At 44.4% G+C, this 117,652-nt stretch overlaps 1 protein-coding gene and 1 pseudogene across 1 annotated transcript; one reads left to right on the top strand and one right to left on the bottom strand.

The window, feature by feature from the left end:
- Nucleotides 1-35,625: 35,625 nt before the first annotated feature.
- SAMD7 (sterile alpha motif domain containing 7) lies at nucleotides 35,626-116,383 on the bottom strand. The gene is made up of 9 exons (XM_088452322.1): nucleotides 116,320-116,383; nucleotides 92,417-92,534; nucleotides 90,433-90,562; nucleotides 88,629-88,759; nucleotides 88,349-88,430; nucleotides 86,998-87,662; nucleotides 86,464-86,585; nucleotides 54,013-54,123; nucleotides 35,626-35,925 (listed from the first exon to the last, which is right to left on the bottom strand). The coding sequence occupies exons 2-9, from the start codon at nucleotides 92,490-92,492 to the stop codon at nucleotides 35,656-35,658; spliced, it is 1,587 nt and encodes a 528-aa protein (XP_088308448.1). The 5' UTR covers nucleotides 92,493-92,534; nucleotides 116,320-116,383; the 3' UTR covers nucleotides 35,626-35,655.
- On the top strand, nucleotides 67,315-67,433 carry LOC148538724 (5S ribosomal RNA; annotated as a pseudogene).
- Nucleotides 116,384-117,652: the final 1,269 nt, after the last annotated feature.

Raw genomic sequence — 117,652 nt, 5'->3', positions numbered from 1 at the left:
TGAGTAAAACATATACCTGGACATCAGGCCAGCTAGTGGCATCATTCTCGGTTGCCGGGAAGTCAGTGCGTTACCTGGCATGCTGGAACGCAGCGCGTCACCCGGCATCATGGAACACAAACCAGTCTATCTTGCGGAAGCCTAAGCAGTGCTTCCTCATATCTTATGTATCACAATCAATTCTGTACCCATATCGCTATCATTAGACAATCATAAGTTTGAATGCAAAGTGACAGCGCTTAAAGTCAAGTGTACATGTACATTTAAAGGACACACAAAGACTCTCCATCCTCCATACTATGTCATAAATCATTTGTACTTATTGTCTATACATTCCCCCAAAGTCTGAAACACAGACAATTTAGGTATGGCTATAGATTGTGCAGGAGCCAAAAAAATATATATATTTAAAAAAAATAAAAATGTTAATGAAAGAAAAGGAAAGAAATAAAGGAAGAAAAAAACGATCTTTTATATAGATATATGCAGGGCTGCCATCAGAAATTGCAGGGCCCGGGACTGACAAAATAGACAGGGCCCCCCAACCCCTCCTTCCCCTACTCGCAACAACCCCCCTTCCGCCGCTGCCTTATTTATACACAATAAGAAAAAAGTATCTTGACCAAAAATTATTAAGCTAGATCAGACCAGTGCTCAGACTGCCCTCCCTAGCTTTTTTCCAATCCTTCCCCCCCCCCAACCCCCGGTTTATTACATATATGACTGTACCAGACCAGTGCTTAGACTGCCCTCCCCAGCTTTTTCCCAATCCTTCCCCCCCCCAACCCCAATTAAATATGGACCCAGGGGCAAACGCAGGATTTTCTTTCTAAACGTTGATGAGACAGAAACGTCGAAACTTAGACCTGTTGGAGTCTTATTTACAAGGTCCCGTGAGTGCCGCAGTTTGTTTTGTTATATAACTATCTAAGTGCACAGTACAATTTTAAGCTGTGGACTGATGGCTTTACATTGTTATATATATATATATAATCGCACACACTTCCAGAATTTTCAAAGTTAGGGTGCTGGGGCACACTGTAATTCCACCAGAGGCTCATGAAAGAGGGCCAGCGCACCAAAGTAAGCCAAAAAATATCAAGGCATTTATTGAATAATGAACAGAGCCCTTCAGACTTCAAAAAATATGTCAAATACACATCAATGCAATGTGCAATGGAAGTAGGAGGGATGGCATAATGTCGAGTTCTGTTATGGTCAAGGTTTTCCCTATAAAAATATATATATTTTGTGTTGCACATATAAGAACTCCCCCTCCCCCCCCGATTGCAGCAGCACCGCACAGAATCCTCTCTCCAATGCTCCGGGGCTTAGGCGAGAGGAGACTCGAGACTAGACCAGGGAACTGCTACTGTTGTGTATGTACATCAGATCCCCTTCGTACATCTCCTCCAATGTAATGTACAGACTTGAGCCCCGCCGGTCAGAGCTCTCTGAAGAACTACAAGCTGCCGCGCATTTGCAGTAGCTCTGATCGCGGCCTCTGCATTCAGTGCAGGGACGGAGACACAGTTGTCTCCATCTCTCTCTCTCTCTCTCAAAAAAAAAACTTCCCTCTTACTGCACTTACCTTATTTTCTTAACAGCTCCGAGTCCCTTCTTCTGCCCAGGCGGTTCCTCACTCACGCGGCTCATGCGACATCTCCCTTCAGCGGTGCTGCGCAGCGTGACATCATGACGTCACGTGGGTCCAAAACAAACTTTATTTCACAGTGGGACACGGCGTGTCCTCACTGTCCTGTACAGCTGTAGGCTGGTGGGAACCGGATTGGTGGCGATGGGCAGTGGCAGCGGCCGGGCCTCCTGCTTTTGTTAATGGGGTAGTGTGGGGCTGCAGGCTGTGCAGCAGCAGTAGGAGCGGGCAGGCCCCTCCTGTTCTTCCAGGACCCGGGCCCGAGACTCCAGTCCCGGCAGTCCCCCCCTGATGGTGGCCCTGGATATATGTGTCGAATGATAAGATCACAGTTGTGGGTCTTTCTCCTCCCAAAACCATCCATTATGAGTAAAAAAATCCATAAGATAGTTACACAGAGCCAGAGTGGAACTAAACATTGTTTCAATCCAAAAAGATGCCGTATTGTATAGAGTCATTAAGTCCTCTTGGCCAATAGTATCCAATTTATGAATCCATCTTGCCTCTTTCCTCAACAACAGTTTAGCTCTGTTTCTGCTCTGTTTCTGTTTAGCTCTGGTGGCACCCAGTCGATTGCCATACATCTGAGGGTCACCAGTGGGTGGTGCGCCTCAAAGAAATGTTTAGCGGATAAGGGGGGTTCTGTTGTGCTCCTCAACATCAGTGACTATGACAAGGAGGTAAATAGACAGCTCGCGGATGGATGTACTTATCTTGAACTATGGGGTGATCCAACTAACCGATATTGAATCCTATCAGTCGCTAGTCGCTACCAGCGCTGCAAGTCGCTTAAGAAATAATTGCTTTCCAATCCAATTGTGGTTCCAAAGCACAAAAAGTTATATTATTCAAGGAAAAGTATAACGCGATGTGATCTAAACAATCAGCGCAAAAAGCAAGTAAATACAAGGTACAGCCAATACATACGCTAGCGCTCTGGATTCCAGTTCTCAGTCATCAATCCTGAAGCCTGTGGTCATCTAAGAAGGGAAATGACTTCCCTATGGTTTCTAGAGCACTAGCCTATATACCTTACAGGTCACAGCTCTAACAAAGAAACTAGTTCACAGATTTCCATTGGTTCTTGCTCCTGGACATTCTGGTACGATGCAGGTCATAGGTCAGTTCATACAGTGTCACTAGGAGTATGTCCCAGTTCCTCAGAAGTTGCTTTGTGTGGTTTTTCCACCGAAGAACTGGTTTAAACTAGCTAAAGACACTACATACAGAGGTATACATTCTAATCACTAATTCCCTATAATTCATAACTTGCGGACGCATGATGCGATCTCTTTGCCAATAGAACCGTAGATCTGCGAATAAACAGGGATTTACAATGGTACCAATCATGGCATGTCTACTATGTTTCTGTACCTTAAATATCACATACATTACATTTCACAACATAAGCATTTGCTAATAAAACCTCTAATATTAAACTTAATATGAGGAAGCCTTTTTATAAGTGTATGCATGTGTGAGTGTGAGAATATTGTGTACTTTCGCTAGTATGCGTTGTGCGTATATGTGTTTTGTGCTTATCTGTAGGCTTTGATGTACAGCGCAAATGTGCGTTGTGCGTCTTGTATATTTTCTATGTATTAGCTAATGCGCGTATAGGTTTTGATTAGACTTTCAACAATATACGGTAGCAAAGTATAGCGTTGTACACAATGGTATCGTGCTGATGACGCAAAATGGCGTAGCCAGATATTAATTTAAAAGATTTGGTCTCAGCCAATCATCCGGCTTCGACACCGGTTTAAGAATAGACTAGATTATTATTATCATTTATTTATATGGCGCCACAAGTGTTCAGCAGCGCCTTACAAAGTACATGAACAAATAAGTAACCAGTGACTTACAATACAAAGCATGACATGGACATGTATAATAAACATTGCTATATTAGCGACCTTTACGCCCACATAAGCAGCCGAGTGTTGGTTGCCCTAGTGGGGAGTAAGAAATAAATTAAATTACAGTATGGAGAAGCACAGGAGGGTAGAGGGCCCTGCTCAAAAGAGCTTACATTCTTTAAGGGAGGGGGCAGATGAACAGGAGTGACACAGGTAGGCGGGAAGGAAGGAAGATGTAGCAGCAAGTTAGGATGAAAGCTGGAAGGCTTTAATGAAGTAGTGGGTCTTAAGAGCTCGTTTGAAAGATTTTAGAGAGGTGCAGAGTCTGATAGGGAGAGGGAGGGAGTTCCAAAGGTGAGGAGCAGCGAGGGCAAAGTCTTGGAGGCGGGAGTGGGAGGAAGTAATCAATTGGCATGAAAGGTGGCATGTATTAAGTGAACGAAGAGGGCGGGCAGAAGAGTGAGGGGAGAGGAGATCATAGATGTAAATGGGAGAGGAATGGGTGAGGGCTTTGTAAGCGAGTGTGAGAACCTTGAATTGGGTTCTGAAAGGGAAGGGGAGCCAGTTGAGGGCTTGTAAGAGAGGGGAGGCAGATGTAGAGCGTTTGGAGAGGAAGATGAGCCGAGAAGCAGCGATGAGCACAGACTGGAGAGGAGAGAGATGGGATTTGGGGAGGCCAGATAGGAGGAGGTTACAGTAGTCCAATCTGGAGATGACCAGTGAATGTATGAGGGTTTTGGTGGCATCCTGGGTGAGAAAGGGTCTGATCTTGGAAATATTCTTGAGATGGAAATGACAGGACTACAAGAGGTCCTGAATATGTGGTTTGAAGGAGAGGGAAGAGTCCAGGATGACTCCAAGACAACGCACTAGATACATTGTTAAACCTGGCATTGAACAATGATTGGATTAATCAATCTACTAAATAGTTTCTTAAAAGTGACATTCCCATCTGCCCCATATTATACTTACTGCCCAAAATTCATAAGACCTTGATTGATCCCCCAGGCAGGCCGATTATTTCGGCCTGCAATTCACTCTTTTCACCAGTATCAAAATATCTATATAGCTTTCTGCAAACATGTAAGAAGCTACTTACAGGATACGAATGATGTCATCCGGGGAATTTCACTATTACCTAAATTTGAATATGCCCTTTTAGTCACCATGCATTTTACATCCTTATTCACGGTTATTCCGCATCGTGAGGGTACTGAAATTGTAAAAAATGCACTTCTTTTGTCACACACTGGAAATCCGCAAATAGAGTTCCTCATTGAGCTATTAGAACTCACCCTTACATGCATTTTTTTCAAATATGGGGGGCGATTCAATTCAACGCGAATTGAATAGCGCCGGGAGCGAGCTCCCAGAGCTATTCAATTCAGTGCGCTGTGTGGTTGGAGAATTACCGGTTAACGCGCCTATCGCGCCTTAACAAGGGTGTTAAGGTACGTTAACTGGCATTCTCTAACCAAAGTGCCGGGCGCGCTAAGCAGAAAAAGAGCTTCGCGCCCGGCACTTTGGTCGGATGTCTCCTCGCATCCCCATGGGGGTGCGAGAAGAAATCCTTAGCGCGCCCAAACAGCGTGGTGTATTGAATAGCTTCCGGAGTTCCTCCCATCGCTATTCAATAGCGCGTTGAATTGAATTCCTCCCATGGTGACCGATATTACCCCCAAACCACGGGAACCGCGATGGGTAGTAACTTAGCACCGTCGTATGCTAATCTCTACATGGATGCATACGAAAGGACGCATATTTTCCCACGGTTTGGAAAAAATATCATACATTACCATCGTTTCATTGATGACGTATTATTTTATATGGAGATGGACAAGTGGAGCGCTACAGGATATGTTTCTTGACTTAAATGAGATAAAGACCCCAATCAGATTCACACTAAAGGCCGTATTCAATTAGTTTTGCATCCGCCTGCCCGACTTTTCGTCTACATCGCGTGTTTTGGACGCGAAAACTTATCGTGCACGTCCCGGCTTTTCGGCGTATTCAATTCCAAAACAGTGGTGAATGCAGAAAAGGGGAAAGTACTGTCAGACTTCGGGAAATCAGACTGAACCCCCCAAAAAGATGCACTAACATTGGGGTTCAATGTAGAAGTGTTCCAATAGCCCTAATAAAACTAATTGGGGTACTGAAGTTGTTTAAAATCCTTGTTATTAAACACTTGGCCTCTTCTTAGAGCACCCCCAGAAGCTTATTTCGCTAGTTTTTGAAGTTGTCACCCCATATTTTGTCATTTTTTTTTTTTCATTTTCGCCCCAAATTTCAAAGGCATTTTTAGGGGTGTTCCTGGAATTCTTTTTTTGGGTGAAGTGTCCATTGGAGGGGTATACCAAGGGTTTTGAGTGGTTTCCCAACATCTGCACCCAAAAATATAGATTTTGCAACTAGGAATGATGCCACTAGCTGGCACATATAGCGGGATAGTGCCGGGGAGCTGCACCTGATGTCCAGGTATATGTTTTACTAAGATTTATTAAGATTTATCATTATTAGACCATCGATATTGCCTTCAAACAGCGCTAGTTATATATAGTTATTATAGAATAACTGTATGGATTTGATTTGTTTTTTCGTGTTTCACTATGGGGACATATGTTTATTCTTATGAGGGGTGGACTCTATTTCACTTGACTCTATTAACTTCAGGTGTATGGAGTGTTTTATTGTGTATCTTGACAAAAGTCCCAGAGTGGACCTCATTTTTTGTCTATGCACTTGGAGCCGCTGTGCTCACTAAGGTTGTCATCCCAGCAAAAGTGGAGTCTTTAGGACATGAGTGTGGACCTGCAAATTATGCATATATATATATATATATATATATATATATATATTTACAAGCAGTGGCAGAACTAGTGAGTGTTGAACCCAGGAGGGACATTATGGGCGATGTGTACCCAGCTGGGTACACATTAAAATGAGGTAATGAATGACAGAACGATACCTCATTCTGTACTTCATTACCTGCAATGGGGACACTTGCAATATCGTCTGGTTGGACATGCAGCATGGCTGACCGCACTATCTCTCCAGAGTCCACGGGGCCATACACACTGGGTCTCATTCAGACCCGCCCACAAGCACTGAGCGCTCGCAAGCGGGTAGATGTTGAGGCCCTGCGCACGCGCAGCAGCCGCACTGCGTGTGCGCATGCCCCGGAGCGAGAGAAAAATTCTCTCTCTCTGGGGCTCACTACAAAAGGGGCAGCTGTCGATGGTGATCGACAGCTCGCACCGTTTTATAGGCGGGGTCGGGGTTGGCTGGCCAAACAGAGCCGAAAGCTTACTGGGGCTTGCGACAGAAGAGACCCACAAGGGTCTCGTCACAAGCCCCGATGGTCTTGACCATCAACCTGGCCGCTCGCTAAAGCTGTGGGTGGTCACCCACAGCTTAGCGAGCGGCCAGGAGGCCGACTCTGTACAGAGAAGTGGCCCCCCTCATTCAGAGCGAGTGCTCGCATTTTGCGGGCGGCTCTGAATGAGGTCCTCTGAGCGATGGTGCCGAAATGTTGTTCCGAGCCACGCCCCAGTTTTTTCATGCTGGGGGCAGGGCCGGCCAACCCACTCAGCAGATCCTGCACAGCAGGGACTCGGAGGCGCCAGACTGGAGAGGCGCTCTCCCTGCGAGAAGAGCTAGATCCCCTTCTGTTTCTGTACCTACAGCGCTGCTGAGTCTTCTATTGCTGCTGCCGGCTGCCGGCAGCCTGCTACGTACAGAGACTTCCCCCCCTCCTCTTAGCCGGGCATCCCCTTCTTCCACTCCCCGCTCCTCCTTGCCGTGCTGAGCGTTACCTGCTGTTGCATGACAGCTCCTTAACACCACAGCAGGACCGCAGCTTGTTCCCCTGGCCGGATTCCCCCCTGTTAATAATAGACAGGCAGCAGGCTGAGCAGCTCCTTACCACTCCCAGCGGGCTGCACTGCCGCTCTTGTCTGGCCGGGTCCTCCCCTCTGCCTGTACTGTCAAACTAAATGACAACCAGGCAGCAGGCTTAGGGGTCTATTTACTAAGCAGTGTTAGGAGACAGAGTGAAACGTGATAAGGTGCCAGGCAATCAGCTCCTAACTGCCATCTCACAGGCTGTGTTTGAAAAATGACAGTTGGGAGCTGATTGGCTGGCACCTTATCACTTTTCACTCTGTCTCCTAACACTGCTTAGTAAATAGACCCCTTAGCCTGAACAGCTCTTCTGCGGCGGCACTGCTGCTCTTATTCCGCTGCTGGGTCCCGTCCTCCCATGAGTCCCCTCCCTATCTGACCGGCTCTTCTGCCCTTCCCACCTGACCTGGCTCCCCACCTTACCTGGCTCTCCTCCCCTCCCCACCTAACCTGGCTCTCCTAGTCTCCAGTGCTGTCCTCTATCACTCCATTTCTTCCCTTCCCCTCTCATAACAGGTCAAGACTAGAATGAAATGGAGCCCAGCCAAAGAGGAGCATCAATAAATTGAAAAGTAGTGGAGAAGACAGAAGCTAACAGTTGCAGAAAAAAGGTAAATGTGTTATTTTAAATGTTTAATATATATCTATTTAAAAAGGTAATATTTAATGAAGTCAAATTATTTTGGTTTATAGATAATAGTAGAGGGTGGGGTGGGGTATGTACATGTGTATTAATATAATAAATAATATATTAATATTTTAAATGAAATTTACACAGTGTATATATTTCATTTAAAATATGAAATATATAATATATTAGGGATGCTGTCATAATCCCTATTGTGGGATCCCGACACTTATCAGAATACTGGTGCTGGCATCCCAAAGGTACGTACTCTGGTTAGGGGGGTTAGGGTTAGGGGGTTAGGATTAGGCACTAAGGGGAGGGTTATGTTTAGGCTGCAGGGGGAAGGTTAGGTTTAGGCTGCGGGGGAGGGTTTTAGGTTTAGGCTGTGGGGGAGGGTTAGGTTAGGTTTAGCCTGCAGGGAGGAAGGGTTAGGTTTAGGCACTGGGGGGGAGGTTAGGTTTAGGGTGCGAGGAGGGAGGGTTAGGTTAGGCTTACTTACCTGTAGGCGTCGGGATTGGGACCTGGTTGGGATGCTGGCATCAGGATTCTGACCGCCGGGATCCCGAGCACTGGCATCCTGTACCCAACCCTATTTATTATATTGATTATAATTCAAACATATTATTTTGTGCCTTGTAGGTTTTGCTGCACGGTGAGGACCTTCTATCGCTGCTCTTTGGCAGACTCATTGGAGTCAAGTGATTGTGAGGTAAGCTTAAGCTGGGTACACACTATATATTGGAGGACTTGTCATTTTGAGTTGGAATTACAAATCATCCACATCATACAGTGTGTACTGACTACTACGCGCTTCTGTGCTTAATTTATTGCATCTTCAGATCTCACTGCAATGAAGGCAGATCTCAAGATCCAGCAGCCAAAATCATACTTGTACACCTGATCATATTTGTACACCAGACTGCCCGTATATTGTGCTGTCACAACTGCCTTCGCTGGGTACACACATCATCTAGTGTGTACCTGGCTTTAGATTTCTTTTTTGTTATGTTACTATATTTTCTTCTTATTAATGTAGTTTCCTACTGACTGTCACTTACTGACTTTTCCCGGCCATCACCCTCTCCCCTTTCTCTGTCACCTCTCTCTCTCCTGTCAACCTCTCCCCGTCACGTGCTCTCTCCTTTTCTCTCTGTTACCCTCTACCTCTCACTGTCACCTTTTTCTTCCACGGTCACTCACTGCCTCTTCCCAACGTCACCCTCTGCCCATTACCCACTGTCTATCACCCTCTCCATGTCATAAACATATTATTTTGTGCATTGTAGGTATTACCGCACGGTGAGGACCTTCTCTCGCTGCTCTTTGACAGACCGATTTGAGTCAGGTGATTGTGAGGTAAGCTTAGATTTCTTTTTGCTATGTTACTATTTTTTTTTTTAATAATGCAGTTTCCCACTGACTGTAACCCACTGTCCTTTCCAGGCTGCCATCCTCTCCCTGTCACCTTGCTCTCCTTTCACCCTCTCTCTGTCACCCTCTATCTCTCACTGTCACTTTCTGCCTCACCCCGCCACCCTTTGCCTCTCCCCATCACCCACTGCCTTTCGCCAGCATCACCCTCTGCTTTTCCTCATCACTCACTACCTCACCCTGTCACCCACTTTTCTCCCTGTCACCCTCTACCCTTTATACACAAAGGTGGAGAGCAGGGCCGTAACTAGGGTGGTGCGGCCGGTGCCCATTGGGAGGGCCTTAAAGAGAACCCCATAGGCTTCTATTGGGCAACGCCATCTAAAGATGACGTTGCCCACTTATCCAAGTCCCAGAATGGTGCATATGAGAAATGCGATCAAACACCGAAAACTTCGGGTAAAACGGGTGTTTTACAGCATTTTTGATATTGATGCATCCCGCCGAAAGTGTATAAATGGTAAAATGTAAAACAGGATATGCATTTTTTTTTAGTAACATCTTTTTATTGGAGCAATAAACTAGGTGAGAACAGACACATGAGTCTAATCACTAATTTTACAACATATTGTACATTCAATTCAAAATATGAAACATTGTAAAGAAACATGTCAAGAGGACATATTTGTACCCTAGCACCGGCCCTGGCTGGGGGCCTCATCCAGACCCAGCAAAGTGTATATGGATGTGCGCGTCATCCATTCACTGCTGCTCAGCTCTGCAGAGCAGCGGTTTGAGTGTCCTCCCCAACTTCCCCCTGCCCGCGGGACAGCGAGACAGTGCCTGTAAAATGGGACTGTCCTGCTGAAATCAGGATAGTTGGAAGATATGCACTGACACTTATATCTCCAGAAGAAGGATCTGTGGTCCCTGCGGAGTCTGAGCTCAAGGGCACAGGAAAGGAGAGAGACAGGGCTACACTAGAGAGAAAGGGGTGGGTATTCAGGGTTAAGAGGCAGGGTCTAAGGCAAGAATAGGAGCGTGTAGAAGAATAGATAGAGCAGAGGAGGGGGTGGAGACTCAGGTGAAGGGGCTGGGTAGGTATAGAAGGGATTCTGTAGAAGAATATTATTATTTTATTATTAACAGTTTCTTATATAGCGCAGCATATTCCGTTGCGCTTTACAATTGGAAACATTGATAGAACAAAACAGGGTAATAACAGACAGACATAGAGGTAAGAGGGCCCTGCTTGCAAGCTTACAATCTATAGGGAAACAGGCATTGATACACAAGGATAGGTGCTATATATATTGCAATTTGGTCTGGCCAGAATGCAGAGTTTCTTGGTGGGCTGCATGATCCAGTCACATAGGAATGTCGGCAAAATGTCAGGAGTATGTGAAAGAAAGACAATATGGGAGGTTATGTGTGGACTGTGAGAGGGGATGTGATCAGACATGGAAGCTATGAAGGTTATGTGGTCGGTTCTGGAATCTGATAAGCTTGTCTGAAGAGGTGAGTTTTCAGGGAACGCTTGAAGGATTGAAGAGTAGAGGTAAGTCTTATTGTGTGTGGTAAGGCATTCCATAGAGTGGGTGCAGCCCGAAGAAAGTCCTGTAACCGTAAATGGGAGCAAGTAATGCGTGGGGATGAGAGACGCAGTTCTTGTGCTGAGCGGAGAGGTCGGGTTGGGAGATATTTTGAGATGAGTGAAGAGATGTATGTTGGTGTAATTCGGTTAATGGCCTTATGTGTAAGTAACAGTATTTTGTATTGAATACGGTAGAAAACTGGCAACCAATGGAGGGACTGACAGAGCGGGGCAGCAGACGATGAACGTTTGGCAAGGAAGATAAGCCTCGCAGCTGCATTCATAATGGATTGTAATGGCGATAGCCTGTTTTTGGGAAGACCAGTAAGGAGACTATTGCAATAGTCAATGCGGGAAATAATGAGTGCATGGATTAGAGTTTTTGCAGTGTCTTGTGTGAGATATGGTCGAATTTTGTATATGTTTTTTAGATGTATGTAACATGATTTTGAGACAGATTGAATGTGGGGAACAAAGGATAATTCAGAATCAAGGATGACACCAAGGCAGCGAGCTTGTGGGGTGGGGTGGATTGTTGAGTTATCAACAGTGATAAAGAGATCAGATTGGTAACTGTTATTGGCCGGTGGAAATATAATTAATTCTGTTTTAGAAATATTAAGTTTCAGGTAGCGAGATGACATCCAAGATGAAATGGCAGAAATACATTCAGTGACACGGACCAATACAGATGGTGATAAATCTGGAGAGGATAGGTAGATTTGAGTATCATCCGCATACAGATGGTACTGAAATCCAAAAGAGCGGATTAGTTTGCCAAGAGAGGTGGTATAGATTGAGAATAGCAAAGGACCTAAGACAGAGCCTTGCGGTACTCCAACTGATAGAATAGAGTAATTCTAGTATGAAGTGACAGGTAGAGGATATGAAGGGGAGGCCCTCCACTCTTCCAGCCACACCGCTTCCTCCCTCGTTACAGCCTGCAACCGGCTGCAGTGTACTGTAATGAGTCAATTTGACTCATTATTAGCACTACTCTGATACTGCCGTCAGCTGCGGGCCACTTTATTGCCACGGGCCCTAGTGTATATTGGGTGTGTTACATCCAATAATTATTATTAACAATGAAAAACATGTTTTCGGAACAAAAATAATCATAACAATCTGCCCCCGACGAAGGCAAGTTGTTACAGGGTTGGGGAAAATTGTTACCGATAAAATAATCTATACACAATCTCAATATAAAAGCGTTCATTAGAAAACTTTGTACGTTTATCACTAACTCATATTTGCCATATATTTGGTATATAGGCCCCCATTTACTAATGATTGCATTTGCAATGCGATCAGGACATGTCAGTACCGCCTGTGATCATAGCGGCCAGATGTATCATCCGGGACCTGCAGGGACATGGGCTCCAAAAGGACACTGGGCCTGATTCAGAGCCGGACGCTATTTGCGCTCGCTCGTTCAGAAAAAGGGGCCGGATATTTATATAGAGTTCTCGCTCTTTGCAGTCTGTTGACGCCTCTATGTCTGAGCGAGCGAACGAAATATGCGCTCGCTATTTTGTAAAGACGCCCCCTGGCCGTTCGCATCATACGTCATCTCCGCTATTTGTTAGATTAATCGAGTACATCGAAAGGCGTCTCAACTGCTCGCAGTGCTTGTGGTTGGATTTTCCTACCGCAATTATGCGAACAGTTCAGGCTAAGAGACAACCAAGTGACATGGCCGATGACGCTGCTTTGTTAATTATGCACTCCCATTAAACGCCCGTTTTGACCGTTTGGCACGCCTGCATTCGGATCTCCACTCCCCGTTTTCAAGCATCTTCCCCTGTTACCACCCACAAACTCCTCATCCTGTCACTCAAATTAGCAGGCACTCGCTATATTGCGAGCACACGATTTCCGAACGCAATGACTGGTTGGTGCATGCGCATTACGACCCATAGTCATGCGCAGATGTGCGAACATCGCTCGGAGCGAACGAGCGGCTGCTTACGAGAGGCTCTGAATCAGGCCCCCTCTCAGCTGTGGGTGACTGGCTTCCCTGTTCTGGGTGTCTGGTTGCCGGGCCTAGCTCTGAGTCTCAGGTTTCAGTGCAGTGTATCAGTGTGTAGGTTCCAGGTCTGTGTGCCTGTTCCAGCTCACAGTCCTACGTTCCTCACTTCTGGTCTCCGTTCTGAGGGCCTGATTCTGCAAGGATCGCAGTAGCAAAGACACACGCAAACGGTCGATTAATTTGCATTGCGCATGCGTATGCATTGCAGTGCACGTGCGCGAACTAGCAATTGAGATGGAACTGCGTTTGCAAAGGCTAAGCAGATCCAGAGCACATTGATTGACAGGAAGTGCAGTTTGTGGGTGGTGACGGGGGGTGGTCAGGCGAATGCAGGTGTGCCAGTGCTTTGCAACACCGTTACAGGGGCGTGCATAAATTATCCACTGCAATACCATACGAAGCTTGAGGCCTCATAGCGTGTGCTGAAGTTAGCAATTCCTGAGTGAGGTCTGACCTGCCTTAACTGAGGGTATGGGTCCGATGTTACTCAATATTACCGATTGTTTCGCTATATTGCCCAAGTATATGGATGTGTGTAAGGGGAAGTGGGCGTCCTTATGTTAGGCTGTGATCGCAATGCGATTGCAGACATTCGATTACAGATTCCAGGTCTGTATTCTGGTCCAAACCCCTGCCAGTGCTACTCTGGGTTCTGGTACTCCTAAATGAGCAGAGGTCTAATCAAGGCTCCTAGTTTCAGTTATACTCCTGCTTCCACTGGACCCAAGGATCCTGATAGGGATCATCAAAAATAGACATCCGTGACTAATATATCTCACACATATATTATACAGTGTCCTGTGACTGGAGACACATATATTATACATACTGTATTGTATATCATAGAGTGCCCTGTGACTGGATGATGCACACATATATCACTCAGTGCCCTGTGACTGGACATAAATATATCATACAGTTCTCTGTGACTGGAGATACATATATCATACTGTACATTGCCCTGTGACTGGAGATACATATATTATACATACTGTATTGTATATCATAGAGCGCCCTGTGATTGGAGATGCACACATATATCACTCAGTGCCCTGTGACTGGACATAAATATATCATACAATTCTCTGTGACTGGAGATACATACAGTATAACATACTGTACATTGCCCTGTGACTGGATATACATATATAATACTGTACATTGCCCTGTGACTGGAGATACATATATCATAGTGTACATTGCCCTGTGACTGGAGATACTTCATGAAATATGTGTGTATGATATAAATGTATGATATTTTGTACTAAGGAGATGTAGCCACGATGCCGCCGGTCTCAATACCGACAGGGATATCCCGACAAGCAGGGCCGGTTCTATGGTTAGGCATGGTACGCGGCCGCGTAAGGCGCCACGTAGTGAAGGTCTCTGTGACACAGCTGCACCGCGCGTGTAGCGCTGACCGGACGGAGTTCGGTCAGCGCTACACAGTGCCAAACACACAGCCGCCGGAGCCGGCAACTGTGTGTTTGTTTCAGCAGCTGATGAGAGTCTGTCAGTAGCGGATATCGGCGGCGGGAGCAGGAGCGGGGGGTTCAGCTAAGTGGTTTTTTTTTGTTTTGTTTTTTATAACATGTGTCTCTACTGGGGGGGGCTACAAGGGGGGATTACTACTGGGGGCACTTGAAGGGGGGATTACTACTGGGGGCACTTGAAGGGGGGGACTACTACTGGGGGCACTTGAAGGGGGGATTACTACTGGGGCACTTGAAGGGGGGATTACTACTGGGGGTACTTGAAGGGGGGATTACTACTGGGGGAATTTGAAGGGGGATTACAGGGGGCACTAGAAGGGAGGATTACTACTGGGGCACATGAAGGGGGATTACTACTGGGGGCACTTGAAGGGGGGGATTACTACTGGGGGCACAGGAAGGGGGGATTACTACTGGGGGCACTTGAAGGGGGGGATTACTACTGGGGGCACAGGAAGGGGGGATTACTACTGGGGGTACTTGAAGGGGGGATTACTACTGGGGGAACTTGAAGGGGGATTACAGGGGGCACTAGAAGGGAGGATTACTACTGGGGCACTTGAAGGGGGATTACTACTGGGGGCACTTGAAGGGGGGATTACTACTGGGGGCACAGGAAGGGGGATTACTACTGGGGGCACTTGAAGAGGGGGATTACTACTGGGGGCACAGGATGGGGGGATTACTACTGGGGGTACTTGAAGGGGGGATTACTACTGGGGGTACTTGAAGGGGGGATTACTACTGGGGGAACTTGAAGGGGGATTACAGGGGGCACTTGAAGGGGGATTTACTACTGGGGGCACTTGAAGGGGGGGATTACTACTGGGGGCACTTGAAGGGGGGATTACTACTGGGGCACTTGAAGGGGGGATTACTACTGGGGGTACTTGAAGGGGGGATTACTACTGGGGGAACTTGAAGGGGGATTACAGGGGGCACTAGAAGGGAGGATTACTACTGGGGCACTTGAAGGGGGATTACTACTGGGGGCACTTGAAAGGGGGGATTACTACTGGGGGCACAGGAAGGGGGGATTACTACTGGGGGCACTTGAAGGGGGGGATTACTACTGGGGCACTTGAAGGGGGGATTACTACTGGGGGTACTTGAAGGAGGGATTACTACTGGGGGTACTTGAAGGGGGGATTACTCCAGGGGGAACTTGAAGGGGGATTACAGGGGGCACTAGAAGGGAGGATTACTACTGGGGCACTTGAAGGGGGGATTACTACTGGGGGCACTAGAAGGGGGGACTACTGGGGGCACTTGAAGGGGGGATTACTATTGGGGGCACTACTACTGGGGGCACTTGAAGGGGGGCTACTACTGGGGGCACTTGAAGGGAGGATTACTACTGGGGGGGACTACTACTGGGGGCACTACATGGGGGGGAAACCTCCACTGGGGGCACAACAATGGGGGGACTACTACAAGGGGGGACTACTAGGGGCACTACAAGAGGGGGGACTACTACTGGGGGCACTGTATAAGCTTACTAATGGGGGCACAAGGGGCACTGCACAGGGGGGACCACTACCTCGGGCACTGCATAGGGGGGCACCAAAAAACCTACTCGCTTACCAAAAAATTTGGGCTTTCCCTGCCGACAAGGGACTTAAGATAGGCGTCGAAATACCGACGCCTATCTTAATCCCGATGCCGGAACTCTGAAGGTAACCTGCCCGAACGAGATAAGTCTGGGGCACCCTTAGCATTAGCCGCGGGGGGGAGGGTTAGGTTTAAGGAGTGTAGCGGGGTTATGGTTAGGTTTTTTTGGGGGGAGGTTAGGGTTAGGCACCCCTAGGGAGGAGGGTTAGGAACCACTGGGGGGTGGGAGCTAGGGTTAGGCACTAAGGGGGGAGGGTTAGGTTTAGGCACTAACAGGGAGGGTTAGGGTTGGGGAGGGTTAGGATTAGGCTACAAGAAGGGAGGGTTTGGGGTAGGGGGGATGGTAAGTATACTTACCCGACCCCTGTCGGGATACCAAAACCATCGGGATGCCGCTGTTGGTATTCTGACAGGAGGCATCCCGACAGCTGACATTACACACCCATTCCGTACTAAGGACCTGATTCAGAGATGTACACTGTTAGCATCGCTGCTGCATCTTTGAATGCAGTAGTGATTAATCTTCATTCTAGCACCCTGCACCTGTCACAACCCGCGCAGTTCCTCTTTCTTGTATGGGGTGTCACTCTCTGCTAGTACACAAACTGCTGAATCTCAGCAGTTTGTTGCATCAGCTGAGTGTGCTAGAAGCACCAGAGCAGAGAGTGACACACCAGGCAGGAGGAACTGCATGAGGAACTGCACAGGTTGTGACAGGTGCAGGGTGATAGAATGAAGACTAATGATGTTCACATATACAAATGCAGGAGGCATGTGTAAATAAACTTATCAGTTCTTATTTTGTGATGATACAGTGCTTGGAAATGGAACCAGGAAGAAATCTGTAAAATTATTTCAGAAATAAATATAATAAGATTGAGGAGTTGTCCAGCGTATGGAAGTTACTGTACACTTTAGATGAGTACCAGCTCCTTTTTTCTGAATCACAGTAACTTTTTCCAAAAAGTACTGCTTATTAATTATACAGTTCACTGTGCCTGAAGATGCACGTATACCATAGATTGCACATTGACTAGAGATACTAGATTCATTTATCATACAATGCCTGATTCAGAGGTGAAGGGAGTTCAACTTTTATTTACTTAGAATTTATGCTAATGTTGCAGCCGATGGGCTTCCTACTGAGATGACTGCAGCTGTAATCTACCACGGCTCTAATCCATTGGTGTGTGCAAATAGTAGCACGATCAATTGGACATCAGCCACACCATTGGGCATTAGAGCAGCCCTATGGTACATGGCCACAGGAGCCAGTGGAACTGCATCTTTCAAAGCAGTGCCTGACACCAGTGAGCCCGTCGCTGATAGCCACCCCCAGGAACGCTCATCAGAATTGTATGGATCTCCATGAAATTCCGATCTGTGTCCCTCGGCGGTAACCATAGGAACGTATGCGCAGTGCGTCTCATCTCTGAATCAAGCCCACTGTGCTTTATGCCTAAAGATATACACACCGAGGCGGCTCAAGTGATGGGTTGGCGGGACTATTCCTGTTAGAGGCGCACACCACAGTGCCTCTTTTTACTACTGATCAACAGCCGCTGGGTACTAGTACTAGTACCCAGCGGCTCTACATGCTGTGTGGTATATGTTGTGAAGTCATCACACCGCGCTGCCAGAAGGAATTGGAGCATGAAGAGGAACATGCAGGCTGTCAAAGAAAAAGGTAAATTGGAAGGGGTCGGGGAGGAGATTAGCTATTGAGGTGACACAGCAGGCGGGAAAGATAGAAGGCTGGAGTGACAGGGGATAGGAGGCCTTCAAAGACAGGAGGCTGGAATGACAGGGGGCAGGAGGCTGGAGAGATATCGGGCAGGAGGCTGTAAAATGGGACTGGAGAGACAGGTAGCAGGAGGTTGGAGTGACGTGGGCCAGGAGGCTGGAAAGACATGAGGCTGGAGTGATGGGGCAGGAGGCTTGAAAGACAGTATGCTGGAGTGAAGGGGTAGGAGACTGGAGAGCCATGGGACAGGAAGCAGGAGAGACGAGGCTGGTGTGACAGGGCAGTAGACAGGAAAGGCAGGAGTCTGGAGGGGACACAGGGAAGGAAGTGACACAAGTGGCACAAATCTGGCTGAACCTCTGTTGTATGATGATGACATTGGTGATATTCCTACACAAACAGGCATCATCCGGACCATGTGATTTCCTACATGAAGAGTGAATACGGACTGAAGATATTGGCCCTCATTCAGAGCCGCTCGTAAGCAGCAGTACGCTTGTAGCGTTCCGATGTTGTGAAACCACGCATGCGCCGGTGTTACACTGCGCATGTGCGTACGGCTTATTGCGAGCTTTTTTTTAGTCGTTCGTCGAATAGCGAACAGGAAGTGACATGTCAAATGTGATTGACAGAACAGGCCGTTTTTGGGCGGTGACGGGGGTGGAGATGGGAAAACGCAGGCGTGTCGAGGCATTTTGTGGGCGTCCCTAAATTATCTCATGCGAACGGCAAATGTGATCGGAACAAGTCATACGTCACTGTCTGATCCACTTTCCGTTCAAACTGCTCGCACAGCTTGTGGTCTGGTATACTCTACCACAATGTCGATGGTCTCGTCCTCCTTCCCGTGCCTCTTTGATATTTCATCGATTTATCATTTCTTGCCAGAAAAGCAATCAACTTAGAATTGAAAACTTGCTTGTAATGTGTTTAGCAACTAGTTTTTTTTTTGTAGCACAAAACCGTATGCAGGTGAAATACTCAGCTGCTAATTTCTGGATTAGACAATCAATTAGCGTACCAATTTTTTTTTTTGGGGGGGGGGGTTTAATTTTGGTTTTGTGTTATTGCAACAATATTGTCATCATGTTTGTGTTTTAACAACATTTTTAATGGTCCCGGAAATTTCTCATCCATTTTGTTTGGGCAAAGTGTTCCTTTAAACTCCTAAATGGTTTTTAACCCTTTGGAATCTGAATTAAAATTAATGTTTTTTTTTTTTTTTTTTGGGGGGCCGGGATTACCTAAAAACCATTTTTAGAATAATGTCACAATACAATGGAGCAGATTTTGAATTGTTTTTATTTTTTACACACATTTTTATATTTTCATGTGCATTTGCCAGTTTGCAGTTCTGGCTAACGTCAAAAATTTAGCCAAAAAAAAAAAACCAACAACAATAGTGGCATTTGACAAAAATTAAATAAAACAAATTAAAAACAATTCACAAGAAAAGAGAGGGAAGTTTTGGCCCTTAAGGAATATGGGGCAAGCACAGAAGGATTGTGGGAAAATTAGCCTGTGCTGTCATCACTTTTTGCCCCGTTTGGCTGGGGTAGGGTGGGAGCCTGACCGGGTCCGGGATGTCCTTTGGCTGGCCTGTCCAGAGGCAGATGTTGGGGCCTCTGGACTAGGCAGAGGGCTAGGCACATTTGGAGGGATGGCTGTTGTTGTGCCAGAGGTGGAGGATCCTGATGTTCCGGCAGGAAGGGAGGGCGGCTCCACCATGTGCTGGCGAACGAGCTGCTCCAGGGCATTGTCAATTCAGATGTTGGCCCTGGTATTTTCCGCCAGGGCCTGACCATGGTCACGTTGGCCGCAGCATTTTGCTCCATGGCCTCCGCCACCCGTAGCAGACTGGCGTCCATCCTCAGCAGAATCTCCGTGTGGTGATCCGATTTAAAATTGAGATCCATGAGGAGGGCCACTGCCTGCGAGGGGGATTGCCCTGGACTGGCTTCTGCAGGGTTCCCAGCTGGATCTACTGCTTCCTCCCCTGAAGAGCCAGCAGAAATTCTGCGGCCAAGGCTCCCCTCTGGAGCAGACTCATCCGCCTGTGTCTCTGTGAGAAAAATGAGAAAAGAGGAACATTAGAATCTACATATTGTCACAAACACATTTCAGAGTTGGTAACATAACAACATTTACCTGGGACAACATGAGGAGCCGCAAAGTCTGGCATGTCCATATCCATGTTGGACACGCCAAACACCTCCTCATACTGCACACACCCCTGTGCCAGCTCTTCCAAGTCATTAAGCTCCAATGACACAGGGGTGGGACCCCCACCTGTCCCCCTTGCATGCCTAGCCCTCTCTGCCAGTTTTTGTTTCAGCCGATATTTATAATTGGTCCATCTATGGGTGAAAAAGTTGGCATTATTCCTGCAGTATTTGGCCCTGTAACCACTTTTTTTTTAAATGTAGTTTTTACATACCAGCGTTTGACATCCCGGGGTAGACGTTCAAACTCACCCACCCTATTGACAGCACTGGCTATCTCCTCCCACATTTTCCACTTCTGGCTTGCACCCATATTCCGATCTGCCTGTGGCAGGGTGTCAACACACATTTGTACCAAAACCTCCATCTCCTTTCTTGTGAATTGTGGCTGCCTTTTTTTTTTGGATTCTTTTGTTGGCCTACTCGGCCCAGCAGCCTTTCCATGGCATCCTCAACACCTTTTTTCAAAAACATTGTTTAAATTTAGATGTCCAACTTTCTCTAAATTCGGGTTCTAAATAGTCCTTTAATCCAAAAGAGACAAATACTTACCGGGTGCCTCTTGGCCATTGTTTTGCTGGTCTGTACCCATTTTGAGCACAACAACTTGAACTACAGCAGACCGTTTTTGATTTTCCGTGACGTATTTATACATGCGTCCTTATTATTCGTCCGCATCATTGATTGTGCGCTCCTATGATCCGTCCTTAATTTGAGCGGGAAAATAAAGACTATTTATGGCTTTTGGCGACTCAAGTCGAGGTGGCGGGTGATGATTGTTGGAGGTTTCGTGTGTAGTAGTGGATTGTTGGTGGGATTAGTGGATTGAGGCGGATTGTTGGAGTAGGAGTTGGTTCTTGTTTTTTTGGGGGGATTTTCCGTTCGCTTTTTTTTCTTGCAGTTATTTTCTTTGTTGGTTATTTTTTGAGTAAGTATTTTTTACAACTCCTTAAAAAAATAAGGGATCTGCAAACCAAATGTTCTTATTTTTTGTTTTTTGTTTTTTTATTTTTTTTACAGTTATTTTGGCTGGGCCCCATTGAAGTTTTTGGACTGTGACTTATTTGTCGAATTTCGGTAAGTTTTTCTTTTTTCATGATTTTCCAAATTTGATGTGTTGGTCCGCATATATTTTGACCATTAATGTTTTATTTCTAATTTTATCAATCATGTATTAACACTAAATATAGCGTAATGTTTAGCCAAATATATTTCCTTTGTTTTTCCCTTAAAAAAGCGAACTATTTAGCGCACTAATGTTTCCTTATTCCCCATGTAAAAAAGCAAACTATTTAGCGCACTAATGTTTCCTTATTCACCATGTAAAAATGCGTACTATATAGCGCACTAATGTTTCCTTATTCGCCATGTAAAAATGTGAACTATTTAGCGCACTAATGTTTCCTTATTCACCATGTAAAAAAGCGAACTATTTAGCGCACTAATGTTTCCTTATTCACCATGTAAAAATGCGAACTATTTAGCGCACTAATGTTTCCTTATTCACCATGTAAAAAAGCTAACTATTTAGCGCACTAATGTTTCCTTATTCACCATGTAAAAATGCGAACTATTTAGCGCACTAATGTTTCCTTATTTCCCATGTACAAAAGCGAACAATTTAGCGCACTAATGTTTCCTTATTCACCATGTAAAAATGCGAACTATTTAGCGCACTAATGTTTCCTTATTCATCATGTAAAAATGCGAACTATTTAGCGCACTAATGTTTTTTTTAGTATAAATTTGGCCATTCTTGTTTGTCCACTCAATGTAGGGTGCATTTTCAAAATAATGTGTGCTCCCCCCTATCTTTTAACGCATTTGCCAAAATTTTTAAGATTCAAATCTGTCCCCCAAAAATTCTAACCAAAATTTCTAATTTGGAAATGTAGGTTGTTGCACTCATGACAATACCCCGGCATGTAAGCATCTTTGGATTTTGCGGCAAAGATAACTATATTTTTGATTTTACATTTTCAACAAACATTAACTACCTGGCTTACCATTTCAGGTTGATGTTGGTCGTATTATTTTGGCCATGCTTCCGGAACCCGACCAACCTCAACCTCGTCCCAGGCGTAGGCATCGTAGGCGTGCAAGGCCCCAGATATATAGAACACGTGTCACCCTTTTTGGAATGCCCGATTATGAGGTTTTAAGACGATACCGTCTTCCTCCACAAATCATCATAGACACTCTCTCATTAATAGAGAGTGATCTGAGTGGCAAATTGACAGTCCTACAGCAATACCACCACTTACGCAATTAATGGTGGTGTTACATTTCTGTGCCTCAGGATCCTTTCAAACCACGGTGGGAATAGTGGCCGGAATCTCCCAGTCCTCCTTTTCAAGGATCCTGAGGGCAGTGATGGAGGTCCTTTTCAAACACCTCCATCATTTTATTAAAATGCCATTGGATATGGGTTCCCTTAGTGTGGCGAAGGCCAATTTTTACCAAAAAGCTGGCTTCCCACACATCATAGGGGTTGTGGATGGTACTCACATACCACTTCAGCCTCCAGCATGGCTGGAGGCAATTTTTAGGAACCGCAAGCACTATCACTCACTGAATGTAATGGTGGTATGTGATTCCTCCCTCCAGATCCTGTCCCTGAATGCAAAATTACCCGGGAGTGCACATGACTCATTCGTCATCCGGCAATCAGGGATTTGGCATAAATTAGACAACCTACAAGCTGGTGATGCGTGGCTTCTGGGTAAGTGGAGACCTTTAGTTGAAACCAATGTAAAGCTTGATACACAGTGATCCTGATTGTTGTATTTGTTTTTTCACAGGAGACAGTGGCTACCCTTGCACGCCCTGGCTGCTCACTCCTTATTTGGCTCCCACACCAGGGCCACAAAGTGAGTATAATTCCACACTTACAGCCACAAGGCAGGAGGTGGAGCACTGTATCGACCTTTTAAAAGGCCGATTCAGATGCCTCCACCACTCTGGTGGCGAACTCATGTATTTGCCGGCTATGGTTTCGAAAATTGTGGTCCTGTGTGGGATCTTTCACAACATCGCCATAAGGAGTGGTGTCCCAATGCAGCCAGAGGATGCCTTGCCTGAGGATGGCCCCCCGGAGGTTGGTCGGAGGTCAGTATGTGGGGGGGCCATACGCAATGATGTGGTGGCCAGATTTTTCAGGTAATTATTGTCAAACATTTACTTAATTGACACAATGTCGACATGTACCATTGTAATGTTCCTTTTTGAAATTATTAATTTATTTTTAACTTTTCTTGTCTTCCTTTACACACCTCGACAAAACGATACCTACTACCTGCTCCACTAAATTGTGTACATGTGGCCACATTGGATCTAACTTTGGAATCAATTATTTCATCGCCTCATTTGTGGCTTTATGTTGGCCTGCTACTTATTTCATCAGTTCTTGATTGTTTCTTTTGTTGTTTGCTTTTGGTGTTGGTTGTTTTTTGGAGTGTCTTTTCACTGTGTGAATTGCTTGTCACAATTCACTTTCTGTATGTATTTGGTGTGTATTAAATTTTTGTTTGACGTTAAAAAGACTGTTTTTTACTAAATTCTAATCACGTGTAACCTGGCACAAAAAAGGCCAACTTTCGTAATGCCTAATCCTGTAATGTGTGAAATGTTTACGTCTTTGAACATGCTTTGTGGCTTAACAAAAACATCAAAGGTATTATGTTGAATCAGTAGGTTTCCCAAACTAGGCCTAAGCTGTTTTTTTAAAAAAAATTACATTACCCACCCAAAGAAAAACAAGAAAATGTTTGATTTTGTAATAACCTATTGGTATGGTGAGGTGTTTAATGTGGCAGCTTACATACTTCCTAGCGCTTTGTACAATATAATTTACCTTACTTTAAAGAACATGATCAAATAGTGGACTTATGGAAGGTTAAACAATGTAATTGTTTCAGATAATGAATGAGACTCGTTAAAATACAAAGAAATTTTAATTGCCAAACAATAATTTGAGAAAAACAAACCAGGAAAAAAAAAAATCATCGCCGAAGGGCCGCCGCCATGTGGTCAAGGACCACTAACATGGAAATCATGTGGCCACGCAAGGCGGCCAAACCTTCCTGCATACAATGCAGCCGCCTCTGGTCCTCTGTTGGAAAAAAAAAAGAGAAAAAAACAAAAACCTTACATTATAAGTTTAAAAAACCAATTACTCCTAAAAAAATTGTGTAAACAAAGATCCAGTTGTGATGAAAAAAACAAAGTACTGGCAAATGCAAAGATGGCAGAAATACTAAATTACAAATGAACACACAAAAAGGCGACCACAAAAAATAAGAAGTACCCTTGTTAGGGTAAACAATAACTACCCAAGTATGAGTGTTTGGACATTGTCTATCCAAATAAAAATGTCAACTAGACAATTTTTCAAATTTATAACAGGGAAACCTACCGGTCATAGGGAATTGGGGGTTTGTAGGCCCTCCATCCTCCTCCTCCTCGGAGGTGGTACAGTGCTGTAGGCTCCACGGAGGGGAGATCTGGGAGCTGCTTGATGGCGATGAAAAGCGCCGGGGGGGGGGGAGGGGAGGGTGAAGAAAAGAGAAGGGGGGGTGGAGTGGAAGCTGAAATTTGTGGGGGGCTCAAATTTTCAGAGGGAGGGGCCTCAGGTAGTGGCCGGTCAGGGGTGGAGGGGGAATTGGAGGAAAGTTGGGGAGTTGTTGCTGGGCTTTGCGTAGGACTGAGGGGCCGAGCCCGGCGGCTGTGCCTGCGGCGATGGCGGATTCTGCGTTCAGCCCCTAAAGGAGATGAGAAAAATGTTTATTTTTTTTGGGGGGGTGGGGGGGTTGGGCCCCAAATTAACAACTACACAAATGTTCTAACATTTTAAAAATTTAAAACATGCACACGCAGGCCTGTCCAAAAACTACCAACAGGACTATACTGAAAACATGCACACGCAGGCCTGTCCAAAAAATAACAGGGCTATACTGAAAACATGCACACGCAGGCCTGTCCAAAAACTACCAACAGGGCTATACTGAAAACATGCACACGCAGGCCTGTCCAAAAAATAACAACAGGGCTATACTGAAAACATGCACACGCAGGCCTGTCCAAAAAATAACAACAGGGCTATAGTGAAAACATGCACACGCAGATAGGGCCAAAAAATAACAACAGGGCTATAGTGAAAACATGCACACGCAGATTGGGCCGCAAAAAAAGAAAGGAAAATAAACAAACAAATACTTAGTTTCAGCTATCCGCTGCCAAAAACAGGCCAGCAAGCGTGGCGTGCGGCGGCGCAGATCGACCACCTGCGCTCGAGCTGCCCGATCTGTCGGGGGTGGAGGGGGAATCTGTCAGGCATGGAGGGGGAATTGGAGGAAAGTTGGGGAGTTGTTGCTGGGCTTTGCGTAGGACTGAGGGGCCGAGCCCGGCGGCTGTGCCTGCGGCGATGGTGGATTCTGCGTTCAGCCCCTAAATGAGATGAGAAAAATGTTTATTTTTTTTTGGGGGGTGGGGGGGTTGGGCCCCAAATTAACAACTACACAAATGTTCTAACATTTTAAAAATTTAAAACATGCACACGCAGGCCTGTCCAAAAACTACCAACAGGACTATACTGAAAACATGCACACGCAGGCCTGTCCAAAAAATAACAGGGCTATACTGAAAACATGCACACGCAGGCCTGTCCAAAAAATAACAACAGGGCTATACTGAAAACATGCACACGCAGGCCTGTCCAAAAAATAACAACAGGGCTATAGTGAAAACATGCACACGCAGATAGGGCCAAAAAATAACAACAGGGCTATAGTGAAAACATGCACACGCAGATAGGGCCGCAAAAAAAGAAAGGAAAATAAACAAACAAATACTTACTTTCAGCTATCCGCTGCTGAAAACAGGCCAGCAAGCGTGGCGTGCGGCGGCGCAGATCCGACCACCTGCGCTCGTGCTGCCCGATCTGTCAGCGCGAGACGAAGGAGCGCAGGCGGCGGCGAACCTCCGCAAAGGCGGATCGCTTCTGGCGGTTGCTGATGGGGGGAGGCTGGCTGGTGATCCGCCGGTCCATCACCTCCGTTAGGACCAAAAGCTCCCGCCTGGTAAACGCGGAGGCTCTCATGATGGCAATGTTTTTTTTTACAACAAACAGTTTTAATAAAGGCCAGAGAAAAAATTTGATTGGCTAATGTAGTTGGTAAATTAACAGGAACCATTCTATTGGTTATTGTATGAGTCATGTGTCCTCCAGCCTAAAAAATATAATGTGAGTTATGATAGGCTTGATGCAGTGACATTCGTAAGGTAATTTAAATAAAGAAATGAAAAAACTAAAATATGCCTATCACAAACGCATGAAAACAATAGGATCATTGGTTCAAACATGTATTTTTTATAAAGTTAAACATTGTTGAAACCGTACGTATTCTGCGGGAAAAATGACACACGGACAAGAATAAAGTTTATTGAAAATGAAAAAAAAAACGGATTGCAAACATGTGAAGAGCAATTAAGCTAATTAATATATTGATTGGTATGAAATGATTAAAGTATGTATGCAGAATCAACGAGCAGGTAATCGAAATCTGACAGGCACACTTCCGGTTTGTGAGCGTTCTCTGCAACCAAATTTGGAGATGGACGGTCGCAATTTTGCTCGTTCGTTAGCTAGAGGAGGGGTTGGGAGACTTTGGGGCGGAAGATTAGCTACGAGCAAACTTACGAGCGAGCGTTTGAATTTACATTTTCTCGCTCGTTCGTCGAACGAGCGTACTGCCGCTTACGAGCGGCTCTGAATCAGGCCTATTGTCTGCCCGAGAAGAATCAATTTCATCTGAAGGTCCCCTTTACAGAGAAATCACCATATAGGTGTGGTGTGATATTTTTGTTTTTGTTTAAGGGTGGCACCAAATGGAATCAGATTACACTAATTTATCTAGCACCTTCTAGAAGATAATTGATTGCTATGAGCAACAAATACACTTCTAAAAACCCACACTTTAGTAAATATACCCCCTTGGACTCTACTTGGTCTACAACTGGCCCTGTATACAGACATAATTTTCGGTGGTCTCTAACTAGAGATACACATAAAGGGGCTTATGCACAGCTATAGTAAGAGCAAATTAAAAAAGGAGCAAGTTCCTCCTGGAACAAACCATGTTGCAATGTAAGGATTGCAAGTGCATTGATATTATTTTGCTCTTGCATGTAGGAAAAATACATACAGCAAAAAATTTTGGGCACCTTTGTTTTTACAATGAAATTTATCCCTAAAGCTGGCCATACACTGAATGATAATCGTTCCAACCAAGGATGGTTGGAACGATTGGAACCAGGGCTGCCGTGATACGCTCAAAAAGCCCTGCACAGCTGGGAGGGTCGGGCTGGAGAGGCGCCCCACTGAAATTTTGTTATCAGTAGGTGCTCGGCTTCTCCCTCCCTGCAGCCGAGGCTGGAGCTCACTCTTGAGCTCGGCCTTCCGGCTCCCGCAGTGGGTGTTGGGAGAGATGTCATGATGTCTCTCCCTACAGTGCCAAGCGCGAGGAGCTGTTGGACGGTGGCGGTCGCAGGAGCAGGGATTCATGTAAGAAAAGTGATGAGTGTATGTCTGCGTGTCTTTATGTGTAAGGGGCACTACTACTGTTGGTATTGTATAGGGGCACTACTACTGTGGGAATTGTATAAGGGGCACTACTACAGCGGGCATTGTATTGGGGGCACTACTACTGTGGGCATTTTATAGGGGGCACTACTATTGTGATCATTGTATAGGGGCACTACTGGGCATTGCATAGGGGCACTGCTACTGTGGGCATTGCCGGTAAGGGGCACTACTACTGTGTGCATTATGTGTATAAGGGGCAGTACTGTGGGCATTGTGTGTAAGGGGCACTACTATGTGTCGTAACGTGAATAAGGGACACTACTATGTGCTGTAATGTGAATCAGGGGCATTATGTGCAGTGCAATGTGAATAAGATTGTGCTACTGTGTAGCATTATTTGAATTGGGTCTACTATTGTGTGACCATGACCCTTTCTTGTGAGATCATGCCCCTTTTCCAGCACACGTCTTCGCCACGTGCTGTCCCTTTATATAAAATGGGAAGGAGGGGGCGCTAATTTCCAGTTTGCAGGGGCCACCAAACACCCTGCCATTGGCCCTGGTTGGAACGATTATTGTTCAGTGGGATTGGGTATGGGATCCCAGCGGTCGGGATGCTGCTGGTCAGAATACCGACAGCAGCATCCAGACAGTCAGAATTCTGACACTACAAGGAAAGCTACCTAATGCTAACCCTTACCCCTACCCCTAACCCTCCCTCCCCGGTGCCTAAAACTAACCTCCCCCTAGTGCCTAAACCTAAAGTACGCCTCCCCGCACACTAAACCTAATCCTCCCCCCTTAGTGCCTAACGCTATCCCTCCCCCTAGTGCGTAACCCTCCCCTAACCCCCGATACTTAGCTTCGGGATGTCAGCGGTCACGATACTGGAGCTGGGATCCCGACACTGAGTTGAATTAGGAGTCACTCCATATATACACACAGCACTGGTCATATAGCATGGGGCCCATACACATGCAATGTTTTGCCCCATGAACACATTCTTTCAATGCTGGAGTTGTGGAATCAGTGAAATACAACATTCACCTATCTCTTCCAAAAATTTATGGGGTTTTTCGAGTCAGAATTTTTAACATTCTATTTTTCTCCAATCTCCCAACAGAACGTCAATCATTAATGTCCGCAGATCTGAATTTTTGAACACCAATCAGATTGGCAGAACGGGGAATCAGGACCATAGATGTATGGCCTGCAATCAAAAATGCCAATCCGTGAACATCAAAGACTGGCGATCAGTCGGTGGTTCAGGGAAAAACAGCATGTTAAAAATCCACAATTCGCCGTCCAGATCATTATATGGTCGGGATCAGTGAATCGAGGATTTTCCTGATTCCCTGACCCTGGCAACAGCAGAACAGGGAATTGGGGCATTGCAGATGTATGGAGATTCTGTAGACTCCGTTATGGCAGCCAGGTAGTAATGTCTATGCCAGTGGTTCTCAAAATCGGTCCTCAGGACCCCAAACAGGCCACATTTTCCAGGTCACCCAGCAGGTGTACAGGTGTATTCATTATTCACTGACGTATTTTAAAAGATCCCCAGGTGGAGCTAATTATTTCGCTTGTGCTTCTGTGAGGAGATCTGAAAAAAACGTGCACTGTTTGGGGTCCTGAGGACCGAGTTTGAGTACCTGTGGTCTATGCCAATGGGGTATAAAAGTGATATTATTATGCTTCCTTATATATAGTCAGGTGCATAAATATTGGGACATGGACAGAATTTTCATATTTTGGCCTCTATTCACCACCACAATGGCTTTGAAATGAAACAAACAAGATGTGCTTTAACTGCAGACTTTCAGATTTAATTTGAGGGTAATTACATCCAAATCAGGTGAACGGTGTTGGAATTACAACGGTTTCTATATGTGCCTCCCACTTTTTAAGGGGCCAAAAGTAATGGGACAAACTAAACAATCCTAAATCTAACTTTCACTTTTTAATACTTTGTTGCAAATCTTTTGCAGGCAATTACAGCCTGAAGTCTGGAACGCATAGACATCACCAGACGCTGGGTTTGAATGCTACGACATTACATTTTCCCTTTACTGGAGCTAAGGGACACAGGGCCTGATTCAGAGCCGCTCGTAAGCGGCCGCTCGTTCGTTCCGAGCGATGTTTCCACAACTGCGCATGCGTACGGATCATAATACGCATGCGCGAACCAGTCAGTGCGGCCGAAAATCGTTTGTTCGCTAAATAGCGAATGCCTGCTATTTTGAGTCACAGGAGGAGGCGTATGTGGGTGGTAACAGGGGAAGGTGCTTGAAAACGGGGAGTGGAGATCAGAATGCAGAGCAGAACGTGCTTAAAGGTCAAAATGGGCGTTTTAAGGGTGTGCATAATTAATACAGCAGCGTCATTGACCACGTCACTTGGTTATTTTATAGTCAGAACTGCTCGCAAGATTGCGGTAGGAAAAACCAACCACAAGAATAGCGAGCAGTTCATACGCTGTTTGATGTACTCGATTAATCTAATAAATAGCGGACATGATGTAGGATGCGAGCGGCCAGAGGGCGTATCTTTCCATGTTTTGTGCGCTGGTTCAGACCTAGAGGCGTGAACAGACCGCAAAGAGCGAACGGTTCATTTGAATAGCCACCCCTTTTTTCTGAACGAGCGAGCGCAAATAGCGTCCGGCTCTGAATCAGGCCCACAGACCAAACTATGAAATATAGCTCCTCATCCACTGAGCAGAAAGCATTCTGGCATCTGACAAACCCAAATTCTTCTTTTAGACTGCCAGATGGTGAAGCATGATTCATCACACCAGAGAACGTGTTTCCTCTGCTCTAGAGTTCAATTGCAGTTTGCTTTATCGCACTCCAGCCAATGCTAGACATTGTGCATTGTGATCTGAGACTGGTTTGCCGCTCTGCAACCATCAACACCCATTCCATAAAGCTCCCGATGAATAGTTCTGATGTTGCTTGCAGAATCAGTTGGAACATGGTACTAAGGGGGTCATTCAGACCCGCTCGTGAGCGTCAGCACGCTCGCAAGCGGGTCGATGTTCCCCACTGCGCATGCGCACGACGGAGGGAGCTCCGTCGTGCGCATGCGCGAGACCCGGGGAGCGACGGTCTCTCCATCGCTCCGGGTCTCGCACCAAAGGGGGCGTGCTGTCGATGTTGATTGACAGCATGTCCCCTTTGGTGGGCCTGCCGGGGGCGTGCCTGCCAGACGGAGGTGTTCCCATGGAAATGCCTACCGTCTGAAGCCGTGCCCACTGACATCACTAGTGAGTGGGAGTGCAGGGTCTCCGTCGCAAGTCCGATGGTTGCGATGGTCAAGACCATCGCGACCATTTTTTTGGCCGCTCGCATATGCTGTGGGTGGTCACCCACAGCTATACGAGCGGCCAGGAGGCCGCTCCATTTTCATGGAGGAGGGCCCTGATTCAGAGCGAGCGCTCTGGTCAGAGCGTTCAGCTCTGAATCAGGCCCTAAGGCCCGTATTCAATTAGAGCCGAGCCACGATAATTTAACGCGGCCCAGGCTTAATGCCGAATTAGCCTGTTTTGTTGGCGTTAAAGAATCGAGCGCGTGCCCGCGTATCCCCGTATTCAATTTCAAAGTAGGCGAAAAAGGGACCCGGCGATACCTGGATCGGCGAAAAAAAACTGGAATTTTTGGGAAATAATTGTAGGATCCCCCTAAAGATGTCCAGACCTCGGGGATCACTATGGATACCCCCGTTTTTGCCTGCAGAAGATAGTCGGGGTTTTTAAATAGCCACGGCAGGTGTTTTTTCCCGACTTTAAAGAAGTGATGCAGAAGAGCAGTTAGGTTTTTTTTTTTCAGCTTTTTAAGTGGTCCCATCAAATTTGGGATTTATGAAAGTGGTTACTAGCATATTTTTAAGTCCCTAAAGTGAGTTTTTATAAATTTGGCAAAAATGCACTTGCCGGCGGCTATTACAAACCCCAACTTCCTTCAAGAGATAATAATGGGGGTACCCATAGTGATCCCCTATGTCTAAACATCTTTAGGGTGTTCCCTGGAATATTTCCTGAAAATTCCTGTTAAGTTTCTACCTGTAAAAAAAAACGGGATAAAAATTTAAAAGAAAAATGACATAGGCCCCGCTCCAAAAGCCAAACCAAGCTGGTTTGGCTTTTGGAGGGGGGGCCCTATGTCATTTTTTTTTAAACTTTTATCCGTTTTTTTACAGGTAGAAACTTACCAGGAATTTTCGGGAAATAAAGAAAGTGCTGCAGAAGAGCATTTAGAAGATTTTTTGGGGAAAAATAACTATGCCCATCAGGTTTGGGGTACTTGAAAATGGGGGTCAGCATATTTTAAAGTTGCTAAAGTAAATTGAAAAAAAATGTGAAAAACCCACCTGCCGCAAGCAGCTGCAATGAAAAAAACACTTGGGGCATACTTGGGGACCCCCCCAGAGTAAAGTTCGCTAGTTTTTAACTTTGTCACCCAATTTTTTTTTTCACCCCTAAAATTAAAGTGATTTTTTGGGGTGTCCAAAAGTGTTTTTTAATTTTTTTTTACACAGTTTACCTTTGAGGGACTATCTGAAGGCTGCACGGGGGGTCCCGCAATGTTGCACCCCAAAACCCCAATTCTGCACTTTTTAATACCTGCTATTCATAGGCGATACTTTTACGCCTATTACATTGCGTTAACTTTCTGCCTAGCGGAACGTCTTTCTAATTGAATACGGGGTAAGATTAAAACAGGCGAAAATTACGTTGATCCGGACTTAACGCCTCAAATTGAATACGGCCCTAAGTGTTGTAACTGAGATTGGGCAATTTTTATCAGCGCTCACTGGGCTTGCTCTTCACAGCTGAGCTTTTGTTGTTAGGCATTTCCACTTTACATTAACAGCACTTCAAGCTGACTGATGCAGATCTAGCAACACACAAGTTTTATGAACTGACTTGTTGAAAAGGAGGCATCCTATGACAGTGCAACGCTGAACGGAGACATCCTATGACAGTGCAACGCTGAAAGGAGGCATCCTATGACAGTGCAACGCTGAACAGGGAGACATCCTATGACAGTGCAACGCTGAAAGGAGGCAACCTATGACAGTGCAACTCTGAACGGAGGCATCCTATGACAGTGCAACGCTGAACGGAGGCATCCTATGACAGTGCAACGTTGAACTCCTCAGTACAACACATTTTACTGCTGAATCTGATCGATAGATAGATAGATAGATAGATAGATAGATAGATAGATAGATAGATAGATAGATAGATAGATAGATAGATAGATAGATACTGTTGTGTAGTGGTGCAATAATTGTCCTTTCTAAGGATACAAATCATCTGAGGGAATTATTCTGAGGTGTTAATACAAGATGTTGTAAATAGAGTATTATGGATACAAAACAACAGGATCAAATATTTTATAATAATTTCTGACATTGGGAAATACCGAACATCTGAGGCACCAAGCAAGTAGCTGTAACAGTATCAGATTATGAGGGGGTGACGTAGATAGAAACATCATGAGGACTGAAGTGCAAGGCCATGGGTAAGGGATTATCACAGTAAGAGATTATAATAAGAGTTTGTGAGATTAATCTGTGGGATATAGATTAGAGCAGCACAGTGTTTCATTTTTGCAATAATTTATAGCGCACCAACATATTCTGTGTTAGTACACTGCTTACAGGCAAACTAAGCTAAGAGAGAGCCAGGAGATGATCGCGTTTGTGATCAATTCATGTTAGCTGCAGTGATGTTGCTGCTCACATTATTGGGAGATTGGAACCCATCCAACCTAGTGGAGCTGTTTGTTACTGCTTCATGGGAGTTGCTAAATAGAAGAGGCCCATAATATAAAATGGTTGCACATAGGTAGGACTATTGTAACAGGAATATTAGTACAGTAGAAATGCAGTATATGATAGATTATGAACAATACTATAGCTAAACGTAATGACAGCGGAGTGAGCTGGCAAAGAGGTTGATAACAAGCCACATGTACAATGCCTACATATGATACAGATATCAGCCCCCTGCTCCAAACAGCTGCACTTCATTGTCTCTTCTCATTCTCCTGTACCACACCACCAGTAGTTGCTATGATACCGGTGCTTCTGCCTATAGCTGGGTACGTACACACTATACGATGGTGTGACCCAGCAACGGTGTGATGCGATGACACACTGATGGGACGATGTGATGAATGACCGTCATTAATGGCCTTTCGGGTGTTCATTCATTCATTCATTCAGCGATAAATATGCATGCAACAGGTACTGGCTAAGGCAGCTGAAGAGATAGGCTACACTGTATGTCAGCTGCTAATGAGACAAATATAATTTTTAATATTATGTATTACCTGTTAACTGTAGCAATTAGATTATGAATGCAGAGGACTATTATAAAAAAAAAGTATAGAAGCCCCCTTTAAAGTCCTGCTTTTCTGTAGATAGTGGTGAGCCAGTGGTGGCTGGAGAGAGAATATGCAGCAATATGAATCCGTTAGTTTCCTATTGCCTAGCCAACTATGAGCTGTGTGCAGGTCGTTAGCTGTGTCACCAGTGGGGAAAACTAAGTGGGTAATTTGGGTGCAGAACATGTTGTACTGGTTTAAAGTCGTCATTTGAAGCGTTAGAAACTGTGCAACAATTCTAAAATAAATTGCAGTAGACTTTACATTTATTTTTTATTTGTTTTGAAAATTGTGAAACTTTTACAAATAAACCATTTATTAATTTAAAAAAAAAGTTTTTAATTAAGATAAAAGGCTGCAACTTAAAGCTATGTAAATTGCTAAGTTGAAAATATCAGTATGGTCAGACACAGTAGCTCTGTGGTTGGAAAGAAAGCCTGCAGACAAGTCACTGCGTCGTCACACCAGATCAAACGGTATATCTGATAAAGCTTATTTCTAAATTACTGAAGGTAATTGTATAATATTTTTGTTGTTTTTAAAATCACATTAACAGTAAGCACCAACTAGATTTTCCTTCATTACAAATAGGTGTGTAACATTATGTACCTGAAATAACAGCACAACATTATTTAGTCTAATTCATCATTTTACAAATTGAACTATATTTGCAGTGCTTCTTAGGGCCGTAATCAATTGCCGGCGAAAAGCCGAGATTGGCAAAAAGTTCTCGCCGGTGACATCATTTCGCCAGGCGAGAACTTTTCCTCATATTCAACTGCAAAGACTTTTCGCTTATACGAAAAGTCTGCACCTTGTAACCAGCCGAAAAAATTCGCCTATGAATGGAGGCCTGTGAAAAAAGTGCAGAATTGGGGGTTTGGGATGCAAAGTTGCGGAAAAACCCCTAAAGCCTTGGGACAGTCCCCCAAAGGTAAACTGCGTCAAAAAAAGTTTAAAAAATACTTTAGATCACCCCAAAAAAGTACTTTTGATTTGGGGGTGAAAAAAAGCCAAGTTGGGGGACAAACTTCAAAAGTAGCGAAATCAACTCCATTGGGTCCCCCAAGTATGCCCATGCTTTTATTTTGATTGCTGGTGCATGCTGAAGGTGCGTTTTTTTAAGTTTTTTAAAAACACACTTTAGCAAATTTAAACCATGCTTGCACCCATTTTCATGTACCCCAAATTTGCTGGGACTACTTATTTTGGCCAAAAAAACTAAAAATGCTATTCTTCACCACTTGTGCAAAGACGCTAAATAGCACCAATTGAGAGCATTTAAGCACCCCAAATACCTTCAGCAGGGCTATTCGGGGACATCCATAGTGATCCCCCTATGTCAGTGCATCTTTTGGGGGTTTTCATGGTGATTTCCCCAAATCTGACAGGACTTTTCGCCGATTTCAGTTTCGCCGGGACGCGTTCTCGCATCCTTTGCAATTGAATAGGGTGAATCGCGGTGACTAACGCGATACTTTTCCAGAGACAGAACTAGCGATGACTGCGAAAACTCCGGCATGCGAAAAGTCCAGGACTTTTCGTCGGCAATTGAATACGGCCCTTAATCACAATCAACTTTTTAGCAAATTTATTTGAAAATCATTTTGTGCCAAAGACAAATCACATGGATTCTCTTTATTTTCAGATGCCAATAAGTCTGTAGCTTTTAGCATGTCAGAATCATGAGCGCATGGACTGGGGGCGGTGTTGCTGTTGTTATTGCACGTAGAGGGCGACATCACTTCAGATGGCTGATCTGAGGTCACTGGAGCCGTGGATGACACAGAGCCAGGTAAAGATAAGCTTGACATGTGAAACATATTACCCAAGCAACAGCAGATCTAGGAAGAGAGGAAAACAGATTAATAGTCAAAGATAGTCAAAGATAGTCGTGTATACTGCCATAATCAGTTTTACATCCAACTGTGTTTTATTGTCATTATTCAGCATCTGTTTAAAGAGACTCACTGAAAGTGTGCAATTTAAAAGACTACAGAGCAAATTTACTAAAGGCCTCCTTTTTTCTGTGTATCTATCCCCAACATTTAAAACAACAATGTTATTAAAATATGTTGTGTTTTGTTTTTAACAGCATTGCTAATTTACATTTCAAGGTTAAACACACTGAAAAGTGGCAGCTTACTTAGTACATTTACCCCTAGTACTGGGCAAGTGCCACACAATTTTTGCCCTTGCTTTCGAGAGAAAGGAGGCTTTTTGAAACGCATTAAGCCCCATATTCAATTAGAGGCGAAAAGCCGAGATCCACAAAAAGTATTTGCCGATGCGTGGTTTTCGCCTGTTTCCAAAGTATCGCCCTATTCAACTCCAGGACGTTTTCGCCTAGGCGAAAACTCTATAGACAAAAGCAGGCGAAAAAGTTTCTCCACCAAAAGGCAGGAGAAATGAAGTACAAAAGCCATATTTAGGGGTACAAATGTTGGGACTTGATTCAGAACCCTTTGGACCTAATTAGGCAAAAAAATAAGAAATTATCTTAATTCACCCCCCCAAAAAAACATGTCATTTTTGGGGCCTTATTCAATTAGCCACGATAAGCCGTTTTCGGTGAAAAGTTTCCACCGATGGCGTCATTTTGCTAGGCGGGAACTTATGTCTGTATTCAATTCCAAAGTCTTTTCGCCGCTGCGAAAAGTCTGCGCCTTGTAACCAGCGGAAAGGATTCGCCTCTGAATGCCGGCGAAAGAAAGTCCAGAATTTTGGGGTGAAAAGTTGCGGGAACACCCATGCAGCCTTGGGACAGTCCCCCAAAGGTAAACTGCAACAAAGAAAGTTTAAAAAATACTTTACACCCCAAAACAGTACTTTCGTTTTGGGGGCTAAAAAGTCCAAAGTTGGGGTACAAACTTAAAAACTAGCGAAATAGACTCCAGGGGGTCCCCCAAGTGTGCCCCAGGTATTTTTTTATTGCAGGTGTTTGCTGAGGGTGCGTTTTTTTAAAACCTCACTTTAGCGAACTTTAAACATGCTTGCACCCATTTTCATGTACCTCAAATTTGCAGGGACTACTTATTTTTGCCAAAAAAACTCTGCTAAATGCTATTCTTCACCACTTGTGCAAAGACTCTAAATATCAGCTATTGAGAATATTTAAGCACACCAGATACCTTCAGCAGGACTATTCGGGGGTATCCATAATGATCCCCCATGTCAGTCCATCTTTTTGGGGGGGTCAGGCTGTTTTCCCCAAATCTGACAGCACTTTTTGCCTGTTTGAGTTTCGCTTTGACGCGTTTTCGCGTGCTTCGGAATTGAATAGGGCGAAAAGCGACCACGCTCGAAAAGTGTTTTCTCCAAAACCAAGCGATGTAGGCGGAAAGTCCGGCAGACGAAAAGGACGGGACTTTTCGTGGCTAATTGAATATGCCCCTTGGTCCGAAAATTTCAAAAGTGTTGGAAAATGGGTCTAAAGTACTAGGACACGTATTTTGGGGGGCTGTATGGATGGGACAGGTTTTGATAGGATTGCAGGTGGCTGCAGCAGATGTATTTTTAAAAACATTTTAACCTGCACTTTATAGACACAAAAATATACTAGTACCCATTTTAATGTAGCCCTAATTTAACTACAGCAATTATTTTTCCCAAAAGAAATTGATTTCCATCATTTTTCCACACTTATATGCATATAACTGCCCTTTGACTCAATTTAAGATCCCTAATTACTTTTATTAGGGTTATTAATACACTTCTATATTGATTCCTGTGTGAGTTAGGCTTTATTGGGTGTACAGACTGATTTCCCTCCAAAAACCAGACCTTTTTGCTAGTTCCGCTATTTGCTGCATTCCTCAATATGTGTTTTCGCCTGTTTTACAGTTGAATAGGGTGAAAAGCGGGTGCGCGCATTGAGTAAGCAGGTAAATACTTCACCTCAAAACACGTGAATGAGGTGAATACATTACGCTTTTCGACGATCTCGGATTTTCGCGGCTAATTGAATCCGGGCCTAAAAATCTTAGCAGAGGCAGCATTCAAGAATAAGTCATAAGAGCGTACTGTAGTACACTTTCTTGGGGAATATCAGACTTCCTTGATTCTTTGATAACATATGGCCCTTTTATTTGTTATAGGGGCATATTTATTAATTATCAGAATGGGATGGAACAAAAATCACATCCAGGGACAATGGCTCTGACAGAATTCCATCCCTGCAATGTGTTTGGAATAAAGTGATTACAGTACTAATGCTTCGCATTCCAGAGCTTGGTATATTTGGCATTTTTTTGCAATATAAAATCTGCTGCAGTCCTCCTGTACATACATAGTGATGCTTAATTTGTGTGGGTAGCCCCTGAAAAAGTGTGTTTTTGGGGGATATCCCTCAAATTTTTTTTGTAAATATACCCCTAAAGCTTTTTCTTTTGTCATTGGAGTAAAGCTCACCTAGAAATGTACTTCAATTCTGAAATAATGGAAAGTGTCATTAAAGGATGAGACCGGTTCTCCACCAGCTCAGAAGTTATTTGACATACTAGAAATGTTAAAACACAATTAATGTTTGATTTAAAGGGTTACTAAGTGTCATGAGCGATGGGTGGAGATGAGCTGCAAAACCTTTCTTCTAACGCTGGCTGCTCCATTGCTATGGAAAACCCTGAACGGCCAGTTGGGAAGTTTCAGTGCAAATATGTGTAAGGACTCAGGGCCTGATTCAGACCCTCTCGCGAGCGCTGAGCACTCGCAAGCGGGTCGATGTTGGCCCAGTGCGCATGTGCGAGACCCGGATAGCGACGGGCAAGCCGTCGCTCCAGATCTCGCTACAAAGGGGGCGTGCTGTCGATGTTGAGTGACAGCACACCCCCTTTGGTGGGCGGCCCGGGGGCGTGGCTGCCCAGACGGAGGCATTCCCATGGGAACGCCTACCGTCTGGGGCCGGCCCCACTGACATCACAAGTGATGTGAGTGGGAGTGCTCTCGGCTCTGATAGAGCAGAAAGCACTCCAGGGCTTGCGGCAACGAGACCCTACCGCAAGAGTCTCATCGCAAGCCCGATGGTCGCGATGGTCTTGACCATCGCGACCATCTTCCTGGCCGCTCGTCAATAGCTGTGGGTGGTCACCCACAGCTATACGAGCGGCCAGGAGGCCGCTCTAAAAATGAAGAGGGACGGCCCTGATTCAGATACCTTATAGTGCATTCAGCTCCAGTTTTCACTGTCCATGACAGATGCAGTTAATGTACCTTGAACTGTGGGTCTGTTTGCTGCTTATTTTTTGCATGGACACAGATTGTCTTGTATTTCCACCTTCCATGATCTTTGCCTGAACACTGACCATCCTCAGGTCTGCAGTATTCCCTGACCTGTACATTCTCTGGATGGCCACATGCCCTGACCTTTTGATTGCACCATAATCAGTCCCTTGCTTGCCACCTGTTTTAATCTTTTGCATGGAACATGACCATTCCGTAGATGGTCTGACCTTTTGTCTGGATCCTAGCCATTCCTTGGAGTTCTTGGAGTGCCACCTGTCATGAGCTTTGCTTGAACAGTAGAATGAATTTGGCGAAGGACACATGACTAAGATTGTGCTATTATGTGGGTTGGTACTTTTAGTAAATTTGTATCAAGAAAGATTTTCTTATTACTGGCCCCTTTATTGCCTTCATGCTAACTATCATAGTAGCCGCTCTACCCACTGCTACTTCAGTGGTTAAATATTTGCTTTTATAAAGTATGTATCCAGATGCATCCCTTTACCAGGCAGGCTGCCCTGAAAAGATGAGATTAGTTACACAGCTGCTACTGCCAGGTCATCCATCCCAAACCAGGCTCTGCCACCTGTGTGTGTTGAGTAACGCATTGTGCTAAAGATATTGATATTGAAGAACCAGAATTATCTTTAGATACTTTACATATTTTATTATAATGCAGTCAGTAAAGTTATTAATTTTTACAATGCTTACAATTTATTAATTGTTGAATAAGTTTTCCCTTGTCCATAGATTGCTGACTGGATACTGTGTGTCGAAGCTGGATTATTGCCTGAGACAAGATCAGTTTAAAATTGAATCGCGGCGATGCCATCTTGCGACTGGCCGCAAGACGCCATCTTGGAAATGAGATCGCAAGACGCCATTTTGCGAATAGCCACCCAAGCGCCATTTTAGATAAACTCACATTTAAGTACATATGGCGATATTACTATTAGCATCATGCGATTGCATCTTTCATCATTTCTCATATACACATTAATACGCACAATTGCACTGTTAACTAGTCGCATATTAGCGAATGCATAAGATCCTATATGAAAACGCTGTTTAGTAGCTAAATGCGCTCGCATCTGTCCCAAGTTAACTAGCGTCCTCATATCAAACCCCGTATACTCACACATTACATATTCACATGCAAGGTTCCATAAGCTTTAAGGTATAAGATTTAAGTTTGTTCACTTAGTATAAATGCTGTGAAATAAAGATTATTTGGTAACTAAGATTTTATACATGCTAAGTACGCCGTGTTTGGTTTTGTACTGATGCGTACTCTTTCAACAGAATTCCGGTATTATCGGTGTGGAGATCGCATCATGCATTCTCGACTTATGGACCGCAGAGACTTCAAGCAACAAAATGTACATAATATGAACAACTGTTAGGATGTTGCATGTGGCGGGAATCCAGAGACCCCCAGTTGTTAGTGGCTAGGTTGGGTCTATTTGAATCAGCCTGTTAAACGCTCTGTAACAGATGTATCCCCCTTGGGAACCAATGACATAAGCAACAAACATCTCTGTTGTTTTGTCTATTCCTGGGGGGCATAAATATATGTGCTCCAGCGCTGGGTTTTTAGTCTTCGTGCTGAATGCTGATAGACGAGGGGTTTCTTGCTGATGCCTAACATCTGGTCTGAAAGCGCTGCGTATGTATACTGTACTTGGGTCTGTATAATTCCTTTGCGCCGAATTGTGTCTGGATCAATAGCATGTAACTGACTGTACTTTTACTTGAATAATACTTTGTGCTTTGGAACCACATGTTCTAACTCTGGAGTCTCTATTTACTGTATGACTGCATATGCAAATTAGCGTCATCCTTAGAGGTTTATAGGTAGGATTATTAGAAGGTATAGGTAGGGGTATATAGAGGTTCTAATCCAGTATTGTTAGTTGGGGGCTCGTAGTGAAGTCACTTACTTACTCACACAGTACATACGGCTATCGATATCTCAGCAAAGGGTGGAGTAGCTACATGGAGGGTTTACCTGCAACCGCTTTGTGCTGAAAGATTGCTATCCGTTTCCGTGTGAGCCAAGGAAGCTGGCTAGAATCCAGGGACAAGAGAGGAAATCTTTGTTTTCCTTTGTTGATAGAACCTAGCGTTTAAAAGGGTGCCGCAGTATTGAGTACACGGCTGAGTCGCAGTTTTGCGCACAGCAAAGACGCACTTTTGCGTACGCAGCTAAAAGAGGTTGTCATACGGTTGTGTGGTAGTCACATTATTGTGTATGCGACTGGTCGCACAATAGCGTATACGTACTTCCGGTTGTGCCGCCACGTGTTTAAACGAAGCCGTTGAGGTTTACATTTTTCAATTGTTATCAATATCTGGGTTAACGTGTATTTTTCTGCGCAGGAAAAAGTGTGTAACAGTGAGTATTTGTTGAACAAAGTTAAGGGTATCGTATGATCCTTAAGGGCTAGGTGCAAGGGTTAGTCTAGCTGCTCGGTAAGTAGCTTTACCGTTCTATACACAGTAGCAGGTGTACATGTTGTCTTTGTTGTAGAGAGGTGCGTGGAAGTAGCCGACATACAAACTTCCATAGGTGTGGAAGTTGCCTTACTAAATCTTATCCGGGTGTGGAAGTTGCCTTTTTCAAATCTTATCCAGGTGTGTGGGCACCGCCGACTTAAATCGTCCACAGGTAAGTATCTTGATTGTCTTTCACCAGTTTAAATCTTTATTGAAAAGCGTAGGATTTTGTCTAAGAATGGGAGCCGCGCAAACAGTAGAGATGTTAGACAATGATGTGCTGCTAATGGAGGCGCCGATCGGATCGGCTCGTCGTATTATGCATACTAAGTACGGTACTTATGCAATAAGGTATTGTGAAGTATGGTTTAAAATGACGATGAAGAGTGTTAGGCCATTTCCCAGAATTGGTAGTTTTGATAAAGATGTTTTAGATAATGTCCGGGATCACATCAGTCTGATGCGCTCCCGAGAGAAAAAGGTTAAATATTATGAATGTTTAAAATTGTGGCAGCATGAAGGGGATGCGTGGCTTAAAAATGTGCAAGCGACGTACACTAGCGTCACGAGCGCATTGCCAGAGAACACATCCGCGACGCTAAATTGCAATACGGGCGAGCCGCAAAATGGCGCGCACGTGCGGCAAGGTAGCGTTGTGGAGAGTATTGTCAGCAGTTCACGCTCACCTCCCCCACCTTATGTGGATGGAGGTGCAAGTACAGTTACCAAAAATACCCATAAAAATTTAACAAGCAATTTGTACCCTCTCTTAAGCAACCATAAAGAAAATGTTAAATGATGTGGATGATGAGCCTATTGTAATGTCTGCCATTTCCGATGCTGTGCAAATGATAGATGCTGCATCACCACAATCACGAGTGGTGCCGCCATCTCCATCGGTAACAGCAAGGGAAGTGTTAACACCCTCTGCACCCGTAGAGGAAGTTGTTCATACCATACGTAGCAGCAGCAGATTAAACCCCCAGCCAGGTAAAAAGGTCAAAGGTAGCAGCGCTGCCGGTCTGCATCCCATTCGGACAATAACCGTTCCGAATGGAAATGCAGATGAGAACGGTATAGTGCCCAAGAGGGAAGTGGTAATGCATTGTCCTTGGACAAGAGCAGAACTAAATTCCATCATAAATGATTTCCCCGATCCCAAAAAGGAACTAGCCAAATGTGAAAGATTTTTGAGAAATTTGGGTAGTTCACATGAGCCCACTAATAAAGATTGGCGTGTGGTGTTAAGGGCCTGTCTGCAACGCAAAACCGACGTGACAAAATTTATCACGGATTGTGTATTGGATGGTGACGTTCCCTTAACAGACCAAGTAAACCAAGGTAACATTTCACGCATTGCAACTCAATTGGGTATATATTTTCCAGTAGTAGTTAACTGGAATAAAATTTTCACCATTAAGCAAAAAGAGAGTGAAACTGCAGAAGATTATTGCGATCGGGCTCTGCAGGATATCACCCAGTACACTGGGATAGAAGATATTAAAGATAGCACTCACCACCGGGGAATGATAGTCACGGTACTAATGGATGGTCTGAAAAAGAATTTAAAGGCTCGGGTTCAGACCTCACAGCCTGGCTGGAGGGGACTCACAATAGATACCCTCATAGAATCTGCCATAGAACATGATAAAAACATCTCAAAAAAGAGAGAGACCCAGAGCGAAAAACTAATGGCTGTCAGTATCCAAGCTCTGGAGGGAATGACGGTAACATCACAGCCAACAGACACACTCGCACCTGCACACACACACCTGAACAGTTATATGCCCTCACTAACCCCACGCAACAACAAACACAGCTCTATTCCACTAACCCAATACAACCACAGGTCTCATACTCATATCCCCCACAATATCCTTACCCTCCCTATCCTTACCCATATCCACCACCTTTACCCTCTGCTCAAACCTCACAACAACACATATTACCCGATTCACGGACATGTTTTAATTGTAAGCAAACAGGACACTTAAGTAGAAATTGTACAGTAAAAAGAGTAGGAACCCCAAATCAGGGAAGACCTGGATATCCCCATAAGGGATATGCACAGAGACCAGAAAATGTTCAGCAGGCACCAGCTCCAATTGTGGCCGTAAATGCTTTATTGGAGAATGGTAGCCAATGCTAGGGGTCAGGTCATACCTGTAGTCTACAGATAGTCAGGTTAACGGGAAGTACTAGAGAAGAACCGGTCATTATGGTTGATGTAGCTGGTACTGAATATCCTTTTCTTGTAGACACAGGGGCGACCAGGTCAGTGGTGAAATCTCCCGTTAATTTACAGGTGACCAACGAGACAGTACCAACAAGGGTGTAACAGGTAAAGTGGAACATTATCCTTTAACAAAGTCCACGGAGGTTACTATTGGGCCGTTGCATACCAGGCAGTTCTTTCCTTCTGGCTGCTGCGGCTCCTACTAACCTGCTGGGTAGAGACTTGTTATGTAAGATAGGATGTGTTATATATTGCACCCCTGATTGTGTATTTTTAGATATCACAGAGAAAGTTGCACACGAGGTGCGGGATATATTGGACACTCCCCAAAGGATAATGTATCACTCTACAAGTTTAAATGAAAATCCATCTCAGGTAGATGAAATGTTGGCCCAAATTCCAGATTCCCTTTGGACTAAGGATGGACAGGACACTGGATTAATGGCAAACATAAGCCCTGTAATGGTAAATTTAAAAAGCGGTAGGCAAGCTCCAAAAATTCCCCAGTACCCACTAAAACAGGAGGTAGAACTAGGGGTTTTTCCAATAATTGAGCGATTATTGCAACAGGGAATTTTACTTCGTACAGCTAGTGTAGCCAACAGTCCCATCTTTCCAGTGAAGAAGAGTGGTGGGAGGGGTTATAGCCTGGTACAAGACCTTAGAGGTGTTAATAAGGTGGTAGAGAGCCAATTCCCTGTAGTGCCTAAACCAGCTCTCATCCTGATACAGATCCCACCAAATGCAACCCATTTCACTGTCATTGACCTCTGTTCTGCTTTCTTCTCTGTACCTCTCCACCCTGACTGTCAGTATCTATTCGCATTTACATACAGAGGTGTACAATACACATGGACACGGTTATCCCAAGGTTTCATAGACAACCCCAATATCTTCTCCCAGGCATTGCACGACTGTTTACAATCTTTCCAACCTGCCAAAGGATCTGTTCTAATTCAATATGTGGACGATTTTTTGCTATGTTCTGACTCGTTTATGTCATGTTTGAATGATACTAAACTTTTGTTACTTCATCTCTCGCATACAGGACACAAGGTGGCTAAGGGCAAACTAAAGCCGTGCCAATCCAGAGTAAAATATTTGGGACACTGCCTAACCCAGGGTTTACGACATCTAACAAACTATAGAATCCAGGCCATACAAAACATGACACTGCCGCAGAATCAACAGCAAATTCATACCTTCTTGGGAATGTGTGGACACTGTAGAATGTGGATCCCAGGTTTTTCTATTTTGGCCTTGCCTTTACAGGAATTAGTCTCTTCCTCAAAGCCCGATCGTGTCATACACACAGAGGAAACAGAGCAGGCTTTTCTTAATCTTAAGGATAGTCTGACAAAAGCTCCTGCATTGGGAATAGCTGATTATGAAAAACCTTTTGATTTGTATTGTATGGAAGCCGATGGTTGTACTGCAGGTGTCCTTACACAAAAATATGGTGATGCCAGTAGGCCCGTAGCATACTACAGTCCCAATTGGACACTGTAGCAAGATCACTCCCCACTTGTTTGAGAAGTGTAGCAGCTACCGCTCTATTGGTGAGTAAAAGTGAGGACATAGTACTGGGTCATGATATGATTGTCTACACTCCCCATGCTGTATCTGCTCTGTTGAACTCAGCTCAAACCAGACACGTCTCTTCGGCTAGGTTTACCAAAGGGGAACTAGCTCTAATCGCACCCGCAAACATCACAGTTAAAGGTTGCAGCACGCTGAATCCAGCAACGTATTTACCATATGTACAACATGATGTACAAAGAGTGGAAGGAGACGAGTTGCTGGCGGGAGGTGAGTTCAGCAGACATAATGATACGCACGATTGTATGACATATCTGAACCAGACCTTTACTGCTAGACCTGACATACATGACACACCTTTAGAGAATGTGGATGTGACTTTTTATACGGATGGGAGTTGTCATAGACAAACAGACACAGGTGAATTATGTACAGGTTATGCTGTTGTAAATGACACAGACATCATAGAAGCTAAGGCTCTTGCTGCTCCTCACTCAGCCCAGGTTGCAGAGTTAGTAGCACTAACTAGAGCGTGTGAACTGGCAGCAGGCAAATCTGCTAACATTTACACTGACTCGAGGTATGCGTTTGGGGTGGTGCACGATTTCGGGGTTCTATGGCGTCTGAGAAATTTTATGACAGCAGCAGGCACACCAGTTGCACATTCCCGACACATAAAACATCTTTTAGAAGTAATCCAACTGCCCAAAGCGGTGGCAGTAATTAAATGTAAAGCCCATACATGTGAGGATGATCCGGTGTCACTGGGCAACAACAGAGCCGATGAAGCTGCAAAATGGGCAGCAGGGTTAAAAATGTTTTCTCCAACTGAAAAAATGATGTCTTTCCAAACAATTGATATGCTGAAATTAATTGAGATGCAAAATTTGTGTTCAATTCAGGAAAAATCCATTTGGAAGTCCAAGGGATGTGTGTGGGCAAGAGTCCTCCGGGCTCTGGAGGGACGGACAAGGTAAGCCAGTAGCCCCCAAGGTATATTACCCCAGCCTGGCTGAGGCAGCACAAACGGTCTGACTCATCTGGGAAAACAAGGTATGTGCAAGTTGGTGAGAGCATACTGGTGTGCACCAGGTTTCTCTTCACAAGCAGAAAAGTTAGCAATGTCCTGTCTGACCTGCTTGAGGAAGAACATAGGGAAAGCGATCCCTACCGAACCGTCCCACATTCCACCGACTGATGGACCTTTCCAGGTGATACAAATTGATTTCATCCAATTACCACCCTGCAGGAACCTTAAGTATGTATTAGTGTGTACGGATGTATTTTCTAATTGGGTTGAGGCCTACCCAGCGGCCACTAATACTGCTGCGTTTACTGCCAAGAAAATAGTTCAGGAATTTGTATGCAGGTACGGTATCCCTAAAATCATCGAGAGTGACAGGGGTACTCATTTCACAGGTGATGTTTTTCAAAATATGTGTAAGCTAATGGGTATTAATAGCCGACTTCACAACCCCTACAGACCACAAGCCAGTGCCAAGGTAGAGAGGATGAACGGAACTATTAAAAATAAGTTAAGTAAAATCATGGCAGAGACTGGACTAGGATGGCCAGAAGTGTTACCTTTGGTCCTACATAGCATAAGGACCACTCCTAGACCTCCTCTAAATCTGTCCCCATTTGAAATACTGTTCGGTAGATAACCTCATTTGATTATAAGTCCACAGAAAGACCTGAAGGGTAACAACGAGGTAACTGTAAAGTATCTTATATCAATGAGTAAGCAGTTAAATCAATAGCAGCAGAAACTGAAATTGTTGTCCCATGATATGCCTGAAACTAACTGTCATGATGTTGAACCAGGAAAATATGTTATGATCAGAAATTTCTTGCGTTCAGGTTGTTTGACTGATCGGTGGGAAGGTCCATACCAGGTGCTGCTGACAAGTACTACATCTTTGAAGGTGGCCGAGAGAGATACCTGGGTCCATTCCACTCACTGCAAAAAGGTCAATCAACCGGCGGAGAAACAAGTCGGAGACAAGGCTGATAGCGTGGACTGTCGCTCGCGAGCTTGTTCCAGGAGGATTGAAAAGGTCGTAGTGAACTGAGAGAAATTTGCAGGTCTTGTTGTGACAATGGACGGGCCTGCTGTGTTCATTTTCATATTCTCTTTTAGAGTGTTCACCATCCTGGCCGGTTCTGGAATATCCAGTTTCTGTGATGGGAGACCGATTGAGGAAATGGGAGCTGATGGCAGTGCTGATGGAGTGGAGTCAGGAGGAGTGCAATGCCAATCAGGGGAGTGTCTGACCAATCTTAGTACTGTTATTGTTAAGAGAGCTGTCATTCCGGATACTCAGGGACGGTGTGGAGGTTTATCGTCTGAAGATTCCTGTATTTGTGAGCTATGTGGGTCCCTAGTTGATGAGAACTGTATCCAACGGTGCCAACCTAAATATAACCCATACTGGGGTGGGTATCCTTTAGAGGATTATCATAGCATGGTAGGCAAAGTGTTAAACCAAACTGATTGCTGGGTGTGTTCACACGTGCCACAGGGACAGCATAACGTAGGGTTGGTGCCATTTCCGCTGAATATCACAGAAATTTTAGAATTACAGAAAGGGAAAACATTGGATGGAAAGTTCCTTTCATCCAAACCACCTCATTTCAAACTCTATCAATGCCAAGTAGATAGATCACTTTTGTGTTTAAACAAAACCAACCCCAATAAACCCGGGAGTTGGGAAGTGACAAGGAATAATCAGACGATGACCTGATGACGATGATAATGAGTCCATAAACTATGATCTGTTACGCTCAATTAAATCTGGTGGGAAACATTTTAGGTATCGGTATACCTTGAGTTCCACCAAAGAAATTATTGGTAAGGTGCCAGATGGTTATTGTGCTAAAATAATACAGCCAGAGACTTGCATGAACCAGATGGAAGACCCAGAAATAGGATTGTTTGCAAGAGAAATGTGCTTAATGATGCATACCATCCCTTATGTTCTCCCTGATAATGTATATTTTATATGTGGAAGAAAAGCGGATAAGTGGCTCTCCCCGAGTTTCGAAGGTTTGTGTTACCTGGGAAGAGTAGTCCCAGAAGTTATGACCCTCACACATGTTGAAATGCTAGGTATACATAAAAACACACCGTCACCATATCTTCACACACAATAGGCAAAAGAAATATGATACCTGGTGATGTGCATAAAGCCACTCAGTTAATTAGTGAGACAACTGGCTTTCAAGTTTTAGTCGCACTGGATCCTACCAGGATTGCTCGGGGTACATTTTAGGTATATTCAGGAACATGGTAAATTGATAGATAATATCACCGAGATGTACGATGACACATTCAGGTATACAGGGAGAGAATTGCAAGCGTACAAGAAGGAACTGGTGCAACACAGGCTAGTGTTGAATTATTTAACTGCTGTTACTGGAGGGTATTGCGTAACGTTAGCCACCCAGTTTGGAGTAAAATGTTGCACCTCGTCACCAATGATACTAGCGACCCCAAGGAGGTGATAAACCGAAAGATGGATGAAATTCTACAGCTAAAATGGGAGTTTCGTAAGAACCATAATACTTCAGTGGCTGAAGTAGGGGAAAAGATAGAAGGATGGGTTTCATGGCTGAACCCAGTGAAATGGTTTTCAGGTCTAGGGGAATGGGTTCAGGAAGTGATAGCCAGCATAGGCAAATTCTTGATCCTTATACTGATCATCATCATAATAATTGGCATATGTGTCCGATGTGTTCCTATTGTGTTGAAGTGTGGAAAGTGTAAAAACAGAGTAAAACGAAAGAACGAAACTATGATGGTGATCAGAAATTACAATATGAATGCCGAGGTAAATATAGAACTGCATTACAACCCTGAACTAGGAAATACCATCATTTAATGTACCATATTTAGAAATACATAGAATGTATTATTGAAATTTTATTTTTAAAACACCATTAGATAATGTAAAGTCTCAATTCCCCTTCAAGACTGCCTTTATAAGACTGGTGCACCCCCAAACCTTTCACATGATCTTCCAAGATCTGCGGTGTGCGTATAATAGTAGTTTTATGTCCACACCCCGAAACACATTATTGATGGATTAAGAACCACCTTGTGCCATCCCATAATAACACTAAATAATATGTAAATGTAAGCCTAAATTAAATTTTAAAACCAGATTGTGATAGCATGTTGTTCGCTATCAAAGGGTGGACTGTCGAAGCTGGATTATTGGCTGAGACAAGATCAGTTTAAAATTGAATTGCGGCGACGCCATCTTGTGACTGGCCGCAAGATGCCATCTTGGAAATGAGATCACAAGACGCCATTTTGCGAATGGCCACCCAAGCGCCATTTTAGATAAACTCACATTTAAGTACATATGGGGATATTACTATTAGCACCATGCGATTGCATTTTTCATAATTTCTCATATACACATTAATACGCACAATGTTAGCTAGTCGCATATTAGCGAATGCATAAGATCCTATATGAAAACGCTGTTTAGTAGCTAAATGCGCTCGCATCTGTCCCAAGTTAACTAGCGTCCTCCTATCAAACCCCGTATACTCACACATTACATATTCACATACAAGGTTCCATAAGCTTTAAGGTATAAGACTTAAGTTTGTTCACTTAGTATAAATGCTGTGAAATAAAGATTATTTGGTAACTAAGATTTTATACATGCTAAGTAAGCCGTGTTTGGTTTTGTACTGATGCGTACTCTTTCAACAGAATTCCAGTATTATCGGTGTGGAGATCGCATCATGCATTCTCGACTTATGGACCGCAGAGACTTCAAGCAACAAAATGTATATAATATGAACAACTGTTAGGATGTTGCATGTGGAGGGAATCCAGAGACCCCCAGTTGTTAGAGGCTAGGTTGGTTCTATTTGAATCAGCCTGTTAAACACTCTGTAACAGATGTATCCCCCTTGGGAACCAATGACATCAGTAACAAACGTCTCTATTGTTTTGTCTATTCCTGGGGGGTATAAATATGTGTGCTCCAGCGCTGGGTTTTTAGTCTTCGTGCTGAATGCTGACAGACGAGGGATTTCTTGCTGATGCCTAACATCTGGTCCGGAAGCGCTGCGTATGTATACTGTACTTGGGTCTGTATAATTCCTTTGGGCCGAATTGTGTCTGGATCAATAGCGTGTAACTGACTGTACTTTTACTTGAAAAAATACTTTGTGCTTTGGAACCACATGTTCTAAGTCTGGAGTCTCTATTTACTGTATGACTGCGTACGCAAATTAGCGTCATCCTTAGAGGTTTATAGGTAGGATTATTAGAAGGTATAGGTAGGGGTATATAGAGGTTCTAATCCAGTATCGTTATGTGGAATATTGCCTATTTGCTTGATGAGTTAATAGGAAACATATTAAACAAGCTGGATGTTCTGTTGTGCCTGCAATGTGGCTAGACCGCTGGAGGGTAAGCAAAGTAATTACAGTGAGTTCTATGATTCAGACTGCATGACAGAGAGATTCCAGAATGTGGATGATGCAGACTCAGAAGCCAGTTAATACAAAAAGTGACAAATATATGAGGATGGAATATATAAGATTAATGTGGAAGGCATTACGTTAATGTAATGCCAAAACAGGCAATTTGTGGGCATCTAGATGGGGTTCACCTGCATCATTCGCCATCCTTTGTTTAACCAAAGGTACCCATACGCCAGTGTTGAAGAACAAAGCCTGCTGAAAGTGTAATCCATACTACTTGTACTTTCTCTACACATTTCTCTCAAAGCTGTCATGCACTAATATTCATTGGTGTACCCTCAGTGTTTAAAACTGCTGCTCAAAAATAAATCTGCACATAGTTTGCTGGATTGCTGGTCAGCCTGGAGGAAAGAGTGAAACCTTCTCTTTAAAGTCCTACCTGCTTCTGCCTTAGCACCACTTTTATTTATTACTACAATTTCTCGAATTAACTGTTACTCACATGAGCTTCTTTATACCTTAAAGTTATTCAAATTTGGGGGCATTAGGACTGCTTTCATTTCACATTTGTATACTTCAATATTTTTACTACATTGTTATTTGTGCACATGAAAATGTCCTTTTCCCCAATAAATTGTGCCTGATAAACAAGGACACCAGTTTAGAAGGAGGAAATTAGTTGTCTTTTAGTGTGTGCCACTAAAAGAAAACTTTTTCCATGTTGGTTGTAAACTGTTGTTGTTAGTTGTCCTGGGCAGCATCCCCAAAAGAATTGTATTTTATGATCATATTTAATACAGGTATTCTGATTATTTTTCAATGACTTGGGCAGAAGTCATTCCCATTTCCCTATTCCAGATTTTCAATTTGCGATAACATGGACACCATAAGAATAGACACAGAAAGAATGTCATCTTGAAGGGTAAAGATTGCCTGCAGTCCTGGAAGATTATTTATCCAGTCTGGTTATGGATTTGTTAAAGGGGGGGGCACACATTAAAAAAAAATAATAATGAACTCTTTAAAGCTCTACCACCTAACAAATCCCGCACACAGTGCTTCTGCTTGGTCAGGTTTGCCATCGTTTTTTAAATTCTATTTTCCATTAGTTTTCAAAGGAAAGATCAAAAGTGACGGCATTCAGAACTGCAAAAACCGACTAACGTCAACGTCAGATTTCAATTGAAGCTAAAACCTGATGGATAATAGCTGGTTTTTTAACAGCAACTCAATGGCGATGTCCGTCGTTTACTGTCGATTTTGGTTTAGAACCAAAACCGACCTTTTGTAAAAAGGTGAATCAGTAGCTTCACGCATCATCAGTGTGCAACCTGCACCAGGGTTTGAGTGATGAGTTTAAGTCATGCCCCCTAAACAGAAGCATTTGCATCTTTTAGGTGGTCAGCTGTACTTTGGACGCCCCTACACAGCCCTTGCAACCTCCCCATGTTAGCCCCCTTGTGGTTGACAGTAGTAAATGCTAGGACAAAAGATGTGCATAACAAAAATACATGCATGCGCACTGCAAAAAAAAAATCACCTTGCTGACAAAAAAAACTTTAAGATGACATTATCAGCATTGTTCATGGGATTTTGGCTGCAGGCATAAAACTAGGTTCCCCGTGGGATACCTGTTTGAAGCTTTACATACGGTATGCTAGTTTTTCATGTTTTGGTCTTTTTGCCACAAGTCTATCCTTGACACACATATAAAACATTTACATTGTAACATATTCATACAGAGGAAGATATGTAAAATGTATACAATGTTAAAAAGAAACCATCTAATATGTAAGGATATTAAAAGCCACTGAGTAGTTCCTCAACCATGCCTGTTGTTTTTCATTAAGAGGTTAATTATCCCTTATAATACATGTTGGCCTATTGTAACAAATTGCAACAAAGCAAGTTGATTGCATGAGATGCTCTTTATATTCAAAATATGTTATCTTCACTGATAATTGTGCATATTATTGTGGAATACTTTCAAATTGAGTTGTATAGGTGTGACTTATGTCTAAATAATAGTAATGCCGTCACTACAAATATAAATGAAAATTGAATATCTATGCAAGTCACTTAATGGGATAAATGAGCCACTTCAGTAAAATATAAGGATAGTAGAAGTCACTGAGGAATTCCAAAACTGTAACAAAGCATGAGGCTATGGACTATAATGATACAGATCCAAACTCCAAAGTGACTTGTAATATTTGTGTTAACTTTTAATTTGCCTCTATGAAATGTTTAGAATAAAGTGTTTTGCACTGTCGATTTTGCAATCCATCCCAGAGCACTGTCAGAATAAGTCATGTGACACAGGTGACATCACTAGTACTCACCAAGATAAGGAGATATATATATATATATAAAAGAGCTTTTAGACAAATTAATGTCATATATATTTATATATTAGATAACTAAGAACCTGATTCAGAGGAGGACGCAGTGGCGATATGCATGCAATTGGCTGATGTCTTTTCTACTGCGCATGCATCTGAGTTGCAGATTGATTGTGATGCAGCACAGATTCGGATGCAGGGTCTGGTAAAATGTAGTGAGCATTTCTGGGAGGCAACTAGGAGGTAATAGAGGGTGGTAAAAACCGAAGCACCTGAATGTTCAGTATTATGGGAGTCCCGCAGGCATGTCACTGGCATGTTGCTGAAAGTGGCTGCACACAGAGACACAAAACCACTCACATAGGAAGCCATACTCAGATGGGGAAACCGCACTTGCTATAGGGCTGGTGCAAGTGTCGATGGTGAGGCCGGTGGTGTGTCTAAAGCCGCAGTGGATGGAAATGCAGCGTCTATAGATGCTACGAGTGGGCATCTCAGCCCTTGCACATTCAGACGCACACGCATGTACACAAGGGAAGATATTTGTAGTGACATTAGTTTAAAGATGCAGGCGCAACTGTGGTAAAGGACGCAACAGCGACCACATCTGCGTATGAATCTGAATCAGAACCTAGATGTCTTCAATTTACCTGTGATCGGATTTTAAGTGCAGGTCCAAGCTTCAACCCCATTGTGTCCAATAGGTGGTCTTCAGTGAGTAAAGGCAGGGTTAATCCATCAATATCATGGTCTTTAAAAACCTAAAACGGAAAAATCCATTGCTCTCCAAGTTTTCCTTCAAAGTTCACATGTAATGTAACATTGGGCCAGTTCCTGTTAAACATTAATAATTAACTACTGTATGAGGTTTACTTGTTTGATAACCAAAGTAGCATTAGCCCTCTCTTTTTTCTACCATGAGATATATTATTAAAAAGACCTAAGAATGTAACTAGTGATTATCAATATCTGACTACACTCCACATTAATAGGGGATTTATGAACCATACCTATGCTTTACCCATAGTTAAAAAAGTAGCATTTGGTGGAATACATGGAGATGAGGGGGGTGAAGTAAGTAAGCACAATATTGTAAAGGCCTCTAGGATTAAATCTAGAGTTTTGAATGGTATATTGTACAAATTATGCATCTGGCATAAAGTTATAGTAGACGTAGTAACAGTAGTAATTGTAGTAGTAGCTGTAGACTAGTAGTTGGTACTGTACACAGGGCCTGATTCAGAGACGGATGCTCTGACCGAGCGCTCGCTCTGAATCAGGGCATATTTTTTTTGGAGCGGCCTTCCGGCCGCTCGCATAGCTGTGGGTAACCACCCACAGCTATAGCGAGCGGCCAGGTTGATGGTCGATCGGGCTTGCGACGAGACCCTTGTGGTAGGGTCTTGTGGCCGCAAGCCCCAGAGAGCTTCTGGCTCTAAAAGAGCCGGTAGCTCTCCCACTGACATCACTGGTGATGTCAGTGGGGCCGCCCACAAACGGCAGGCGTTCGCTTGGGAACGCCTCCGTTTGTGAAGCCACCCCCCGAACGACCCACCAAACGAGCTGTCCATGACCATCGACAGCTCGCCCCCTTTGGTGCGAGACCCGGAGCGACGGAGCACCCGGAGCTAGCCAAGTCTCGCGCATGCGCACAACGGAGCCGGCTCAATCGTGCACATGCCCAGTGGGCAAACATCGACTCGGTTGCGAGCGCTTGCGACCGGGTCTGAATCAGGCTCACAGTGTACAGTGCCTGTCTGTGGAATTCCGCTCAGTTTGTTATTTTACCAAGACCATTGGATGCCTACTTGGAATAAAGAGGAGCTCACTGAAGGATTTGGTAAGTATGAAATTGGTGGTTTTGGAATGTGTTTTTTTTTAAATAAAAGATTACAACATGCAATGTGAGAATACTGTGGTTATTTTAATATTTTCTCAGAAAAAGAACTGCAATCCTTTTAATTCAGCTTGTTTCTCTGCATTCTGCATGAATGTAAAGTGCGACAATTGCAAAATGTTTGGACTTGCCTTTAAAGCAGAACACTAACATCTTGTTCTTGCATTAGTAAATATTTACATTTGGATGATATGATGAGGCAATGTGCAGCAAGAATTACTACTATACAGTATGGTGTATAGTAGGGAGAACAGCTATTTTGTGGGATGAATCAGTATTCATGAGAGTGGAGCCTATTAATTCCCTAGTCCAAAGAACTTAGGGCCTGATTCAGAGCCACTCGTAAGCGGCAGTACGCTCGTTCCGAGCGATGTTCGCCCATCTGCGCATGCGTACAGTTTTTAATACGCATGCGCGAACCAGTCAGTGCGGCCGAAAATCATTTGTTCGCTATATAGTGAATGCCTGCTATTTTGAATGACATGAGGAGGCGTATGTGGGTGGTAACAAAGGAAGGTGCTTGAAAACGGGGAGTGGAGATCAGAACGCAGACGTGCTTAAAGGTCAAAACGGGCGTTTTATGGGTGTGCATAATTAATACAGCGGCGTCACTGACCACGTCACTGGGTTATTTTATAGCCAGAACTGCTCGCAAATTTGTAGCAAAAACCAACCACAAGAATAGCGAGCAGTTCATACGCTGGGCGATGTACTCGATTAATCTAATAAATAGCGGACATGACGTAGGATGCGAGCGGCCAGGGGGCGTATTTTTCAAAAAAACGACCGAAAGTTTGGTTCGCTCGTTCAGACCTAGAGGCGTGAACAGACCGCAAAGAGCGAACGGTTCATTTGAATAGCCACCCCTATTTTCTGGACGAGCGAGCGCTAATTGCGTCCGGCTCTGAATCAGGCCCATAATGTGGTAAATATAATAGCCTGGTTTAAAAGGCAAAACCAAGTTGCTTTTGCCTTTTAAATTATTCCCGCTTTAAAACTAGCAGCTAAATCGCCGAACTCTCACAGCTGCCTGCAACTCACCGGTTATTATACTTACCCCAGAGTTACAGTACAGATTTAGATGCACACAGGAAGTGTATTAGAAATGTGTTGGGTGGTTATAGTGGGTTGGCTAATCAGATGCTAACCCTAACTGACCCCTCCCACAGCCTATCCCTAACAGCACCGCCCCCGCCATGCTCATCAAACACTCTACCAGGCTCATTATATGACTCAGATGGTGCCTCTCTACATCTCCCATGGAGCGGTAAGAAAACCAGACAACAAGGGTATTGCCACACTTTTTTTTTACCTTATTATGTAACTGTTTACTACAAGGACTTTTGGGCGCCCTCCTCTCTGACAGTGCACCGAGCGCAGTAAATTTTGGCTTCATGCTCATGCACGGGTCTTCGTGAAAATGATGCCAGCGCCTATTTTCCCGCGGATATCTTTTCTGCGCATGCGCAGGTCACCGAGATAATGGTCGCCGCCATTTTCCCAGTGATTTTTTGCTGCTCTGCAGCGTCTGTCAGGTGCACCCATTATAAAGACCTTGCACCCATTATAAAGACACCTATGGTTTACTGCCTATATAAAGCAATAAACATTTTATTCTGGACGTTTGCTGGGCAAATTTTATTTTAACGTTAATTTTTTTGTTTTTAACTTTGCCCCTTATTTTTTTTTTAATTATTATTATTATTATTTTCTTTTATTTATTTTTTTTCCAACAATTTTGATTTTATTGGTAGAAATATCAGAAAAAGGAATAAAGTACAGGTTGAGTCTCCCATATCCAAAATGTTTGGGACCAGGGGTATTTTGGATAACGGAATATTCCGTATTTTGGAATAATTGCATACCATAGTGAAATATCTTGGGAATAGGACCCAACTATACACACAGAACGCATTTATGTGTTATATACACCTTATACACACAGTCTGCAGATCATTTTATACAATATATTCAATAATTTTGTGGCTCAAACAAAGTTTGTGTACAGAAATGAAATTCATTTATGTTTCATAAACACCTTATGCACACAGCCTGAAGGTAATGTTATACAATATTTATAATAATTTGTGCCTTAGACAAAGTTTGTGTACATTGAACCATCAAAAATCAAAGGTTTCATTATCTCAGTCATGCCAAAAAAAATCCGTATTTTGGAATATTCCGTATTTCGGAATATTTGGATATGGGAGACTCAACCTGTACAATAGTCTCTGAAAGAAGATTGCAAAATCTGTACAGTTCCATAGGTATAAATAACATGAAAAATTACATTCAGTAGTAAATGACGGCAGCTTAAAGAGGAAGATTAATATCACTCAAGTGTTCAAGCTGACTAGACATATAGGAACATCTGTGAAACGAACATCTGAGAATAATTTCTATTACTATCAGTAGTGCACGCAGGGAGGGTTTCTAAGTATCCAGAAACCCCCCTGACGGGCTGAGTTTTTTTTTTTTTAAGACTGAAACAGCTTTGTCTCCGTCTCTACAGTGAGTGATGGTGAGCTACGATATGAGCTGCCACACATGCGCGGCAGCTCAGACAGAGGGCTCTGGGCCTGATTCAGAGCCGGACGCTCTGACAAGAGCGCTCGCTCTGAATCAGGGCCGTCCTACCTATTATTGGAGCAGCCTCCTGGCCGCTCGCATAGCTGTGGGTGGCCACTCACAGCTTATGCGAGCGGCCAAAAAGATGGTCGCGATGGTCAAAACCATCGCGACCATCGGGCTTGCGACGAGATCCTGCGGTAGGTTCTCGCTGCTGTAAGCCCAGGAGTGCTTTTGGATCTATCAGAGCCAAAAGCACTCCCACTGACATCACTTGTGATGTCAGTGGGGCCGGACCCAGACGGCATGCGTTCCCATGGGAACGCCTCAGTCTGGGCAACCACGCCCCTGGCACGCCCACCAAAGGGGGCGTGCTGTCACTCACCATCGACAGCACGCCCCCTTTGGTGCAAGACCCATAGCGACGGCTTGGCCGTCGCTATTCGGGTCACGCGCATGCGCATGATGGAGATCCCTCCGTTGTGCGCATATGCACTGAGGCAACATCGACCCGCTTGCGAGCGCTCAGGTCCTCTGCTCTGATCTATGGTTTTCAATGTCCGAGGGGAGCTGCGGGCACTCAGCAGCGGTGGGAGCAGGCAGCACTCAGCTGCACTGTGCTTCAGAGTGGCCGCACTTGGCTGCACTTTTATGCAGCAGAAGTGTGCCAGTCAGAGGAGGGCTTCCAGGTACAGATGTTTAAGAATGCATGTACATGCATGTGCGTGTGTATTTGTTATCATGTAAGTGTGTGTGTATTCGTATGTGTAAATATTTGTATGTGTGCGACTATATGTATTTGTATGTAAGCGCGTGTGTGTGTAATTGTATGTATGTGTGCATATACATATATATTATATATATAAATATATATATATTTATTCACTGTATATGTGTGTATATATATATATATATATAAAAATATATATATATATTATTTTGCAGGGGGGTATATATGTGTATAGCACTGCAGAATATGTGTGCACTATATAAATAACTGGTAATATATATATATACAACCCCCCCCTTACAAACCCTGCGTTTGCCCCTGATTATACGATCCTTCGTTAGAGCTACAACATACTGTAGTGTACTGTACCACAATTATTACTGACTCTGGCTCCACCGTCATAACGTCTCTCCCTTCAACCACTGCGGGAGCTGGAAGGCGGAGCTCAGGAGTAAACTCCAGCCTCCGGCTGCCGCTGTAGGGAAGGAGCTGGATGCCCACTAGTCTTCTGTGTTTGGTTGGTGCATACAATGTGGGGATCAATGTGTTCTATTTGCTTACTGCAAGGGGCCAATGTATTTGTTTTTTTTTTCTCAAAGGGACAATGGGCCTGATTCAGAGCCGCTCGTTCGTTCCGAGCGATGTTCGCACAACTGCGCATGCGTACGGATTGTAATACGCATGCGCGAACCAGTCAGTGCGGCTGAAAATTGTGTGCTTGCTAAATAGCGAATGCCTGCTATTTTGAGTGACAGAATGAGGCATATGTGGGTGGTAACAGGGGAAGGTGCTTGAAAACGGGGAGTGGAGATCCGAACGCAGGCGTGCCAAAAGGTCAAAACGGGCGTTTTATGGGTGTGCATAATTAATACAGCAGCGTCATTGACCACGTCACTAGGTTATTTTATAGTCAGAACTGCTCGCAAGATTTCGGTAGGAAAAACCAACCACAAGAATAGCGAGCAGTTCATTCGCCTTTCGATGTACTCGATTAATCTAATAAATAGCGGACATGACGTAGGATGCGAGCGGCCAGGGGAAGTAGTTTTCCAAAAAACGACCGCATGTTTGGTTCGCTTGTCCAGACCTAGAGGCGTGAACAGACCGCAAAGAGCGAACGGTTCATTTGAATAGCCACCCCTTTTTTCTGAACGAGCGAGCGCAAATAGCGTCTGGCTCTGAATCAGGCCCAATGTGTTTTATGTTTTTCCTGTGGGGGCCAATGTGTTTTATTTTGTTTCTGTGGGGGTCAATGTGTTTTCTCTTTTTTTGTGGGGGCCAATGTGTTTTATTTTGTTTCTGTGGGTGCCAATGTGTTATTTATTTTTCTTGTGTAATATTTTTTGCCTGTGCATGCATCTGAGTTGCACCGTGCATAAATCCCAGTGGTGTTTGTACAGAGTCGCAGTGCAGATTTAGCCGCACGCACAAAGATGTGTATTAGAAAGGTGTTGGGCATTACTGGGTGGTTACAGCGGGATGGCTAATCAGACGCAGATGTAGCGTAGTATGGGAGTGTTATGTATGTATGTATGTGCGTGTTAGTATGGGTCGAGGAGGACCTAGGTTCTGCAACCCACAGCCAGGCCACCGTCAGCACTTGCGGAGACATGACAGACCAGCTACTCCCATCAGCTGTCACTGCACTGTCAACTAAATAGATGCCGTCTAGCATCTCTGGGAGTGCTAGACACCTTCCCAGATTGATGAATATGGGGGTGTACCCTGAGGCCACGCCCATTTTTGGGGCTCTGTTTGGTGGCGTTTAGGCTGGAATTCAGGAGCACATGTTCCTACTTCCTAGGAATATTGCCCTTATATATCTCATTCAAGGCAGTTTTATTCCAATTTGTATACGGCTGTATGGAGAAAGGACTGTTGCAATGATCCTGCACCAGGTGGTCACTTTATCTTCTCCTATGCTTTCCGGTAAAACACACTGTGGCACGCACACATGTAGAGTGATGAGTGACTCAATTGTATTAATGAATACTATATACTAAACAGCTGACATTACACTGGTTCTAGTGCTAGTAACTCCGGTTCTAGTGCTAGTAACTCCTTATGGTGTTCCCTTGTTTAAAAGTTAAATAAATTAACAAACGTTCAAATTTAGATGCACAGTATACATATGTATAAGTACCAACAACACCATGAGCCCTTATGTGAAGTTCCTATATGAGTTGTCCCTAATATAAGAACTTTTTATAAGGGTTCAATGTGTTGTATGGTACTTATACAAATATATACTGTACATCAGGCATGTCAAGCATGCGGCCCGAATAAACATTTTATGCGGCCCGAGAGTTTGGGCCCAGATATATATAATATGCGGCCCATACCCCTGCCACGATCGGTGAACAGCTCCGATCGGACAGTGTTTACTTTACAAGCTGGCAATGCTGGGCTCTGAAGCGATCAGAAGCCTCTGATCGCTTCAGAGGCCAGCGTTCCCTGTGATGCAGCGCGCAGACGTCACCCACGATGAACAGAGCCTGCGCCTGTCGCTCTGGGTTAGATCCAGTTAGCGGCAGCGTCTACGCAGGATGGCGTGGACTGGAGCAGTGCCCAGCGGCTATCGTGAAGAAAGGTAAGTACTGCACAGACAGGTGAGTGGGACCTTTTCTATACTGGGAGGGGGCACAGCATAAGGGGCATTACTGGGGGCACAACATAAGGGGCTCTGCATAAGGGGCACTACTAAGGACATTACTGGGAGCTCTGCATAGGGGCATTACTGGGGGCTCTGCATAAGCAGCATTACTGGGGGCACAACATGAGGGGCATTACTGGGAGCACAACATAAGGGGCACTACTAAGGGCATTACTGGGGGCTCTGCATAAGGGGTATTACTGGGGGTTCTGCATAAGGGGTATTACTGGGGGTTCTGCATAAGGGGCATTACTGGGGGCACAATATAAGGGGCATTACTGGGGCACTGCATAATGGGCACTACTAGGGCACTGCATAAGGGGCATTGCATTATGGGCACAAATTCAGGGGCCATTGCAAAAGGGGCTCTAATACGGGGGGAAATTGCATAAGGGGCACTACTACAGGGGGCACTGCATTGGTTTTTATTAATAATAAACCTTTCAAAATTGCATATGACACTTTTTTTGTTGCGGCCCAGACACTCTTAGATTGGCCTGGTTGGTATTTGGAGTTTGACATGCCTGCTGTACATCTACATTTTAACATTTTATTAGTTTATCACTAGAACGAGTTGTTTAACTGCTAGAGTATTTCTTGGCCTTGCACTTACTGCACTAATTTATCTAAGGCGTACATAACAATAGTGCACTCTTTATCTGATTCCCCCAGACATTCACCACAATAATATCTGCTCCATATATGAATAGCTCACCTCTCGCTTCCTAGTCAAGCTGAGCTGCACAACTTTCAGGTGGGTCCCTCTGCCATGTTACAGGACATATCCTAATGCCTAGCCTAGCACTGAGCCTAGCAATGTTTTTTTGTTTCCTTTATGTGCTGGGGCACAGAGCTTAGCTCCATCCCCGACAAGACCATTGAAGCCTTGCCCCCACTTCTTGATTGGCCTACTGCCTGGCCAGAATTAAAACAGGGAAGCCGATTGGTGGATGAAACCATTGATGGTTCACAGCCAATGGTTTCATAGAATCGATGTCAACCACCAATCGTACAATCGATGGTGATCATCGATGGTTAACCTACCAATGGCCATCCCTACTACTGCCTGCATATTAAAAAGGAGACCCTGTAAATGCATGGATCACTCATAGGGCCTGATTCAGAGATGTGTGCTAGTGCCACCACAGCTGCAAATTTGTACGCAGCTTATGTGCGATAATGTTCAAATGTTGCAGACGCCAGGATATGTAAAGAGACACCCACTGGCGGCTTCGAAAATCTAAGCATCTGCGTACAAAGACGCAGCAACGGTCGCAGATCCTCTAATTATGGATCTTCTGAGTGACCCTATGATCGCACAGAACAGCCGGGGAAACAGAGACGTCAGAGACATTTTCTTCGCGTTCAGGATCGCAGACGCAGGGTTTGACACGTCCTTGAAACACTGAGGATACGCCTGCATTTTTTGCCACCATTTTCCGTTACCTCCCCCAAATGTCCCTGTCTGTCAATCACACTGCGAGTAACTACGGTAATGTACCTTTACACATGCACAGTGCGACTTAAACATATGCGCAGCTTACCGATAAATGCTCAACTCTGTTAATATCAGCATAGCACACCACTCTGAATCAGGCCCATAATCCCTAGTTGGGCTTTAAACATATCAGGCATGCCACTTTGCCAGCCTTCTCTTACACAAATAATGAAAATAAATATAGCTATTGGGGCGAAGGGATTTGCCTACAGCTGAGTATTCCTGGACAGAAGGGACAGAGGAATACCATGACAGGATGTGAGCAGATTACATCCATCCACTGGGATTCCCATTCAGAGGGAAAACACTTCATAAAAGGTGCATAAAATGCAGCCCTGTCTGCCAAATACATTTCAAAGTATCCCCAGCTAGGTGCCCCTTTAAAGTTCTGAGCCAGTTTATAGCTCGTGTAATTTAACCCGGATGCACATTTGAACTGTGACCCAGAAGTTCTTAGTCCTCAATAGAAGGAGGAGAAGGTGTATAAATAGGTGATCACCATTCCTCAACTTTCATCCCCAGGAAGAAGTCAATGGACGAAACGCGTTGGGACCTTACTATTTGCCCTTGAGACTTACATCCAGACCCTCTCAAATCCATTTTTTCAGATAAGCTAAAACTCTTCTTTTACCTCTGAAATTTATTTTATTTTTTATCGCTTATTTATTGCCTCTGGTGGTCACTCCTGATTAGGAACCACAGTGTTTATTTTTATTGTGTACATTTTATTTTTGTCAAATTCTATTAAATTTATTTTTACGCTATTAGCCTTCTCTTTTCACTGTATTGGTTTATGCTGTTAAAAGCAAATATATTGCACTAAGCACTTCATTTGTTTAGGCTGCTTGAAGCACAAAGCACTTTATGATTTTAATTCTTTGCTCAGGTTGATTTTTAAGCACGTTTGCACTTAGCACTTTGTATATATTTATTTATATCACTATGCACTACTAGCAGGTTGGTCGCCCACAGTCAATAAACTCCCTTTCTTAATTTGATTGGTAGTGTATTCACCAACACTACAAACTATTGACATAGGAGCCGACGCCCTAGGTTTAAGCCTTGGCTTTTACCTGCATTTGCATAATACACCAGCAGTTTATATATTGGTTTAAGGTTCGGGCGCCGAATTCATTTATTATTTGGGTAATTGTCTATTTGGTGGTCTTGAATTAAGGCTGACAGCACAAAACCAATTTATTGTATTTTTCATTGTTGTATACACACACAACAGACACCTTTTTTTTTAACAATATGTTTAGAAATAGAGACCGTTTGAGCAAAAGAAGTGACTATTGTCAGAGGGTATTTAATGAAAATGTAGTTCCCAGTGAGAACATTCCCACTAAAAATATTGATAATATGTTTTGGGACCTTGAGAAACTGATCACTAAGGAAATCAAAGCATGGTGGGACATAAAGGGACTGGAACATTATATTTCAGTAAATAGGGTCCCTAGAGGACTTAGATTATTAAAGAATCCCACTTTTGGTCTGGACAAACCAGATTTTATGAAAAATTGGGAGGACATTCTACATAGATGTTCCATAGATTTGATGCGATTGATTATTGAAGAGAAGAAAACCATACTGAACTCTTTAGAACAAGAAATTAAAGTTATGGAAGTTAAAATGGAAGAAGTTAAGGAGAATGATGAGTATAAGGAGAATGAGAAAGTGCTCCTAAAAAAGATTGAAAGAGTTGAAGAGGGGGTGATGAAGAGCAAGGAAAAGAAATTCATCAGGGACAAGAAAGACTATGAGATGAATCTAATTAAGAATTGGAGCAAGTTTAAAAGGAATGAAAGGAATGGACCAAGAGTAGACTCTTGGGAAAAACCTAGCTGGCGAACAGTACCCCCCAGAAGGAGGAATAGCTATAGGAGACTACAGGAGGAGAAGTCTCATCCCTTGGAGGCAACCAGTTATATGAAGAATAGATTTTCTACACTCCAACGAACAGATTCCAACAGTGATGGTGAACTTTTTTTTATCACCGGGACAGGACCACCCATCCAGCAACAGAAAAACTGTACTCAGAGAGATTACTCATCCAGTGTCACCATTAAAAAGAAGGTACAGAGAAGAAGAGGAAAGCGGGGCAACAGGAGGAAGAAACCTAAAAAGGAGAACCCTCCAATAGATCCAAAGGATAAAGGTATCTTCAACCTCTCACAACATGTTTTACAGAAACCTGAAATTTCCTTACTTAGTAAAGGACTGTCTTTTGCACCCACTACCACTATGAAGAAGTTTGACGTATTCATAGACCTCAATAAATTTGTTCGAAACTTAACTCTGAAGAGACATTTTTTAAAGAAAGAGGATGCACCAATTCGAAACTGGAATGAGAATGCATCAAAATCTGGGCTGAAGGGGAAATCCACCTATTACCCTGTTGAATCTAAGGGCAGTCATATCAATGTATTTCATGAGATGGTGAAAAAGGACTTATGTGAGCAAGAGGTAGGAAAAATTAAGAAACAAAATTTGAATTGTCAAGAGAAGAAAGCTTTGAAAACATTGAGGAACAACCAAAATATTGTTATTAAACCTGCTGATAAAGAAGGGGGGTTGGTGATCATGGACCAATCCTATTATATTGAGGAAGCAAATAGACTCCTTAGTGATACAGTGTCATATGTAAAACTAGAGAGAGATCCAGTAGAAGAATATACGGACGAATTAAGACCACTCTTGGTCTATGGACTACACAATACAATTATCACTAAGGAGGAATTTCAATTCCTAATGAAAAACAACCCCATTACCCCCATTTTTTATTTCCTACCGAAAATACATAAGTCACTGGAGAAGCCACCGGGAAGACCGATTATAGCTGGGATAGAGTCCCTCACATCACACCTTTCGAAATATGTTGACATTTTTCTACAGAAATATGTGAAAGAGCTGGATTCGTATTTGAAAGACACGACCAATGTATTACAGTCTTTGAAAGAGGTACAATGGAGAGATGAATATAATTGGGTCACAATTGATGTACAATCATTATATACCTGTATTGAACACACTAAAGGTATTAATGCTACAAGAGAATTTTTAGAGATGGATGGAAATGTGGACCACCTGCACAAGGAGTTTTTATGTGACCTCATGTCTTTTATACTGAACCATAATTATTTAAAATTTTTAGACCAATTTTATAAACAAATCTGTGGCACGGCAATGGGAACTACTTTTGCTCCTAGTTTCGCGAATCTGTTTATAGGATGTTGGAAAAAAAACTATATCTATAGTAACAATCCCTACAGAGATAATATCATCTTTTACAAAAGATATATAGATGACATTTTAATTATTTGGCAAGGGCAAGAAGAAGTTTTTAATCAGTTTTTATCTCTGGTTTCAAACAACAACATGAATTTAAAATTCACCTCGAATTTTAACCATAAATCTGTTGAATTTTTAGATTTGGTTTTAACAGGAGATGAAGGTGAAATCTCCACTAAGAATTTTATTAAACATGTCGATGCCAATAGTTACTTGCATTTTAAAAGTTGTCATCTAAATAGCTGGAAGGAGAACATCCCCTTTTCCCAATTTTACAGAATCAAACGCAATTGTAGTGACCAAAAAATATGCCATGAACAATATGCGGACAGATTTAGAGATAAAGATTATCCTGAGGAGATCCTCGCAAAAGCCTTAAACAAAACCAAATCTTTGGATAGAAACAACTTGTTGGAGTACAAGGGGAAGAAGTCCAAGACTGATCTGGTTCCATTCATTACTACGTTCAATGGACATGACAACAAAATAAAGAGATCTTTTAGAAAAAACTGGAACATTCTCCTTATGGACCCTGTTTTAAAGGAGATTCTTCCACCGAAACCACAGATTGTTTTTAGAAAGACAAGAAACTTAAAAGATATATTAGCACCCAGCCTTTTGCGCAAAAATGATAAGCAAAGGGGGAATGGCACTTTAAGCTGCAAGGGTAGCTATAAGTGTGGAAGGTGCAATATATGCAAATATCTAAATCCCACACGTAAATCTTTTTTAAATTCAGCAGGTTCTAAAGAGTTCCCCATAAAAAGTTTTATGAACTGTAATTCCACATCTGTCATCTATTTGTTGGAGTGCACTTGCGGACTAAAATATGTTGGCAAAACCAAAAGAACATTAAAAATACGTGTACAAGAGCATATTAGGAATATCAAGAATAAAGTGGAAGGCCATGCGGTGTCTAAACATTTCTCTGAAAAACATAATTCCAATCCGGAAGACCTGAAATTCAAGGCCATTGAACACGTCAAGTTGAGTGAAAGAGGGGGTGACCTAGGAAACCTCCTGTCTAAACGTGAGATGTACTGGATTTTCACTCTTGATACAATGGTCCCCAAAGGTTTCAATGACTACTATGAGATCGCACCATTCCTCTAAGAAGAAGTCCTGAGATGTACCAAATCGGTTTCTTCTACTACTATAACATCATTTCCCATCTGCAGATGGGTGCCCAAATGGGGTAATTTGAATTGTGCCTGGTTAGTACTTGGGAGGGGGACCCCCAAGGAATACCAGGTGTAGTAGATGTGTGTTTTCCTTCATTTTATGTGAAGATGTAACGGTGAGGAGCCGGGTAAATATCTACTACCATACCAGTGTGCATGTGCCCAATCTCGTCTGATCTTGGAAGCTATACACAACTGGGCTTGGTTAGTACCGGGATGGGGGACCACCTGAGAATACCAGGTGTTGTAGTATTAACAGTTCCCAGGCTTTCCTTCTACCAGCACATGAAGGCACTTACCTGAAAACCGTAATCCAGTCTCACATGAAAATTAAAAGATGAAACAGACAAAAAGAGAAGAAGAGTGAGAAAATAGAAAGAAGAAGAAGCAAAGAAAGGACTTTATGTATCAACTAATCAGAAACCTTTATTCCAGAAAGAAAGTCTTATCTTTCTATATACTTGGAAAATTAAACACCGTGTGAATTCTAACAAGAGGAGCTTTCCCTTTTAGCCTTTACATGTACTTCTTGACCCTATTATCATTAGTTTAATTCTCCTCCCAATTGAAACAAGAAGGGTTAAAATTATCAACTGTTTCAGTTTAATCTACTGTTAGGCGTCTATTGGCTGTATTTCAGCCTTACTAATGTTCTCTTTTAAACTTGCATATCTAATTCTTTATGGCTGGAATATAGAATAATGATTCATAATATATGATGATTTGCAATAAGTATAAAAAATGTCTTATTAGTGGTGGACAGCTCCATGCATAAGTGTATGGATCCGCTTATTTATCATTGCCTTTATTATTTTTTTCCAGACCCATCCCAATATGACTGAAAGGCACCAAAACTGATGGTCAGCAGTGACGGCAACTAAGGGCGGAAGTTATCTATTTTTTCCCACAGGTGTTGGCGAATGTGCAGGAATTGAACCGCACAACAAAGAAACATGGTCGGAGGAAGTGTGGAGCCGTACACGTGACCACGTCACATGGAAGTATGATGCAATCACGCAAGCGGGAGGACGGTAGCGCGATGACACTTGGCGGCAAGGCACATGACCGGTTATGACGCAGGGCCAATGGAGGATAGGACGCGCACACCAGCCAATCCCGGAGTGGGACATCTGACCGGACGTGATGTCAAGAGCCAAGCGGAAGCAGACGTATGATAGGACGGAGCATATAACCATTCCAAAACATAATGGCTGAAATAAAAGGCTTTAAGGAAGCGGTTTTAAGCGCCATGGCTATTATATATTAAAGACGCCTAGGTATTAGGTGCCCCTTTAAAGTTCTGAGCCAGTTTATAGCTCGTGTAATTTAACCCGGATGCACATTTGAACTGTGACCCGGAAGTTCTTAGTCCCCAATAGAAGGAGGAGAAGGTGTATAAATAGGTGATCACCATTCCTCAACTTTCATCCCCAGGAAGAAGTCAACGGACGAAACGCGTTGGGACCCTTACTATTTGCCCTTGAGACTTACATCCAGACCCTCTCAAATCCATTTTTTCAGATAAGCTAAAACTCTTCTTTTACGTCTGAAATTTATTTTATTTTTTATCGCTTATTTATTGCCTCTGGTGGTCACTCCTGATTAGGAACCACAGTGTCTATTTTTATTGTGTACATTTTATTTTTGTCAAATTCTATTAAATTTATTTTTATGCTATTAGCCTTCTCTTTTCACTGTATTGGTTTATGCTTTTAAAAGCAAATATATTGCACTAAGCACTTCATTTGTTTAGGCTGCTTGAAGCACAAAGCACTTTATGATTTTAATTCTTTGCTCAGGTTGATTTTTAAGCACGTTTGCACTTAGCACTTTGTATATATTTATTTATATCACTATGCATTACTAGCAGGTTGGTCGCCCACAGTCAATAAACTCCCTTTCTTGATAATGTCGCTGTATTCATCTATTGTATTATTTTGTATGCATTACAGCTTTATGTTTTTACAAATTTCATGCTTAGCCTTAACCTCAATTTCAACTAGATTGTCACACACTGACCCGTCCATCATCATCAGCAAATATTTTTCCTTTCCTTTGTCCACAACCCTCAGCAGCTGCACTCCCATCCTGCCAGGGGCTGAGGTAAGCTGCCACCCCTCCGAGCAGGGCCACTGGCCTTGGTACCTGCAGGGAAATGAGACTGTGTATCTGCACAGGAAGGTCTTGAAGGGACTCTCCTTGCTGGGTCTAGGGGGGAGTGCCCTCCTGGGTGCTGGGTCTTGTGGAGTAGGAGTGCTGCCGGGATGACAAAAGCCCACTACTGTTATGCTGTGACATGTGCCATGCAATACTCAGTGACCCTGTGTTAGATGGGCCCTTAATGTACGCATAATGATGTACATGGGTGTAATCCACTGCATGTCATGGCCTCCTCGAATATTATAGTACAAACATCCTATGAAACCTTTAACCCTATTACCTTAACACTAACCCCTAACTCTAATATCCTAACACTAATACCCAAACAACCCTTAACCACTAACAACCTACCTTAACCCCCTGACGCTAACCTAACCCACCCCTAACCCAAAAAGGGCAGACTAGATGGGCCATATGGTTCTTATCTGCCGTCAAATTCTATGTTTCTACTTCAGGGTCCATAGGGTATCCACAGGATACCTTGGGTATAGGTGATGACGTCAGTCTTCAGGCACCACAGAGTTAAAGTTTTCAGCCTCCCAGGATGCATCTGTGTCCCTCTCCTATACCCCGCCCCCGGGCCAAGGCATCTCAGTTTCGTCGGTGCCTGGCCGGAGTCGGAGGCACTGTGCAGAGGGGGGCTATGAAGAGCCCCTGAAGTTTCTTTTAAAGGCAGCGCTGGCTGCACATCTGGGAGTACAGCATGGACAGTCAGTACTGACGTCCATGCCGTCTCCCCTACACCCCACCTGTACCAGAACCGGTACAGATCCGGGGATGCTGGTAGACATCTGGGGTCATGGCTAGCGGTGTCCCCAGATGTTTTGGACCATGGCTGGATCCAAGGGGATGCAGGTAAGCAGAGGGGTCCTGCGGTGGGTCCCCGCTGGTCACATGGTCCTGAGTCCCCAGGCAGGGGGCTCCCTGGGGACTGGCTGCAGCGTGGAGCCAGGCGACCAACCTGCGCTTCCACTACCCCCTGGGACAGCGGGCCGCTGCTGAGCGGCATGCGCTGCGGTGTCCCAGAGGTTAAATGCATGCCAGGGGAGCGCGCTTTCCCTGTCTCACAGCCGGCGCCTCCCCTGCTGCACACAGCCTCTCTGCTCTGCCTGATTGGCCACAGTGTGTCAGCTGTCCTCCCCAGGCCGGCCTCCTTCATCTTCTGCTCCTCGGTGGCCATCTTTAAAGCATGGTGAACACTGCTGGAAGCCTGTGAGTGGTGGCATTGCGGTCTGGGTCCCCCAGCATACCTCTCCTCTGTTTGTCACAGGTCAGTGTATGCAGCGCTGAGTCCTACCAGCCTGAGGGTCTGAGTAGTTGAGAATCAGCGCTAATAGTGCAGGGATTTGTTTCTTCTGCATTGTATGTGACTGAACTGCTAGCCTGCTGTCTGTACTTTCACTTTCTACTGTCAGCTTTATTACTGTCCCTGATCTTGCTCTGCTCAAAGCTCTTGCGGTGCGCGGTGTGCAGGGTATTATTCACACTATACCAATACGTATAGGTGTGAGTGTCACATACTTACCATCATGTCTGAGACTGATTTTCCTCTCCAGCTCATGTGTACTAAATGTAAGGTACCAATAGCGGAGGGGGAGGGTAACGCGGAGGGGTTATGCCCCCAGTGCCTGGCACTGTCACGGCCGATTATGGTCACGGTCCCAGTACAGGAACCTCCCTGGGCTTGTTTCGCTAAGGCGCTTACAACCCTTGTGGGCCAGCTAGCTCCGCCACCTGCGTTTACTCAGATGGGTTTGTCCCAGCAGTCAGTGGTGTCGTCACCCATGCGGGAGTTCCCGAGACAATTGATGGTACCCCACAGTCTCCCCGTCCCTTCCCAGGTTTCTCCGGAGCCTGTGTGGGTTAATACTCTTAACTACATCGGTTCAGCATTTGTCCGATGTTTTACAGGGGGAGTCTGTGTTGCGGCCTCATAACGGCCGGTGGCGTCTTTATCTGCTCCTTATGGGGATGACGATGAGACGTCAGATCATGGGGAGATTCTGGATCTATCTGACCAAGAACCTCTCCGTACCAAAGAGCCGGACGCTAAGTCCAAGGTGTATATCCCTGGTCTTATTCGAGCGGTCCGCTCGGCTTTAGTTATTGAGGATATTGATCCTTTGGTGGCCACATTCATATATGCCTTTTTAAGGATATTAAGGGTGAGGCTACGGTGTTCCCTCTTTCTGTTCAATTAGTGGATCATTTAGAGGAGGCGTGGAAAAATCCAGGTAAACGGTTTCAGCCCCAGAGACGCTTAGCCGTGGCTTATCCGTTTGCGGTCAATTATTTTTCTAAGCGGGAATCCCCTACGCAAGTGGATTCACATGTCACACGCCTAGTCAAAAGTGCCACGTTGCCTATGCCTTCGATGTCATCCTTGAAGGATGTCACTGACCGCAAGGTGGAGATCTGCCTCAAATCCGTTTATTCCCTTGCAGGGAAGCATCCAGACCGGCTCTGGCCGTGTGTTGGGTAGCCAGAGCTATGGAGCGCTGGGCGGATAATTTGGAGACGTCTTTGGACTCTAAATGTATCTTGTGTGTTAAATGGATTAGATATTATATAGTGAAAAAACACTGAATAGAACTAAGATCTAATTGTTCCATCTTTGATCTTCAAATATAGGTCTAGATTTTAATTAGTATTTAAGGCATCCTATGTTTTCTTGACTGTTATTTATATACTTTACTAAATCTGTAAGCAAGATTGTAATTGTAATTGTGTTTGTATAGCGCTGATGATTAGGAAACCATGTGAACACACGACTCACAGCTGAATACAATAATATGCTACTCATGAGAGTGTCTCCAGAACTTTTCCATTGACAATTATGAGAGCAGGTATTTATATCAGGAATATCTAGAGACAACACTCTCTCACATTGCTGAGGGTGATTGATTCATAGCTATACGCTAAACACCTGCATCTTTGGAAACTGAGCTTCTTGTTTATACGGGACATTGTGTTGATTTTTAAACAGTGAGCGGCAACAGTGGCTATTGCACATACGGAGCTTTGGGACCACCACCACCATAGGAAGAGCCCGTCTTTTGATGCAGCACACTTAACCGGCTATCATCAGACTTCCCCTCCGGGAGGGTGTTTGCAGACTGCAGCTGCCGAATTTCACCCTGCCCGGCTTGGTCACGCAGCGAGTCACTACGTTTGGGTTACATGAACTCATTGCCGCTGCCACGGACGTCCCTTATCCCTCAATAAGAGATAAGTCCATGCTGTGAGAAACAATCACCGCCGACTACACTGGAATCTGAGCCTCTCAACTACCAGCTCCATCTGATAACTACACCAGGGACAATACAGTGAGCGGCAACAGTGGCTATTGCACATACGGAGCTTTGGGACCACCACCACCATAGGAAGAGCCAGTCTTTTGATGCAGCACACTTAACCGGCTATCATCAGACTTCCCCTCCGGGAGGGTGTTTGCAGGCTGCAGCTGCCGAATTTCACCCTGCCCGGCTTGGTCACGCAGCGAGTCACTACGTTTGGGTTACATGAACTCATTGCCGCTGCCACGGACGTCCCTTATCCCTCAATAAGAGATAAGTCCATGCTGTGAGAAACAATCACCGCCGACTACACTGGAATCTGAGCCTCTCAACTACCAGCTCCATCTGATAACTACACCAGGGACAATACAGGTATTTATCCCAGGTGACTGTCCCCCCACCTGGATGTGAGACACCTACCCTTATATAAAGGACTAATACGGGGCTGTACAGTGGCTTTATTTATCCCCCATTGCTCTCCAATTACCGGGACATTGTTTGGGGCTCAAAAATTCTATTTTTTATTCAGTAAAATATCCTTGTTATCAACAGAAGAGACATTATTACCTTTGGAATTGTTCCGATATAAACTCTAAACATAAGAATATTAGAAACTGAATATATGCAGGTGTTTTTTCATCTCCTTTTATTGTTTCACCCTTCAGTGAATTATTATATGCAAAGGCTGTGACTTTTTAATTACATGTGGGGAATCATTTCTCCTGTTTTAGTTTGCTTGAAATTATATATATTTTATATTCAATATTTTGATTTATATATAAATAAATATATATATTTTTTTTCTCTATTAATTGAATGCTACAAGCGCTGCTTATTTCTTTGAGATCTACAGTCTTTGGACTCTGACTGTTCGGCTGAACAGACCGAGTTGGTGGGCAATCTCCGAGACTCGGCCACTTACATTAATGAAGCGGCCTTAGATATTTGTATGCTCACCTCTAGGATCTCCTCTGCAGCCGTGGCTGCTCGTCGCACCTTATGGTTGCGTTCTTGGAAAGCAGACGCGGATTCCAAAAAGGGATTAGATTGTCTGGACAGGTACTATTTGGTCCAGATCTGGACAAAATTGTAGTTACGTTGGCAGCAGCAAAATCTGCATGTCTTCTGTCTGCTACGATTCCTTCTAGTGCTGGTGGGTCGTCCTTTTGGCCTCACAGGGCCCAAGGTAGGCCTAAAGTACAGTCCTGTCCATGGCAGGCTGGGGCCAAGAAATTGTCCAAGCCCAAGAATCAGGTCTGGAGTACCAGACGTCCGGCTCCTAGGTCAGATAACAAACCTGCGGCCTGACGGTCCAGGCCTCCTTTTGGGGGACCCCAGAGTGGGGGGCGCCTGCTTCAGTTCGCCCGGTGCTGGTCGCAGTGCATGTTCCAATTTCCCAGAGGGGCCTGGGTTTCTATTCCATTCTATTTTTGGTGCAGAATCCCAATGGGTCTTACCGTTCAATACTAAACCTAAAGGCCCTCAGCAAGTGCTTGAGGGTGCCTCTGTTTCGGATGGAGACCCTGCGGTCCATTATTCTGGCACTGGAACCTGGGGACTACATGGTGTCATTGGACATCCAGGACGCTTACCTGCATGTCCCTATTCTTTTGCGCCATCAGCAGTTCCTCAGATTGGCAATCTGCAACGAACATTTCCAGTTCCGGGCACTGCCTTTTGGCCTGGTGACTGCTCCGCGGGTATTCACCAAGGTCATGGCGGTCATGGCGGCTCTCCTGCGGACGCAGGGAGTCCGACTGTTGCCTTATCTGGACGACCTCCTGTTGATAGCGGGGTCTCCAGAGCTTCTTTTACACCATCTGGATCTGACGATTGCGGTACTGCAACGTCACGGCTGGTTGACAAACTGGCAGAGGTCCACTCTCACCCCGTCTCAGAGGATCCTGCACCTCGGGGCCTTATTGGACTCCAGGCAGCAGTGGATCTTTGTGACGGAGGAAAAAATCCTTGCTTTGTAGTTGAGGGTGCGCAGTTGTCTGCAGTGTCGTCGAGTGTCGATACACTTGGCAAAGAGGTTATTGGGCTCAATGGTGTCGGTATTCGACATGGTGGAGTACGCCCAATTTCACTCCAAACCTCTGCTGCTATTGATCCGGTCCAGATGGAATGGATTGCCTCAGTGTCTCAAGTCCCAGACGATGGGGCTCACTCCGGATGTTCGCCTGTCTCTAACCTGGTGTTTGCAGACGACCCACCTCAACAAGGGTCGCCCGTTCTGGGTGGCGAACTGGGTCCTGTTAACAATGGACGCCAGTCTCCGGTGCTGGGGAGCTGTCACGGGTCCACACTTGTTTCAGGGCAGGTGGACTCGGGCGGTAGCGGAGCTTCCAATAAACATTTTGGAGCTCCATGCGGTGTCAAGAGCTCTCCAGCGGGCACAGCCGGTTCTCCAGGGTCACCCTGTGCAGGTCCTGTCGGACAACGCCACCACGGTGGCCTATTTAAACCAGCAAGGAGGAACCGGGAGAATGGTCTTTATACCAGGACGTCTTTCGGAGTCTGGTGGACAAGTGGGGTCTTCCAGAGATAGACCTCATGGCGTCCCGGCACAACAACAAGTTGCCGGTGTACGGGTCTCGAACATGAAACGAAAAGGCGTCTCTGGTGTATGCCCTGTCCGTCTAGTAGACGTTCCAGTTTGCCTACCTTTTCCCTCCGTTTTCCCTTCTTCCGCGGGTATTACGGAAATTCAAATCAAGAAGGAGGTACGCTACTGTTGATAGCTTCCGAGTGGCCCAGATGGCACTGGTTCTCCGACCTCCAGAGTCTGTCAGTAGACGTTCCTCTGAGGTTACCATTACGACCGAATCTGCTGTCATAGGGTCCTTGTCTTCACCCGGACCTGACTCGGTGTGGCTGTTGAAACGGTCATGCTAAGGTCCAGAGGGTTTTTCTAGCTCTGTGGTGCAAACCATACTAAGAGCTCGTAAACCTTCCTCGGCAAGAATCTACCATCGTGTGTGGCATACTTTCTTCCGGTGGTGTAGACCTAGAGGTTATTCCTTAGGGAGTTCCGCCTGTCTAGGGTGTTGGCTTTCCTACAGGCTGGACTGGATCATGGGCTTCGCCTGGCTTCTCTGAAAGTGCAGGTGTCTGCCCTGTCAGTCTGGTTTCATCGTAGGATTGCTGCGCTCTCTGATGTGCACACCTTTATGCAAGGTGTTCTTCGCATTCAGCCACCTTTTGTTCCACCGGTGGCGCCTTGGAATTGGGCTGTGGTCCTGAGAGTTCTCTAGGGACCGCCGTTTGAACCACTGGACTCAGTGGACTTTAAATGGCTTACAGCTGAAACCATATTCCTTCTGGCCATTGCCTCGGCCAGACGGATTTCGGATTTAGGGGTTCTCTCTTGTAGACCCCCTTTTCTGATTTTTCATAGGAATAGGGCGGTGCTTCGCACTCGTCCGGGATTCCTTCCCGAAGTGGTATCCAGTTTTCACATCAATGAAGAAATTGTTGTGCCGGCTTTCAATTCACCTGGACTTTCAGTGGGTGACGCCACTTGGGATGTTGTGCGGGCATTGAGAATTTATGTTGACCGCACTTCTTCTTTTAGGAAGTCGGACGCCTTGATTGTCCTCTATGGCTTCCGTAAAAAGGGTTGGCCTGCTTCAAAGTAGACTTTGGCAGGCTGGATTCGTATGGCAATTTCAGAAGCTTATCTTCATGAAGGTCTTCCAGTTCCCTCCTTGGTGAGGGCTCATTCCACTAGGTCTGTGGGTCCTTCGTTTGCAGCTAGACGTGGTGCCTCTGCAGTTCAGATCTGCAAGGCTGCTACGTAGTCTTCTGTCAATACCTTTGTGAGGTATTACGCTTTTGACATCTTTGCCTCTCAGGATGCTTCCTTCGGGCGGCGGATTCTCCTCTCAGCACAGGAGCGTCCCCACCCTTAAAGGATACTGCTTTGGGACATCCCCAAGGTATCCTGTGGATACCCTATGGACCCTGAAGTAGAAAATATGAGATATGGTAAGAACTTACCCTTGTTATCTCTATTTCTACGAAGTCCATAGGGTTCCACAGGACTCCCGCCCTGTCGCACCTGTACTGCAGATGGGCTTTATTCTGGTCACCGTTTTTTCCGTCTCCCTATGGTGAGAATGTGATTCTTGTGAGTGTCCAGATTTTTTTCTTCTCTCTCTTTCTTCTCCTCCTCCGGCCTATGGCTTGTGACGTAACTGAGATGCCTTGGCCCGGGGGCGGGGTATAGGAGAGGGACCCAGATGCATCCTGGGAGGCTGAAAACTTTAACTCTGTGGTGCCTGAAGACTGACGTCATCACCTATACCCAAGGTATCCTGTGGAACCCTATGGACTTCGTAGAAATAGAGATAACAAGGGTAAGTTCTTACCATATCTCATATTTTCTATGACACTGGCAGGGTGAGTGCATCTACCTACAGCATTTGTTTATTGAATGCTTGCACTAACCACCCGCAGCATAAGTGTGTGTGGGCTCTATTTACTACAATCCGCATATTGAATGCGGATTGTAGTGTGATATTACCGAGTGAATTCGCATTGCGAATTCAGGCAATATCACAGGGATTTACTATAAATCCCTTGTAGGGACAGAGCTTGCGATAAAGCTCTGTCCCTGCGGATCCCATCCGCACTCTAGTCGCGGTATTTTCGGAAAAAATACCGCGACTAAGATCCCGCGCATGCGCCAACCGACCACCGCTACTACCCCCCCACCGACGCTAAGCCCAGCCCCCCGGCGCTACTCCAATTGCCCTGTAATAACTACAGGTGAAACTAAAATAATGTGAAAAGGGTGTGAAAACACCCTTTTTCACTTTATTTTAGTAAAAATAATGCTAATAAATAGAGCCCTGTTTCACCAGGTAAGAGCACACACGAGGATTAGTTCATTGGAGTTTTGTCTATCTATCTTCATATAGCACTATATAATTGCTTTCACACCAAGGAGGATCAGATCTCTGGACATTATAAGCACATTATAGTTGCATGCTGCATCAATTTACAGGCTCTATATCCACAGCCTGTACCTATATTGGTTAAAGTAGCGGAACTCTCTGAGGCAGTGGAGTCACTGGCCTCCAAGCGCCAGCTGTCAGGGGGCAGCAGGCAGCAGGGGCACACAGATAAATCCATGTATAACCTCTGCCAGCGATTATAGATGGATCTATTTCAGGGGCGGATTGGCCACCGGGATAGTTCCCGCTGGGCCGATTCTATAGCCCCCTCAACTGGGCTGGCTCACACTGCTGGACTTCAGGTACTTGCGTTCCATTTGGAACGCAAACCGGAAGTTATATGCTTCAGCTAGCCGGCACTTCTGGGTGTCTCTAGCCGGAAGGGTTACTGCTAGATAGCCAGGAGCAGCGGTCCTCACACAGCAGCTCCCAGCCGTGGCCCCCACGCCTGGTGCTGTAATGTCTGCTCATCCCCCACCACCGGTGAAGCTGTTCTGCAGGGAGGCGGGGTGGGGGACCTGGAGAAGGTTTACTAGTCCGTCAGCGTCCTCTCCCTGGCCCCGAACAGCTGTTTCCTGAACAGCCGCCTCTCCCTACTTAATGTGTGTGGGCTGCTGTGCTCGCCACCCCCAGCCTCCATGTGTCTGTATGGCCTTATGTGTGATCCTTCCCTGCTGCAATATGTGTACTGTGCTGTGTGTACTCCCTGCTGCCATGTGTGTACTCTGCTGTATGAACTGTGTGTGCTCCCTGCTGCCATGTGTGTACTCTGCTGTGTGTAGTGTGTGTGCTCCCTGCTGCAGGGCTCGAAGTGAGGCGATATACAGCGGTATACCATACCGCCACTTCAGCCGACCACTTCAGCCTGTGTCCTAACTCCCGCTTGACAGTCAGCACTGGGAGATAAAGAGCAGCTGCTGGAGATGTGTCCCGCTGGGGACAAATCTCTGTGTAGTGCTGGTTTGACTGAGCATCGGGAGACTGGTCCCAAGGCCAGGACAGATGCGGCCACAGTACAAACCTAGTGCCGGTCGTCAACAAATCACGGACCGGCAGCCAATAAAAAAGCATCAGTGGTGGCCCTTTAAATTTGGTGCCAGCCGCTAGCCAATCACAGCTTGCGGATCGACAGCCAATCAGAAGCAGCCACATTGCTGCATCTGATTGGCTGCTGGTGCATGCTGCGATTGCTTCACAGCCGACATCAAGTCCAAAGCCTGGAGGGAGGATGCTGAACTGCCTGCGGAGCCCCAGTGCCAGCCGGTGAACAGGAGGAGGAGAATCCGGACTCTGTCAGCGCCAACTCCGCAGGTACAGGGGGTGAGAGAGGTATTAGGTAGGTAGTGTGAGGTGCTGGGGTTGGGTAAGAGAAGCAGGTAGTGTGAGGTGCAGGTCTTTGGGAGAGGGAAGCTGGTAGTGTGAGGTGCAAGGGGTGAGTGTGGTAGTAGGTAGGTAGTGTGAGGTGCTGGGGGTGGGTGGAGCCTGGAGGGAAGGAGGTAGTGTGAGGTGCAGGGGGTGAGAGAGGTAGTAGGTAGGTAGTGTGAGGTGCTGGGGTTGGGTAAGAGAAGCAGGTAGTGTGAGGTGCAGGTCTTTGGGAGAGGGAACCTGGTAGTGTGAGGTGCAGGGGGGTGGGTGAAACATGTAGTGTGAGGTGCTGGGAATGGGAGAGGGAAGATGGTAGTGTGAGGTGCAGGGGGTGAGAGAGGTAGTAGTAGGTAGTGTGAGGTGCAGGGGGTGAGAGAGGTAGTAGTAGGTAGTGTGAGGTGCAGGGGTGAGAGAGGTAGTAGTAGGTAGTGTGAGGTGCAGGGGGTGAGAGAGGTAGTAGTAGGTAGTGTGAGGTGCAGGGGGTGAGAGAGGTAGTAGTAGGTAGTGTGAGGTGCAGGGGGTGAGAGAGGTAGTAGTAGGTAGTGTGAGGTGCAGGGGGTGAGAGAGGTAGTAGTAGGTAGTGTGAGGTGCAGGGGGTTAGAGAGGTAGTAGGTAGGTAGTGTGAGGTGCTGGGGTTGGGTAAGAGAAGCAGGTAGTGTGAGGTGCAGGGGGTGAGAGAGGTAGTAGGTAGGTAGGGTGAGGTGCTGGGGTTGGGTAAGAGAAGCAGGTAGTGTGAGGTGCAGGTCTTTGGGAGAGGGAAGCTGGTAGTGTGAGGTGCAGGGGGTGGGTGAAACAGGTAGTGTGAGGTGCTGGGAATGGGAGAGGGAAGATGGTAGTGTGAGGTGCAGGGGGTGAGAGAGGTAGTAGTAGGTAGTGTGAGGTGCAGGGGTGGGTGGAGGGAAGTAGGTAGTTTGAGGTGCAGGGGGTGAGAGAGGTAGTAGTAGGTAGTGTGAGGTGCAGGGGGTGAGAGAAGCAGGTAGTGTGATGTGCAGGGGGTGAGAGAGGTAGTAGTAGGTAGTGTGAGGTGCAGGGGGTGAGAGAGGTGGTATTAGGTAGTGTGAGGTGCAGGGGGTGAGAGAAGCAGGTAGTGTGAGGTGCAGGGGGTGAGAGAGGTAGTAGTAGGTAGTGTGAGGTGCAGGGGGTGAGAGAGGTAGTGTAGGTAGTGTGAGTTGCAGGAGGTGAGAGAGGTAGTAGTAGGTAGTGTGAGGCGCAGGGGGTGAGAGGTAGTAGTAGGTAGTGTGAGGTGCAGGGGGTGAGAGAGGTAGTAGTAGGTAGTTGAGGTGCAGGGGGTGAGAGAGGTAGTAGTAGGTAGTGTGAAGTGCAGGGGGTGAGAGAGGTAGTAGTAGGTAGTGTGAGGTGAAGGGGGTGAGAGAAGCAGGTAGTGTGAGGTGCAGGGGGTAAGAGAGGTAGTAGTAGGTAGTGTGAGGTGCAGGGGGTGAGAGAGGTAGTAGTAGGTAGTGTGATGTGCAGGGGGTGAGGGAAGCAGGTAGTGTGAGGTGCAGGGGATGAGAGAGGTAGTAGTAGGTAGTGTGAGGTGCAGGGGGTGAGAGAGGTAGTAGTAGGTAGTGTGAGGTGCAGGGGGTGAGGGAAGCAGGTAGTGTGAGGTGCAGGGGGTGAGATAGGTAGTAGTAGGTAGTGTGAGGTGCAGGGGGTGAGAGAGGTAGTAGTAGGTAGTGTGAAGTGCAGGGGGTGAGAGAGGTAGTAGTAGGTAGTGTGAGGTGCAGGGGGTGAGAGAAGCAGGTAGTGTGAGGTGCAGGGGGTGAGAGAGGTAGTAGTAGGTAGTGTGAGGTGCAGGGGGTGAGAGAGGTAGTAGTAGGTAGTGTGATGTGCAGGGGGTGAGGGAAGCAGGTAGTGTGAGGTGCAGGGGATGAGAGAGGTAGTAGTAGGTAGTGTGAGGTGCAGGGGGTGAGAGAGGTAGTAGTAGGTAGTGTGAGGTGCAGGGGGTGAGGGAAGCAGGTAGTGTGAGGTGCAGGGGGTGAGAGAGGTAGTAGTAGGTAGTGTGAGGTGCAGGGGGTGAGAGAGGTAGTAGTAGGTAGTGTGAGGTGCAGGGGGTGAGAGAGGTAGTAGTGGGTAGTGTGAGGTGCAGGGGGTGAGGGAAGCAGGTAGTGTGAGGTGCAGGGGGTGAGAGAGGTAGTAGTAGGTAGTGTGATGTGCAGGGGGTGAGGGAAGCAGGTAGTGTGAGGTGCAGGGGATGAGAGAGGTAGTAGTAGGTAGTGTGAGGTGCAGGGGGTGAGAGAGGTAGTAGTAGGTAGTGTGAGGTGCAGGGGGTGAGGGAAGCAGGTAGTGTGAGGTGCAGGGGGTGAGAGAGGTAGTAGTAGGTAGTGTGAGGTGCAGGGCTTTGGGAGAGGGAAGATTGTAGTGTGAGGTGCAGGGGGTGGGTGGAGGGAAGATGGTAGTGTGAGGTGCAGGGGTGAGAGAAGCAGGTAGTGTGAGGTGCAGGGCTCTGGGAGAGGGAAGATCGTAGTGTGAGATGCAGGGGGTGGGTGGAGGGAAGTATGTAGTGTGAGGTGCAGGGGGTGAGAGAGGTAGTAGTAGGTAGTGTGAGGTGCAGGGGGTGAGAGAGGTAGTAGTAGGTAGTGTGAGGTGCAGGGCTTTGGGAGAGGGAAGATCGTAGTGTGAGGTGCAGGAGTTGGAGAGGGAACTGAAAGAAGTATTCATTACTCTGTATAAATGTAGTATGTGAAATTACTTTGATAATAATAGATTAGGTTTGAACTCAAGGCTTTTCCCTTTAGTTTAAAGTTATATGTGGAAGTTTAGGAAAATTCCAAGGATAAATTTATATTTCTTCTGGGGATAATAAGAACATGGACCTATTGAATATTTTCTACATGTTCAAATTAACCATCACAAAACTTTATGCAGCATTATTACAGATTAGAACAGGGACTAGGCATGTGCTAGGTCATCTCAGTCCGAAGCCCTCTCCGTCCCACCCCATTCTCTCTTGTGCCCCCTCCCCACTCCATCCCTGCTGAATACTTACCCCGTTCCCTGCATCTGCAGAGTGGTCCTTCTCTGTCCTCTAAGGTCTGTCCCATTGCTGCAGTGGGAGCCGTTGGCTCCTGAGGAACAAGCACTGGTACTCACTGCACATGCCGTAGACAGGACACTCCTTAGCCAATTATATCTGTGAGGTGCAGGGGGTGAGAGAGGGAAAGAACCTGCAGGTAGTCTCTAAGGTTTGAGGGGGAGGTTTCAACAAAAATTTCCATACCCCCACTTCAAACTTCCCACTTCGAGCACTGCCCTGCTGCCATGTGTGCACTGTGCTGTATGTAGTGTGTTTGTGATTCCTGCTGCTATGTGTGTGCTGTACTATATGTAGTGTGTGTATACTCCCTGCTGCCATGTGTGTGTACTGTGCTGTGTGTACTCCCTGCTGCCATGAGTGTGCTGTACTGTATGTAGTGTGTGTGTACTCCCTGCTGCCATGTGTGCACTGCGCTGTATGTAGCGTGTGTGTACTCCCTGCTGCCATGTGTGCACTGTGCTGTATGTAGTGTGTGTCTATTCCCTGCTGCCATGTGTGCACTGTGCTGTATGTAGTGTGTGTCTATTCCCTGCTGTCATGTGTGCACTGTGCTGTATGTAGTGTTCCCTGCTGCTATGTGTGTGTTGTACTGTATGTAGTGTGTGTGTACTCCCTGCTGCCATGTGTGTACTGCATTGTATCTAGTGTGTGTGCTCCCTGCTGCCATGTGTGCACTGTACAAACAGGAGAAAGAGTGGTTTCTGTAGGGGCCAATGTTTGGTTTTTTTACCTGTGTGGGTTGAAGTGTATTTTTTTCTTGTGGGATCTTTTTCGTCTGCGTATGCATCTGAGTTGGACTGGCTGGAGAGACTCTAGGGGTGCTGGCAGGAGAGACAGTGGGGGATGACTGAAGAGACAGAAAAAGGGGGTCTGGCAGGTGAGACAGTGGGGGTTGGCTGGAGAGATAGAGGGGGGTGCCTGGAGAGACACTGGGGGCTGGCTGAAGCTAGATACACATGTGGGCGTGGGGCTGGAGCAAGCCGGAGCCTATGGGGGGAGGGGGGGCACCACCACCTATTTTGCCTCCGGGCGCCTGGTATAAACTTACGCCACTGATTGGTTAAGCTGTTTTTTCATAAAGATATTAGCTGTACATCAATTTGTACCAATTAGGTACTTTATGACGCAGGAAGGATCAGATCATGGGACTTTTTTTTATACGTATTCAGTACTGGTGTATATTATATGTATTTATGCTGTCTAATTTTTTAAGCTAAATCTTTATTTTTGTTATGATTTGGAATAAGATGCCAGTTAGGCTTTTTTATCACTAATTTATTATTTTCCATATGAAATGTAAATTATCATCTATACTGAGATGGAGAATCTTGCCATTACAGTACATGTATTCTGTGCTAAATATATTTAATACTATAATCTGGTGAAATAAATATTTTCTGTTTTTAAACAATATTGTTATGGCTGACATTTTTTAGGGATCCATATTCTATCTACCCCATGTGGTCCCAACCTACTCCCCTTCCAACCTCCTTTTTTCTCCCAATATTTACCCATAATCTAGGAGCGGTACCTAGGAAATTCGAAGCTGCAACCTATTTCTTTAATAATCATTGGAATTTGCACACATAGACAACACAAAACTCTCCATGGCTGCGGCTGACTGCTGGCCTGCTGGTGACCTGCAACAAATTCACCTGCTGATGGTACACAAGGGGGGTGAGAGGTTGCCGGAGGGACAAAGGGGACGTGAGTTGCTGGTGGGGTCGCATAATGTGTAAGGAGCGTTACTATGTGGCATAATGTTATAAGGGGCATTACTGTGTGAGGCATAATTTTTTAAGAGGCATTACTGTGTGTGGCATAATGTGTAAGGGGCATTACTGTGTGACATAATGTGTAAGGGGCATTACTGTGTGGCATGATGTACTGTATAAGGAGTACTACTGTGTGGCATAATGTGAATGGGCTCAGGACCTGATTCAGACCCGGTCGCAAGCACTGAGCGCTCGCAACCAGGTCGATGGTGGCCCACAGCGCATGCGCACGACGGAGCCGGCTCCGTCATGCGCATGCGCGAGACCCGGCTAGCGATGGGCACTCCGTCGCTCCGGGTCTTGCACCAAAGGGGGCGAGCTGTCGATGTTGAGTGACAGCTTGCCCCGTTTGGTGAGCGGGCCGGGGGGGTGGCTGCCCAAACTGAGGCGTTCCCATGAGAAAGCCTGCCGTTTGGGGGCGGCCCCACTGACATCACAAGTGATGTCAGTGGAGAGCTTCCGGCTCTGTTAGAGCCGAAAGCTCTCTGGGGCTTGCGATGAACGAGACCCTACCACAAGGGTCTCGTCGCAAGCCCGATGGTCGCGATGGTCTTGACCATCGCGACCATCATCATGGCCGCTTGCTATAGCCGTGGGTGGTCACCCACAGCTATGCCAGCAGCCAACAGGTACGCTCCAAGAAAAAAAAAGCCCGGCCCTGATTCAGAGCGAGCGGCTCTGAATCAAGCCCTCTGTGTGGTATAGCATGAATGGGCTCTGTGTGGTGTAACGTGACTAAGGGACACTACTCTGCAGTGTAATGTGACAAAGGCACTGTTATGTGGCATCATTTAAATTGGAGGTACTATTCTGTGGTCGTGCCCCGTCCCAGCGAGTCCACACCTGTTTTTTTCAGCACGCGCGAATACTTCAGTTGTGTTGGCAGTTTCAATGCTCTTTATGTACACAGAGCACCAAATAGTGTAGTGACAGCTCTGCTTTGGTGTGCACAGATGTGTCGTCCTCTACATACAGCACCCCTACCCTAAAAAATTCCTACAGTGATCACTATCTAATCCTCTACAAATGCTAAGTTAAGGCTTGGTCAATTGGGAAAATGCCTTCCCTTTTCTATGTGTGTGACCTAAGCCAATGTACTGCCAGATTTACCTAACTGAACCAACCAAATACCAATTGTTTGACTATGGCACACGTTTGAATCCCCTGCAGGATGAGCCCTGTTCTGTGTATTTTAATGCATGAATGATGTACACTTGTATGTTGTTTTAATATTAATTATATTAGTAAGAGCATATACTAAAAGTGGGAGAAGTCATCTATAGTAAGGGGAGGAGTCTATACCAGGAGAGGTGCTGACGCAAGGTGTCATGCATCCTGAGACCATTTATGTGTGGGGTTTCTTCTAAGCCAAGGGAGAACACAGCCATGAATACAGCATGGTACCAAAACATCCTCCAAGAGCAACTTCTCCCAACCATCCCAGAACAGTTTGGTGATGAACAATACATATTCCAGCATGATGGAGCACCTTGCCATAAGGCAAAAGTGATAACTAAGTGGCTCGGGGAACAAAACTTTGAAATTTTGGGTCCATGGCCAGGAAACTCCCCAGACCTTAATCCCATCGAGAACTTGTGGTCAATCCTCAAGAGGCAGGTGGACAAACATAAATCCACAAATTCTGACAAACTCCAAGCATTGATTAGGCAAGAATAGGAGGCCATCAGTCAGTATGTGGCCCAGAAGTTGATTGACAGCATGCCAGGGTGAATTGCAAGGGTCTTGAAAAAGAAGGGTCAACACTGCAAATATTGACTCTGCATAAACTTAATGTAATTGTCAATAAAACCCTTTGACACTTATGAAATGCTTGTAATTTTACTTCAGTATACCATAGTAACATCTGACAAAAAGGTCTAAAAACACTCAAGTAGCAAACTTTGTGAAAACCAATACTTGTGTCATTCTCAAAACTTTTGGCCATGGCTGTACATGTCAGTAAATCAAAGCACATAATTGGGACGAGCAGAAATATGCACTGTTTGTTGCACCGCACATAGGGCCTGATTCAGGGCCGCTCGTGAGCGGCCGCTCGTTCGTTCCGAGCGATGTTCGCACAACTGTGCATGCGTACGGATTGTAATACGCATGCGTGAACCAGTCAGTGCGGCCGAAAATTGTGTGCTCGCTAAATAGCGAATGCCTGCTATTTTGAGTGACAGAATGAGGCGTATGTGGGTGGTAACAGGGGAAGGTGCTTGAAAACGGGGAGTGGAGATCCGAACGCAGGCGTGCCGAAAGGTCAAAACGGGCATTTTAAGGGTGTGCATAGTTAATACAGCAGCGTCATCGACCACGTCACTTGGTTATTTTATAGTCAGAACTGCTCGCAAGATTGCGGTAGGAAAAACCAACCACAAGAATAGCTAGCAGTTCAATCGCCTTTCGATGTACTCGATTAATCTAATAAATAGCGGACATGACGTATGATGCGAGCGGCCAGGGGGGGCGTTTTTTGCAAAATTAGGACCACAAGTTTTGTTAGCTCGTTCTAACATAGAGGCGTCAACAGACCGCAAACAGCGAACGGTTAATTTGAATAGCCACCCCTTTTTTCTGAACGAGCGAGAGCAAATAGCGTCCGGCTCTGAATCAGACCCTTACATCCCAATGCCGTTAGTACATTCCCCATCATATAATTAAACAAGACAAGTATATAAGAAATATTCACCTGTGCCGAAGTGGAACAACCTGGCAGGCTAGAGACAAAGTTATAAACATCCTGAGAAGTCCATTTATGAATATCTTGAACAGTTGGATTATCTTCCCTGTTCAGGAAGAGGCTGTGAGCTCCTGTCAAAACATGGTATAACATGCATAAATGTTATGTAATAAACTAATTGGCCAACATATAATTCTTATTATGTACTAGATAAAACATCTATTTTTCCTGTTACAATGTGCAGACTATGTGTAACATTATCAAGCAATGACAATATGTCAATTGTTTTCATCAATGATGAATTACAGTGCTGTAACTATGAAATCATAAAATATGAAAGGCATGATACATCTTCCCATGAAGTTATCAATGTACATTTAAAAGTAATAGCATCAAAATGAATTCACTGTCTACAATAGGTTAGATACTCCGGGGTTGGCAAGGATATATTTTTGATACCTACCATAATATTTTGCAATATAAACCAAAGAAAACATTATAAACAATTATATTTCTTTCACTAAATAAATATTTAATGCAAACCTGGAAGTATTGATGGATTCATGGTTACTGGAAAACTGTATGGACTTGCTGAGAGATGAACCGGAGACTGGTAAATGTACCTGTCCTCAAATGCTGGTCCAGGATTGGTAAGCTCTTTGTCAGCCACTGTCCTGCCTCTGTTTGTCTCTGTAGGAGTGGGTTGGTTTGTCTTCTCTTGTCTGTCTTGGATCTCCAGCACACTCTTGTCTATTGTAGATTCAGTATTGGCTTTCACTTGGTCACATCTGCTAAATGTCTCTGTCTCCTCTTCTTTTTTATCCTCCTTGTCCTCCTCAGCAGTGATAGAGGAGGGATGAGATTTATTTTCTGCATGGGTCTTGGGCGCACCTATGTTCTCTGCAACCTTTTGATTGCCAGCTCTTCGGCCTGGTCTGCGCGCTCTTTCTCTTTGCAAACTGTTCATGGGAGGATAGGGGCTGGCAGTCTTTAAAACTGTGCTACCATGAAGGATCTCCAAGGCGTTGCGATGGACAAACAGATCAGAGGGGAGCTGGCCTTCGGGGCCCATCTGCCTGCCTCTAAAAGCTACTGGGTTGGATGGCAATGTGTGGTAGAGAAATGGTGACTCTATATCCATATAGCTTTTCTTCTGGGTCCTGTCCACATCTCTCTGGTGATACATGGCATTCATTTCCATGTCCATCCTAAAGGAGACCAAACATTTATTTTTGGCTTTGTAAAGCTATCCTTGATGAGGAAAAGCTAGTTATTAGAAAACCAATGAATTATATTGCACTTCCATTACAATTTTCACCACTAGAGGCAGCATTTCTGTGGCATCTCTTGTACCAAGTAACCAGCCAAGAAAGTGGTCTGGCAGCTCTCATCCATGTTAGTAAATGCAAATAAAAGCGCTGTGGAAAATACGCTTTTTTACTTAAGAGTTTTTCTTCTTGCTGTAATTTCTAATTTTCCTGATGTGAATAGTTTCAATCTTTATTGTAATTATTTAAAAATAAAGTACTTGTTAGTGACATGAAACTAATATATGGATGCAAACATGTTTATCTTATGGTCTATCAGAGCAGTCGTACGTTATCTTATGTCAGGTCCATTATTATAGAGTACCTATGTTCAGACAAATCTGCTGCTAATTGCCAAAGCATTTAACTAAGCAAATATAAGCTAACGACGATGGGAAAAACCGCCATCCCCTATAATGTTCTTTATAGTCCCCTCTCTCCAACTATGAACAGCAAAGGGGCCTCCCCATTTCTGGTGTGATGTCCTTGGCATCTACTGCTTGTGGGGGGTGGGGACGACGATTGTGAACCGACTACACTACTACACTACATTCTTTTACTGATGAAGATTTCATTCATTCATGTACCTGCTTATATTTTGTTTCTGCAATAGTTCCTGTCTCCTGGCCATAATATCCAAAGGCTCTGTATGTAGAAAGTTGTTGTAACCTTAAATATATAAAAATAGTTGTTCAGTTCATGGATTGTGTCACATTTAATTCACCTGGTCAAGATGACATTATTTTCACTTTCAGGATTAAAAGCGAATACAAGAGAATTAATCAGTCTCATAATAATAACAAAATATAACTAATCATGCCCCGCCCTACGGAAGCAATATCTTTATATACCATATAATTTGCTTACCTGGGCTTGAGAATGCTCTGTGAGACATGACACTTGTATGAGCAGGACCCGGGGAACCAAAGTGTGAGGCCAAGTGCATTTGTCTTGTGTCATTGGAGATGATCAGATCATTGGAGGGTAACATTTCTCCTCTAACAAAGAGAAATCACATCAGTGTTTGCTAATGCAGAAGAACTTGTGGTGGCACTACTGGCGTGTAAATGGTGGTCTATGAGCCTATTGTTAAGTGAGTCTAGACAGGAGATCCTTGTCACTGGTCTGCCTAATAAGCCAAGTGTTGACCAAGTGGGTACTTTTTAACTTTGCCAAATATGCACCCTGTGCCGATTGGATCATTTTTGGGTGTGGCAGAAAATCCTATCAGTTTTGATCTGATCATTCTTGAACATTGTGCTTGTGTTGAAGCCACACAGTCAGACAGCTGTCAACATTGCTGGTGATATCACAGTATGTGTGATCTGTATGAGTGCTCCAAATTAGTGTCACTTTGGAAAATGGCTTAACTTCTTATTTTTGCCCTGTGAATTCATCCATGTGTGCATCTAAGACGTATCAGTTGCTTTTTATGGTCAAAATGGAGCATATACAGAGCTTTCTATGAAAAAAGGTACCGGTACTCACAAAAAAGTTGCTAGTACTTATCTAAAGTTGGAGGACTTATAGTGGCTTCCACACTCTATGCACTTATTTTATTCATATCTGAAATGATTTCACTGATTTCTTCCTGTTTCTGGAACTAGTTATAAAAAACAAAAAACAAAGGTCGGTACTCCTCACACACGTGAAAGTGGGAGTTGCGTCGTGTCCGTTAAAATCTGTACATCGATCATTTCCACATACCCAAATTATTTAGCGCAATGCAGTTTTTCAAAGAATAACTTCATCCCCCATTGGCCAGAGGTTATGGGATGGGCCACAGTGCTCCCACAGGGATGTTTTTTTCTGTGGGCCTGTCTTATTTGCACCCGATTTCCCTAGGGAATTCAGTCACATGGTAACCATGGTGACACTGTTAATCATCAAAATCAGAACATATTACTCCTGGGCTTGAAAAGCTGCAAAAAGATATTCCTCCTGATTCTAGGCGCATATCTAGTATTTCTGGATATGCACCTAATCACAATAGTCAGTGCCTCCAGTGGGAGTGCCATACAGTACTTTTGTACATACTTGCTTACTGTAGGTTATTTGTGCTATTATACATCCCCTATCCCAGACCACCTCTCTGGGTATAGGGGGGCCACAAGTGAAATAGTTAAACACATCTCTACTGTTCATCGAGCAGAAAATTAGAGGCTTCAAATTCTGCTTCACCATGAACACATTTAGTTCTCTGCAAGGGAACTGAAAGGGAGGGTAAGCAGGTGGAAAGCTCAATGGATCACCAAAGAATGACAGGAGACCGGAGCTGTGCAGCATGCATCTTTAATCGGAAACTGCTAACTCCGATATGACAAAACAGCAATGGCTGCCATATGCAGGGCAAAGGCTTAGCCAGCAGGGGAGGTTTTCTACCAGGTTAGCCGCATATAGCATAAACATCTACAACATGTACGCAGTACCCAGGCTTTTCTGGGATTGGCCTGGTGGGGAGGGGCAAATACACCGCCAAGATGACATGGCCATGCCCCATTCAGCATGCAATGAGGGCCCCAATATTCACAGTGCGGCATGGCAACACAAAACTTGCTTGGCCACGCTTTCATACTGGAGTTCAATTGATCTACTGGCGGCCCTTTAGTACCTGCAGGGTGAGCTTTAAGGAGCTTAGCCCTATCAGTTAATGAAAAAAATACACTAGAACCTTTCTAACAATCGTGGTTCAAACTGAGTTGGCATCATTGGCATCCTTTGCTGGTTTGGCACCACGACTTGAGGGTTGACAGGCATCATTTGATTTCTCATCATTATCATCTCTTGCCTCTGCCGCAATTCTGTATATAATGAGAAAAAAATATATAATTTATATTTTAAACAATATAGTATTATAATTATTATCTTTTATTGACATAGTGTCATTAGGTTTTTTTCAGTGTTGTATAATAATTTTTTTGCATACATTTTTTAGCATACATCATTCAGGCACTACTTTCAAACTGCGGTGTTGTGAATTGTTTTGAGCTAAAGTGAATTTAATGGGGGAAGGGGGTGTACCACAATATTCATTGCAATTGGCCTGGAGACTCAGCAGAAGTGGGACATTGTTTGGCTGAAGGGAGCAGCCCAGAAATAAATATGAGCATCAGTTAAATGGCTCACGTCCAGTCCCGGTGCTCCCTTTTCAGCTATTTATGCTCTACTACTGCTGAGTATTCCAGCTAATTGCTAATAAAAAGAAAAATTAGCCAGTTATGCTATTTTGAGCCAATTGACCAGACATTGCTTCATGTGTGGGAACAAATTAAAATGAGCACACTGAAAATCTGGTTGCATTGTATTTTAATTCCCATGCTGGAAAATCTTGATGCTGACTACAATCTGCACCTGTGAATAGCAATAAGCTCAAATACTAATTTAGTTCAAATGTTGTCATTCAGCATAATTACCCCACAGAAACCTAGCTGTGCAACGTTGTACTTGTGGGACAAATCAGCACATCTGATTATTCAAACAACCTTCATTATGTGGACAAATGGGTGTTTAACTAAAGTAATGTGTGTGCCTCCCCTTCATAACATGGCATCCATCATTTGGTATTAGGCTTGACAGCCAGATCAGTCCGATTTGGCCACCCACAAGGCTGACTAAATTGATCTTGGATTTCCATGACCAGGCAGTACTGTATGTCCAGATCTTAACACGTTTGGCCATCCGGCGTACAGCCACCATCTGTCTATAGTTGGAACTCATGTATTCTGTGCCTTGTCACGTACAACTTTTGTTTATCTTTCTGCTGTAAAATTAGTATTATATATATACTCCATATAATTATATATATATATATATATATATAATTATATGGAGTTATAAAATAGTATGATTTATGGAGAGTGTTGGTGTGTTTGTCTGTCTATGGCAGTACATGGATTTGCCACTTGCCAAGCTGTGTTTACACTTGCCAGGGCCATGACTTGAATTATTTAGTCCAATTGTCACCTCCAGAAGCAGAAAGAAGACTGCTGAAGAATGAAAGTTGTCATTCACAACCAACTTTGTTATTTTACTTTTCAGAACAGACTCTACTTCATTCAGGCACAGGTACAAACCATGTAATGGTGCGTACAAACGGGACGATTGACAACGATATCATTGTACGATCTCCCTGGTGTTTTGGACGATCGATATCAATCATCCAGCACACCACCAATTCACCAATGACTATAGCGATCCGCGATCAACGATTGCGGGTCCCTATAGTAACCTGGTCGATATCAACAAGGTTGGCCTGCATGCACGGGTGATGGACGATATCGATATCGTCCATATGTGCCCTCACATCACAGGTCGTTGGACACCGGAAAATGCATGATATGAACAATAACAATATGATCGATATCATTATCGTTCATATTGTCCATTTTAATCGTACCGTGTGTATGCACCATTAGTCATATATTATATTCACAGTACTCATTGCTGAGATATGTTCATGAGGATCACAAGTTCAGTCACATGGTGAGTTCAACACAACACAACACGTGCTATGCCTGTTTTGTACACAGCATGGTGCACTTATTGTTAGATAGTCTGTCCTGTGGTTATTGCCTGCTCTTCTTCTCCATCAGTTGCACTGACAGTTCTATATATTTGCATTTCATCAGGTGTCTCCACATGAGTGCATTACTTACCTGCTGCAGACATGCAGCCTGTGAGCTGGTAAAGATGTTTTGCCTCCAAGTTAGCCTGGTCACTGATCATCGACATCTCTTATAGGAATTCACATACGGCAAAAAGAAATGTACTTTCCTGTGGAATAAATTATGATAATTTGTTTCACCTTTTTGCTAACTTTTCACTGTACTATATACAACATAAGTCACATTCCAATATGATCACATTTATCCTGGCAAAAGAGCACAAAGTAAAAAGCTTATAGATCTAAGCATGCGTTCCTGAAAGGACTGGTCCTGCAACAGGAAATCAAATAAAGACCTTAGGACCTGTAGAAAAGGTGGATGTAAAGCTCTTTTCAATCACCAGTCCTATGTCATCACAAATGAAAAATATATACTGTATTTATAATTTATGTATTGTTGCAGGATGGTACTATGGCATTAGTCAAATACAACCTCTTTCAAAGTATGTGTCATGTATGAATGTTTTCGCAGTCGCATGACCTGGGATGGGGATGGAGCAGAACATTGCAAAGCACTGTATTATGCTGTGACATCAGAGACTGCTCCCTCTCTGTTCTTATTATGCAAGAAAGTTCCCCATGTCTCCGGTGTGGGAGATTCAGATGAGTATGGGGGGAATGCCAGCTGACACTGTGACTAATGGAGATGTGGAATCAGTACTCTCTGTTAACACGTAATAAGATCACTGTAGCATATCAAAGATTTGTTATATATAATTACAGGAATAGTGTGAGAAGATGTGTTTGTGAAAGAAAAGAAGTCATTTCTTTTCCTCTTAATGTGATTTCTAATATTGTCTCACATGCGCTGCATTGGGTTCTGTCTGTAAGTACAGCAGTGTCTGCTCCGCTGTTACTCAGCGCTGGGGACCAGACTACAAGTCATGTTTGCATTATTAAGAAGTAAAGCAATTACAATAAAAAGTGTTTAATTTGCACAGTTGTGTAATAGATCAGTCAGGATGACCTCAGTCTGCGTCCGAATGGTTACTGCCAGGGAACGCAGGATAAATTTGGAAGCAGGGAGAGACAATTTCATTGGGCGTTCCTGAATGGTATCAGGGAGGTGGATAACTAGATGCGAGCATGGCGCTGCCAGCGACTGCATCTTTTTTCGCAGTTGCGCTGGATGCCATGTCCCAACGGACATTCTAAGCAACCATAGGGCTTCTCTAGTGTTCAATGATGCGTCCAATGGTGTGATTTATTATGCAAAGCAGCAGATTTGAGTCGCAGCCGGTGGGCATCTCTGTATGAATCCCATCGGCTGTGGCATTAACATAAAGACGCAGTCTCTCTGCGTGAGAAGATACAGTCACAGCTCTCATTACCGTCCACTTTTGAATCAGACCCAAAGTCTTCCTTTAAACTTAAATAGAAGAATACTTATTATGCTGTATTACAATATGGTACATTTATTTCTAGTTTACTGTCTCTGTGTGTCTTTATTTATTTTTTGGTTTATTAATTAGCTCTAATTTCCATGCCTTTAAATAGTACTTTTTACCCAGAATTTAGGTACGTGATACAGTGTATAGATAGTGTTAGAAGGATTAGTTTGGTCATCCAATAGGAACCCAGAGATAGCAAATATATAGAGAATATAAATCAGGTGATTATCTCACTCTGTAGAACAGGGGTTCCCAACCACGGTCCTCAAGGCACACTAACAGTCCAGGTTTTAAGGTTAGCCATAGTTGAGCACAGGTGACTTAATTAGTACCTTAGTTATTTTGATTTAACCATCTGTGCTAAAGCATGGATATCACTAATACCAGGACTGTTAGTGTGCCTTGAGGACCCAGGTTGGGAAACACTGCTGTAGAACAATGCACATCACGGCTGTAGAACTACACTGCCATCTACTGACAATTAGCGATTAGTTTACTTTATTATTCCTAAAATTCTCACTTCTTTTGTCGCTGATGTTTCAGTTTAATTGTTGCAATTTAATTTTTAATGCTACACTCAACTCCAACAGTCACAATACAATGCAGAAAGTCTCAGTAGATACTCTGTGTACAGAAATGAATGGGCCAATAAACCACTACAAATTGCCTTTAATTGTGCATACAGATGGTCAGATTTTTCTTCAGATCTGAACGATAACGATTTGAAAAATCGTTCAATCGTTCATATCTGAAGGAAAATCTGACATATCTGACATGTCTGAACGATGAACGATGCGCGTTCCCGATGGTCAGATAACGATATCTGACATCTGATGTGTTTGCAGTCAGATTTGGACGATTCCATTCATTTTAATGCAGTCAAAAATCGTTCATAGTTCAAATCGTTCAAATCATTCATCAAATCGTTCAGATCGTTCAATCGTTCATCTGACACATCTGACAAATCTGACCGTGTGTATGCACCATTACAGAAGAAGTAAAAACAACATTCTGAAAATTTAGAGGGAAACGTTTCCATACTCTGAGAGAACTGGAGACAGCTAATTTTAGGCTAAAGTTGGGTAAAAGAGACTAGCTGCAGTGTCTTTCATGGGATTACTGGCAGGAGGTCTGTGCTCTACATCTACTACACTGATCTACTATGACAGTCTGTTATCTGTATGGTGTGTGAGCCCATTTGTAAGAACTCTTTCCATCCTGGTGATGACAGTCCATGAATGTGCACTTAAACAGAGTGTTTCTGGTCTCTACCAAGTGTGCATAATCAGGAACCTACAAGACTATAAACAAATCCCAAAAATAATTATATGAGATAGTGCTACGAATTCTTAATAACAAAAATGCCACATATTCCTGAAAAATTCACTTTGTATTTTGAATATTATTTGGAGGGCAATAAGGCAGTATCATATTCTGAAGAGTTGTGCTTAATTAAGTAGATGAGTGACTTAAATACATAGAGAATTATAAAAACAATCTAAAAACAACCTGCGCCCTCAAGGACTGCAGCTCAGTCCACACTCAGGAGCACCACCCCTTCAAAATATAGCAGAAATACAACAATATGAGTGGTCCAAAGAGCGCTGTCCTTCATAGGTCACGTCTTCTCCTATTCTTTCATGGATAATGCAATGATCTCAAAATAGGGAGACAGAATAATACACGATTATACTCCAAATGATAAGTGTTACTTCCAATGGTCCGCAATTAATATTAAAGGCTACTCACCTAAACTAGGTGAGATGCGTTCATATAAAGGTATCTTTTTGAAGTGTTTTACTCTGGTCATAGACAAACACACCAATTTTCATCGCTTATTCCCCACTGGGAATACACTCACCTGAAATCAGGTATAGGCGTTCACAAAAAGGTATCTTTTTATTCCCCTTAGGAGAGTTCCATCCTTGACCCAGATGACTTTATAATAACAACTAAAAGATGATGCAACTCCAAAGGAATAAAGTGTCACTTTTTAATCCAAGAATATAAAAAGGTTGTGTCTATCCTTAAATACATAGAGACCCACAAAGACTTTCAATCTAAAAATTGATTGTGTCTTGGTTGCGCAAGACATGAAAATAATACAGATGCTGCTATTAAGTTTCACCAACAAAGCTTTGAATATGGTGTGGTGACATTGTAATTGTTGGGATATTAGATACTGTGGACATGATCCTACAGTTGTGTGCACGGGTGTAGCTATAGTGGGTATAGGGGGTGCCATTGCAATGGGGCCCAAAGGTTTAGGGGGCACCGGACCCAGGTCATACTCCTAGATGTCTATGAAGTTCCCAGAAATGCCTGCTAAATAATTCAGTCTGGCCTGTTGCCAGCCCTGAAAAGGGAGACTTGGCAGCCTCTCAGTAAAGCTCCTTGATCTGATGCATCGCCCACGCTCCCATTTCACCCTCACAAGTAAAGCTGAGCTAATCTGCACTGTCAGAGAGTAGGCTTCTGCTGGATTACAGCCTTGTGAAGTGAGCTGGGAATCTGGATTGGTCTCCAACATTAGGACTGTCCCAGAAAGGGACAGTGTGCTGCAATTAAAAATATCTAATTTCAAAGTGGAATTTCCTGCATTAGGAAGTATCCCCCTCAGGTAGGAGCTGGTTGGTATCTGCCCCCTCCTCACCTGTAAGGTAGCACAATATGAACTGGAGGGCACTGTAATGTTGCATAACATGAAATGGATGCACTATAGTGTAGCATAATATAGTGTTCCCGCTAGGCTGCAGAAACGTTGGGTGGTGGGAGGCCAGAGGGGAGTCTCTGTGCCCTCCCGGGAAGGGGGCATGGCCGGTTGGGGAGGGGGATCCGCCTCCAATTTATCATGCTTGGAGGTGTTCCCAGCACATATGGAGGTGCAGGACTTCCCCCAACCTCTCCCCTCACAGTGAATAGATGCCGTGCTCATGCATGGTGGTGATCTGTCACCACAACTTTTCCAACCCACGGGACATTGCGGCCCGCGGGTGGGGAAGGCTGAGGGCATGCTGTTTTTAGCTAAAACTAGCTAGTGGGAACACTAACAATATGAACTGGGGGGCATTGTATTGTGGCATAATATGAACTGGTGGCAATGTAAAGTTGCAGAATATGAACTGTGGGCGCTACAGTGTGGCATAATATATACTGGAGACATATTGTGTACTGGCAGAACTACAATGTGGCATATTGGGAACTGGGGTACTAAAAGTGGCATAATATGAGCTAGGTATAATGTCAATGAGGGCACTAGTATGGAGCATAAAATGAGCAACCTCTGTGGGGTGAGGTGTCTCCCTAGAAGCATTGGAGCGGGACCCCTGCAAAATGTGGCCCACAAAGTTCTGGCTACGCCCCTGCTTGTTTGGTAAGTATTATGTTGGTATTGTATGAATAGATCCATTCAGTGGCGGGCTGGGCCGGGGGGCAGGGTGCCATGTGCCCCCCGGGCCGCAGCGTCATGCGGGCCGCGGGCCGGTGCAGTCTGTGTCACTGTGACACAGACTGCACCGCGTGTGTAGCGCTGACCGGACGGAGTCCGGTCAGCGCTACACAGCACAAATACACAGCCGCCGGAGCCGGCAGCTGTGTGTTTGCAGTAATCAGCAGCCGCTGAGAGTCTGTCAGACTCTCAGCGGCTGCCGCTGCTCCCACTGCGGGAGCCATCTTCCGGACGACGTCTCTCCCATAATGCAAAGCGGCCAGAGGAGCCGGTGGAAGCGTCGGGACCAGGAGCGTGAGTTTCAGGTAAGTGGTTTTTTTTAATTTTTTTATTAAGTCTCTCTCTACTAGGGGGGGATTACTATGGGGGCACTACCAAGGGGGGGATTACTATGGGGGCACTACCAAGGGGGGGGATTACTATGGGGGCGCTACCAAGGGGGGATTACTATGGGGGCACTACCAAGGGGGGGGTTACTATGGGGGCACTACCAAGGGGGGATTACTATGGGGGCACTACCAAGGGGGGGTTACTATGGGGGCACTACCAAGGGGGGGATTACTATGGGGGCACTACCAAGGGGGGGATTACTATGGGGGCACTACCAGGGGGGATTACTATGGGGGCACTACCAAGGGGGGGGATTACTATGGGGGCACTACCAGGGGGGGGATTACTATGGGGGCACTACCAGGGGGGGATTTCTATGGTGGCACTACCAGGGGGGATTACTACTGGGGGCACTACCAGGGGGGTGGATTACTATGGGGGCACTACAAGGGGGGGACTACTACTACTGGGGGAACTACAAGGGGGGACTACTACTACTACTGGGGGCACTACAAGGGGATGGGACTACTACTAGGGGCACTGCATAGGGGGGAGGGGACTACTACTAGGGGCACTACATAGGGGGAGGGGACTACCACTGGGGGCACTGCGAGGGACCACTGCTGGAGGCTCTATATAAAGGGCAATACTGGGGGTACTGCATAGGGGGGAGACTACACCTGGGGCCACTATTTAAGGGACATTGCATAAGGGTTACCACTATTGGGGGCACTGCATGGGGGGGTGGACTGCTACTGGGGGCACTGCATAGGGGGTACCACTATTGGGGGCACTATATAAGGGGCCTACTACTGGGGGCACAAGGGGCACTGAACAGGGGGGACCACTACTGGGGGCACAAGGGGCACTGCATAGGGGGGGATCATTACTGGGGGCACTACTGGAGGCCTGCATAAGGGTGTTATCTCCTGTGGCACACGGGGGCACTGCATATGGGCACTACGACAGGGGGCTGCCCCTAATCTTTATTTTTACCTTACATTAATCCCATATGGACCTGCCTCCTCCCTGAAACACTTGAGGGGGGGCGGCGCCGTAGCACGCACGTTCTTCGGGCACCGTGGCTACACGCTACTCCTCTGCCAGGGCCGCCTGCATGCATTTGCCCCCCAGGCTAAAAGTTGCCAGCCAGCCCCTGGATCCATTTAGGAAGAATGATTAAATATTTGGAAATTGGGAGAATCTGCCACTAAGGCAGTTCATGAGATTCTAGTGTTGCCAGCATATTTATATTTATTTATATTTTGTTTATAGTGAACATTAAAAAAATACTTCTGGGTAATCTGTTATTTTAAAATTTTTGTGGTAATTAAAAGTTTAAAAATGTTTAAAGATTTATTTTCATAATTCATTCAATACAGGGTTAACTGATCTGCATTTCCCACCTGTCAGAAGAAACAGTTTTATCCTAAGAATGTTTTCGTTAAATTGGTTGATTAACATTAAGTCCATAATATAAGCAAGATACTATAGAGATGTTAGAGAGAGTAAACGACAAGCCACATTAGTGTAACTACGTATACTGTACGAGTATATTCTATGCATTTAGTTGTGCAAATTATATTGTATGTGATGCATTCAATTTGTTGAAGCAATAAGTTTGAAATTGACAGTTTTCAGATTATGGAATTTCTCTACATACAAGGATAAGCTCTCTTATCGGATCTTATTATCTGGTGTTATACAAAAGTATGTTCAGTTTTCCTCACTATATAAACTAATCTCTAAAGGACTGAAGTGCTGAGAAACAACCTAATAAACATTGCCTCCCATGTGATCTCCACATGACAGAAATGCCACATTTAGGCTACATTCACCTGTATAAGAGCACTATTGTAGCAGGTAAACCTTACTTACCAATGTCACAAAAGAGTAGTCCCAGACATTAATGTGATAATAACCAATAACTTTAAAAAAAACAGCAATGTAAACATTACATTTTAGATTATGCTCATGAAAATAAAATATCCATGACTTTCATTTATAAAGTACAGTATATTACAGTAGATTGTATTCTTATTTTTAAAGAATTATAAGTAATTGATTCTGGCTTTAACAATTTTATCTTGAATTAGCAGTAGTGTGTTCTTTTTAGCCATCAACATTGAGAATCTGCTGTATTGCACTACACTGCATCTGCATGATTTATGACTTCACAGTCCCTGTAATGCTAACAGCGCAATAAAAGCATAGTCCCAGATGGCACTCAGGACAGTGGCTCCTTCTATCTACCACTGCCACTGATGACCTACATACTGTATGCTGCCACAGCCTCACTGAAGCTGGCCACACACTAGACCAACTTTCATCCAACTAGTTGATTGGTTGGAATGAAAATCTGGTAACGTTTGGGAGTAAATGATGATCAGCAATTTGCTCCTAAATGCCAGAAAACAGATGAAAATGGTCGTCAGACAAGTTTGTTAAATGTTTGATCTAAACAATTTGTTCAAACAACAGTTTTTGTCCATTTTCCAGCATTTGGCAGCAAATTGCTGATTGTCATTTGCTTTCATACCTTACCAGATTTTAATTCCAACCAATCATCTAGTTGGATGGTTGGATGTAAGTTGGTCTAGTGTGTGGCCAGCATTAGAGTGTGATGCATCAAGCATCGAATTTTGGTGGCATGCAGACCGGCGTTTAGTAACACTGTATGCATGAATATTTAAGTAAAGGGCAGTTCCTCCAATAAGAGCTTTCCTTTGCAGTGTGTAGACTTCTGGGTTTATGACCTGGTAGTCCCTCTGTGAATGCACGAGCCGCGGGTGACCCTATCAGAATGCTGTTTCATTTCAGTATCAAGCAAAATAGAAACTTTCTGCAATAAGACCAGATGACCACTGGCTTTGGGTTAACAGGTTTTTAAATCTAGTACAAATGTGAATGAAAACGCATGTCACATGCTTGCCAAAAGGTCATTACTAGGGCTTGGAATTCACTGTAGGCTTCTCAAATATATTTACTGTGCAAAGTTATTGAAAAACAATGTTTTCTACAGACTACACAGTTTATATGCAAATTGCTAGTGTTAATAGAACAAGACTGCTGCAAAGTTTAATAAATTAATCATGATTGACAATAAAAAATAAATAAAACGTACATATTTTTTATAGAACACATTAGACTTGGTAAGCCCACCAGTGTATTGACTCACCTTCAATTCAGTTTTAAGTTCCCAGAAGAGCCACCTAACTTCTTTGATATCTATGTCATTTATCTTTATCGTATAGATTTTAAATGGTTGGGTATGATATCCCGGCTGTCGCGATGCCGCTGTTCAGAATACCGACAGCAGCATCTCGACAGCCAGGATCTCAACACCCATAGAACCTAACAGTGAGTACTTTTCTATCCCCTACCCTAACCCACCCTACTCGGTGCCTAAACCTAACCTCCCCTTCCTAGTGCCTAAACCTAACCTCCCCCTCCCCGCAACCTAAACCTAACACCCCCTCCCCGATGCCTAAACCTAACCTACCCCCCTAGTGCCTAAACCTAACCTCCCCCTCCCCGCACCCTAATCCTAACCGTCTCTCCCCAGTGCCTAACCCTAACCCTCCCCCTAGTGCCTAACCCTCCCTCTAGTGCCTAACCCTGCACCCCGATATTTACCTTCGGGATGCTGACGGTCGGGATACTGGTGCTGGGATCCTGACCTGTTGGGATTTCGGCGCCGGTATTAAGACCGTCGGCATCCTGCACGCCGGAATTCCCACTACAACTCGATTTTAAAATGTATATTACTTGACCTGAAATATTTCTTAATTACTTATTAAATGTTATTGCTTGCATTTGGAAAAAGATTTACAGCCACTGGAGATCACTTATTGGGACACATTTATCAATAATCGCATTACCAATGCTATCTGGTCGTGATATTAGCTCCCATGATCGTATTGCAGAATTAAATGATAGCTCAGGAATGTACGATATAGCACCCGCAGGGACAGGGACTATAAAAGGAGCCAGTCTGTGCATAGTGCTCAGAGTGAAGAGACCATCTCTTCCCTCATGTGCCAACTCCTGCGTATACTTGGTCTACAGACCATGCATGCACAGTGGCCATTGCCGGGATAGGGGGGTTCTCCTTACACATTCAGCGAGGGCACTCTGTGAGATCTAGCACCATCTGCTCAGCATAAGTCTGGGAACACCTGAGTCTTTTCTGATCCCATCTTGCAAATCCGATGTTGTTTAGTATTTGGAAGGGATGAGAACACTAATCTATTCTTTCACAGTCTTAGCCTCAGCGAACCCTTGTTGCCAGAAGCCAGAAATCTCACTCAGAGCTAAAATCTGTTATTATTCATTAACAGAAAGTGACAAGGAACAGACACGGTAAGCCGCAGCGCACATCACATCTTGTTCTATCACCTGCTGCTTATTAAGTTTAATGTTCTTACCAACAGTCTATACTTACAACATGGATTACTGAATGTGGAATTAATATCAAAATATACCAATGACACAATATCAGCATTTCACATGTTGATGCTACTTTCCTAGGTGGCTAATGTCTTTAGTGGATAGTTACTTTAATTGGAACACATAGCACAAACTAGTCTTGAAGAGTATGAAGTACATTAAATAATGATTTTGTCTTATATTTGGTAGCTATTCAGCTGCAGTGGTACCACAGCTTGATGTCTGTTTTTTCAAGCATTTCAGAGGCCAACAAACTATCATGCGTGCAGTGTCCAGACATACCCATGTCACACAATACTACACACAGCAGCACTACATCAATAGTTAAAGCTCCATCCTTTACTGAATAGTTAAAGCTCCATCCTTTACTGAATAGTTAAAGCTCCATCCTTTACTGAATAGTTAAAGCTCCATCCTTTACTGAATAAATATTTAAAGTCCTGTAACTAGTGTGCATCTTTTTCACATCTTCCTCTGACCATACTAAAACTGGTCTTAGGAGTTGTTTTACTGTTTTTTAATGCTTATTTTATATAGCAGGTCTTCTCAGATCCAGTCCTCTGGGCACACTTACAGTGTATGTTTTCCAAGTCTCCTCACGGAATCATAAGTGAAATAATTAGAATATACAGTACTTGCCTACGCTCCCGCAACAGCCGGGAGCCACCCGAAAATGGGGTGGCACTCCCGGCTGCCTGGAAACATGCGCAAGTTTCCTGGAGCCACCCTCCAACCTGGCACAACCAGCCATTTCCCGAGTGAAGTTGGTACTACAGAAGGGCGATGATACGATTTGTGTTGAATTTCTCCATCATGGCCCTGCCCCCTGCATCACTATGCCAGTAATTGTGAAAATGTCTAGCGGGGGGAGGGCCATCATGATGCAATTGTCTCACCATACCCCAGCAACACCCACTTCTGCCACAAAACGCCCCCATAGTGCCGAACTGGCTGCCCCTTTCCAGAGGGAACAGCCCAAAGGTCGGCAACTATGAATTAAAGTGTGTCAGTAAGTAATAAATGCACCCGTGCTCCACCAAGAAGATATGGAAGACGTGCACTCTGGATCTGAGAAGCACTGCTATAAAGGATTACGTATTCCTATTAGTGTAGTTCTGGCCCAGAGACATTTCTGGATACTTTACTTCTGTAGTGAGCCAAGTGACCACATCTACAATATATATATTATTAGTATTATCATCCTCATCATAGGCAAACGCAGAGGGGGGTATATCCATTGTGATGGTGTGTGCATGCGCAGTTAGCCAAATTCATACATGCGCAATCAGGGCTGCTATTAGAAATCGTGGGGCCCAGTACAAATGAGAAAGGCAGCCTCCCCCCCTCCTTGGTTCCTCCCCTGAAAGGCCTGGTGGTTGCAGAGGTGCGGCGTTAAGCTCAGGTACCTGGAGCAAGTGCATGCAATGAGCTCCCACCACGGTACTGACGTGCCTCATACAAATTAAGAGATTAAGGCCCATATTCAATTTGAAGCGAAAAGTCCGAGGTTTGACTTTTTGCCATCGTCGCCATTTTTGGAGGGGATAAACTATCGGGCGCATGCCCACTTATCCCTGTATTCAATTAGGAATCAGTGAAAATGGGATCCGGCAGAAAGGTAAGTATCGAAAAGTCTTGTCACTTTTGGGGAAATCAGCCTGTCACCTCCCAAAAGATGGTCTGACATGGGGGATCACTAAGGTAATTGGGGTTTTTAAAACAGCCGCGGCATGTGCATAAATGCGCCTTTGAAGAAATTGGGAAGAATAGCATTTAGCTTTATTTGGCGAACGGACACAGAATTACCGCAGCTATAATCAGTGCTGTGCATGCGCCGCTTATGTGAACGTAATGGCGCATGTGCAGCACTGACTAAAGCTGCGGTAGGTTAGTGTAGGCAGGGAAAAGTATCTATTTTCTGAAAAGCATCGCAAAAATGACAGCTTTTCGGAATAGATAGTTATGGAGAGGAGGAATGATGAATGCCTCCGGTAATTAGGTAGAACCCCATGCGAGTTCTAAACCTAATTACCTCCATCGATTTTTTAGTAATGATGAACAGGCCCCACAGGGGCCTATGGGCCTGAAATCTCCGGCAAAATGCTAATTAGCACTTCAGATCGCAGTCCCCATTATTATCAATGAGGACTACGATCTGCCCCCTATGTACTAAACTTCAAAAAGCAAAGCTTTTCAGAGTTTAGCAACTGGTAGTTTACACCATCTTCAGAGAGCAGATAGATACTGTTTATCTATGTGGTCTCCAGGGGCAGGAGAGAGATCTTTTGATCTCTCTCTCGCAGCCCCCGGCAAGTCCTGGAAGCCGACACCATACATAGGCCTCATAGACACAGATAGGAAGGTAGAGAAGTCACAGGTGGAGAGAGGGTAGAGATATGGAGAGGGGGCAAAGGCACAGGTATTGGGGGAGCAGAGACACATATGGGGAGGGTGTAGAGAGGAGAGGCAGGATTCAGGCATAGTAAAGGGGGCAGAGGTAGGATTCAGGCATAGTAAAGGGGGTAGGGGGCAGTATCAGGATTCAGGCATAGTAAAGGGGGCAGATTGTAGAGGAGGGGGGAGGGGGGCAGAGGCACCTCTGTGTGTGCACCTCAGTCACTCTCTGTTCAGTGCAGTCAGTGCCCACAGTTTCTGTCTAATGAGAGCAGGGGGGGAGGAGAGCTGAAGATGGTGCAACTATGGAGGTAGCAGAGCTTGAATAAAACTTATTTGGTGAGGTCCTGAGAGGGGGGACCCGTCTGTGACAGAGAGGGCCCAGTGCTCCTAACTTTATTATGATCTTGTCCTCCTGCAGCTGCACTCAGTATCAGAAGCAGGTCATTGGTGCCGTGTGTTCTGAAGCTGCTAGCGCTGGCTAGAGAACTTAAGGTGGCCACACACATAGCAATATTTTACCCGATCTGGCCAATTCTGACGCATTTGAACGACAGATCGTGTAAAATATGCCAAAATCGTGAGGAAATCGTGAGTCCCCACTCACGATCACGATGCGATGCGCGTCCCCGCTGGTCGCACATCGCATCGTCAGATCTGCCGTGCAGTAGGGCAGATCTGACAATCTAGGAGGCGATGCACTGTGAAAGTCTGGATGCAGGAGAGATCGTATGAAGATTGGACAACAAATCGTGTGCAGATCGTGTGCAGAGCTGCAGAGAAGAGTTTCAAGGGAAATCGTACATAAATCGTACAAATCGGTATGTGTGTGGGCACCTTTAATGAATGACTCATCACACACACAGCTGACTGTGTGATGACTCATTCATAGAACTCTTTGGTCACGGGCTGTCGGGTCCCTCAGCTGTCAGGGCCCGGTACAAGAGTACTGGCTGTCTGCCTCCTGATGGCGGAGCTGTGCGCAATACCCCCGCAGCACGGCTGGCTGGAGTGGGTGGAGTCGATTGTCAATGAAGGAGGCACAGAAGGACAGAAAAACGCCACCACCACCAGTGACTGATAGCTACATAACAAATTATTGCATAACAATAACCTCAGTGCAGGGAGGAGGGTGGTAATAAGTACAGCAGCCCCTCCCCCGGCCTCTGATAGGGCAATGTGTCTCCTGGAATCTGGGAGGAGGAGGAATACAGGGGCTGCCTGAGCTTGTGTTCCTGCTTCCTGGCCCTCCCAGTCACAGTACACACTGGATGGGACATCAAAAGAAAACATTGGAAGTACCGATGTTTTTAACTTTGAATACAAAACATTATTTAGATATAAACATTGGTTCTCTGGAACTGATGTTTACCAATGTTTCTGTTTTGTTTAATAAGCAAAATCTGGGCCTGATTCAGAGATGGACAGAATTGCACAGCCGAACACAAGTGGCTGTGCAATTCCGTCCATTAAAATGCAAATGCAGAAGGAGGTGTCACACACCTCTTTGCTGCATTTGCGTGATCCCAGCGCTGCGACCCAGGTCGCAGCCTAGGGTCATCATCGAAACAATCGTGACCATCGGCCGATGTTCCATTGGCTAGGCTGTGGGAGCTAAAGCTTCCCGCAGCCTGGCCGGGTCCTGGCAGCTTGCGAGGCCAGGAAGTCTACTGGATATGCCCCCGTTTCCGGGAACGCCCCCACTCCGCCTCCCAAACGCCGCAGCCTTTCAATCAGACTGTGGCTGGGACACACTGCGAGCGGGCTCGCAGTCGGAGGGCTGCATATGCGCAATACACCTGTTGCTCATGCGCAGTCTTCCAAACATCGGAGATGTGCGCTTGCCATCAGATTAGCGTACATCTCTGAATCAGGCCCTCTGTACTTAAACATATAATAGACTAATAAACTTAAAATAATTCTTATACTATGTCTATCTTCATGGAGGCAAAAAGTATATATATATATATATATATATATATATATATATACATACACACAGTGATAGAAATGGCCGGCACTCCTTTGCTGATAGGTATACTTGCACCTGGTGCCGTCCTGATTACCTCTCACGGGTGAGGGATAATATAACAATGTATGCAGGTGGCACTCAAGGCATCTATTATCAATAAGTAGACAGCTCCAGTTACACCAGCGTTTCTGAACATTTACTTCATGTTTATATCCTGATGAAAGAACATTAAGTAAAAGTTCTGGAACGTTGATGTAACCGGAGCGGGTCTGTCTACTTATTTATAAAAAATGCCTTCAGTGCCATCTGCATACATTGCTCTATATATATATATATATATATATATATATACACATATGTGTGTGTGTGTGTGTGTATATACAGTATATATATATATATACAGTCAGGTGCATAAATATTGGGACATTGACAGAATTTTAACATTTTGGCCTCTATTCACCACCACAATGGCTTTGAAATGAAACAATCAAGATGTGCTTTAACTGCAGACTTTCAGATTTTATTTGAGGGTAATTAAATCCAAAGCAGGTGAACGCTGTAAGAATTACAACAAAGTATTAAAAAGTGAAAGTTAGATTTAGGATTGTTTAGTTTGTCCCATTACTTTTGGTCCCTTAAAAAGTGGGAGGCACATATAGAAACCGTTGTAATTCCTACAGCGTTCACCTGATTTGGATGTAATTACCCTCAAATTAAATCTGAAGTCTGCAGTTAAAGCACATCTTGTTTGTTTCATTTCAAAGCCATTGTGGTGGTGAATAGAGGGCAAAATATGAAAATTCTGTCAATGTCCAAATATTTATGCACCTGACTGTATATATATATATATATATATATATACACACACATGCACACTCACCCACAAATGGTGTAAAAATTATAAGGATGAATGCATTTTTAGAATTAAAACATGCTTTGTGGTAAATCAAACGTGATGCATTAAATTTACCTAATACCCCTTTTACACCAAAGTCCTGGGTCTGACTCGGGATTTGGAACACGGTTCCAACCCGGGACAGACCCCCTTTTACACCACGGCGACACAGAACCTGGGTCAGTACTGACCCAGCTCTCCGGCGCAGGTGAGCAGCGCTTCTCCTCCTCCCTCTGCCTCCGCGACCCTCTTACCTTACTCCACAGCAGTTCAGAGGCAGGGAGGGGTGCACTGCTCCGTTCTGGTCAGCCCGGCAGTGGACGCTTGGAGATGATATCTCCAAGCGCCACTGAAGCCGGCCAATCGGGATGCATTCGGCGCGACCCAAGTCATTGTGACCTGGTCACGTCGTTTACATTGCAGGGTGACACAGGAACAGCCCGTGCTCAACCCTGCAAGCTAACTGGTCGGATCCCCGGGTCACTGGACCTGGGTTAATCAGTTTACACTGACTAAAGTCCCGGGTTGATGCGCGTTCGGAAGAACTCAGGTAACTGTGGACAGAGCAACATACACTGGTAGTCAGACATTATAACCGGCACTGAGTGCAAGGCTGGCTGTAACTTAAGAAATACAGGGTTCAATCAAAGCCATTTCCTGCAGAGAGCTATTCCTAAACACAGGCTAGTGTGCACCTGAGCTGCACACAGACAGGTGATTAGTGAGCACCTGAGACAAACACACAGACAGATAGAAATGACAGGCTATGAGCTAAACACAGATAAGACAAGAATCCGGCTGCCTGCAATAGCCAGAACATGGATCAGGACAAGATACAGTGTCCCAGTGACAAGTATAGCTGGGACCTGCCACCAAGATGATCCGCTAGCGCGGATCCTAACACACACACACTGGAAGTGAGTCAGACCATACTTACCTACTCTCCCAGAAGTGGTGGGAGGCTTCCCAATTTTTGGGGAGCCTCCACACCCCCAGAAGAGTATCCGGATATCCCGCATCCCGCTCACTTCCTAGTGAAGTGGGCAGGATGGCGAGATAATAGCCAGGAATTGCTGCATATTTCCTGTGAATCACAGCTCCGTATGGAGGGAGCAGGGATAAATGATGTGAAAACATGACACAGTAACCCGCCTCCCCCTCCAAAGTGGCCAGCTGTGTCTACTGTCCGGGCACCTCCCGGGGAGCAGATAATAAAAGTAGGTAAGTATGGGTCAGACACACACTGACAAGTGTCAGACTGGGGCATTAAGGGCCCATTGGGGGAATGCAGTGGTAGGGACCCATGCTTAAGGGATGTGCCATTCACTGCAGAGGGTGCGGACAGCCCCCACAGAGACTTGGCCAGCCAATACAGTTGATGTAACTGAACCTCTAATAGATTAACAATGTATAATTCAAATGTACAGTCTGGAACCTGACATTAGAGGAAGGGGTGGTCCCCTGAGGCAGTGGGGCCAAACGGACATTTCACCCTGTACCCCTGTGGGCCTGTCACTCTCACGCTGCTGGAGAAGACAGAGGCAGAAGACTTATGTCGGGGAAGCGGAGGAAGAGGACAACTCTGCAGAAGGTGAGTAATTACAATCTAATTCATCTAAGTGGAAACTTTCCAATTGCTTAATTAGTCATTAAGTGGGTGTCCAAAGGATTCCAGAGTAAGTGCCAATATTTTTTCCTTAAAATATGGATTTTAGGAAAAATTAGACCTACTCTGGAGTTGCTCCAAAAAATAAAAGAGCACTCAAAAAACACGAAAACCCTGCACCCAATTGAATACCAGAAATATTGCAACTGCGGGAAAAACCCTGTAGATGCGAGATTTTTGGTAAACTCGCACCTAACTGGATATGCCCGTTTGTCCTTCATATCTAAATTTAATTACCAGTATAAATAGATACAGTATATTAAACGTAGATATTTTTTATTATTATTATCCTTTATTTATTTGGCGCCACAAAGGTTCGCAGCGCCTTACACAGTACATAAATGAGCACACAAGAAAAACAGTTATTAGCAGTACAAAACAATGCAGGACAAGGACATAGTTTATAGACAAATCTGCATAACACAAGAAGCAGGGTGTCAGCAACCAAGTGTTAGGTGCCAATTGGGGAGTTAGAAGTACATGATAGTATAAGTAGGGGGAGAAGAATCACGTGAGGGACAAGGGCCCTGCTCGCGAGAGTTTATATTCTAAAGGGGAGGGGCAGACAGACAGGGGCGACACAGATGGGGCAGATAGTGAGGAAGGAGCATGGAGCAGTGGGTTAGGATATATGCTGCGGAATGTGTGTGTTACAAGATGACCTGATGTTATGTCAAAATTAAGTCCTTCATTCATCTATCTCTATGACAAAAAATTGATTTTGTTTGAGAGATGTACAAAATAAAGTTGTTTCACTTAATTTGTGTCTGTCCATTTGGAATGTGCACCTACAAAATCACATATTGGCACCTTCTGGCTCAGGACCCTATTCTGGAAAAAATAATTCCAAATATTGGTGCTCAGGGCCTGATTCAGACCCGGACGCTATTTGCGTCCGCTCGCTGGCTAAAAGGGGCCGGCTATTTAAATCATGTGCTCACACTGCGTCGCGTAAAGCCGCCCACTAAGTAATAGCGAGCGGCCGCACTATGCGCTCGCACCTGTATAAAGACGCCCCTTTGCCACTCGCAACACACGTCATCTCCGAGAGTTGTAGGATTAATCGGGAACATCGAGAACCATCGGAGCTGCTCGCAGCGCTTGTGGTAGCTTTTTCCCACCACAATATTGCGAGCAGTTCTGGCTAAAATACAACACAGTCACGTATGTAATGACACTACTTTGCTAATTATGCACACCTATTAAACGCTGTTCTGACGGTCGGGCACGCCTGCGTTCACACATCCACATCCCCGTTTTCAAGCACCTTCCCCTATTACCACCCACAAATAGCACTGTCACTGAAAATAGCGGCCCGACTGCGGGCTACTGGTGAGCACTTTCCCATCGCAATGACTGGTTCACGCACGCGCATTGCGTCTCATACGCATGCGCAGATTGCAAAAAATCATTCAATGCAAGCGAGCGCAGCATAGCGTCCGGGTCTGAATCAGGCCCTCAGTGCGCAGCCGGCCGCCGGACGGAGAGGAGGAGGTCCGTGTCGGAGACTGCACACGGGCCCCCTCCTATCTAGAAACGCCGCTGCTTAGGAGACTGTTTTCAGTGCTGGGCAGGTGGATATGCACTATGTAGTGCTATATACCCTAACATATGGGTCATAACACATGGTTTCATGTACAGGATGGATATCTATAACTCTCTTATTGCAAACTTATTACCTATTATTAACTAATAAGCTAAGAAATAATCATGTCTAAGTATTTTTGTCCACAATTTACTAAGTATTGCAGTTTTAACTGTAATATTTAATTTGTAGACAATACTAACTAAAAGTAAGTACATTATTGAATAAACAATGTACCATAGTTAAACATGCTAATTCACAGACATAGGGGGAAACTCAATTAGCTGTGAGTCAGCTGGCGGTGCGAGTAAGTGCAGTTTTATGTAGCATTTATGGTAGTTCCAGACTCGCTGATTTTTGTTCACAGCCTCATAGGACTGAGTACAAAAACCTTCAAGTCCGGGGCTTGCTTGGGTCAAAAGGGGGCTCTTCCCCCTTACGGCTGATTGAATTGTCCCCGTAATTTGTGCCTTCTGTAGATTGACATAAAGTACTGCACCATTCCTCCTCAACATGGGCACGAAGCATAACCATTAACGATACTGCATTTGAACCTCTATATACCCCTGCCTATACCTTCTAATATCCTGCCTATAAACTTCTAAGGATGACGCTAATTTGCGTACGCAGTCATACAGTAAATAAAGACTCCAGACCTAGAACCTGTGGTTCCAAAGCACAAAGTATTATTCAAGTAAAAGTACAGCAGTTACACGCTATGATCCTCATATAATCTTAGTGCAAAGAGATTATACAGACCCAAGTACAATTATACATACGCAGCGCTCTCTGGTCCAGATGTAGGCATCAGCAAGAAACCCCTCGTCAATCAGCATTCAGCACGAAGACTAGGAACCCAGGGTCAGAGCACACATATTTATACCCCCCAGGAATAAACAACACAATAGAGAAGTTTGTTGCTAATACCATTGGTCCTAAAGGAGAGGGCATATGTTACAAGGCATTTAACAGGTTGGTTCAAATAGACACAATCCAGCCTCTAACAACTGGTGGTCTCTGGTTTCCCGCCTCATGCAAATCCTAACAGTTGTTCATATAATGTACATTTTGTTGCTTGAAGTCTCTGCGGTCCATAAGTTGAGAATGCATGTTGCGATCTCCCCATCCATATTACCGGAATATTGTTGAGAGAGTACGAATCAGTACAATACCAAACATGGCTTACTTATCACGTATAAAACCTTAGTTACGGAATAACCTTTATTTCCTAGCAATGATAATAAATATGCATACTCGAATCTTATACCTTAAAGCTTATGGAACCTTGTATGTGAATATGTAATGTGTGAGTATGTGGGGTTTGATGTAAAGACGCTAGTTAACTTGGGGCAGATGCGTGTGCATGGAGCTAATATTCAGCGTTTTCATACAGGGTCTTATGCATTCGCTAATATGCGACTAGTTAACAGCGCAATTGTGCGTATTAATGTGTGTATGAGAAATGGTGCACTTAAATCTCACTTAAACTCACAGTGATTATGCAATTATAGCATGAGCCTCTACAGGCACGTGAATTCATTAGAGCACAGAGATAACGCTGATCTGAAGTCTTAGAGAATCAGGACCTCATTCAGAGTCAGTCGTTGCGGCCGCACGGTCGTACGCCACCGATGTTCGCTATACTGCGCATGCGTAAAGTTCGCAATGCGCGTGCGCAAACTAGCTGCTACGATCAGAAATTTCTCTCTCCTTAAACACAGCCAGGTTGGTAGTTTGAGTGACAGAATGAGGCGTTTGTGGGTGGTAACAGGGGAAGGTGCTTGAAAACGGGGGAGTGGAGATCCGAACGCAGGCGTGCCTAATTATGCGAACGGTGTTTTATGGGAGTGCATACGGTTTATGGGAGTGCATAATTAACAAAGTAGCGTCATGGCACATGTGACATGGGAGGTTTTTACACTAACATGATCGTAGAGCTTAAGAGAGGGTATGGTCAACCTTAAGCTCTACGACCAGTTTCGATGGTTCCCGATGGTCTTGATTAATCCTTATATGCCCGGAGATGACGTGCAATGCGTACGAGAAGGGGGCGTATTTTTTTTCATTCCGACCGCTTCCTCCCCTTGGTCGGCCAGCTACCGATCCGAACTTAGGGACGCAACTTGCGAGGGAATCATTTGAATATCCGGCCCCTTTTCCCGTACGACCGTGTGGCCACTTCGACTGACTCTGAATGAGGTCTTCTGTGTGGAGGGAGACCACCATAGACCAACATGGGGAGCACTTCTTCGCTCTCAGCTACCCCTAGAGCAGTGTGGAATGCTGAGCATTGTAGTTCCATGACTTGCTCATGCCCCAGCAGCCCCCACCCTTTTCAGGCTCCAAAATACTGGTCTTTGTTCTCCCAAGGCCTGTGTAGATGCAAATTAGCACAGCTACAAGACCCAAACCTCAGATAACACTCTTGGCTTTGAAGGTATTTTATTGTAGGAAGCCTGCTAATGTAAGGTGCTACAAACGACCCTCTTGCTGTATTCGAGCAGGGCCACCTGGAGTGAGAGCAGACGTTATGTCCATGAAGCTTGTCTTCACAGGCTAGTTGTCACGTGGCCATTTGCTCTGTTGAGCTAATGCAATCCAATTTTGACATACTGTACAGCCATTTCTGAAATATATCCTTTAGGGGAATTATAATAATACACACACTTTATCCAGAGCACCCAAACTACGTAAAGTCATGAAATGGGCTTTTGATGAATCGCCGTAACTTATGGCGATGGTCACAGATGCAATCGCATGATGCTAATAGTAATATCGCCACATGTACTAAAGTGTGAGTTTATCTAAAATGGCGCTTAGGCGGCCATTCGCAAAATGGCGTCTTGCGATCTCATTTCCAAGATGGCGTCTTGCGGCCAGTCGCAAGATGGCGTCGCTGCGATCCAATTTTAAACTGATCTTGTCTCAGCCAATTATCCAGCTTAGACACCATATAGTTCTATTATTAAATAATCTTTTTTGCAGCAGCATGCAGATTAGAATACTCGATGGCTTTTATGTTCGTTTTGTAAGCAGTGAGATCTAATGAAGGGCAAACCACATATCAAACGGCATTATTTCACAATGGCAGATCTGAGACCATCATCACGATTCTTTACACAAAGAAAGAATAAAATAATGCAATGCGTTAAAATGTAGTTTGTAAGTACATATGTCATGCTCCAAGAAACAGATATTTCAGACATGATTATGATAGGTGAGATAGCTCAAATTGCATGACATTTGCTCTTCACTTGCTGAAACATTTCAACCTCCACATTCCTTCAGATGCCACTTCTAAACTCCGTAACATGCTATTCAGCTAGTCACATGCCGCTAGACCACCCCACAGGCCACTCACACCTCCCCACATTTCCCTCCAACATGTTCCCACTCACTAGCTAATCTAGTAACCTTAGAGAAATACTTACCACGTAGGTGGTAGGGTATATGAGACAAAAGCTGGTGAGCAGTAGGGGGCATATGATGAGGGAAAAGCTGGTAGGCAGCAGAGAGCACAAGGGGGAAAGCTAGTGAAGATTTTCATGGTTTAATTTTTTTGCATTGTGCAGATATAAAGGCATTTGACAGTGCCTTTAAATAAATGCAATACACACAAAGTGTCTGTTGCCTGCATATGACAATTTTTTTTTCTTTAATCCAAAAACTAATATTTGGAACCCCTTTGCCTTCTAGATATTCTGCAGTGGGGCAGCAGTGGAGCCTGGACAGCACTCTACATTGGACAATGGGACATCTGACTTGCCAGCCCTTAATAAAATCAAGTGTGTTAGTGGCTGGGATGTGGGTACTGCGAGGAGCAGCCTGAAGCATTGCCTAGGGCGGCGAGAAATCTTGTCTTAATCACATAAAACATACAGAACAAAAAAGGTGCTGTGCACTTTTCCCTATTAAAGCAATACAAAACAACAACAAAAAAATCACCACTTCCAATAATAAAATTTGTAAAATCTGGTACTTTACTGTGATATCAAGGATAGACAGCAGCTACAAAATGATCTTGAACTTGCATCACCTGTGCAGTGTGGCATTGTAGCTATAATTAGTGTCAAACTGATCCTTTGTCCAATTTTTATCAACCTATAAATTCTGTCATTAAAAAGCAGATATTGCCCAGTGCAAAGCACTTATGTTCCTTCAAATGCTGCACATAAATGATGAGAAATGCTTTCAGGAAATTTTATAGAAGTATTCACTAAATAACTATCAGTGGAAAACCAACTGGATAATGTAAATTGTATAATCAATAACCTGTCCAAAGTAATCCCTAAATAATGTGATAATAAGAGTCATGTGGAGCTACAGTGTCTTATCTCATTGGCAATAACATTATTCAGTTTACAAGTCATGTATTGTTGCTAATAACGTATATAAAAAATATAATCAATATTTTCTAATATGATATGTAACCTCCTTCTCTATTCATAATATGTAACAACACAATGAGCCTTTCCACAAAGTAATAAGGAACCGATTCTAGTTATATATGACACAAGCAAGTCATTGTAAAATATTATGTATAACGATAGCTAGACTAAAAATGTAGGAACCTTACCTTATGCAAAAAAAAATTATTAAAAGGGACTTTTTATATTAGCAATATAGCATGCTATATTGGTAATATGCCATATATTGTGCAACAAAATAATTTATATTTTAAAAATTATAATTCTATAATTTTTTATTGTATAAAATATTATTAGTAATACATATATAGATATAGATATACATTTAGCATGGAAACAAATTTGGAAACATTGTGTGCTACATTGTAAAACACACAAGTGTGCCGTTTGTTCTATTTCAGTGTTTACATAGACGCATATAGAATGTAGATTTTTTCTGCATAGAATCACTATCTTATTAGTAAACAATACATTGGTAATTGAAAGTCTGAGTTGTATCTACTCTAAATTGAATACACAGAGAGAGCCGAGCAGCACTGAAGGTGACCAATAGAGGCTGTGCCTGTATGATTTCCAAAGCAGGGACCACCATCAAGTGCTATATCTGAAATCAGCAGATATTTTTATTCAACAATTCAATATTATTTGTACGACATATTAGGAAATGTTATTAATAATCTGGAATTCTAAAACTTTCTTATTACCGGTATTCAGTTTCTAGGCAGTGTGGTCCAGAGGTGTAGGAACTCCTTATTTATCTGTAAAGCTGCGTATCCACTTGCCAACAATGAAGGACTGAATGATTACGATATCGTTATCGTTAAGTTGTTCATTATACTGTGCAGTGCCCACACTGAACGATATGTTGTTCAGTGCAGACACCCTCCCTCACCCCTGAACATGCACAACCTGACAATATCGGCAGGTTGACCGTCATGTTCAGGCGATGAGCGATGCTGACAACGACCAGCGATAGCGCGCATTATTGGTCGTTGCCGGCATTTTACCAGACGAGTACTGCATGATTAATGAACGATTACGATGTTGTAATCGTTCAATCGTCCATTTATATCGGCAAGTTAGACAGTATCACAGTTTAAGCTGCCCACAATTGTTTTGTATAATAATCTTTTTAAAATAAATTTTCTTCTGAATTAAAAAAAACAAAAACGTGTTATTACAAACATTGCTATTGTTGCTCTATGGTATGACCATCAGTAAATCCCCACAAAGGTCAGCAATCATACTGCAAAAGTTAGTGTTTCTAATGTCTGCTGGTGGCTAAAAGTGACTCTGAAAGATTGACTGAAATGAATAATAATTGTCTGTTCTACTTACATTTGCAGGATAATCTGTCCATATGAGTGTGAATCAAGTTATTACAATTCTTCTGTGATTGCTCTTTCATGAGTCTGTCCTGTCCTCGACTTCCATCAGACAATAAAGAGCAGATTAAAAGGTTTGTTGTACCCGGATTAACAAGCAGACAGCAGTTTTCAGATTGGAGTAAAGTATTGGATTGTCCCTCCACTATGTCATTTACGTTTCATCACTATTAGCTGTATGTTGTGGATAACAGTTGTCTAGAAAGACACACTCCACACACTATATCTGACAGGTAACAAATACAATTATTTTAGTACATTAAACTAAGCCTACTTATAACAGAGGTTCTCAATTAAGGCCAGTAAAACTGGTTTTATGAAGTCGGTAGTAAATGGTAAATAAAATAAATGACAGATAACAGACAATATTTTATAACAAATAATTTAATTGTCTAGCATCTGATTCAATTATCTATAAAATAATGCACTCCCTACTGTATATAATTTGGATATTTGAAGTAATGAAGGAGTGTCTCAGAGTATATAAAAGACCTGGTGTAACATAGCCTCATAGGTTATGCCATCTCCTGCTGTCAGAGTGCTGCTGATGGACAGAAAATACCCAATTTAGCAAGAAAACCAATATGTATTCGAATTAATCAAATCTGTATATGACAACTAACACAATTATAACTCTGGAAAGTTTTCCATTGCTTTCCTGAGTTACAAATTAGCTAAAGGTCAAATTACCAGGGCGGTTGAGAGCAGTGACGAGCCCAGGTACTGGGGCGTAGGCAAATAGGGTAGGCATGGCCATGGCCTCCCTGTACCTCTTTATGAATGCCCCGATCCAACTCTGCAGTATACATACAATCCTAAACACAGATACAAGCTGTGTGCAGTGTAACAGTTGTGTGCCAAGTCGCATCATTATGCCACACAAAAACATTTTAGAGTAACTCTATATTACATTAGGATCTATATGCACGCAGGGCCGTCTCTTCCATTGGGCTTGTTGGGCTGTTGCCCAAGGGCCCGAAGCTTCTAAGGGCTCGCCAACCCGCCCCCTTGTAGCCGCAGGCAGTTGATAAATTTGTGATATATTTAAAAGCCGGCGCAACGTATTCTGATCCATCCCCTCCCCCCCCTGGTGATGAGTACTCAAGCCTCCCCCTCCGTGACAAATACTCATCTCAGTCCTAGTTCCACTTCATCCACAGGCTTCAAACCAGTCAGACAGAGTCTCTCTGTCATGTGAGAGACGACTGCTGACTGGTTAATGAGCAGCAGCAGCTCTGCCCAGGCAAGGCAGTTTGGGCATTACCTTACCTTGAGAGCTGCTGCTG

This window comes from Taudactylus pleione, unplaced genomic scaffold (assembly GCF_031769625.1).
Source record: "Taudactylus pleione unplaced genomic scaffold, aTauple2 ptg000037l, whole genome shotgun sequence".
NCBI lineage: Eukaryota > Metazoa > Chordata > Amphibia > Anura > Myobatrachidae > Taudactylus > Taudactylus pleione.
Note: the sequence above shows the minus strand (reverse complement) of the source record. Positions and strands in the feature narration are given on the sequence as shown.

Bases quoted from the DNA above. Each gene is read 5' to 3' on its own strand.
- SAMD7 (XM_088452322.1), bottom strand. From the start codon at position 92,492: ATGTCGATGATCAGTGACCAGGCTAACTTGGAGGCAAAACATCTTTAC. The intron at 90,563-92,416 runs GTAAGTAATGCA...CATTATATACAG, and splicing joins AGGCTGCATGTCTGCAGCAG to AATTGCGGCAGAGGCAAGAG. The intron at 86,586-86,997 runs GTTTGCATTAAA...ATGTTTTGACAG, and splicing joins GAATCCATCAATACTTCCAG to GAGCTCACAGCCTCTTCCTG.